This window comes from Colossoma macropomum, unplaced genomic scaffold, assembly GCF_904425465.1.
Source record: "Colossoma macropomum unplaced genomic scaffold, Colossoma_macropomum, whole genome shotgun sequence".
NCBI classification, from domain to species: domain Eukaryota; kingdom Metazoa; phylum Chordata; class Actinopteri; order Characiformes; family Serrasalmidae; genus Colossoma; species Colossoma macropomum.
This window is the reverse complement of record NW_023494802.1, coordinates 11,257,281-11,401,459: the sequence shown is the minus strand read 5'-3', so window position 1 is coordinate 11,401,459 and position 144,179 is coordinate 11,257,281. Positions and strand designations below refer to the sequence as shown.

The 144,179-nt window shown below is 40.4% G+C and overlaps 5 protein-coding genes and 1 long non-coding RNA gene across 15 annotated transcripts in view; 3 read left to right on the top strand and 3 right to left on the bottom strand.

Annotated features, from left to right (window-relative positions):
- The window catches only part of samd11 (sterile alpha motif domain containing 11), an 88,600-nt gene extending 67,268 nt beyond the window's left edge, over nucleotides 1-21,332 (top strand). For 8 of the 9 annotated variants that reach the window (XM_036591838.1, XM_036591842.1, XM_036591834.1 and 5 more), the window contains 7 exons: nucleotides 2,026-2,170; nucleotides 11,473-11,588; nucleotides 12,094-12,172; nucleotides 12,625-13,352; nucleotides 16,308-16,447; nucleotides 18,002-18,112; nucleotides 19,506-21,332. In XM_036591838.1, the coding sequence (XP_036447731.1) occupies nucleotides 2,026-2,170; nucleotides 11,473-11,588; nucleotides 12,094-12,172; nucleotides 12,625-13,352; nucleotides 16,308-16,447; nucleotides 18,002-18,112; nucleotides 19,506-19,745 (1,559 nt within the window). In that variant the 3' untranslated portion in view covers nucleotides 19,746-21,332. The remainder of the gene's footprint in view (nucleotides 1-2,025; nucleotides 2,171-11,472; nucleotides 11,589-12,093; nucleotides 12,173-12,624; nucleotides 13,353-16,307; nucleotides 16,448-18,001; nucleotides 18,113-19,505) is intronic. The other variant, XM_036591839.1, reaches the window with a different exon arrangement.
- A 6,353-nt stretch (nucleotides 21,333-27,685) lies between these two features.
- On the bottom strand, nucleotides 27,686-72,172 carry noc2l (NOC2-like nucleolar associated transcriptional repressor). Its single transcript, XM_036591217.1, has 19 exons — nucleotides 72,057-72,172; nucleotides 69,618-69,740; nucleotides 68,186-68,366; nucleotides 67,035-67,151; nucleotides 66,311-66,425; nucleotides 66,138-66,231; nucleotides 65,918-65,996; nucleotides 65,708-65,818; nucleotides 65,347-65,460; nucleotides 62,315-62,503; nucleotides 62,026-62,165; nucleotides 61,137-61,248; nucleotides 55,728-55,841; nucleotides 53,434-53,535; nucleotides 47,387-47,530; nucleotides 42,729-42,842; nucleotides 40,101-40,233; nucleotides 29,961-30,059; nucleotides 27,686-27,994 (listed from the first exon to the last, which is right to left on the bottom strand). The coding sequence occupies exons 1-19, from the start codon at nucleotides 72,074-72,076 to the stop codon at nucleotides 27,864-27,866; spliced, it is 2,232 nt and encodes a 743-aa protein (XP_036447110.1). The 5' UTR covers nucleotides 72,077-72,172; the 3' UTR covers nucleotides 27,686-27,863.
- klhl17 (kelch-like family member 17) lies at nucleotides 72,168-98,218 on the top strand. Of its 2 annotated transcripts, XM_036591220.1 has the most exons (13): nucleotides 72,168-72,438; nucleotides 72,558-72,626; nucleotides 77,406-77,667; nucleotides 79,821-79,942; nucleotides 80,398-80,619; nucleotides 87,649-87,765; nucleotides 91,028-91,241; nucleotides 91,537-91,681; nucleotides 93,016-93,183; nucleotides 93,325-93,413; nucleotides 93,664-93,737; nucleotides 93,915-94,096; nucleotides 95,945-98,218. In XM_036591220.1, exons 3-13 carry the CDS (start codon nucleotides 77,454-77,456, stop codon nucleotides 96,171-96,173), a joined length of 1,776 nt encoding a protein of 591 aa, XP_036447113.1. In that variant the 5' UTR covers nucleotides 72,168-72,438; nucleotides 72,558-72,626; nucleotides 77,406-77,453; the 3' UTR covers nucleotides 96,174-98,218. The 2 variants fall into 2 exon arrangements, with proteins under 2 accessions (XP_036447113.1, XP_036447112.1); XM_036591219.1 differs by having other exon boundaries at nucleotides 72,169-72,626.
- A 14,110-nt stretch (nucleotides 98,219-112,328) lies between these two features.
- On the top strand, nucleotides 112,329-131,024 carry plekhn1 (pleckstrin homology domain containing, family N member 1). Its single transcript, XM_036592029.1, has 16 exons — nucleotides 112,329-112,546; nucleotides 114,810-114,900; nucleotides 115,539-115,700; nucleotides 116,762-116,842; nucleotides 117,570-117,660; nucleotides 119,921-120,054; nucleotides 120,634-120,786; nucleotides 123,088-123,168; nucleotides 123,284-123,359; nucleotides 123,640-123,785; nucleotides 124,237-124,386; nucleotides 125,762-126,004; nucleotides 126,198-126,359; nucleotides 126,821-127,042; nucleotides 127,226-127,286; nucleotides 129,983-131,024. The coding sequence occupies exons 1-16, from the start codon at nucleotides 112,473-112,475 to the stop codon at nucleotides 130,165-130,167; spliced, it is 2,112 nt and encodes a 703-aa protein (XP_036447922.1). The 5' UTR covers nucleotides 112,329-112,472; the 3' UTR covers nucleotides 130,168-131,024.
- LOC118822762 lies at nucleotides 115,570-116,302 on the bottom strand. Its single transcript, XR_005008471.1, has 3 exons — nucleotides 116,228-116,302; nucleotides 116,030-116,125; nucleotides 115,570-115,788 (listed from the first exon to the last, which is right to left on the bottom strand). It is a non-coding gene; the product is annotated as an uncharacterized LOC118822762 (long non-coding RNA).
- Nucleotides 131,025-132,424: 1,400 nt separating the features above from the next.
- Nucleotides 132,425-136,744, bottom strand: LOC118822607. Its single transcript, XM_036591764.1, has 3 exons — nucleotides 135,707-136,744; nucleotides 133,731-133,847; nucleotides 132,425-133,526 (listed from the first exon to the last, which is right to left on the bottom strand). The coding sequence occupies exons 1-3, from the start codon at nucleotides 136,707-136,709 to the stop codon at nucleotides 133,420-133,422; spliced, it is 1,227 nt and encodes a 408-aa protein (XP_036447657.1). The 5' UTR covers nucleotides 136,710-136,744; the 3' UTR covers nucleotides 132,425-133,419.
- Between the last annotated feature and the right edge of the window lie 7,435 nt (nucleotides 136,745-144,179).

Here is a 144,179-nt window from a genome sequence, read left to right as displayed (position 1 = left end):
CTTGCTTATGTGGTTTCTGACACTGGATTGCACAGTTATCTACAAAAATGGACAAAAGTACAAATGAACTTTAGGCTTCAAGATGGCTGCTAGAATGCTAATGCTGTTTTCAGCTATGCTACGTACTTTTGTCCATTTTTTCAGACGACAGTACGTCATACATTGTCAGAAACTTCATAAGCAAGTTTATTTGAGATTACTCAACACAAGTGTGGGATCAGTTCGGCTTTAATTTTGCACAACGCTGCTTGGTAAAAGCGTCCATTACTTGTTAGCCACATTAGCTCCCGTGCAAAACAAAGCAAACTTGTCTTGGCTGATTAACTACATTTGCGGTGAGGAGAAAAATGCGTAAATTTGTTGTTTCACCCAATTTGTTCCCTTTAATGGGGGAAGAAAGATGTGTTGGCTTCAAGTTTTCTCAAGTTTGCTGTTCCAATATAATAATTTTCTATCTCTGTCCTGAAACTCTGTCTCGTTTCGGCCTCTTTCTCACTCTCTCGCTCTCTCTCTCCGTCTCTCTGGCTGTTAGAGGGCTTGTCTGCCGTCGGTCCGGTCCCCCGCGGGGAAGTGCAATAAACAGATCAATACAGCGGGCCTGTGCACATTAATATCTGTCGCGCCACCCCCGGCCCGATCGCTCAGCCCCACACGCGGGCCTCGGAAATGGCCGCTAGCTCCCACGGGAACTGTCTAATTAAAAAAGGGCCGGAGGAGAGAGAAAGAAGGAGGGAGGGAGAGAGGGAGGCACACAGGATGGATTTTCTATTTAACACCCTTTCATTAGATTGTGTGCTTCCTGTTGTGACCCTGTTAGTTTGGTAATGATGGGAGATGGGCTTGGCCAGCCTGCTATAAGAGACAGAGAGGACAGAGGCTAGAAGCAGCACTACTACAGAATACAGAGGGGTTGACGGCTCACCTTTAACTAGTCACCCCCAAAAAAACAAGCTACATTCTGAATCTGTGTGAATATTTGTGTTGTTGTGAGTAGTGCTACCAAAGACTTTGTTATCTCAGTCCCTTTTTCCTGCCCTTAGTACTGAGTAAACCATGTAACCACAGATAGTTTTAATAGTGTTTGCTGAAGATGACCCATCAGCTGAACTTGTGAGACCAACGGCACCACCAACTTGTAAGATGTTTTGCACTACATGGAAATGACACATTGCTACCTTGCAGCAGTTTCTAATGGCTCCTCCCCTTCCTCTGAATGGGGTGGACAGTGTTAAAATTGCGGTATTATGTGCCGCAGCATTGTGTCCCTCAGCCTTCTTGGTTTGACAGATTTCAGTCCATTTTATTAGTTGTGTTCATCAATTGTCTCTCACTGCACTACCCAGCATGCCTTTCACATACATAATATAACCACTGGGAATCCCTGTAGTGTCCAGCAATTCTGACCATTAGCCTGGTCTATAGGCTAATAAATACAACAAAGCTAGCATTAGTGGAACTTTTACCTCAGTCGTCGAACAAAATTGTAAAGAAAATGTCATTTTATTCTGTCTTTGTTCTGCATTAAATAGACACTAGAAAGTTTTTTGATGCTTTCAGATAAAAATTAAACCAAACTGAGGTAAGGTATCTACATAGCGAAGTAGCTACTTTGGCTATTCCTTGTTGTCCTTCTCAGCTTCCCAGCAGTAATGTTAGGTGTCTGATTTCCTTCTCCATTTCCAAAAAAAAAGTCAAAACAGCCCCCCAAAACACACCCCAAAGGAGTTGTAGTTCTTTCAAAAGTTCCTCCCACCTTCAAGATCATGCAAAGGGGTTTTCTTCGTCTTTAAACTGGCATTTCACTATAGACACTACTGCTAGAAGATGTGCATAGGCATGTTTACAGCAGATGTAGTGATGGTTAAATTTTCACTGTGGTCAGAATGGCCCTTTAAAGTGGCTTATATACTATGGAAGTTTTTAATTTGAGGTGCAGCTCAACTGTTCTACATGTGTTTGTGGAAGAGTGTTTGAATACCACTGGTCCTGACACAGATCCTAACAGCGTGTTGTGTGTGTCCTCAGAACTGTTGCGTGTGCGTCAGGAGGCCATGAGTGCTGTGAGGAACCAAGCAGCCATGGAGGCCCACCTGCCGTCTGCGGGCAGCTCATCCAGCCAACGACGGAAACAAGGCCTGCCCCAGCACAGGGACGCTCACTTCACTGAGAGGTACAAACACTTTCACACCTGCACACATATTTAGGGTCTGAGTTTGGCCAATAAAATCAGTAAGAATATGAATGTCTAAGAAAGCCACATTCAGTATGTGATATAGTTTCAAACAACAACCTGTCAGGAGCTTGCTCTGTGAGTAGGGGTGTTAGTCTGACCACAACATGAAAATGTAAAAGTCACAGCATCAACACAGCAACAACACATGTTCGAGCTAAGGTTACTAGGCTAACGATGCATTCTTCTCATTAGTTTGTTGTTACTGCAACAACAGGGGCTTACAAGAATTTTTGCCCATATAAAATTGTCTTTTATCATAATATTTAGTTCCTTAAAACTGCTATCAGTACTGATCACAGTGTTTTCATATTAGTCAGGCTCTAGACATGAATATGCGAATATAGCACCAAATTTGAACTCAAGTGCTTAACCTAGCAGTCTTACCACTGACAACATCAGTTTTTACCACAGATTCACACATATTCTACACTAATGGTTACAGATGGTTACGGATACGCTGTCTGACGCCTAAGACGTTGTTTTGGCCCGAGAAAGTGTTTTTTTCAGTCATATTTTGGTGGGGAGGAATGTATAGGGTGTTGTAAGGCAAAACAGTCCCCAAAGAAAACCAGTATCAACACTACATATACGAATCTAATCCACATGAAGGTTCATTGATAATTTTAGATAGTAAATAAAGTGGGTACATTTGCTATATCACAACCACTGGTTCCAGTCCTCACCACTGTAAAGAAGTTTCTTTACTCAGATAAATTTCTCTGCAATGAACCATTCTTGATGACTTTTTTTTACGTCTCGTTGATTTAATTAAGCAGAAATTGTGAAAGACTGGTAGAATTCCTGTTCAAAGTAGAGTTTAGAAGTTAATATTGCGTATGCAGTGCGTAAGTGTTATACATGGACAAGCGCTTTTTGTTCTAATGCCGAAGCTAGGGTCAGTAGGCTGAGTTGTGTGAGCGTTGTTCTCTATTTCTCAGAGCCGTTTCATGATCTGGCTAACACCAGAGGGAATCAAACCACACATATGGATGTGCTTTCACAACTCCAGATTGTGGGATAGAGTAGATGTGAACAGTGTGTGTGTACGTGTGTGTGTGTGTGAGGGGGGGTAAAATGCCCCTCCGCGGAGGGAAAACCTCCCAGGCACACTTTAAGACCACGGAAACGGGGGAAAAAAAGCCCTACGCTTTAAAATAACATGAATATTTCACATTAATAATGAACCCAACATCCGGCTCTAATGAATACTGCATGGCCGTTTTGAGTGGGTGACCACGTGCTGAAGAAGAGAAAAAAAGGGAAGAAATCTGAATTATGCACTGAAGGAAAGGGAAGGAGGGGAAAAAGGGGAGAGAGAGAGAGAGAGAGGGAGAGAGAAAGAGAGAGGAGTGGATGTGTTGGGGCTGAGGCAGCTGAAACGAAAAATAAAGGAAAAAATCTCCTTAATGGGATCTGATTGCCAGTGGGCTTTACTCCTTTGCATCCCCTGTTCGATTTGATCTTGTCAGGAGGTATTTATGGGGCTCTGGGCTTAGCTGGTCGTCCAGGCGCCGCACGCTGCCCCCCCTCCCAATCCCCCCCTCTCAGCGAGGCCCCGGCGCTCCTGGCGCTCCCCTCCGCCTCCAAACAAAGCCCAGGCAGCGGGAGTGGGCGGGTAATTGCTTGTCGATTATTTATGTGGCGCGGGAAGCCGGAGGATCGATAATGGGCTGGCGAGGCGAGGCGAGGCGAGGCGGGAGGGAAAGAGGGAGGGAGGGAGGAAGCGGGATGGGTGGAGGGGGGTGTGCAGCGTGGGCGTTTGCGTTCTGTTCGGCGCCTGGCCCTGTGCTGAGCCCTGTCGGCAGCTCAGCGTGCAGCTCGGGCCGGCCGGCCACCCTTAGCTCTGCTTACCCGCCATAATTAGCCACACAGGACCACTGATGTTAACTAGGCCTGCATGCTTCCTTGGTCGGGGGCAAAAGAATGGGAGGAGGGGGGTAATGTTCTGTGTGTTTTTTTTCTTTTCGTTTTTTTTTCTTTCTTTCTTTCTTTCTCTCTCTTGCTCTCTGTTCCTTTAAAGCGTTCAGCAAAAAAATCTAATTTACACAATTTCTCTCAGGCCAAACTTGGTCGATTAGCCGAGGCGTGTTTGGTGTATGAAGTTTGCTTCTTTAGTTTTGCTGTAGAGCTGTAAGGCTAATATACCATAAATGAACACTGTGCAAACTGCACGTCTGAATCATCATATACTTGCCTTAGACCATGATGAGTTGTTAAGTAATCTCAAAAGCTGGCTTAAGTGATTTCTGACCCTGTATAACATACCATTTCCTAAACGTGCATAGCTAAAAGAGGTAGCGCATAGTTTAATGTCTCAGTTTTGTTGATACTTTTGTCTATACGTAACACTATGTTATACAGTTTCAGAAATCTCTTAAGCAAGTTTGTTGATCTACCTAAGTACCAACAACATTCAGGCCTCAAATTAGGCCCTGTCCCTGTTTTTAGCAGTGCAATATATGTTTGTGCCTTTTTAAAGGTAACGATATGTTATTGTCAAAAACAATCTAAGAAAGTTTATTGGAGATCACTTAACGACTTGACACAGTTTGAGTGATGTGAACTGGTAGTTATAAGCTTCATATAAGCTACATTAGCCTCATAGCTCCATTGCAAAACTAAAGATGCCAACTTCAGACACCAAATTTATCTTGGCTGATTGGCTGAATTTGGGGTAATTGGTGTAAATTTCTCTGAACTGTCACTTTAACCTCTTAAATGCTAAGGCTCCATTGGTCCAGACTTCTTCACTCTTCAACTCCACAGTAGTTTTTCTGTAGTTACTTCATAACAGCGGATAATAGGCCGTAAGATTAATGACTGAATAGTAAACCTAATGTTTAATTGGTTAACCCTGGCTTTAGCTATAATCTAGGCCAGCGTGAATGATATGAGTCTATGGCCTCCTTTAGGCTGCCTCCAATCAGGGCCTTTCCTGGAGGGCAGAGTGGGCAACATGGTTTTGCCATTGACTGCGAGTGACATTGTAAAAAGGACAGGGCCCGCCCGCCCGCCCCGGCCCCCCATAAAGCATCGACTGGGAGCCAGCCAGGCTGAAAGGGTGAGCCGAAAGCCCGTTCCTCGAGCTCACCTTTCCATCGACTCTACATAATTGATTATCTGACGCCCATTAGTGGCTATTGTTAAAAACAAATCATTACCGCGATCAATAGCTCTACAGCCCTGGCCAACCATTTGTCTGATCGCATTTAGAGAATCTGCAAGGCAAATCCTAATGTGTTTGGCATGTGGGGCAGCAAAAGGAACAGACAGTGGTCTGGGGGTGGGGGTGTGTGTGGGGGGGGTGATACGTGTTTGGGGGGGCAGGCAGAACGAGCAAGCGAGTGAGAGCCTCATGCATTTTAATGAGCTTCCTGTGCAAATGTGTTCCTGCGGAGGCAAGGCGAGGCGAGGCAGGCGCGGCGCGGAGAGCGGCTAATCCCCCGCGCTCCCCTCATTAAGGGCCGTCCTGTCAGCTCCGCTCCACTCCTCTCTCATCTCGCTCCGGCCTGGCCAGTTTGGCGCACACACACGCACTCACACGCACTCACACTCACACACACACACACACACACACACACACACACATGCACACACGCTTCCCTCTCTGCTGCTGCTCTCAGGCAGGGAGCGACGGCGCCGCCACTCTGACAGGTCGTCACACATGAGGGAACAGCCTGAGGTTTAGAGAGCGAGCGAGAGAGAGAGAGAGAGAGAGAGAGAGAGAGAGCGAGAGAGAGTCTCTGTGAAGTAGAATGAAATAACAAGGAAACTGGACAGTGCAGGGATATGCTGCTCTAAAACGTGCCCTACTAAAACATCCTGGCTCGCTTTTTTTAGGACAGTACAGAACTGCTAAGCATAGTTCATTAACCCCTTCAACTCCAGGCTAATTGTTCAGTTATTAACCCATTTAAATGTTTCCCTGCTATGCTATTACATACATTTATACTGCTTGGACAACCACATGACAATGAATGCGTTTTTTAGAAATGGTTTTAGAAAAGCTACTGGATGATTTTTTGTTCTTGGTGACAACTGTGACCAGAGTTGCATCAGTGCAATCGATTAGACCCAATTACGTAAGAAAAAAAACAAACAAGCAAAAAAAATAACAGAAGCAGCAGACTGATGTTACATGTAGCTTCTATTGGGCCTTTTTTCTTTAGCATGTCCAAAACTTTAGACAACGTCAAGCTATATGAAGTTACATAGTTAGTTAGAGCCACTGTGTTATCCCACCGGTCATGATTGTAACTGTCCACATATTTACAGTACTTTGCAAAAGTCAGATACCACCATTCGTTTATTTAATTTTCAGTCAAAGCAGCCATTAAGTAAGTTATTAAGTGTCGGGAGACTTGCTTTCAGTTTTTCAAAGAATTTTGCACATCTCCAAAGTTCAGTCTTAGAAGTTGGTTGCATTTCCTGCTTCTCACAATCCGAGTAATCGCAAATTACAAATTTAGACGGTATTGTAGTGCAAATTTTCTTTCCATTTCTCAGTAAAGGCTTCTTGACAGCTACACATCCTTTCAGTCCTGTAGTGCTGAGTCATCTTCTCACAGTGGAAGGATGGACAGAAACACCTGTGGATTTTGTCAGATCTGAACAAGAGTGGAGCTTCATTTTCTCCTCTCTTTTAATTTTGGAATGTTTTTATTGGTCCATTCATCATTAAATGTTCACACATTGCAAAGGGCAGGTGGCGTTTTCAAACGGCGAACATTTACAGGGTTTTAAAATGACGTGTTTTTACAAGAGTGAGAAAGGGAAGTCTGATGAGTTTTGAAGTTTAAGGGGTTAATATTTTGACTGTGGCGAGAGAAACGTACTAAACGAGGAACTAAATGGGGAAATCTACGTGCACTCTCAGTGAACACTGAACATTCTGGGAAACTGTGAGCGCACTAACAGAGCTGCAGCCGGTGTGTATGTGTGTGTGAGGAGGTGCGAGGGAGTAAAGTCTCAGCAACAAAAACACCTCTCCTCCCAGCCCCACCCTCTCTTAGCACCCCTTCCACACCCCCCACCCTCTCCCCCCCTGCTTTAGGAACTAGAGTAAAGCGGTTAAAGCTGTGCCTCCTCCTTTTCCCAAATTGCTTCCTATAAAAGGAGAAGCACGTCTGCCGGGCACGTCTCCTCATGATTACAGCTAATTACGATCGAGCGGACGCCTCGCGGCCCCAGTCATGCAGCTTTAATTGACCGTTATTCATCTGCGGGGCCGCGCGGGGCGGGTGCAGAGCTTGGCAGGCCCCGGCCAGCGCCGCCCGGGCTAATTGTGCGGCCTGAGGGATTAGACCAGGTGATTACACACTTCACAGTGTAATTACATAAGCGCGGCTGGGCCGGCCGCCCGGCTCCGCGCCCCAAGGTCACGCGCTGCCTTCCCCGAGATTAATTGGAGCTGCCACCGAAGCGCAAGGCACCGGCGGAAAAGCGGTTATACGATTAGCATTAACATTTCAACAGTGGCCCCGATCGATCAATGATTTTTTTCCCCCTCTCTCCCTCTCTCTCTCTCTCTTCCCTCCCCCACTGTTTGCGTCCCCCTCTCCCTGCTTCTTTCTCTCCTTCTTTTCCTCTTCCCTGTTTATCTTCTCTAGGTTTTTTCTTTTTTTTCATTTTCTTTTTGTTTTCAGGGATAATGACATGCAAGGGCTATTTAGTTTAGGCATGATGGGAGCGCGTGTCGAGCAAAACAAAAGCCGGGCGCCTTTTTTTTCCTTTCCCTTTCTTCATTTCGTGGTGTTTTTTCTCCCCTCCTTGTGTTTGGATGTTGCTGTGTTTGTTTTCAGCCATGCTGCTCCGCTTCTCTCCCCCCCGGAGCAAGGGCTGCTCACAACAAAGCAACAACAATTCTCTCGCCTATGTGTGTAGATTTCATACAGCATATACGTGTACGAGGGTCTGTATGTGTGCAGACTTCATATTGCACATAGTGCGTATACCTTTATGTACACGCTGTACCTTTATGTATGCGCTATACCTTTCATATGTACTCGTACTGGGGCTGCACAGTATTTCATTCCTTATTCATTACAGTAGTGCTGGCTGATGCCAGAGAAGCATGCAATATACAAATGAACCTCTCACCAACTTCTGACCAATCACAGGTGTTCTTTGGGTGTGGGGATAAAGTATTCCCCATTACCAATGTTGGATGTAACCTGGAACCAAGTAATACGTTACAGTGATGTGATTACTTTTTCCTGTAATGAAGTAGTGTAGCGCAATAATGTTTAATTTCTTGTAAATACAGTTTTAATGGCATGTTTTGTTGATTTTCTAAGTGAAAATAAGTGAACACAAACTTTTTGAAAATGGTTCTATATAACATCAAGGGTTCTGACATTGTAACAGTAGCAGAACACTTTTTGGTGCTGTATAGAACCATTTTCAAAAAGGGTCTATACAGAACCTTATACAACACATTCTACATCAATCTGAAGAACAATTGTACCATGCAAAGAACCATTTAAGCATAAAATGATTTTATATTGTACTCATTGTTCTAAATAGAACCATTCAATTTACTAAAAAACCCTTGAAGAACTGTCTTTTTAAAGAGTGCCTTATTAAACTACTTAATTCCCCTTTAAATGTCCTCTTGCTAGTGATAGTGAGTAGGGGTGGGGAATATGAGCGCCGCACAATTTGAGTTCATTTCGATTCAGGCTCCCAAGATACACATCACTGTTGAAGAAAACCTTGTATCTCCAAAATGGTAACTTTACAGGAGAAGGAAAAAACATACTTTACTTTTAATGTAAGTCAACCGAACCAGACTTTTTTCCCCAAGTAATTTTGGTCTGTTTCTTTTGGTCCATTCTTCATGAAATTTGCATTTTTGCAATGTAAAAATTCAATTGTTATGTTTTGTGGATCAACGCAGAATCTTTTGAAAGATAATCATAATGTAATAAGAATAAATTACTGTCTCACCCCTAATAATTAGAGCCATTTGAGAGTGCTTAGCACAAAACCTGTAATATAACAATGTATTTTTTCCCAGTGTGCATGTATGATACATATATGAGGCTCATTGTGAATGTAAACAATAGCTGCAGTGTTGGCTGTAAAGGATGGGCTGTATATTTTTTTAATGGGCAGTAAATGCTTAAAAAAAAAGAAAAGCGCACTGCAGGATCCCCCAGACTGACTTCAGCCACTCTTTGGCAGCCGTCACCCCACCGTTTGTCCCCTCAACCTTACACGTGGCCTGGAGAGTACATCTTCATATTTTCTTGCCCAGTAAAAATCTATCTCTGTCTTTCTCTCTCTCTACTCGCACTCCCTTCTCCCTCCCTCTCTCCCCACTTCCACCGTCGCCGCTCGATAAAGGTGTATGCAGTATTGAATAAGAGCAGCCCCGTATTCTCTGGCCGCACAAAAGGAGAAAAACATAATTGAGGGCCTTTTGGAAAATGGAGGGGGGCTGCTTTGCCTTTTATTGGCTGAATGAGGCAGAGAGAGGCAGCGAGAGGAGGCTGTGTGTGAGTGTGTGTGTGTGCGTCTGTGTGTGAGTGTGTGTGTGTGTGTGTGTGTGTGTGTGTGTGTGTGAGAGGGTAGAAGAGGAAGGTCTGTGTTAATTAGGAGGTGCTTCAGCCTGTAGCCCAGGCAAGGCATAGGGGCCGCCCCAGCTGTCAGACTATGACATGCTCTTATTGTGTATTCAGCCCTCATTACCAGAGTGGCAGGGCCGCCGAGCGAGCGGGCGAGGGAGGGAGGGAGGGTGGGATAGAGCGGGCGAGCGAGAGAGAAAGGGAGGAAGGAGGGAGGGGAAGGCCCAGGGTACAAACAGTGCCGCTGGCCGCAGCGTGACAGGACTGATGAGGGGCTATTGCTGCTCGCATGCACTGGAGGGAGCGATAAAAATAGCCGACGAGGAAGTACACAGCAGAATTAGCATAATACTGAAGCACTGTACAGAAACACACCAGGCCGCATGCTGGAGAAATGGGTGATTTTTTTAAAGTATGATGCACTCAGAGCCTTTAAAGAGGTAATGTCAAAGATTTTGAACAATGTCTCCTGAGTGTGGTAATCTCAGGACCGCTCAGCTCTCTGCTTCCGTTGAGCTTTAAAGTGATAGTTCAGTGAAAAATCAAATTTACACAATTTTACCATCACACCAAATGTAGGTAACCCATTCCTGCCGTTTTATCCACTCTTTTCCATTAACAAAGTGATACGCTTCTCAGCTGGGGGTCTGCAGGAGAGGGAAAAAATCTCAGAAGCTATATGTCTACTTAGTACGTAAAAAAATGTACTTTTTGTCAGTTTATTAAATCTGCTGCAGCCAAATCTAAAAAAAGTGGTTTAAAAAGGGAAGGCATTATTAAGCGCCATCGGAATGAAATATGTGCCAATCGACCACAATTCACAACCATGCTGTGCTTGCTTAGCTGTAGTTATCTGTAGCGTCATAGAACAGGGCCCTGTCTCTTGTATAGGCAGGTGAGTGAGAGCTTCAGAGAAAACTAGCAGATGAGCAAGGATCTAATATAGGGGTGCAATTACACTTACTATCCTAGTAGAACTGCTGATATGAAGAACACGATCTGACACAGCTAAAATTCAACTTTTTTTTGAACAAGAAAACACAAACAGGAATACAAGTCACACATCAGTCACTATTTATTATAACTCTGATTAAAGAAATCAGTATTAAGTGTTTGCCACTCTCAATTCTGTTCTGCGCCTGCAGAACACAGTTCATCCAACAATAAAAAAAGGCTTGTGCATATTTCATATAGTGATAGAAAACCCAGTAGCACAGAGAGCTCTGGTTTAACATGATGTAATTGATAAAATGATTTCACTCCTGCCGAAGGGGAATGTGCACATGGTGTAACTCCTCTAGCGGCAGGGTTCATGTAGTTAATTAGCCCAGATGTGTTTGACTGACTGAGCAAAAATGGACAAAAATATGGATAGAATTCTGCCTTAAAGATGGCTGTCGCTAATATTTTTAGCTATGCAAGGTACGTTTGTCTGTTTTTATAGATAACAGTGTGTGATACAGCATCAGAAACTAGATTAACAGGTCTGTATGAGATTACTTTAACTTGATGCAGTCTGAGGCAGTTTGTGCAGTTTGATAAATGCTAATGTTTGTCATAAGCTTCCATTACTTGTTAGCTACATTAGCCTTGTAGCTCTAGTGCAAAACTAAAGACACCAAACATGTGTATCTGTTCTAGTTAACTGGATGTGTTTTTATGTTCACACAGAGAGATGTCCCACCCTCCTCCATTGCTGTCACCTCAGAACGCCCCTCATATCACGCTGGGCCCTCACTTGCGGCCGCCCTTCCTGGGCATGCCCTCCGCACTCTGCCAAACGCCAGGTAAGACTCGCAGTCATCCTGCCTTAGTGACCAGTCGCTCAACAGCACTCAGCTAAGAGTTCATGTATGATTCAGAGGGAGGCTAAAGCCATACTATGCACATAATGTTTCCACCATGCATGTGTCAGCATATGACTCACTGGAATGTTGGTTTGCATAAATTATGAAGAATATTGCACATTATATTTGGAGTGGGTCATTCTACCATCAACCTCTAGTGTTCTCGTATAGACTGTTTCAAGGTTGTATGTTGCTTTCATTAAAACCTTGTGAGAATATATGATGTGGGGCATTGCTTTATTGTTAGTTTGATTGTGTTTGCAACTTTTCATGCTAGGCTTAGAAAACTACAATAAAAACACTGGAATATGTATTATGTATTCTGAAAATATCTGCAAATGTCATTTTTTTATTTTTTGCCATACTGCCCACATCTAAAGGTATGAAATGATCTCTGAGTGACCCATGGGGTGAATGCGATGTTCTTTCTGCTTATTCACTATAGCATACGGTTTCCTGCAGCCTGCTCAGGCCGAGATGTTTGCGCGTCAGCAGGAGATGCTTCGCAAACAGAACCTCGCCAGGTATTGCATTATTAGTGGACTGTGTGCATCATTCAGCACTATAAACCACACAATATCAACAAATGCGCTTTATTGCTCACCCTGTTGTGGCATTTGTTGCAGTTTCCCCAGTTTAGTAACACTGAGATTGAGCTAAAGGAGATTAGCAAATGTAGATATCTCAGGGTTTTTTACCCCATTTGGAAACAGCAGTTTTGCATTTTGCGAACATTCCATGATGAATGAAACAGAAATGGTCCAAAAATGCTTGTAATGAAATCGTATTAAAATAATCAAATGTTAAAACATTTTTTCTATATAAAGTTACCTTTTTGGGGATAGAAGTGCTTCTTAAAAATGCTTTTTATATGAACCAGGATTATCTTGTTACACTGATGTTAAAAGCACTATTTTTCTTCTCTCGTAAAGTTAACATGTCAGAGATATGAGGTTTCCTGATATTCGTTCTGCAGGTTGGAGATGTCCGCTGAGCTGCTAAGGCAGAAGGAACTGGAGAACCTACACCGGCAGCGCCTGCTGGCTGACCCGCTGGGCCTGCACCCCGGCCTGCCAGCTGAGCACCCGGCCCTGCGCAGCCTGCAGGACATCCCCGAAGGCCACCCGCTACGGGACGAGATCAACCGCCGCAACGCCATGCTGGTCCTGCGCCACAACAACACACCGCTGCTGTCGCTCAACCACCAGGGGGCAGCAGCCAGCACCTCCTACAAAGAGTCCAGCAGCTGCAAGAGCTCGAGGAAAGGGGGTCCACTGCAGGGGGATCAAGGGGGTGGCCCGTCTGAGGCCAAGGAGGTGCTGGGAGAGGTGAGGGCGCGGGATGGGGAGGCAGAGGGACAGGATGATGACATGAAAGACTCGGAGAGCGACACAGAGGCTGGAGAGGAGCGGCCGGAGGGGACGGCTAAAGTTGACGGGCACAGCCTCAACTCTGAGACATGTCAGGGCAAGGATAGTGGCAAGCATGGAGAGGGGCTGAAGGAACTCGGGGAGGGGTCAGGCAGGCTCAGCGCTCCCTGTAGCTCTGCTGGGCCAGATTCACCCAGCCACCATCTCTTCGCACCAGGACTGAGCAAGAGCGAAGCCAAGTATGTTCCACCAGGGGCGCTGCCTCCTTTACCCGCACTGCCAGGCCAGGCCCTGCCCTTCGGCTTCCCCTACACCAGCCCGTACTTCCACACTGGTGAGTTTACATCATTTTATGAAAGAAAGTAATTATTATCATTAATAGTAATAATGATAATTAGTAGTAGCAATAATAATAATAATAACAAAAATACTACTACTACTACTAATAATAATGGTTTATTTATAAAGAACCTTCCTCAGACCAAAGGTCACTGTACAAGACTGGCTGCAACTATAGATCATTTCTGTAATCCATTATTCTATCAACTGTTAATACATTATGTAATTAAGATTTTGTCTTGCTTTGTCGCCCCCTGTGCTTCCTGTAGGGTACTGCAGTTTATCAAATTGGCCATGAATATCATATGAACATTATAGAACACTTTAAAGGGTCCATATCCTACTTTTTTCTGTTTTATTATTTTTTCTCCACTTTTGACATTTTAATGGTTTCATATACTAAAAATAATTTTATTAAATTAATGTATTTTTACATCACCATTTTCCAACCTCTTTTTATCCATATAATTAAACAGGCTGTTTTTATTACTGTGCGTTTGAGACTGACCCCTTATAACTTCTATATGAATGGGTGTAAACTACTGTAGGCTGAATAAGTGGATGTGTGTACATTTATAGGTTTTCGTGACATCACAGAAACATGAATTTAAAATGCAGCTTGATTTTCATGTATAGACTGTATGGACTGAACAAAATATGTTAAAACTTTTGAAAACTGTTCTTAAATTAAAAAAAGTGAGAAAAATTTGTTTTTTCATGATGTGGGCCCTTTAAGTAAATGACACACACATTGTCAGTGACTGAGGGACATGTCTTTGAAGAGTTGCTTAGATTTGAAAGAAGAAAGGTGAATTTAGTTCAGAACCTCGCACAGTTCCGCAATATTGCATACATAAATGTCTAATTTCATCTAATGGGAAATGTAGTCTAGACATTTTAAGCTCAAATTTAGAGGCAAGTTATGAAGTTCTAGTCCAAAGTAACTAAGATAAGAAATCAGAGATCACAAATTTTCTCCTGGGCAGACCGCCCCGGCCTCTCTGCTCTGATTATGTAGCCCAGCAACTCTCCCCTCAACAACACACACACCCAGTGTGGCTGGCGTCTGTGAGATCACGCGCCTGCTCCCCTGTTTTTTTTTAATGGTCTGTGAAGGGATCCAGAACCCAAACAAGATCCATCCTCACTGAGAGACAGAGAGAAAGAGAGAGACAGGGTTCTGACACACCGAGCCGAATGTCGGATGTCACACTGTTTATCATAATTATGAAAATGCGCCAATCACGCATTTAAATTCACTTCTTAATCTACAAACATTCACTTTCAAGTAGCCTTTTTTGCTGGAGGTATGAGATTTTATTTTAGTGCTGAGCTAGCAGTGTTTTACTGTCACTTTCACTCTCTGGTTTTAGCTTAAACACCGTCATTTGAAGCTTGTCAGACAATTTATTAGTATATTCTTTACTTCATTTGTAACAGTCTACTGTCTCTCCTGCTGTAGAGACATGTTCCCTTTCGTGCAGGTGCATTAAGTGCATGCATGTGGGCTGTCGGCTGTAGAGTTTGCTCTGTGTTTGAGTGTAAAATTTCACTCGAGATGATAAGCTGATGGAAGGAGATCATCTGTCTGCCTTAGTTGGCACTAATTCTGCCTCGGCGGCTTGGTATGGCTGGGCCTATAGAGAGAGACAGATATAGCCGTATACAAAAGTTTGGGCACCCCTGGTCAATTGACGTTTTGTTGATTTTAAGTAAAAATAGGTTAACACATCCTCTACAGAGAACACACGTGCACATTTTAATGCACAGTTACTGTTTGTTGAATTTAACCTATTGAAAAATATGTAGTATGTATGTATAAGTATAAAATGTGGCCTGTGAAAAAGTTATGGCATATTAAATAAATAGAAATAGTGCATCAAAATAATGATTGCATACATAGATGCTTTAAAAAAATAATGTTTATGACCTAGGATGTGTTAACTTATTTTCATCTAGTAAATCAACAAAACATACAATGTGACCAGGAGTACCCAACCTTTGCATACAACTGTAGATACAGAGAGGGAAACAGAGAGAGAGAGAGGTAGAGAGAGAGAGAGAGAGAGAGAGAGAGAGAGAGAGAGAGAGAGTACGTTTGGATATACACATTTTAGCCTGAAGCAAACACACCCACACCCACACTTTAGGGTATCCTGTGTGAACGAATCACTCAGTTTATTTATTTATTTTTACAGTGGCAGCTGCTATTTACATAGTGTGATCAATTTCACCCTAAATGAAAAAAACTGTTAAAAGTTTTCCTTAAACAATAACTGATGTTAAGAATGTTTTCTTACGGCATGAAGTACTAAATAAAATAAAAAAAGAACTTTTTTTTGTTTTAAGTTTTTATTTTATATGTCAATTGAAAACACCAGCTTCCCTTTACATTGAGTGAATAAATCTTGATGAATGGATCAATAGAAATACTCTAAAACTTACATTAAATGATCTCATATTAAAATGAATAATGTTAAAGTTACCATTTCAGGCATATAAGATTTTCTTATGGCATTGACACTATACTAATAATTTATGGTGATATGAAAATCTTGTAACTTAGTTTTTTTGTTTTTTTACTCTATTTAAAAACACCAGCTCCTCCCATCAAGTTACCAGATACAATATTTTCCTATGACATTGATGATATACCAAATAACTAATTCTTCCATAATGCAATCGGCTAAAGGTTAAGAGCTGCTCCTGGAGATGGTATTTCTCCTCCGTTCCCCCAGCGCTGTCACAGCCATCTGAAATACATTACCTGCATGTTGAGCCAGCAGTGCAGGGACCTCCCATAGGAAGAGGCCCTGTTTCTGACCCTTACTGAACCCTGCAATAGACGGGGTCATTAATAGAGCCATGTGTGGGTGAGGGGAGGGGCTGCTACGCGGGGCTTCTCTCTCTCTAATGATTTATGCTTCCTTTCGGCTCGGCGGGCTGCCAGGCGCCATGGGAGGTCTGTTTGTGGACGGCGAGGAGGCGGCGGCTGCGGCGGCGGTAGCAGCGGAGGACATTAGCAAGTGGAGTGTGGAGGAGGTGTGCAGCTTCATCAGCAGCCTGGCAGGCTGTGGAGAGTACACCCAGGTGAGGACAAGAGCAGGAGCAGAGCGCCACACACCTCCTCTCCCCAGGCCCCCTTCAACAGGGGCCATGCGAGAGATGGAGAGCATTTAGGGAGTGGTGGGGGGGGAGACCCGGGCTGCAAATTCAATTTGTAGTAGCTATCACAGTGGTTATAGTGACTAGTAAGCTATTTAGCGGTGACTAGCGCGCTTTGAAGTCTGCTGTTCCAGCGCTGGCCATAGGCCGCTCCGCACTGCTCTTATCTTTGTCTCGCTCACAGCTCTGTCCGTCGCACATATGACACATCACCAACATCCCAAAGGCCTGCCCCGTCGCATGCTTAATCAGATAGTACGGCAAAAAATCACATTTGGACAATTTTCCCTTTACCTCAAATGTAGTCAGTCAGCCAAGAGACATTGGTGTCTAAAGTTTGCACTGCAAAAAATGATATATTTGTAAGTAAAGGCACCTTAAATCTAGTAAATGTATGTAATATTTATCATTATGAGATTGTTTAAGAGTGTTACTTTATTGGCAGATAATTTTGGTTGGTTCAAGACATTACTCTGCTAGACAAACCAGCATGAATCAGCATTGCTTTTCACCAGTAAAACCAGCATATGCTGTGTTTTGACGCTGATATGCTTGTCAACCAGCATGACCATGCTAGGGTGACCAGCTAAACCAGCATCAGACCAGCATAAACAAGCTTGTACCAAATGCATGCTGGTCTGTGCTGGTTTTTACAGCAAGGTATGGAGACAGAATTCCTCATATAGGATCATTTCATTAGATTAAATGACTAAAAACAAATAAAAATGTCTAGAAATAGGTTGAATACTCTTACAACAATCTCAAAATGAGACACATTAGATATAGCTCCTAGATTTAAGATGATTCTACTTGCCAAGATATATTTTTGCAGTATATTTTATACTTAAACTGGAGCTAAGTAGCTATTGTAGCTAACAAGTAATGGCAGCTCATGCCTTAGCAATCAGCATGAGCAAACTGAATGCCAAAATCATTTCACATTTGCCTCAAACCGTGTTGATTTGTTAAGTAATCTCAAATAGACTTGCTTCTTTTGTTTTTGAAACTGACACTGTTCTCTATGGACAAAAGTACAGATAAAAAAATCAAGCTTGATAGCTGCTATTTCTGTTTTTAGCTACATGGCGTACTTTTATCCATTTTTACTGATACCATTGTGTCATACAGTGTCAGAAACCACATAAGAAAGTCTATTTATTTTCGTTTAACAACTCAGTGTGGTTTGAGGCAAGTGTGTGATGATTTAGGCCTGCACTAAGCTACTTATTTCTTGTTAGCTACATTAGCTTCATTACTACAATACAAAGAAACAGACCTGTCTTGGCTTATTGACTACAGGAAATATTGTGTTAATGTGATTTTTACCGATCTGTCACTTTAACACACCTTCCATCCTCAATTCCACCACATCTCCATGTGCATTCTCACATGCATGCTGAATGAGGACTCGACAGTTGGGAATTTTTGTCTGTGGGGTGAATGTGGAACGCTTGACTGAGGTGACGTCTCTTGTCTAAGGTGTTTCGAGAGCAGGCTATTGATGGCGAGACTCTGCCGCTCCTGACCGAGGAGCACCTTCTCAACAACATGGGGCTGAAACTGGGCCCAGCTCTCAAGATCCGCTCTCAGGTACTGAAGCCCCTCAGTTTCCGAGGTTTGAGTCATTTGAGATTTTATTGTCAGCTTGTCCTAAGTGGGGGAAAAGAACCAGGGATGTCCTGATCTGATCTGAATGGTCAGATCAAGGCATATATTAATGAATGAGTATGAGTATTCCCATCATTTCCTGAGGGTGTTTTACCGCCATTGCAATCTGTTATAGAAGTGACCAAATTGGTCATAATTCAGCTTATAGCAGTGAGGCTTCCTTTAACAGTGTAAATGTCTGCAGCGTAGAACTATTTTAAAGAGGAAACTGAAAGTAGTCCAACAGCCACTTATAATATCTGCAGTGGCGGTGCTTTGACTGTGGTTAAGCTAGTTATCTTTCATTAAAGCATGTAAAATTTTAGTGTGTGGCTATTAGCCGACACACTTGGCAAGTGGTAAGAGTAACGACAAAGTAGCCTACGCTATGCAGTAAAGACAAAAAACAAAAACAGCTCAAAGCTGCAAAACAGTGGTCTACTCTGCACGGTAGAGCAATGTGAACTATGAAAGCATTACAATCAAGACACAATTGTCATACAAATGTACTAAAAAAGTACCCAGAAAATTAGTTTATATTGTGACACAATGCACATGCAAAAAATGAAGTGATTTTGATGTACCATTTTAAGGTAATTAGCAGCCTAGCATATTTTGCCTATTTTCTTATTATCTTTAAAGGGGCATTCTGGACATCAAGTATTTGTATTCTGGACAAAAAAATGTTATCTGTTATGCTACATGTTCTGTATTATTCTGTAAAGCAGCAAAGCATCCCTCAGCATCACTGGCTTGACATAATTTATAATTTTGTATGCTTTTAGCATTTTTGTCCATCAATGTTCTTTGACTACAATACCCAGCATGCATTACTCAAATACATAACACAACTATTGGGAATCCCCCTCGAATGCACTGATGTAGGGGCAAATAAATATAGATGTGAAATTTGGCTCCTAGCAGTAACATTCAATATCTGGCTTCCTTGTGCATATAAAACAGCCCACCCTTATATAACTGCCCCAAAGCCCTTGTAGGTTTTTTAAAAGTTCCTCCTACCTTCAAAATGCATCATCAGAAGGGGGTTTTCTTAGTCTTTGAACTGTTAAATATCACTCTCAGGACTGTTCTTTCACTGCGGTATGAGGCAAATAGGCATGTTTACAATTGATTAATTGGTAGTTCATTGTTTCATTTTGGCTGGAGTGCCCCTTTAATGTGTTTGAGGTACATTAATCAGGGCAAAAACCTTCCTAAAAAGAATCCCTTCCATGAAAGGAATCAGAGCCTTTCTAATCCAGTATATTACACTACATTCTCTTGAGTTTCCTGTTTTGCATGTGCTGTAACACTGGCATGTGGCTGCTTTCCTCAGGTGGCTCGGCGCATTGGCAGAATATTCTACATGACCAGCTTCCCGCTGGCCCTCCCGCTGCCGCCATCTGCTCTGCGCCCCCCGGACAGGGACCCCCTGCCCACGGAGACCCGGCCGCCCTCCTCCGGCAGCACCTCTTCCCCCTTCAGCGCGCCTCCGGCCTGCCGCGCCTCTCCCAAGCAGGAGAACGGAAATCCCCCCTCAGCGGGGTCTTACGACTCCACTAAAGCTCTCTCATAGAGATGTCCATTAACAAAAAGAACGCTGACTGCTTCCCCGTATGGTCTGGGGCAGCGCTACAGGAAGGAGACGGAGAAGGAGATGGTGGATCGGATGGGGAGGGGAGGGGAGGGGGTCTCTTTGAACTATTTTTTTCTTCCTCTCACCCCCCCCAACAAATACTCAAAACAAGCAAACTTGAGGACATTTATTCTGGGGCACTTATCATTTTATGGCAAAACGTGGAGAGAACTGTACAGATAAACGCTGATGAAACAATGCAAGCCTAAACAGCTCCACCCAGTGCAGTGGCTGCGAATAAGCCGAATCCAAAGATGAGCAAACGGGCCGTGGGGATGAGACAGGAAAGCGACAGCGTCTGTGCGAGGGAGAGCGCGAGCAGACGGCAACGTTTGGACCTCTCTGCCAGAGAGAGGGAGACGGCCACAAACACAGCATTCTTTTGTGGCAGGGGGAGACAGACAGTGCAGGGATGAACTCTCCATGGTACCCGACCCTTTCAGAACGGAGAACTCCAAAAAAAAAAGACCATTAATTTTCCTGTTTTCTCTGCTCTCTTCCTCCAGCTTCCAGCCATTTCCAATCCTCTGGAGCTGGTTTCGGTTCGGAGAAACTGAATCTCCTGGAGAGGAGTAAATACAACCGCAGAAAGGAACTCATTTGCTCTCTTCATCAGTGCAACTATGCATTCCACAGTCCAATACCAAAGATGAACGGACGTGTGGAATTTTAGCTGATACCTAGCATTGGTTCTTGTACTGTTTCCCTCAGCTTACCTGTGATGAATAGGCAAGGTACAGAGGAGCGGAAGAGAGGTGGCCTCAGCCGGAGAGACAGATGCAGAGCACTTAACACTCTCACAACCAAAAGCCATCATCCAAAGCAACAGCCAGAAGATACAAAAAAATAAAATAATAATAATAATAAACTTTGGGGTTTCCTGGTCCCTTTTGCTCTGTGGGGGTTCAGTGGTCGAGGGGTATCTGATCTCTAAACGGAGAAAAGTCGCTCAGAGGTCACATTTATTACTTCGGGAGAACGTTACGCTGAATTGTACAAAACAACATGCTTTAGAGGAGAATATAGTGAAGGTTACATAAGTGGTACTTTTTGTTAAGTGTTGTTGCACGCATTTTTTATTACTGAACAAAATGTGACTGGCTGACTTGGTGGCACTTTTGTTCAAAGATTTTTTTTTTGTTTGCTATGTATTCCAGTTGAAATATTAAGAGTCCCCATTTCGAATGCTACTTAAGCATATAAATACGAGGGATAAAAAAATATTTATAGGAATTTTTGTTGTAGCTGGATTGACAAAATACAATGTATAAATAAATCGTCCTCTAAATGGCGCCCAAAGAATAATACCTTTTTTCTTTGTCTTTGTTGCAGGGAAATTAAAGGCACAAAGCTCTTTATGCAAATGTTTGACATTGTTTTTCTTTTCTTTTCTTTTCTTTCTTTTCTTTTTTTTTTTTTAACGTAAGCATTGAATTAAAAACCGGTCTCTAGATTTTCCGTCAATGTTTTGTCTTTATCCTATTTTTCTATTCACCACTGGGTGAAATAAATCCTATGGAAAACTTCCAGATGCTTTTCCCTCTGTTCCTCCTGAGTAATGTGTTTATTTCCAGCCTCCTCCTCCACCTCCTCCTCTGCAGTCGGGTTAGGGAGTGGCGGCCCGGCCGGCCTGGCGGTAAATCCCCCGGTCAGGGAGAAAACGAGCGGTGGTGGGGGTTGGGTCGGGTCAACAACAGCTGTCAGAGCATGTGGGTCAGTCCTAGGCCGAGGGCTCTGGGACCCCACTGTCCCACCTAGTTCCTCTGATCTTCAGGGACATCCAGCGACTAGCCAATGACTGCTAGCACCAGGTGCCATGCTTGATGTCTGGGCTTAGACTTAGGCTTAGCTGGGTAAAGTTGACTGTCACTCATATGCACACTTAGTCACATACAAACACTATGCGTGCCAGATCTTCAGTGAAAAAATGTTCACTAATGCTGACCAGCTGAGCGCATTCTTGGTGTCCTTATTTGAACTTTGCTTGTGGTTCTGAGCAGCACCTTCAGCTGTAACTCCTCAAACTGGATGCTATGTTTAAGTGCAGAAAATATGGAAGCAACCCAGTGACAGCATTAATTGTATAATAAGATACTAGAAGTAGCATCAGTCAGAAACGCAGCACCTGTACTGCATATCAGATAAGGCAGTAAGCCATGAGAGACCAAGTGTGACTGTGATTTTAACACGACGTGCCGAAAAACTGTAACCTGTGGTAAAATGACTAACACAAGGTCTCATGTGGCTTATTGCTTTATAAAACAGCGACAACATGAAATGTGATAAAATACACACATTTGCAATTAAATATTTAGGAAGTTATCATTAATTATAATCACAATAAACAACTAAAGAGATTCCAAAATTTGCTGTATATCCATCTGTGACAATCTTAGATGTCCAAGAATAACAGCCGACATAACAGAAAACCCATTTTCTCTCTAATAAATGTGGTATCAATCATAATAGGGCATTGATATTTCTTGTGTACGTAAAGGCCAAATGCAGGGGGTCTTGGGGGGTCCAGGACTCCCTAATTAACCTCTTGGATTCCCCTGAATGTCTCAAAATCCCTGAAAATAAATTTGTTATTCTGTCAGTTAAGGAAAAACAGACGCTCAAATACAAACTCAAGGAACTGGTCAGCCTGGCGCTGTAGCAGATTGGTTCACCCAGTTTGTCCCTCATAGTCTGCCAACTGTAACCATACCTGGGGCACCTCAGAAAAACTTTACAATTTGCTGTAGCATATTTGTAAATCTGAAAAGTTGCCAAATTTTCCAAGAATGTGGTGGAAAGAGTGAATTGTTAGTCATTTCTCCAACCAAAGGCTAAAGAGGAGATGTGTACGATAAAGTAACATGTGGAAGACCCCATTACCAAACTAGAAAAGATCATTTCCAAAAAAATTGTTGGCCTAAACATTTTGTTTACATTGAAGCTAACATTAGCGGTGCGTGTTAGCAGGCAGTCAATGCTGGACTAGCCGGCCGACATGGGACGCCCTGAACACCTGGGGGTAATTTGCACAACGGCCACTCCTTACAACGTATAGCATGAAAAAAAAGTGGAAAGTGGTCTGTAACACATGTTGGGAACAAAACCTTTCAATTCCTCCACCAAGAAATGTAGTTTTTTTAAAGGATGCTATTGTTGCCATAGAGGAAAAGACCCTCATCACTGAATACTGCAGTCATTTCATGAGCATTTTTCATATTTTCTTATTTAATAATGACAATATCACAATATAACAGGCTTTAGTGCAGAGACCTTTGCTCTATATGTGTTACTTTGCTAAACAAATTACCCCTGAAAGGCTAATGTTAACTTGTGGTTGTCTATGTGATATCTTCTTGTTGTGTTAGCCTCAAGCTAACAATGCCACACATTCATTTTCTCTACATTAAGGCAGATCTACCAAAAACATGGACATTTGAAGCATGTAAGACAATCGAGCCTCATATTCTGTACTTTTTATGTTGTGTTTTACAGTGAATCCTGCAGTAAACACTTCAGTTCACAGCATAACACTGAATATTATTGAGGGAACAGTTTAGCCTGCTAGCTTTCAGCCTAGCTTTTAAGAAATAAGTTGTCAGCCTCTCAGTTTCTTCCTTCATCTATACCCTCAGTTGTCTTGAATCTTGAACTGACCCTGATATCACAAAACTGCATGTAGTGCAGCATGATGGAAAGTGGAGTAAAATAAGTCATGTGATACACAGCATATCGCTGTTGTCAGAAGAAAACCTTGTATCTCCATTTTTGCCATTTTTCAGTTTTTGACATAATTTGAACCCACCTGTTGCCTTTTACATTGTGTGTAAATTTCATGAGAAAGGACTAAAAGAAATGACCCAAAATGACTTGGAAAAAAAGTCTGGTTCCATTGACTTACATAGAAAGTAAAGAAGGTTTTTCCTTCTCCTGTAAAGTTACCATGTTAGAGCTACAAGGTTTTCTTCTGACAACAGTGATACGTAGTTAACAGAAGAACATTGGGCCTCATTCACTAATATATCCGAAGTTTTTTCTTAAATTTGTTCTTGAGAAAGATCCTAAGAAAAAGTCTGCATCAGATTCAAGGCATGGTATAAAACTGCAGAACTGTTCACACCTTTGTGCTCGAGTGTGTGTAGATTCTGTTCTGACCTAAGAAAAAAATCCCAAACAAGAAAACATTGGTGAACATTACAAACTTCGTGAAAACTGTGTAAGTTGGGTTTTTGAGGAAGAAATTTTTTCTTAAGGACGATTGATGAATGAGGCCCAGTGGGTTCTAGCTATTACCTGAAGATAAGCCAGTTTCTATTATGTTGGCTGTTTGGAAGTATTTCAGTTTCGGGAGTATTTCAGTTAAAAAGAGCTAATTTCAAAGCTTTGTAAATAAATATATTGGTGTTGGTATCAGCCAATATTCAAGTCTTCAGTAGTGGTATTGGAAAACATTAAGGTTTAGTGCCATCTCCAAGGCATACACTGTCTAAAAGTTGGTAAGTAGGAGTTCAACATGGCAAGAAGCCAAGAATTCATCCCAGAAATTAGAGAAGAGGAGCAGTCGTTCCCTAACGTCCTGCAGCATCTCTAGGTTTTTCAAGGTTACGGCTGCTGTAGTTCTTCAAAAGCAAAAGGCAGTAAGAAAAAAGGGTAGAAGCAGCAAGAGTTGTGAAAGTAATGATGAGGGGAGAGAATTTGGCGAGAGAACAGCCAGGTCTGTGTTTCTCCCCCCTGCTCTCCCTCTCCCACCTGTGTGCTGCAGGTTGGCAGAAGATCAGAGAAGAGCCTGGCAGACTGGAGCTCCTGGACAGCCCTGAGTCTCCTCCTCCCTCAGCCTGCAGAGGCCCAGGCCACATCAATACCACCCATCAGCACTCACTGCAGAGTGGCATCAACAGGACATTTTCAAATCCCCCAAAAATGTATGTAATTTATCACAGTATCATATTACCAGCAACTGGTATCATTCAAAAGTTTGGAATCACTGTTTTCGAGAAAGGGGAAGTCCACCGACTTAAAACTTTCAGTGTAAATAAATTACATCTTTAATAAAAATGTAAACAAAGTGGTTGAGTTGTTTGAGTAATAATGAGTGAGAACTGTTCTCAGTGGTGGTAACACACAATGGTTACAAATATGTTACATTATATTACAAAAATCACTTTTTGTTGCAACTTTGACAAAATTATTTAAAATCCTTTAATGGTGAAATGGTGTTTTAAGGCAAAATAGTTCCCAATTTTTTAATACATTTTTTTACCACTATTTTTCCATCATCAACATTACATACAAAAACTCAGGAGGGCATGTGTAGGTTCAGTTCACTGGTCATTTTGGATAGTAAATGAAATGGCTATTTTTGTGTTGTAGACATCATGACCCCTGGTTCCTATCAACACCACTGTAAAGAAATTAGACAGTAAGGTTCTCTACAATTTCACATCAAGCCACTCTAAATGACTTGGCCTACATCTCAGTGATTGAGTAATGCAGAAATTTTGAAAAAAAATCTATGAATTGTCTTGTAATATAAAGCCAATTTTTGGAGGTACATGATTAAAATGATTATGATACGACTCTACAACTTTACAGGAAGCCATAAAAAAATTCAAACATCTTAGATGTGTCCAGAATTATGAATAGAACTCTGGCCTATTTCTTGACTGAGAAAGCTTTATAAAAATGAGAATATTATGAGTCATAATAAAATTAAAATCCACAAGGCCTCACGTTTGATCAAATCTCGAGGCTGATGACACTAATATTGTAATTATCTATTAACAGTAATTGCTTGATATAATCATTTTATAACTTCTAGATGTTGTCAAATCGAGTTAAATATCTAAAAATACATTCCGGTGGCTATCTTACAGTATTTCAACTGCACTGTTTAAGGTATTATTTTATAAAATAGCAGCAATTACAAACATGACAGGTCCCTCCAAACTTTTGAAAGGTCGTGCTCATATCTGAGCAACCAGCTTGGTCATGTGGCTCACACTGAGGCGCTGGCAACTTATGTTCTTAACTAGAACCAGGCTGGTCAGCTAGCTAACAGGCTAAAAGAGCCAAGAGCCTAAACAATTCCATCAATAATGTCACAGGCATGAATTAAAGTACTTACGGTATGATAAACTGTAAAATGGCAGTATAAAAATGTCACCCGTATGGATTACACGCTTTAAATATCCGTGTTTCAATCAGAAACAGCATCAAACCCAGGCTGAATCCCAAACGGCTCCGTAATCCCTAAATAGCGTGCTAGATTTGAACGTTTAGATATTCTAGTTTCTACAGCCAAATAGTGTATCATTTATCGAGTACGGAAGTGGTTGAGTCCAAAATGACTTTTTTTTTTTAGGTAATATTTTGCTCTATTTAAATTCCTACATAGTGCACTATGTAGGGAGCAGGGAGCCATTTGAGATTCAGCCCTAGCATGAGAAGAGCGGTGCCGCTGGATTGGTGCTAAATAAGACTTGTGGTGGTGATTTGGTGACTAAAAAGTTCTTATAAAGCAAAAGTTTTTGCATTAAACAGTGCTGTGTTTTTAAATGTTCATTGTTACACAACAAAAAGTAAAACAAAATGAAAAGACTGCAATATACAGTGATGGGCGACCGAACGTTTTTCTCCTTATTCAGTGGTCCATGGTTGCTTGGCAACGATACAATACTCTGAATGAACTACATTTCTTGCTGGAATACTTGTTTATGTTGATTATTATTAATAATAACTGATTTTTTGAAAAACTGTGTATTATCATATTTTACATTGGCCGCTGTTTTATAAAAGCAATTTTTCTAAAACGTTTAAATCATTTTTAAATCACGCAATGAAATGAAAAACAACAGTGGAGGTTTTGTTCCAGCAGCATCGTGCATTCCTTTATCACAGGGATAAAATCGCAGTGATGCACAGCCTCTAATTGCTAATTGCTTTAGTATAGCACAGTGGTGTGTTGTCGCTGTTGAGCAAAAACCTTGAAAATCTCGAAAATGGTAACTTTTCAGGATAAGTTTCAAAAGTTAATGTAAAAAATTTTTATTCCAGGCAATTCTGGGCCATTTCTATTGGTTCATTCATCATGATTTTTACACAATATAAAGGCAGGAGGCATTTTTAAAATCACACAAAGAACTGAAAAACAATAGTGAAGGTTTTGTTCCGACAGCGACGAAACGCAGCAGTACATTCTTTAACAAATACAGGGCTTTGCATTATTACTTTAGTGTGCTACAGTGTACAATAATTTACTATAGTAAACACTGTAGTATTATTTTTCATATAATGTCAATGGCAGTACATTACATTTATATTTTGCAAAGGCATTAGAATATCACTATCTGAAATATTTACATTCAGATGAAGTTCCTGCACTCTTTGTTGAAACTGTCCAAGCTTTTGACGTATGGGACAGCCTGAAAGACCATGAACTGAGTTTGTCAAACAAAGAAAAAACACTGAAAATGAATAGAGAGAAAAAAAATACTACCTAAAGATAAATTCAGTCATCTGCTAGCTGGATTTATATAGTACTCTATGAAAGGAAGTCGATTCCACCAGCCAAGTATAACATCTGTATAATTCTAAAAAGTGTGTTTAAACAGAGCCAAGTTGCTCACTCAAAGCGCCTCTGGTGCTCATCCACCAAGTGATATATTAAGAATTCACAGAAGTGCCACAACAATGACGTTTCAAACACAGAGACTATATTCTGACTGATCAAATGAGATATATAGACATAACCACAAAATCGGAGGCCACGTACATATTTCACAATATATTGTTAAGACAATATATCATACAATGTTGACAGAGAAATGGTGTAAAAAAATGAACAAAAGTTTTACTCTGAAACTGGATCCATACCTATTAAATCATGTGTTTCGTTTTGAAATACAGAAACTTTAATCCTGAACTCAGGTGTCTGGTTGACTGCTCCCAGCTGAACTGTGCAAAAGCCAAATAACCTTCAGTTTTTTAATCACATGATGAATATCTGCATCTCGACAAACAGGATGTCCAGTCCCTGGTTGCATTACTGGTTTATTGAGGTCCTCAGTCTTGGTCAGAAAGCTCCAGGTCTTCCACCACGTCCTCATCTCCCTCTGCTAGCTCCTGCAGATCCAATCCAGAAACCTGCTTCGGTGCTTTTCCTTTAGAAGTAGAAGCCTTTGCCTCACTGCCATCTGTAAAGAAAACAGAAATAAGCTGGAAAGCTGTAGTAACTGAATGACAGGGATAGTCTTACTTGGCAGCAAATAACATTTCACTGGCATTAAAATCCAGGATTGATGCATTTAAAAACAAATACAAGACTTTACATCGAAACTCCACTGATGTTTCAAAATCTCTGTTCAAATCGCTACAATGTAAACAAAGTTGTTTGATGCAAACTGTACTGTTCTAGAGATACTTGGTGAGACAGAATTGTGATGGGAACCAGAAGTCTGAAGTATTTTATTAACTCTAAAAGCTAAATCACAGAACGCTATTACATGAAATGGTTAAGAATATGCTGCCTGATGCCTGAGACACTGTTTTACAATAGTTTTCTGATAAGCTTTTGATATTAAAATGTAGAGAGATACACGTACAGCGCTGAAAAGCAGAACAGAACATTTTTTTTGTATATATTTAACACTATTTTACCATTATCAACATAGAAATATATATAATCAGAAGACGTATGTAGGTTCACTGGTCACTTTAGGCCACATTTTATGTTTTATATTTTTCCCCAATATGTTAAATTCAGCAAATAAACAGTAACTGTGCAGTAAAATGTGCTGTAGTGTTCTCTGTAGAGCAGGGGCGTCCAATCTCACCCACAAAGGGCCGGTGTGGCTGCAGGTTTTCTCTCCAACAAAGCAGGAGGTCACCTGATGAAATGTTTGAAGACGAAGACTGACTGATTTAAACACGTAGAATCAGGTGGGCTTTCGCTTGTTTGGAGTGAAAACCTGCAGCCACACCGGCCCTGTGTGGGTAAGACTGGACTGCCATGTGTTAACTTATGCTCTCTTAGAAATGCAGTATATGCATAGCATGTCATAGCTTGGTACCCTTCTCAATTTTCAATCATCTACCTCCACACCGACCTCTTTTTTGCTTGCACGATCTTTTCAGTGTGTTTAACTATCAATTCGACAGTCCTCTAACTCTTCATCAATGGTCAGTTCCTGACCATAGGACTGCTGCTGGCTAGATATTTGTTCTGAAGTAGTTTAATACCAAGCAGTGTTAAATGCGTCAAGAAAATGCATGTCGTACTGTGAACCATAGCTCAGAAGCCTGCTTTCAATTTCTCTAATAAGTTCTATTAACGCTTTTTCTTTCCCTTGTTTGTAGTCACGCTAGACTTTCAACAGTTCTGCATCCTCGAGCTCTTCATCAATGCAGACTGTTCTGAAGTAGTTTAATATACATGCTGAGTCTTTTCAACTCTGTCTTCAGGTATCAGCTTAGAATTAAATACCTCCAACTGCAAAAAATAAGACACGTCAAGAGCTTAATTTTTTAAAAAAATCTATTTCATGACTTCATAAGATTTTTCTAGGATCTGCAGGAACCCTGCAGAACATCAGATGTTCACTAATGTAATGTCCAACAGTGTGCGGTCTAATAAATGTAATATGAGGTCTCAGCATACTACAATAGAGGCAAGCTTGGACAGTTAACTCAGTAACTGAGCTATACCTTTCGTGTCTTCACTCAAATTTAGACCTCATACTGCAATCAGATTTAGTAAGGTACCTGCTCCAAAACGTCAACATCTCTGATTATTCACACTGCATCTGATAACAAAAGGCGAACAACACTGAACTGGAGACTCTGCCTTCTCTCCAGTCTTGGAGCTGTGAAGCTTTAAGGTGCAGCTTTTTCAAACCCTGGCAGGAATGAAAGGCTTCTCCCACTAATACTGTATAAAAGTTCCAGGAGAAGCCCTGAGCCTGAACGGAGAGATGTTCCAGAGGGAATTGCACTCGTCTGTGAAGGACTTTGTATTCCCCATCACAGGGCTGCACACACGCATACTGTACTCCTCAAAACAAAAGGTATTTCCACTTTAACAGTCAGACTAGGCGCGCTGCTGTTCGAACGGGAAGACGCTGGCAGTCGTACTTGGTGATAAACAAAAACCAAAATACTGACCTGAGTCTCCCTCTACCTCTGAAGCATCATCGTCATCATCGTCGTCATCACTCAGGTCTGAGAGGTCTTCAAGGCCTTCAACGTCATCGTCGTCCTCATCTGTGGAACAAAAAGCAGAATAACTTTGTGGAACAATTATGAAGAACAATGTTTATATATCCAATACCACACATTTACAAGATGCTGCGAAACAGCAAAACAGACGTCCAAGCCATAGACGTGTATGTGTTAATTCTAATATATCTGCTAGATGACCAGATGTCTTAACTACTGATGAAGAACATTTCTGATAGAAGTGGGCTGTTTTCAATTTGTCCATGGAGAAAGCTAGACTCTGAAATACCAACCAGAATTAATCAACAATAAGTATTCTCTTTTGAATTTATGTTCGGAAGCCTTGGTCTTGCACACAGACTGGCCATTAGAGACTTTGGTGGCGCTTTACTTGAAGGCTACATGCATTGGGACTTCACAACACATTCATAAGCATTGAATAACACGTTTAGAAAGCAATACATGAATATTTATGAACAGCTGATGCCAGTGACATAAGTTGGTTTATGAAGTAAATGACACAAAATAAAGTGACAGACATTTGTTCTATTTGTAACACAGTTATAAAGCATCTTTCTCATGTAATAGAACTTAAAGGCAAAGGTCTAGTAAAAACATCATACACAAGTTTCTGATGACCCTGACTTCAGTGGCAATTTTCTAACATACACATAAAAAAAAAAATATTTTCTATACGTCTACTTGAGCACAAAAGTTCTGAAGTGTCTGCTTTCAAACGTAATCGACCTGTTACATGGCCAGGGCCGCCGGTGGGCCCAAAGTTCTATTACACACTTCTATAACTTAAAAATAGCTCAGTTTGCATTGAAGTCCATATAGTTACTGAATGATAAGCCTTAGTTTGTAATAAGGGTGGGATCTGAAGGGGTTAAGCATCAAAAGTAAAAAGTTATTATGGATATTTTGGTGAACAATGTCTAATCAGGAGACCTGTGAGGCTGCAGACATGCAAAACAGGGTTAGCTGTTCATGTCTGCAGCCCACACAGGTCTCCTTAATAGAAACTGAATTTCTGCACTTTAACTCCAGTAGAAATATATAGAACTCATAATATGGTGCTGTTAACTATGTCACGATGTTCTGTTACTTGGGAATGAAGTGCCTTTCACTTTAGTTTAAGAGCAGTATTATGTCTCTTACCTCAGAAAAATTCTAATGTCATCTTGTGATTACAGGCATAAGCTGATCAGATATACTCAAGGGCTGCTTTATTAATATGTTATTTGATGGTTATGCATGTGTTACGTAAATCTATATAGACAGGCTTCACGTGAAGTGCTAACAAGGTACTCAGTCTGCAAAACACTGTTCTATACCTTTAATAACTTGAACTTGGCACATTAGCAGGAAAAGATGCTTTATTTACCCCCAAAAAAGAAAAAACTAAAAAAATACTGTACTGCTGTAAAACTACTGTCGAGGCACTCACTTGTTTATTTACAGTCATATACAAATTTTTGAACACCACTGGACAAATTACATGTTTTGTTGATAATCTAAGTGAAAATAAGAAATTAAGAAAATAAAAAACAAATTTAAATACTTTTTAGTGCACCAATTTCATTTATTTTCTGAGTTTAACATATTGGAAAAAATAAAACATAAAATGTAAAATGCACCATACCTTTTGCACATGCGACATTGTTTTTTTTTTCCCCCAATATGTTTCACTTAGCAAATAAACAGTAATTGTGCACTAACTGTGCAGAAATAGAGGACAACTAGTGCATACAGCAAATCCTGACAAAAAGCCCATAATGCAATATAACACTTGAGCCATGATACAAATATAATGAAATTTTTGAAGATTGGTATTATGCTAAATACTGCCATATGATATTACGGTATATTGTAATTTGTTATTTTTGACAGCAATTTTTTCCTCCAAAAGAAAGCAATCTGTTCTATATACTGAAGTTCATACTTCTTGGCTGACTTCCTCCTACTAACGCCATCACTGAGGGAAACACTTCACCAGCAAGAAAGAAAAAAGCTTTCTACGAAGTCAACTAAGAACACAATGGATTTTGTTGTCCTTTTAAGTGCATCAATTAAAAAATTATTAATATTTAAGTGTGAATGTTTTAACACCCAGAATTATCATGGTGATATATCGATTTTCTCCACCATCCCTAGTGTGCGAGCAAGAGAGCAGGCGAGAGAGCAAGAGACAGAGCGAGCGAGAGAACATTTCTGAGCTTTGAAGTGGGATTTGATTAGCCGCTGCCTGGGAGGTGAGTGTAGCCCAGACGCTCCCTCCCCCCTAATTACCCAGCAGCACCCAGGAGCCAGAGAGCGCAGAGGCGAGGTAAGGCGAGGTGGGCCAGTCTCCAGCCAGAGGAGAAAAGCGCACGGCTGAGCACCACGTGTGCGCCGCTGAACGAGCACACCCATGCATCTTAATAACACAGGCACGGCTGTCTGACCTACACGTGGACTGCATGAGTTCAGCGAAGGTACAAAAGTTCAGGAGCAAACAAAGTTTAGGATTTTCATGGGACAAGAAGCTTAACACAGCAAAACACCCAGCTAAGAAATGTTTCAGAAAACTGTATGAATGCTCTTCGCAAAGAGTGTACTTCTGAACAGACACACAAACTGGATCAACAGTGATCAAAATAGAGCTTAATCAAAAAAATTAATCAACAGCTGGTTTTAAAAAAAGCTGACCAACACATCAGCTACTTAAAGTGCTCTATAGTGATCAATATGTTTATATGATACAAAACAAATTGGAATACTCTTAAGCGTATGGGATGATGAGGCTTCTGTTGTCTGGAAAAAAATAAAAAATAAATAAAAAAAATTAAAAAACAACCAAATGGCTCATTGTCAAGGCTACCGATTACAATTCCAAGGCCCAATCCAATTTCTTGTTTTTACCCATACCCCGTGTTTTCAAGCATCATCTTGCCCCTTGAAACTGAGTTCCAATGGGTAGTGGTTGAAATCTTCCCCTACAAAATGGGAGAACCTTTAAATAAAAAAAGAATATTACTTCATTAACAGGCTGTTATCAGTGCTCTGTAGGTGACCCTGCCAGTCTGACAGAAGAGGAGGGTAAAGTTCAGCGACCTCACTGCTGGTCTTTAGTTACATTTAGGGAATCACATGCCTTCAAAGAGGGGGATGCGATAATTATTTGTCATCACCCACCCCTAATTATTTGGTGATACAAAGCTGAAGTCAGCTATTCTCCAGCTTATCTTATTCGAGTTTTCCCATTCCACCTTAACTGGAGCAGCAGTTACATTCTGGCGCTTCAGGCGTCGGTACTGCTGCACTATTTAAGGAGGAACGGGGAAATTAGCTACCATGACATTAGCATATTATTAGCGATTTTTTGTTTGTTAAAAAGAAAAGGACCATAATACATGGAAACGTAATTAAATTAAGATATTACAGTGGTTATCATAACTTTTAACAGAGAAAATACATTTGTGGGTTTGGGCAGCCATCTTGCCGTTTAGAGTGTGCCTCAGAAAAATCTCTGTTTAGAGGGCCATGAAGTCCTAAAACTTCGCCCTATCCCTCAATCTCAACAAAATCGGGACACCCTACCCCTAGACGTGAATGCGCAAAACGGAGGGCTAAGGGCTAAGTGGTAGGGGAAGGGGTGAAATGGGATTGGGCCCCAAGTGATGGGAATCAGTGGAGTTAACCGCAAACAATGTTCTCAGTTTTTGATTCTGAAAATCAAGAGGTAAGTTGCTTTTACACTACTTTATTACACTGAGCGTATCAAAATATTGATACATATCGTGCATTAAAAAAAATCTCAGTATTGTCATGGTATTTGTCCTATACTGCCAATCCCTACTTGCACGAGACCTTCAACAATTCCCCCGAAAATACTGCGTGGGTTCATAGGTAACAGAAGCTGACACCTCAAGAAAACAAAGTTGCTTGATTATAGTCAGCAAAACGTCTGCAAAGTTTCTGCAGTTCTTCTGTCTTACAAAGTTCTCATGTTTAGCAAGTGTCACTTATACAGGACTCTAAGGGCACACCACTCAAGAGAAACAGCAAAAACTGCCCCTTGAGTGTGCATGGCTGCTACTGCGCAAAAGCATGGCAGCAAGATCAGCAGTGAGGCTTCTGTTTTCACCATAGATACATACACATATTGACTGTACGCCATATTCTGTCACAAACTGTCCATTTTACTTTGTTTTCCACTTTGTCCAAAGCCAGTCTACGGATGAGTGCAATGTGGAAGGATGTATTTTTCCTACATGCTGTCTAGACGTGTGCTTGTGGGTGCGGACAAACATGTACGTCACTGTGTGGAACCGGGTCCAAAGCTTTGGAGTCGACTCTCAATTCTCAAATGCCTTTTTGATTGATTCCTAGCCCTACAGACAGACCTTTGAACGATCTCTCTCCTATGAGAGGGCAAACTGAGAGAAAATGTCAGAAGGCATAACTTTCATTAGGCAATTAATCAAACAATAATCTACACTGTTTGCTGATATAAATAATTGCTATTTGCTGCTTTACATAAGACAACTCAACAATACCCGCTAGCCTGTCTGAGCTACACTCCGGTAAACAAAGTAGGTGGAACAAACAAAACTTGCTGAAACTGAACAAGAAAAAAAAAAAAATAAATGCGTATAAGCCTCCCCCTTAAAATCAAAGGGCTGAGCTTCATCCCTAGGGAAAAGGAGCTTATAACCATGCACAAACCAAAGCCCAGCTCACTCACGCACTCCTGGCTTCAGCTCAAAATGACCTTTCTGAACATAAACAATAGCGGAACGAGCCGAGCCTCGAGCACAGAGCCAGAAGTGGTGCTGACCTGGCTTACGGTGGAAGAATGTAAATATTGAGACAGTATATGAATGTGTGTGGAGTCCTTAAATAGCGCCTCATTCTATCCCCTCCACTCTCAGGACTTTGACGGCGTCCTCCTTTCGCCTCTCTCCTCCGCCTCCGTGCTTTTGCAGCTTCGCTCTGCTCCAGCCTCCGCGCTGGCAGTCAGCAGCAGCTCCTGCAGCGGTGCCAGCCGCTCTCTCCAGGAGACCCCACACGCTTTAATTGTTGTCAGAGGCCCCAGTGGAAAGCTTTCTCACACAGCATTGCTCTCCTCTCTCTGATCTCCCCCGACCACTCACACCATGCAGACAGGCGTTGTAACACTGACCAGTCCGATACAAGGACCTTATTTACCCTTAAAACTAAGCTCAGAATGCCATTATAGCCTACAGTACAATGTTAGAAATGAAGGTTCTATGTAGGTACATTTCTTGTTCAGTTTTTAGGTGAAAGGTACGTATTTGTCGCTTTTCAAAACCTAACAATTTAAAGCACAACAATAAAATAAAAAGCCTGGAGACGAGACGGGGTGTGGAGTCAATACAACTTAGAAAATATAATTGGATTATGGTGCAATTATGTTCCCTGACTAAAGGCACTGAGATGTACCCTAGAGGGTACCATCCCAGTGACAGGAGGGGTACTGCCCCAGTGACAGGAGGGGTACTGCCCCAGTGACAGGAGGGGTACTGCCCCAGTGACAGGAGGGGTACTGCCCCAGTGACAGTTTAGTACCTTTTTCCTGAGAGTGTAGGATGCAGAAAATCATTTCTTCAGTTTAAGTGGATTAACGCTGCTCATGATCATATGTCATTTTTCATGAGACAACCGATTAAAAAGGAGGTTGGACAAAACTGAACCAGAGTGCTCACATGGAGCTGAACAGTTTGACAGTTTTGTTTACATTCGTGATTAAAAATATTCAGCTAGAAGATATTTATAAAGATATTCACTGGCATATATAACATACCAACCTCTACACTGATCACTGAGGTTTGTAAACAGACGACGAGAAGCCTCACTGCCGCAGCTTGGTGAGTAGTTTACTTTATTGTAGAAATACAGTGTGTGTCTCTATCCTTGGTTGTGGTGTTCAAGACACCTGCTAACACTGCTAATCTTTACATGCGCTGAGAAGGAAGAACAACACCTGCTGTACTTTTTCTCCCTGTCTTTCACGTCCAAAAAAGAAGCGCAATAAGTGCTGGTCTACACCAGGGGTCGGCAACCCAATAGTTAAGAAGAGCCATTTTGTCCATTTAACGAAAATTAAACCACATTTGGAGCCACAACATTTTATGTCCATTTTACCATCTTGCCTGTAAGTATGTCTCAGTATGCGCTGATGTGCTCATAAGTTAAAAAAAATAATAATACAAAGGAAAATGCAGCCTTACTTTGCTCTGCTTTAAGCTTTAGCTCAGCCATAGCTGCTTTTCTCGCATCTCCAACAGGAAACCTTTCCGCAAAAGCAGAACAGTTTCTTGTAAAACATCTCAACTTTTTACGAGGCTGAATTCAGCTGCTTATTCACCAGCTTCTTGTTCGAATTTTCCCGTTCCAACTTAAATGGTGCCTGAGGTGCCAGAATGTAACTGATGCACCATTTAAGATGGAACGGGAGAATTCGAACAGACACTCAAACTTCTGGCGAACGAGAAGCTGACTTCAGCTTCGTGACTTTTTAGTGTTTGACAGTTTCTCCTCGCAGATTAAAGGTATCGGGAAACCAACTGGAGTGCTTATAAACACAAGTAAATCAATTTGTCTTCAAATTATCGATCTTGCCGTTCTGTTAGCTACTACCTATGCGAGATCTCGATTGTCTTCATTTCTATGTGACCAGCAGTCTGTGTGCCTTCAGGGTTAAAGGGTGAATTATCAGTTATACATTAACTCCAGCATTTAAGAACATTTATTGTTAGAACCATCAGCAGAGTTTCATTTTACTGCAAAGGAGGATTAATTTATCTATACCTAAAAATCTATTTCTGCTGTGGAGCCGTAACAGGGCAGTAAAAGAGCCGCACGCTGCTGACCCTGGGCCTATACATTTAGTGTGAAGACGTGGACTTTTTGCAGAATCTGTTCCACCTTCTGGCCCCAGCCTTGCTATACTATATAAATGTAATTATGCAATTATATTCTTGCATCATGTAATCTACATTCGTTTACACAGACCTCTGAAGCCATTTGTGATTCTGTATTCGCTGCCAATAGGAAGCCCAGGTCTAAGCAGTGTTTCTCTGTAGAAATAAATACATGACGTGTTTGAAACTCGTTGTCACAGCTGGTAGTTAAAATGTTTCAAAGCTGATAAGTTTCGCACTGCACCTGTTGATTGACTTCGCAGATTTGGATAACTTTCAAAACTTGTGCCTAACTTGTACTTTAGTTAGCCAGAACCTAACATATTCTGTGGCGGGTATAGCTGTTACCATGCTAGCTAAGCTAAAGCTAACCAGCTCCTCTCTCCTAGTTTGCAGCACTGTTTAACATTTAGCAATTGTTACGACAGACGGGTTGACATTTATTGAATAATGACTCGAAAATCATGCACTTTGTTGACCATGTACGACAAAAGCGACATAGATGCTCTCGTGTCACTCACAATGTCTTATGTACAAAAGCAATATTGGTATTTTGACTCGTTAACAACTTTGTAATTCAGAGGATCCAATAACATTTGGAAGAAAAATGTCTGTATGGTAAAATTTATTGCGTCTGGAACATTTTTGTGGCACGATAGTGGCAATTTTTGAAAACAACTTTCATTTTTCACATAGAGCAAACCAACGTAGAACCAGAGTTTCTAATATGTGCAATGTATCGAACAAAGAATGACAGCAGGACCTCAGAGGTCAATTTTGGGTCGACAGATGTGAGCCTACACCTCAAACATTTTTTAGTGTGTTTTGGTATCAAGAAATGTTAAAAATGTGGTCAAAATGTCGAGGATGGCTTTTCTTATTGCAAAACTAAACAGCACAATAATTATCAAATTAAAATCATAGTAAAATATCTCCTCTCCTGCGAACAACACAGTGATTTTGACAAAGTTCAGAATCCACAATTCGTCTGCATGAAGAACGTTTTATCACTGCATTGCATTATTAAAAGTGTGTATTATGGATTTTTGCAACAATGTCCTGATTGAAGACTTAAATACGTGTGAGACTGTGCGTGTGTGTGCATGCACACGCACGTGTGTGTTCCCTTCAGGTCTGAGAGTTGAGGGTATGGGGGCAGTTAAGCCTCATGCAGAGGGAGCGACCGCTAACATCTTTCCAGTCAACTGTTTTGAATTACAAACCCCCACTGGGATCCAAGCCTGCAAAAAGAAAAACGCTTCCTGCGAAACAGTGCGCGAGAGAGAGAGAGAGAGAGAGAGAGAGAGAGAGAGAGAGAGAGAGAGAGAGAGAGGTTGAGGCAGTCCAGGCGTTTGCAAGCACAATGAATAGCAGATGTTAAAAAAGAAAAAAAAAATCCCGCTGCCTCCCACCTCTACGGGATTTTGTGCGGCTGTCGGACCGTAAGCTGCAGAACTTGGCAAGAGTGGTGTGTGTCCGACACATGACCCAGTGCGGAACTCCGGATTTGGTGGGGTTAAAAAGGAGAAAAGAGGAGAAGGAAGGGCAGACAGCTGGACTGCCCTATACGCATGCCACACACACACACACACACACACACACACACACACACACACACACACACACACGTGAGGCAGCCCACAGAAGAGGCTGGACACATACTGAAAAGGTGGAAAATATTTCTCATGTCTGAGGCTTGACATTGGTAGAATTTCTCTTCTTCCTCTCTTATGTGCCACAAATTACAGAAGAAATATTATATATTAACAGCATTTGAGATTAATGCAGTAAAAAATAATTTTACAGTTTATGTATAAGGTATTTATGACTCACAGCCCAAAAATCTTGCTATACCAGCATATCAAGTCTTTTTCATCTAGAAATTTGCATTTTGGAAGTTTCTGATTAGGAACGTGCTTCATAAAATGCAGTGCAATGGACTACAGCCTCCCAGTGACGACTAGTGGCACTGCAGAGAACGGGAGCACAGTGTCACCACACATCTTTAGCCCACACCTTACACAGGATTCTCCCACTGCAGTGTCACATCTTTTAATGCAGAGGCAAAAAGGTGCCTTGATAAGTAGCCTTAATAAGACTACCTATCAATGTTTTCATCACATTTATTATGCTATGTAAAGATGATCTAACAAAGCCCTAGTTTTAAGCCTTTAGTGTTACAAACTACTATTTTATGGACAGCGATATGTAGTGAAAATAAGTGAACACATCCTCTACAGGGAACAAACTTTACAATTTAATGCACATCTATTTATTTTATATGGGGGAAATATTTAAACATGCCATAACTTTTGCATAGGTCACATTTTGTGCTTTTCTAGTTTAAATTCAGCAAACAAATAGCAATTGTGCATTAAAATGTGCAGAAGTGTGTTGGCTTATGTGTCAACTTAGTTTCACTTTTGCATATGACCTCACTTCACACTTTGATCATTATTTAGATTAAACAAGTCAATAAGCTTTTAGTGATCTGAATTCTTTTCCATGTTTTCCATCTATGTCAGAATGTCTCAGAACCATGGACGGATCTAGACCAGGGCTGTCTAAACTTTCTGTTGTGAGACCAATTTACAATGTTTGTGGTGGGCCGAGTACCAGAAAGACCAAACAATATAGAAATAAAGACGGTAGGCAGGTTTAAATTTGAGTTTTACATAGTTGTGAATAGTATGAAAATACGTTTGTTATCTCTTTGGGTGAGGGGGGGTGGGGTTAGGGTAACATTCATGTGGGCCAAAACAAACATTCTCAAAGGCCAACATTAGGCAGCTCTGATCTACATAAAAGAAAGTTCAGTACTGCGCAAAAGGTTCAGCTACCTGAGAAAATATGAATTATAAAGCAATTTAAGTGGGCAGTAGGGTTTATTTAGTCGAACATTAGATCGAGAAATTTGGAACCGAATGTTGTTCCTCAAATTAGCTTACAAAGTATCAACTACATTTTTCAAAATTTAAAATTCTTGTTACTTTTTATTGTAATCATGTTCATTTGCATCTCCTCTAGTGACACATAGTGTTTGTACAAGCAAAAACACACTTAATGTCAAGATAAACGGTTTTAATCAATGTGCTTAGGTGCCTACGACTTTCACACAGTACAAACTGTACACGTAGATGAAACAAGAGAATATTACCTTTAAGTTTGTGCATTAGGTCATCATCATCTGAATCGCTGTCTGAATCAAAAAGACCTTTGAACTCCTTCTTGTCTTCATTCTTTTCTTGAAGCTTCTTGCGCTTGATTTCAGGGAAGTTCAAGTCTTCCATCTTTAAAAATAGGAATAAGAAAATGAACAAAAAGCATCCAGACATTAGCGAAGGAAACTATACCTGCAAGTTTCCCAAAAAAACTCCTCAAACATCAAACACACAGTTAAGCACTATTTTAGTCATTACTGTTATTTCTTTCGACACTATGTCGTTGTATATGTTTTGCACAGATGGAGTAGCATTTATAGTAATCATTTCTCAAAAGTTAGGATGCTTATACTTTAGTTTCCACCATCAACGTAATGTGGTTAATTTTAGACTTTTGAATATTTAGACTTTTATTTTTTTCCTCTAAAAACCAGTGATGTCCAGCAAACAAAGAGCTAAAACAAAAAAAGTTACAAATATCCTCAAACCACCTTTTAAAGCAAAACGATTTCCACCAGGTTGAAAACTTCATCAATTCTCATTCTTTCTATGAAGAACTAATAACGTTCCTCATACAAATAATTGCTGAAACTTGAGCGCGTGTGGAGCTTAACGAAAGTGTTATGATGGAGGTGGCGGCAGGCGGCTCCAGTGGCACGAGGAGGAGGAAGGAGTAATCAGATCCGGGTGTGGAGCTGCGGATCAAAGCCTGGGCAGCAGCCCTGAGCACTCTAATACTCTTCCTGTAGCCCTCGCTCTCCTCACACACCCGCCCGTCCGCCTCCTCCGCCAATCTGCCGCTTCCCCGACGCCAACACTCCGCCTGGTGTCATCTCCATTATCTCCCTATGGACACGCTCCAACTCCAGCACTCACACACACAGACAGACACTGGTTTTCATACCTTGCCAGGACCTGGGGTCATACATGTCTCATATGTAATTTTACCTACATCTATTTGTAAATAAGAATTTTTCTAATCACCAGCTCTGTAAGAATTTTTTTTGTTTTAGTGGTCATTCAAGTCCTGCAACTGGATTATCTTCTACCCAACCTCCCCAGTCTCCTCAATTTCTCTCTTAGGCATTTTAGATGTACATGAGAAGGAAACCGCAAGGCAGCTGAGGTGTGTTTGGTTAGCTGCTTGTGTGAATACGTCTCTTTAAAGGGGAACACAAAGGCAGTGACACTTTTAAAGAACACTTGGTTGAAAGGACACATCTGTTACTGGTTTTAAGTAGGGCTGCAACAAACTATTAGATAGTTAACCAATATATTATTCGAATATTCAATAAATAATAATACATTTTCAAAAATGGAATTTTTCCATTCGAATAACCAACAAGTTTACCATTTTTATGAACCTGGGCACTTCGGTAGGGAAACAAATGTTTATTAAGCTAAATTCTAGCTTTTCACCAGCAGCACACAGCTGCCAGCACTGCACACTCGACTCAATGTGGACTCATTTGGCACAGCTAGCAGTGCTAGTTGACAGTACGGGTTTTAACTCCAAGTGCAGCTTAGACAAGTTTCCTGTTTCTACCGATTGCTTGCTAGCTAGCCAGTAGGCTCCCAGCTGCTTTTATTACTGAGAATAAACAAAAGCATCTCAGCTAACCAGCTGTCCAGAGCTGTCGGGAAATTATTTAGGCTGCACCGGGTGCTGCTGGGTTTAGAATGCGCTCCGGCATGAAGCGGTTTCCGGCAGTTAAATTATTTTATTTTTTACTTAATTATAATGGTTAAAAAAAGACAAAGATAATGGTTTCTGCTCTTTGCCACCACTCAGCGCCATCCAGAGTCAGATCAGGGTTGGGACTGCTACAAAATAATTCTTTATTACTTACTGATGCCCCCCCATTATCTTGTAGTTACCTTGTAGTTCTATTACCATTCTGTTTTATTAAACAGCAAAAAATACAATTTCTGGAATAGTGTAAAGTAAGTAAATACATAATTAAGCTAAAAACATTTGGCTTTATTCGGGAGGTTTTTTTTAGTTCTTGAAAATGAAATGTCTTTTGTTAATGTTAAAGAATATTTAAATACTCAACAAAATATGTGATAGAGTATTCAAAAACAAAATTATTAGATAGTTGCTGCCCTAGTTTTAAGATTGGAAGAGTTAATGTGGCAGTAGGGTATACATACAGATACACACTCCCTCCCCCACCCCCTGACACAGAAAAATGAATAATTAATAACTTGGATGGCCTGTTATGACTAAAGAAGGTGTGGCATGCTCACTGCTATAGCTTTTGTAAAAAGTATTTTACCGCAGCAGAACCATATGGCTGGTCCCGGCAAGGCAGGTTATCCCTGCGCTTCTATTTTCCCTACATATGTATTTACCAAGGGACGTGAAGCAGTATGTTTGGAAATGGGAAGATTTAAGAGAGTTTTAATAAAGCAGAGCCGATTCACATCATATGGCTTCTTTTTCACAAGCCAGACCAAAAGTGCTGATCCAAGACCTGCTGTCAAAGTCACCAAACCTGATGTCAAAGTCTGCTGTCATTAGAGGTCTGACCGTGTACTCTGTGTTTGGAGCTGCTTTTTGCCTTAACCTGGTATGTGAAATGGGGGTACTTGTTTAGGAGGGCCAGTTTGGAGATACTTACCCTTTCTTTTCCAGAAATCTCCAGCTGAATCTCCTTCTCTCTGAGCTTCTTCCACTGGCTGAAGTACTTCGTTAGAGGAGTTCCTTCCTCCGCTACCTGCTTCTCCCACACAGCCTGCATCACACACGCAAACACACATAAACAGCACGAAACACACAAAAACAGCAAACATCACTACAGAGCTAGCATCAATAAATAATAATAAACAGCAAGACACGGAAGGCTCATTGGGCTGGTGTGGACACTATGAAAGGAAAAGTACAGCATTCATCTCATAGTTTGGAAATAAAAGAGTTTGCTGTAATGCATGAACATTGTTAATTTCAAAACATACCATTCACTCCTCAGTCCACATATGAAAACTAAGCCACAAAAACAGCCCATATTTAGTTCAGTGTTTTCATGATGTCATGAAAACCAATGCATTTACATATATTCATCTATTCAGCACACAGCAGTTTAGTCCCACCCACTCACACTGAGGTTATGAGGAGTGTTTCAGCCTAGACAGCTTTTTGAACGAGGCCCAATACCAGGCAGCCAGTTAGAATAGAGATCATTTGAACACAGCAGTCTTAAAGGCACAGTAACAAAGATACACCGATTAATTCTAAGGAATAAAGAGAACTTGGAAAATCTCGTAAAAATGAATTATGCTTTTTTAGTGCATATATCATACATTATAAATGGAAGTACATAAAAAGTGCAATATAAGTAAAATAAAGCAAATAAAGTAAATAAGATTTGGGCCCTTCATTTTTAAAAATGATATATTTCAAACTATGATTTTGTCTCGATTCTACTCAATGCTAAATTGAACCAGTGATACAAAGACATGAGCAGGACAACTAAATAGTGAGTTTAGGATCATGTAAAGGAGTGTGCGTTTAATTTAAAAAACAAAAAAAAAAGAAAGAAAAAAGAAAGAGAGAGTCAGCAGGGTGGGCGAGAGGATTTTTCTCAGCCTCCCCTTAAAGGTCTTCGTGGAAGATATTGATCAGGTCAAATAAGATTAGCTGACCTCCAAATCCAATAGACCATAATAGATCTGGGCTTCCGTCATCAGTTATCTAAACTTATTTATTACAATTTGCAGTGGTTTGTCGGATAGTGAAAAACGATCAAAGAGTGAAGAGAGTGTAACACGCTCCTCCAGGTCTGAAAACAAACTCAAACGAGGCTGGAATGCTGTGCAGATAACGAGAGGCTCAGTTTTTTTGTAGAGCATTTTCACTGTCAGTATAAGCTCAGCTATCACAAGGTAAAACTACAATGGAATGCACAAACTCCAGCTGTCAGTCAGAATGCATTACGATGACCAAGTCCAGACCTACACTACCATTCAAAAGTTTGAAATCACTGTTCAAATGTTTGGAACCAATGTTTTCGGTAATATGAAACAAGTGTGGTTACATGCACGCGTATAAAATGATTCAAAGAACTAGTCAGACACTATGAAGCTGTAAATGAAAAATTCCTAAATTTTAGATGTGTTCAGAATGCTGAACAGAGCTGCAAAGTGTAAAATGAGTAAGCAAGCTGTATAACAACGAGAATTAAGTTACAATAAAATTAATATCCAGAATTCATCATTACAAATCTCAAGGTAGATAATTTTTTTCTTGAGTAAATAGATAATTACAGCGTTTTATATACCATTTAATTTACCTTTGTTATAGAATACTTGACATATTCAAAGAAATACATATAAAAAAATTGCGATTAGTTTGTAATACTTAAATCCACATTGTACATGTTATTACTGTACAGAAAATAACAAAAATTTTCAGTATGGCAAGTGCTTCCCAACTTTTGAAAGGTAGTGTAAAACTTCAATGATTTCCGGCTGAAATCAATTATCCATTACAGCTGAAATGATCCATTACAGCTCAAATAAACAATGGCCGCTGTAGAGCTGGACCAGCATGCACTTCCAGCGCCGGGCAGGGCGGAGACGGGCCGAAGGTGGCTTTAATTAAATTTCAGCTGTTTGTCGGACAGATCACCGGGGCAGGGGGCCAGGAAGATGTCCTGATGTGGCAGCGCTGGCCACAGAGCTGCTGAAAAGGTTGCTGTGCCAGGCGGGCCACTGAAGGACATCTCTCCTGCCTCCCAGAGCCGGCGACAGACGCGCCCCGGAGCGGTGCCATGCTGTCTGCCTGCGCACAGCCGCCTCTACCCCTCCTCCCCCCCTACCCCAGCCTTCTACATTACAGTGAGAGAGTAAAAGAGAGAGAGAGAGAGAGAGAGAGAGAGAGAGAGAGAGAGAGAGAAAGACAGAGAGAGAGCCCCCCCATCCCATCCCTCCTTCATTTCACTCTTAAACGGTCTTAAATATTTATCAGCCCTAAGAGCAGAAGGTCTGAGTAGGAGGGAAGAGAGGAGGGGAGGACAGGACGGGGTTAGCTCCGGCAGGGTGACGAATGAGAGTGGAGATGAAGATGGATGCGGCGTGCCGCTCGTCCTGGAGAGGAAACGGCTCTGTGCTTCTCCTCACGCCCTGCACGCTAAGCTCGTCCCTCTGTCTCAATCTGTTCCTGTAAGCTCTCTCTTTCCAAACTACTCCTGACACTAGGCCTGGGCGCAAAAAGAACATTTTTCAGATATCAAATGCACATTTAAGGTATTTACAATAATGTCACTCTGCTGCCCAAACCAGTATTAGCTGCAAAGGCTTCAACTTTAAACAATTTTAGCCCAGTAGGTGGCAATATGCATGTTAATTGACAGGCAGGGAGGGAGAAGTCTAGCCATTCACTTACAACAGCATAATCCAGAAGAATTTTCAGCACTGAAATTACAGCTCTTTAAAGGGTAACAGTCTCAAAGTAGGAGGAGACAGTAGCCATGTTTACATGCAGCCTGATAATCAAATAATCGGACTACGTCCAATTGAGGCCATTTGGAATACAATTTCTATGCAATTGAACAAGGTGGTTAATCCTGTAAATAATCTGTTAAATAGAAGAATAACAGCCATGTTAATGCCTGTATCTGATAACATTCCCAATCGGAAAGTGTAAGTGCGTTCTGTGCATTCAAAGTGAAAGTTTATAATGTTCAACATGGCAGAGCAGAAACTGGTCTGCAGAGGTGACGAACATGGCGGTGGGGCGGAAATTTTTACTGGGTCTGACAATTTTAAAGCAATTAAAAACAGAGGTGCGCCAGCTGAAAACTCAGATAACACACTGCTGCTCCTCTCACTCTGACTGGACTCGTGATGCTCTTTGTCATGGTAACGTCTACACTAAGTGGCACATGTAAACTGAGATTTTCCATCAGATTGTTGAGTGCACATAAACACCTCGTTCTTAATCTATAATCGGAACGAATTCAATCGGACTGGTAAAAAGTTCCAAATCACTGTTCATTACTGTTCACTCTCTAGTGCGTGCAGTCTATAGCTCCCAAGTTAAACACGAACACATTTACACATCAGCCTTTTTAGCCTTTAGAAGTTTAGCCCCACACACTGCTTTTTAGTCCGGACTGCTATTTTAATAAAGCAGAATATATGGCAGCCAATCAGAACAGGGGTCAGTCTTAAAGCAGCAGTACCAAAAATAGCCTGATCAAACATGTAACTTGATCAGGGAACCAGGGAATATTAAAAGATATGGTTAAAAAATATCTTATCCACTATATGTCAGCAGTACCCTGGCAGTACACACAAGGTACGCACATGACCCCTAACGGGGCAAGTTTCCGAGAGGCTGCTGGAAGAAGCCCTTGATAGCTGCTGTACTTCCTGTTCCCTCCTCCTCCTCATAGAGTGAAATGCTGTTAGTAAGCTTTCCCACCCGTCTGCCTACACATTATCTGCTGTGTTCCAGTATGCATTACTGAGCCGGGGTCAATCTGCTGCCGCGGCTTTCGTACGTCTCTGGATGTCTGGAGAGCAGGAATCTTCAAACTAATCACCGCAGCCAGCAGCCCCATGCTGGACTAGCCATGAAGCAGGGCATGCACACATGCACAGACACACAAACATGACTGCATTCCTCAGTGGGAGACTGTGGGTGGTGGTGGTGACCAGCTGACACCTGTATACGATGGAGCGGCTGGGTGAGGCTGTTGTGGATGGGTGGTATGGGCTGGAGCAGTGGGGACTCCGGCATGTTTTTACGACTAAAACCGGCCTCTCCCTGTCTCAGTCTGGACAGATGGGGTCACAACGTCTGGCCATGAAAGTGGTTTGAATCCACAGAGAAAAGCAGGCCAGTCGAGGTTTTAAGGAGGATAATAATAAAATAAATGGAGATGACATGCTGCGTACTGGCTTCGTTCCTTATCGAACTAAAAGCCAATGCAAATGTCATGACCAAGGGTACACCACCAAGCTGTAAGAGTGAAGGCTTTAAGCTGCACGCATGCTCTCTGTCTGTGCATTAAAGAGGAGGTCAGACACGACGAACCAGAAATATCAAGGCTGCAGGTGCAGAAGGCCAAACCAAGCTAACCATGAGGTGTTATAAATACACGCACAAAGGTGTGTGTGTGTGTGTATAGGGTGTAAATTCAGAGCGGTGTGGCGTGGCACGCTCGCTGACGGGAAAAACCAAAGGTATGTTCAAGAGCTGAGGCGTCAGGGCCTCAAACAGCGCAGCAGGCCGATGGCCTGGCAAACACACACAAATACGCACATGCATACTTACCACAGCCATAGCGTCAGCTACACCAAAAGCAGCCTTCTGTCTCCGGCTTGTGATGTGGCTGCAGTTCTCCTGTACCTTCTCCAGCAGCTGGCGAATCTGCTTGCAGTAATTGGCCACTTTGCATTCTTTCAGGAAAGCTTTCAGCTGGAGGCAGGGAGAGACGGAGAGAGGAAGAGAGGTTAGGATAAAGGATCAGTACTTTCAGTTCCATTCCACTACAGTTGATTTATACTCTAAACAACCCTAACGAAAAAGTACTACAGTAATACTACAGGAATCTACAGCAATCCTATAAGAATCTTACAATATATTCAGACAGTTAGCAATATAGGCCAACTCATGACTGACTGCTTCATAGTTTCTTTACGGTGGGGGTGATAGGAACCAGGGGTCACAATGTCTACAACTCAAATATAGAAATTGTATTTACTGTCCAAAACCACCAGTGAATCTACATGTGTTTTCTGAGTTTTTGTATGCAATGCTGACAAATCTAAACAGTAAATCAGTTTTCTTGGGGGACTATTTTGCCTCACAAAACCCTGCATGGCAACCTCTCTGCCATAAATGGATTTTGAAAAATATATTAAATACACAAATCTTACTGTACAGTAAACTATCATAAAATGATGTCTCAATCAGCAGGCAGTGCAATCATAACCATTTCATCTAATTCGTTTCTAAGAGGTAGCTTTTAGAGGTAGTAAGCTGGTTCCTATGACCACCGATTATACTCCGTAAGTTTCTATCGAACAGTGGTTTGACGCTTCACATCAAACCACTCTGAATTACTTTGTTTATATATTAGTAATTGAATTATGCAGAATTTTTGAAAAAAAAAAAATCACTGGAATTTCCCTTTAACATTTTAAAAACTTTACCTTGAACACTATGTTCCAACAATTTCCATATTTTATCTATATTTTCTGTATTTTTTTATTTTCTTTCTTGTGAAGGGAGGTGCAAATACCTTAAAGTGCAAAATACCTTAGTACATTCCTGTGTGTGAAACAAACAAAAGGCAAAAGATGACAAAAAGGTTCAACCCTCCAGCTCTTTCGAAGTGCTATTATAAACAGTAGCCACAATTATTTCAGAGATATTTGTAGGCCACTGTGTGGTTTAAGGTAGTGGTTCTCACAGGTTAACTCTAGACCATCACAAATTGTTGCTGAGACATATATTTGATAAAATATGTCTGTGAATGACCTTAGTCTTGGATACACTATAACAGATAATAAAAAGACTGGGTATTTCTCACTGGGTATACGACTGCAGATTTTTTGGACTGACTGAAATATCGGGAACCACACATTAAACAACTTAGGATCACACCCTACACAATGTTTAAACTGTTGCTGAACGGAACCGAACTTGCGCATTCTCCCATTACTGGGACACACAAACAAACAAACAAACAAACGTTTTGTTGTGTGGTAGTTTTTAGAGTATTAGATGTGAATGCGTCCAACTGTGCTCTGCTCGGTTCATTAAAAAATAAAAGCTGTACTATACTTGAGTGTCTGTTCGCCATTTATTTGTAAATGTTAAGTTAATGTTAAGTAAATCTCCGCATTTAACCCATCCATGCAGAGAAACACCACATACACACTAGCGAATGCAAACACACTAGGGGGCAGCGAGCACACTTGCCCAGAGCGGTGGGCAGCCCTATCCGCAGCGCCTGAAGAGCAGTTGGGGGTTAGGTACCTTGCTCAAGGGCACTTCAGTCACATACTGTCGGCTCAGGGGATCGAACCGGCGACCTTCCGGTCACAGGGCTGGTTCCCTAAACATTTGCTTCTTTCATGCTCTCAGTTTTCGTTGACTGCTGGAGAAATCCAATCAGACTGAGTCATTGATCAGTATACACTACTACATTACGCTCAAACTAAGTAAAAAATCAAACGTTCGATACACTCGGACTGGTCCAAAACATGACTGGGAGGCAAAACAAAGTCTCCACCCCTTGCACACTACTCGATTTGCTCTCCCAAGTGTCGGTTCTGACTGCCTGAAATTCTGCAGACTGAAGCACAGGCTCGGCCAGACTGAGAATCAGGGCTAAAAATGTGGTAAGTCCTGTAGCGTAACTACACATGTTGCCATAAAATCTTTCAGCCCAATTACATCTTGTAGTCATTATAAGTAGCTGCATGAGTGAAGGTGCCTGCTGAACACACACACAAAAAAAAAAATCCCACTGGAAGTTTCAGCTACACAGCTATCTTTCCTAAAGTTTATGTTTATTAAGTGATGCTGCTTCATTTACAAAGACCGAGTTGCAAAAGTGCTGATGGATGTTTGAGAAGTTGTTGATTGGATTTTTCATTTCTGATGCTGTGTTTCTGTGCATTTGGTAGCTGCTGTGTGATATTACTAACTAGCAACTTAGCATGTGGGCAGCAGAGCTAATCTACCAGCATTAATCTAAGTCCAAGTCCCCTGTGTGCACAGAAAATGTGAAAAGACTGCTTTAGTGTTTCAGGGTGAGTCAGGGGTTGCAGCTAAAACACACTGAGATGTAGTGATATGAGTTGGAAATAGGGCTGCAACAAATGACTAATCTGATAGTCGAATAGTCTATCGATTACTGACACGAACAATCGATTATTCGGATTATGAATCACTACATTACCCAATATCTTTTATGTAGCCATTAGCTTTTAAATTTAGCTTGAGGTTGTTTTATGCATTTGCTAATTAACAATGAAGACAATAAAGATGAATAACATTCAAGAATTCACTGTATGAATGAACTGCTCTGCTAATACAAAAGATAAATAAAACCCCAATGTATTTTTCCTGTAGAAAATGCATAACCAAGGATGCGAAAAGTAGCAATGAAATATAACAAAAATACATTTGCTGCAACTAAAGTTTACAAATCACAGGTCTTTATTGAAACGGAGGAAAGTCAGCACCTCTGTGCGCTCCTGCCAGAGTCTCGCTCTCCTCTGAGAGCAGATACTCCCCGCTGCAGAGGAGACGCGCAGTGATGGAGCGGAAGGGAAAGTGGAGTACAGCATGTTTGTGGAAAACTTGTTCTTTGTGAACAGTTAAATTAACGATTTTGTGAAAACTTTCATTTCAACGGTAACCCTTCGTCCAGCTGCCCTTGGTGTTCGCAGAGAAAAACCTCCTTAAACTGTTAGCGAGTGGAGCTAAACATTCGCGGAGAACAGAAACCTGTTTGGAAACGCTCTCCTGTGTTCGCCGAATCTGACCACACTGGTGGCCTTGACTTTAAGATGACGATGCAGTGTTTAAAACTGTAAACGTTATCTGGAAAGTGAACAGAGTCGCTGTGAATAATAGTTACTTGCTTCTCTGTTCCAAACTCCATTAACGATACCAGAGAACCTGCATTTAAAAATGTTCCAGCTCAGCTCAGAACATAAAGGACGGAAATTAACATTAACATTAGCGAACTAGCTACACACTCCTGTACTTCACACACTACACTAATGAGTGCACTTGTAATGGTATATGCGCTATTTTTACACACTATTTAGTGAGCTTGTATGTGATTTGGGACGCGGCGTGTCTTCTCGAGATGAATCTTCTTCATCCAGTGAACCGACAAGTTTCCTCTTCAGATGTTCCAACATGGAGGATGTGCTCCCATAGCCAGCTAAGGTCAGCTTTACAAATAGCACAACTGACAACCTTTTTTCCTGAGTTTCCTTGTTCTTGAGGCTGCCATCACGCTGTTGTTAAGTCTCCAGCGAGCGGTAATGTTAAAACGTTCCTAATGAGCGCGAGAAAGACGTGTAATGACGTCACCAACTAATCGACTACTAAATTAGTTGCCAACTAATTTGGTCGTCGATTTTAGTCGAATAAGTCGAATAATCGTTGCACCCTTAGTTGGAAATGCATTTTAATCGAGCTTTCTGAATGGTCATTAGTGGGTTAACTGTCCGATCATACAGACTGACTAGCCGTGAAACCGTGACACTGTCACAACTTCACAAGACACTACAAAAGTACTATTAATTACCACAAGACTATCATATGGAGGGATGTGCTGATATGGGATCAATGTCAATATCTATTATTTTTCATGTACATATCTGCCGATGCCAATGCACAAACATTAGGCCTGTCACAATTATTACATTATCGTCCAATCACAATCATTTGAGATGATCATAATGTTTGAAATGATCGAAATTATTTAAGCTGACTAATCTCTTATCTCGCATCTTTCATAGTCGTTAGATTTTTGTCCTAGTATAGTGCCACAAGTTAAATGTAAATTGAGTGAACTGGGTTGAGGCAAATAAATGTAAATAAAATAAAGTAAATGTACTCAGTGGGAAATCATGGTGCTTACGGAAAACTCATCTAAACTAACATATAACTTGGTACATGTTTTGAGGGCTGCACTGAGAAATGCATGCTTATTTGTTAGCTATGTAGCTAATTCAACATTTTCAGCTGGTATGCTGATAGAATGTGTTTCTTTCTTATATTTTCCATCTCGTGAACATGAAGCTCCACACACTGTTCTGTGTAACTGTAGTCATTTCCACAACAAGTGTTAGCTATTAAGTAAACATGGGTAGCAGATAAGGTGGCAAATCAGCCAATTTGGTACCATTAGGCTTGGACCCCAACAGCTGCAAATGAACAAAAAAAAAGACAAAATATAAATCTCAATTATTTATTTGACAGCTAGTCATCAGCTAAAATTTGATGACTTCATAAAAGTTCATCAAATTTAAAAATTGGGACTACATCTACCTGCATTAGCATGATGGATAAATGTAATGTCTATTTGTAGAGAATTACAAATACAGTAAAATAAATAATATTTTAGCGCATCAGCCTAACATCTAAATACTGTCCAAAAAAAAAATCAGCAAATATTGGTGAAAGATATCCATAAAATCATGACATCTGGCTTACGGTAATGTTCATTTAAGTAAATATCTGCCGAGACCAATATAATTCCGCTATTACAGTGCAGCCCTAATTATTACAGTATTATACAGAACTACAGAAAATCTTAGCTTCCTGCTGTACAACTACAGTTCTTATGTGAAAGTGCAGGGCTGTCACCTCAAAATGAAATAAACTGAAACAACTACATTTATGGAAAAAACTACACCCTTGAAAAATAACTGAACCCTTTCATGCCTTCATTGGTAAATAACCAACAAAAAAAATATTTTTAAAGATGTTTACTAAGAACTGTTTTACCTAAAAATGTGGACACCATGTAGAGAAAGTGAGAAAAGTGTCTATTTAAAATGATAATTTTTAATGTTTTGGCATTTGGCTGAAAAGGCCATATTGAAGGCCGTATTGCTTTAAAAAAAAGAAAAAAAAGCATAAGCGTGTTCCAACAATAAAACTCAGGGATTAGTCGACGGCAGCCATTAAAAATACCCGCATGAATCATCCCAGGCCAAAGGAATAAATATTCAAAGCATGACTTTTAACAGCACTGTGGAGGCCTGAGTTTTGGCCAAAGAGCAGGATGTGGCCTGTGTGTGTGTGTGTGTGTGTGTGTGTGTGTCTATGAATGAGCGAGGAGCGGTGGTGCTGCAGAGAGATGCTGGACTGCAGCCTGCTGTTGGAGTCTGTGAGGGCTGAGAGTAGCTGGACTGTGTGTGTGTGTGTGTGTGTGTGTGTGTGTGTGTGTTTGTGTGTGAAGCCTGTGGCTGGGTGTCCCAGGCTTGGCCCTCAGCGCCTCTCAAACAGGATGTGGGTCCAACAGTCGCCACCGCGATAAAAGAAGAGAAGGAGGAGGGGGGAGACCAAAAAAAAAAAAAGACGAGTCACTAAAGAAGCTTACATTTACCTAGGCCTTCACTCACTTACATAGGCCTTCGACAGAGACCCGTCTCTGCATGGGGTTCACAGTTCAGAGCTCTTCAAAACCATTTAAACTAGCTTATAACATGAAAACAAAAAGAGTACATTAACTGAAAGGACACCAGAGAGAGTGAGAGAGAGAGAGACAGAGAGGGAGGGAGTGAAAGAGAGAGACAGAGAGAGAGGGAGTGAGAGAGAGAGAGGTGATGTGCATGGTGTACCTGGATAATGGTAGGCAGAGCAAGCTCAGGAAATCCAACGGTGTGGGCCTGGGTGTGGAAGTACTCCAGTATGAGGTCATACAGCTGCTCAATCAGGCCATCCTGAAACACACGCACCAATATATACTTATTACACTCAGCAGTTAAATAAAGCTGAACTGCCTAGACATTCACAGATAAAAAGTAATAATTAGAAAAGTACAACTGATGTTTCTATATTTCATTGTGAAAAGAAAAAACAACCATAGACGAATAAAGAAAGAAAGAAAGCCATTGTTCACTATGGGTGTGCTTTGCTGCAGTACAGCGTGCAAAAAACAATAGTCTCCAGTTGGTCATTTTGCATATCAGTCAAATACAGCTTTCCAGTCAAAATAGGCATTTTTCTTGGTCACACTGAGTGATAAAACCAGAGTGTGACCTTATCGATTGCCCAGGACAAGTAAAATAGTAAGTCATGGGACAGCAGTGTGGAAAATCACTTACCCAGACAGGACTCCACCATAGACTGATCACACACCCCTTTACCACCACTGCATGCTTACACTTAAACCTCTTTAATTATCTGAGTGCTGCCCTGAGACCTCAGTCTTTCTGTACAATACACAGCTGACAATGTTTGGGCTCACATGCCATTTTGATGCCAACCCATGTATATATATGTATGTATGAGGCCCATTTGTATATATTGTTCTGTATATATTGTCCTGTGTATTTAAAAATCTGTTAATTTATTGTCTGGTATATTTATTGTAGGTGTATATTCTGCACTTGTTTCACATTGTTGTGTATCTGTACTCTACGTAGTCCAGTTTAATGTGCTCCAGAAGAGCATCATTTCGTTCCAATGTATACAAATTATATTAAGTAATGACAATAAAGACCAATTGACTTGATTTTCAGTCTTGGGATGTTTACTATCTTTAGCTTTCATAGGCAAACACCACCTCACCACAGGAAAAATGGTCTAATCCAGCTCTGCATCAACTAATATCTAGCCAATCGCATTGTTTGCTGGTAATCACCTGTAGCGGTTGGAAGGTTGAACTAGGAAAATGCATTAACAGCGCTAATAGAAAATATATCAACTCTGTTATAGAGGGTGAACATTCAGGGAAAATATTAAACATAGAACCTTGAAAGCTAACCTAGCTTTGTAACTAGTCGAAAGTTACTTTTGTATGCCATGTATAACATTCTCAGCTACAAATACTTTTTAATTCAGAAATATAATACTGGCAATCACAAGACTTAAAACTCTCCTTTACGACACAATGTGCATAACTGCATATCAGCTGTTGAGGGGTGTGACTCCGAGGAACTACAGCTTGGCACCAAAATCAGATTAACCTGCACCTGTCACCTGCCGCCCTGTCCCACTGGAGCCTACCTCGCCCAGCATTGCTCACAATGCCTGGCAAACCCACATCCTGCTAATCCTGACCCGGTGTGGGCTCAGGATTGGAACTAAAGCCTCTCGACAGCCCTGTAACGCTTGCCCACTGTGTCTGTGCACATGCCTTCACTGTGGAAAGTCCCTGTGCTGATGACCGGGACTGGGGGCGAGGGGTAAATTTAGTAACGCGACCCATGGGTGGAGCGCAGGCTTAGGGACCTGTTTCTGACGTACAATGGAGCTGGGTGGCTACAGCAAAAGCTTGCCCTGCCAAATGGGAGAGCAGGATAATCCCCACGGGCCGTGTGGCAATCCTCTTGGCAAAGGCCCGGCGCGCTGCTTTAGCCACTGTAGCGGCATGTTCAGGCTTTCATCTCCTAACCCCAATCCAGTTATGGCCAGCCAGCGTGAAGACACGACAGCCTCAGACAGGCACGAGAGGAGCACAGCGAGAGAAAGAGCTGATTTCTTATCTTTCTGCTCCTAAATGTGATTCATGCGACTGGCAAGAAATGGTAAACTTTAACTGATGTATAAAATGAATCATCAGCTACATAAGCGCTCCAACCCACTATTATTTGCAAAAATGTAACAGGTAGCAACAGTGACCTTTCTCAACAGGCAAAACTGATGCAATCTCAGTGTAGCAAGATGGAGCATCAGAGTGAGACACTGGTGTGTGAATAAAAGCCATGCCAAGCTGTGAACTATCACAAAACAGAGCCAGCAACCATGCAGTGATGGCTTTCTTCACACTTTAATCTTAGTTTACAAAAATTCTCTCTGCATGCTATTCAAACAATGTAAATGGTCTGACAAATAAGATTACATTCTGAGTGGCATTCAAAGTATAGAAAGAATGAAGCTGCCTGTAAGCTGAGACGGGGGGAGCTCTCACCTTGAAAGCCTTCTCCTGCAGGTTGGTCTTGCTGAGTTTGAGGATCACAGCAAAGTTAATGGGTTTGACACTCATGCGTCCTGGTTTTTTATTGAAGTCTTCCTGCTGAAGAATCTGAGAAAACAAACAAACAAACAAAGGCCTTAGCTTGCCAACCATCTGGAAACAAACACAAATAAACAAGGACAAACAACAAAAAATCCATACCAAGATACCTTAACAAAGGATTGCAGAAAGAACAGACCTGAAATGCCATTTTCTTTGTAAATTTTGGCTTTGCAAAAAGTACCAAACAGCTACATAACATAGGCTTTTTTTTTCTGGAACGTCATGATTATACCGAAAACAAACAGGTGTCACTCAGCTCACATTGTGGAGAACACTGAGTACGGGTGGGCATCTCTAAGCACCTTACAATTCAAGATGCCAAGACGCAATTACAAAATAATTCTTAATGCAACTTAAAGTTTTATTTCTGTAGCCTAAATTATATTTTTTTCCTCTGTATTTGTCATTAACAAGCTTAGTTGTATGTCAGTGTAACCTATATGCAGCACAAGTGTGTGTCTGTAGGACTCCTGGACTATGTAATGTGTTTAATTTGTTAGATTTTGGAATTAAGATTAACAGAAAATATATTTGAAGATTGGAAGAGCAGCCTTTTCTTACTGAAACATTTCATACCCAAAATTTCTGAAGTGAATACTATCCTGTACACAGTGTGCTCCTTCAATCAGGCTGTGCCAAAGCATCCTATTTTACTATGTCTCTGGGCAGTAGGAGAAAGAGTCTATATAAGAATCTGATTATCATGTTTTGTGAATTAACGTTGAACCTTATTAGAGAGAACTGTGATGCATCAAAGAATTAATTATATATTGACCATTTTGCTACAAAACCTGTCTCAACATGACTTAAATATGTCCAGGACAACTGCAGGACACCATCAATCCAAACCATTGCAGGCCAGATCTGATCTCCAAGTCTTGAATTTGGCATTAATGTGTTAACTGATTACAGAATCTAGAAATGTAACTGTTGTACCAAAGGCAAATCTCACAGAAGACTAGGCAAGGAAAGATGCAGCATATCCTTAAGGTGATACATTATGTGCGTCCAGTGATAACCTATCCACATGATCCTGATAAGCAGAAATAGCAGCCACAAACTTTTAAGTGTGGATGGGAAACATTATTCAGTATTCTCAGCACCATAGAGGCTGAACTGTACACTATGTCACATTGATTATCTGGACACCAGTCACAGAAACATTTTCATACAACAGACATACATGGCCTCTGTCAAAGGGGCTCTCACATGCCAGATAGACTCAAGAGTTGAAAGACCAGGAGGGTGATAGCTGTGTTTCTGGCTTGTGACCACAGCAATAACTAAAAGTAATCTGTATGCAGGTCCAATGTAGAGCTACCAAGTGGACACTGGAGTTGTAGTTGCGATTCTTTAGGATGAAGTAAGACAAAAGCAAAAAAGAAAAAAGAAAATTGCCAATCAAGCCAGTCTTGCATATACCTCAGTTGGGCAAACAGGGCCCTAGCCTTGACAGGATCAATACCTGTAAGCCTTGGAGTCCATATACATTGGACCCTACAGCAAAAACTACTGCTTCAATACAGCTGTAACCAAGGCACTTGTCCAGGCACAAAAGGTAGATTGACCTCATGGTGTTCTTGCATGTTTTGCAGTTGGGACTGAGCAAGACAAACTTTCTGGCGGCTATACGCCAGATAATCCAAAATCTTGCCATAGTCTCAGGCGATATAACTTACTTTTTACAGGGAGGCATCAAGGAGTTCCCCAGCAGGAGGCTACATGTCAGCAGGTTAGAGCAAAGAGTTCAGTGTGACTAGCAAATGAGAAAGTGAGCTCCCAGGTGTGTGCCACTGTCATAGGCCTTAACAAGGGCCCTGTTCTTTAGGAAAGTTGGAGGAGAGGTATTCATCTGGGAAACCACCAGAGACTGAGGCATCCACTAGAGACATGTTCTCCAGATTGTAACGGCCAGGTTCCGCTATGGTCATTGAAACTCTTGTTGCTGTGCAAGCCCCCACGTGTAAAAGGAAAGCTGCGTATGCATCATAAGTTCTCCACATAGCCACCTCAAGCAGCAAAAGCAAACTGAGGGGCATCAGAAGCTACAGAAGAACTTGCTTGTAGCATCATGGTTAGGGACTTTATGCAATCCACAAGGAGGCGGTTTCTTTATTTTTGTTGTAGATCATTACTAATGTTTTTTTTTGTAAGCACTGGGTGCCCCTCAATTTGAAAGACAGGACAGCATGACACTCATGTCTCTGGGACATCAACATCACGTTACAAGCCTTGCAAGGGTCACTTAGAGCCGCCTCTGATGATTTTAACTGAGGCATGAAGGGCAGGGCTCATGGCTATAACAGGGCTTTAAACACGAGGCACAATTTGCAGCTGCCTAAGCTGATCATGAAAAAAGCCAAATATTTTTCTGCAAAGTGCAACAAGCTGCTGTAGCTACCACTAGATGCATGCGATAGGGCTCCTCAAGGATCAGTGGACACTGCTAAATCAGACAGGTAGTGGTTAGCTTCTGAGTTAGGGTGTGGGGCCTAAGCCACAACCTCACAAGGCTCAGCAAAAGTAACAGCTATTGCTAAATCTGAGGTGTTTAGGCCTCAGCATACTTTCAGAGGCTTTGTTTGCCATATCACGCACATGGCAGCTGGGTGAACTCCGCGGACGAAGACGGTATGCAACAAAGCCTGTGTTCTCTTATATGTAGGTGCACAAAAGAGAAAGGCTGAAGTTGGCTTTGTATTCGCCAGCTTCTTGCTCGAATTTTCCCGTTCCACCTTAAATGGTGGCAGCATTCTGGACTCGCACGTCGCCATAGTTAGAACTGTGGCAAATTGTTTTCCAGTAGTCATAAAACTTATCATCAAATGTCATACCGTCACCTGCATTAGTGGAGCATCAGCAACATGAAGCCGCAGAAAGTATGCAAGCTTGTAAGCTCACAAAGGCACTTTCGGCTTCGCACAATCCTCAAGAATTTTGTTTCACAGGAAGTATACTGAGGCCATTATGGGTAACCTCTCTGATAGGGCACAGGAGCTAGCGAGGCCGGCTGTGGCTCAGTGAGGGTCAGGACCGCTTGGCCTTAGCCTTGTAGAATCTGTTTCTTCAATACTCACGTAGTGTCTATGGAAGTCTCTGGTTGGAGCTACAGATGTTCCATTCTAGCAAAGGTTTAGTTTGGGCAACCAGTGGTAGCAGCCCAAGCTAGCAGTCCACCCATGAGCATGAGTAAGCAGCCTGGGGAAAGCAGCAGAAGGGGTCTGAGCTGGTAGTTATCCCATGAGCAAGGGCTACAGTAGTAGCAGCTCAAGTAAGTGACTCTGGCCAGAGTAATTTAGGGTAAGCCGCTGCTCTCACAACCCAGGGAGGATCGGGTTGGATCCTAAAGCTCTGGCAGAGTCACTGGGCTGTATGAGAGCAATGCAAATTGTTAGCTTGTGTCACAGCGAGAAGAAGAAGGGAGACACGTTCCATGCAGGATATTCTAACCTGCATGTAAGCAAACAAGCAGTGTTCACTGTGCTTCACACTTTGAACCGAAAAAGAACTGCGATATTCTGCTTCTAGACAGTCAGCCATGTGATCCATGACTTCCATGTCAGACGTTGTTGCAATTATAAAGATATAACATAAAGATGATTTCTGACGGGTCACGTCTTTGTCCATTTTTGGCCGAGTGTAGATCTGCAGTGTTTTCACAGCCTTAGACAGTTGAGAGGGCTTAGGGAGGTCATTTATTGCCGGAGAGGTATGTGCACACGCGAGAGAGAGTGCTAAGGGGCGGCCGGCCTGTACAAACATCGGATGTGGTGTCGGCCTGCGGGACACAGGGGGAAGTGGTGGCGCATGGTCCCAACCTGATACGCTCAGGGGCCAATAGAGCAGGAAGCACCGAATCATAGTCCACACACAGGCTTATGTGCACGCACACACACGCACACGCACACGCACGCACACACACACACACACACACACACACACACACACACACACACAAAAATAAGATGGAGAAAAGAAAATAAAGGCACAGGGAAGCTGAGAGTCGCAAAGATAAAGAGCGCTGCAAAAGACAGAAAAGGAGGAAACCGTGTGTGTCAAAGAGAGAACGACTTGAAGAAAGAAAGACACAGAGACAGAGAGACAACAGTACATATAAGAGAGAGAGAGAAAGGGAAAGAGACAGAACATGAGAGACAGTGAAAGGGAAGGAAAGTAAGAGGGGAAGGTGAGGAGCACTAGTTCTGCTTCTCTAATTAAAGCTAGTAGCTATGCACACCTCTGCCTCTCACTTTTACCAAGAGTGCAAAAACAGGAAGCGCCGTGCATCACAAATAAACACAGGGAGCAGAGACAGGGTCGCCGCAGGCACAGAGGATGTGATCTGCACAGCGCGCTCACAACTGCGCTTAAACCACAGAACCACCCCCCCCCATCTCTCTCTCCCTCTCACACACATACACGTGTGTGCACCCTTCCCCCTACTGGGGCTTTATCACAGCATGGTCAGGGCTGGTGGGAGCAGTGACCACTCCCCCTCCCCCGGCCCTCTTTCTTCCGTTGGTCTCGGCTGCTGTCGCCTCCACGCTTCTATTCTCACAACAGCTGTCACCGCAGGGGCCCACGCCAGCCCAGCCACACGTCACTTGCCTCTCGCTGTGGAAAATGTTGACGGTTTGTGACCTCCGCTCCTCCTGATAACGAAGATATCCAACACACATAGGCGTCTGGACAAACACTCACACTCACAAACCAAACACTCCATCCTTTCTATCTTTCATCTCTTGCTATGGTGAATGCTGTTGTCCGTTTAACTGGCTTTCCAACTTGCTCTGCACAAGTCGCAGGGCTGTTTCCACCAAGCAGAGACAAAGGCCTCTCTTACTCTCTTCTAGAGACCTTCATATTTCAAACTGTCCTTTAATGGAGAGCCATATTGTATTACTACCAGAGTACAGCTGGATAACTGGAAAAATGTGGCGGGGGGTGGAGCATGAACCAAGCATGGAGTTCAGGTAAGCATTCAGGGACAGAAATAGTTCCAGCATCACGACTAGATGAACAGTCTTTTATTAGCAGGCGGCACAGGCACAGGACTACCATGGTGATAAAAACCACGACTGCAATTTACATGCTCAGACTTCCAATGCCAACACACATCAACACACATGCTGGCATCAGAGGGAAACCTGAGCCATTGTCCCATGCTGGAGCAGTACAGCAGTGATGTGTGGGTCAGCCTTTCCTCCAGCACCCCACACCCTGTGGTTCCGAGAAATTGGTGTACACCTGCCCAGCCTGACTTAGAGGAAGGAAAAATAATAAGCTAAAATCAACTCTTACCTCCAGCAGGAACGGCAGCACTGGCACAAAGGTCTTGGTGCTGCCGGAAAGCAGGATGAGAGCTCTGACGCAATGTAACCGTAATGGATAGTACCGGGAAATGGGCACCAACCTATACACCAAACACAGACACATACAAAGAGACCATTCATTAAAACAGAGGTTTAAGTTAAGTCAGCCTATCAAACTCTTTATGCTTTGAGAGATTGAACTACTGGAATCGTATCACTTAAAGAACTTCAGATTGATAATTTCAAAATAGATCGCTGAAAAAAGGATGATCCCAAACAGTCCAAACAAACTCGTGCAGCCATAATGAGTCAACAGATGAAACTAAATTCAACACATTCTCTGAATGCAGTCAACACTGCCACCTGCTGGTAATTCTGGCGCCATTGTCTCTTTAATTAAAATAACCATACCCCTTTATTATATTGTATGTACATTTTACTCTCATCCCATGACTAGTTGAACCTGATTACTTAATGAAAAAGCATTAATTAAAATGGACCTTGATAAGTCAGCAAGATAATGCATAACATGGAAACATGGACTGATATGCACTTTCTGCCATAGTTTTTTTTTTTTTTAACACATAAAATTGGAGTTTTATCAAATTGTTAGCCTGTATATTTTCAGTCTTCACTGTGTTGACAAGTGAGGAATACCTGAATAGCAATTTCAATTTAAACAGTTAACCGAGTACTTGAGCACCCGTACTGTAAAAGGTTATGCAGGGTTTGTTATTATTACATCTTTATTGCTTATCCTTATCAAGCTCTAAATACCAGATTCTTCATCTAAACAACCGTTAGACTAATTGATTACTTAAAAATTAATCATGAAAGTCTTAGAATAAAATGTGGACTGATTCAGTGCCTGTACTCACTTGATGCAGCCGACGATGACTTGGCACAGAGGGTAGATGAGTGGCTCCAGCACTTCACTGGGGTAAACAGTGCTCAGCACCCGACACCACAGATACAGACAGTGCACATACTGCCAGTTATACACTGACTGATACGTCTCCTGTAGATATACACCAACACAACAGAACCATTAGAACAGCAACAACTTGCACAACTCTAACTGGAAATAGATACTTCAACATGTGGACAAGACTTGGTTTTGGTGCTTAAAGATTTACTTGAATCCTTATTAATGTTCAGGGTGATTACCTTCTTCTTCATGTTCATTGCGTTTCGTAGGTGGATGGCGAGCTGTCGGATGTAGATGAAGCCATGCTGGTAAGAGATCTGCGTGTCCAGAGAGTACATCTCTGCCAGGGTGCGCTGCATGAAGTTTATTATGGGGAGCGAGTTGGGAGAGGTGAACTTGCAGTTCTGGACGTAGGCGATGTACATTTGCTACAAAACAAAAAACATTTATGATTGAGTGATGTCAAAAGACGCTGTACTCTGTATTACTCACCAATAGCTGTTTAAGGCTGAAAAAATAGCCCATTTTAAATTCAGTGCTTTTGTGATGTCACAAAAAACAACACATTTACATATATATCTACCCATGCACACTCTAGTTGTAAAGAGATCAGATGGCTTTTTGAATGAGGCCCAATCCAGCAACAAAATGAGCCTGTTTAAGTCTAAGGGGTAAAGAGAAGCTGGAAAATGGATAAAGAATGACTCTTTTTGGTGTATAAAACCACACTGGCCTTCAGTGGAAAATTCACTATGTCTTCCAAATGCATCAAAAAACAATACTGAATATGAATTGTAAACACTGCTTTACTGTCATTATACGTTGTATTGTTGCACAAGTTAGGAGAAATGAAGCATGGGTGAGTACAAAGTTCTCAAGGTAGCTGTAGTTATGATGTAAGTTGTTTATTCTCATTACTTGATATGTATAATATCACATTTCTTGACTGTTCAAGCCCCCTAAAAACTGTTATGGGAACCAGCATGTAATTCAAACACTGCAAAACAAATGATAAAGTTTGTAAGCAGAGAGTATTTGGGGGGTAAGAGAGAGCAGGAGTGTATTAGGCCGAGCATTAACCACTAGAATTGACCACACACAGAGAACAAAATGCCCATAAGTTGTTTAGTTCGGGGCTGTAAGGACTTGTAAATAAGTATTATTACTGACTTTTTATCTTAGTGCTACAGTGTTTGAATTTGTGCGACAACACTTGAAACTTTTCTAGCATCAGTGCTAACTGCTGAAAGGCTACCTATGCATTCCAAGCCTCATTGCGCAAATGAATTTTTGCTCTACTCCGATCTGTCCGACACGATGGTTCACACTCGTTCAGGTAAGTGATTTAAATCTGTCATTAATGTGAACAAACCGGTGTCCTGAAATGACCCGCATGTTCACTTCCTGCTCAGTAACGTCACGTGAATGAATCACGTGCATCATCAGCAAACTAACGAGCAGAACGAGCCTTCGCTAATTAACTCTGATCAGCTCTCAGCTGTTCATTATTAAAGCGAGACGAAGGTGAAAAAGGTGAGATGTGTTTCTTTTCCACCGTTTACAGGCTTTAACTTCTGTTCGGCGCTGCTGCCATGGTAACGCTGAATGATGGCACACGCGCAGTGGAAAAAAGGAAATGAATTCCGATCTGAGAGTCACATTATGGTTGCATGGCCACAAATCGGATACGTATCCGATCTAGGACCACATATGAAAGTGGCTCAGGTCAGATTTGATGATATCAGATTTGCATGTCCACACAGCCCTGAAAACATCAGATCTGAGTCACATTTGGGCAAAAAAATCTGATTTGTGCCACTTCAACCTGGTAAGGTGAATGTAGCCAAAATGTAAAGCACTGCATAATTTGATACAGCAATGGCTGCGTCAATATTTATGAATTAACTATTACACAGCACATTAATGTGCGAGTGAAACTGCATTACTGGATTCAAGTCTGAGATTGTAACATTTACAACATCCAAAGTGTGGCAAACAAGTGCTCTAACAGTGAGGATTCAGCTCTTTATTTATGACAGGCTTTGCTAGAGAAGAAGGTGTTTCACTTCAGTGGAGCACAGAGTGAAGTTCATGCATTAGTTTACTGTGTGCTGCTATGTACGTAAATGAAGTGAATAAGGCATGTATAGTGCTTGTTAGATGTGTATTCGAGTTGGTTTCACGTGGTTTAGCTTGTGGTTGTAGAGAGTTATAAGTCTGTAGCCTGCTGTGGTTAGTGCTGAGCTATTTGTGTTTTCTTGTTTGCAGAACTGTCATCTACTCATCATGATGTGTGTGATCTGTGGTCCATGTCAGTAAACATCTTTGTTATTCACTGATAATTTTGATGTGCATATGTGCCCAGATATCGACTACTGCTTCACAGGCTGCTGCCTCTGTGATTAAATGTGCAGAAAGGTCACCCCTCTGCCTCTGTGTTCTCAGTACCTCAGAGTGAACCATACCTTTAATGTAGTTCTTAGAAGCTCTTTCAGCATTATTTATTCAACACTCTTGCATTTATTTAACTTGTAAAAAAGGTAAATATTAGTACATGTCATTATCATTCTCTCCAACTGTATGTATTTTTTCATTATTACTGTAGGGGTTTAAAAGAAGCCCAAATACACCTGTTCTGTTTTGTTATTATATTGTGACTCTTGCTGCATGAAGTTGCTGACAATATTCAGTTCTATACTGTATTGTTTAAGTGTCGAGACACTTATCGTGAATACTTTAACCACAAAGGTAAAGATGAGCCATATTGGCACACCAACAGCTAAAGACACTGGCCCTTGGTTGGTTTAAACAAATCTGCAACTATTCCATATTCCATTTACATATTACACTGTGCTTCTGTTTTATACTACTGACACCACCCAAAAAGTAATAAATACAAAAAGACAGCTAGTGCAGAAGCATCTCATACACTGCAATAAAACGTTGTTTTTTATTATTTTTTACTGTATTAAAAATCTAAGACATTTTGTTTACTTCGCATCTTTTTCTTTTTAGTGGTTGTAATTTTAACGCCACAAATCTGTCAGTAAGAGGAGCAGTGAACTCACTGCTTGGCCTCAAACTCCTCCTACGAGCACGATCCACTGAAGGCTGTCAAATCTTTAATTAATAACTGATAAATACGGGCCACTGTCTCATGAAATTCTCGTTAATGCTTTAATCATACAGGTACAAACAAGCAGTACTGATACACTTCCAGGCAAAGCTATTTACATTAAAACCATGTTGAGTGTTTGGAAGAGAGGTTTACCTTTAGAACAGGGTTTAAATATACACTCTGCTTGTGGCGACAGATCTTGTTCAGAGCCAGGAAGGCCAGCACACGCACCGTCTCCTCGCCTGTGCTCCACTGCTTTATTAATTGCTGGAGACAGAAGAGGGAAATAATGAAGGCTGTGCTTTAAATATCCTTCGAAACATCTCACTCTCCAAAGTCTGGTTGCAACTAAACACTGATACAATTCTTTCAAGCCTATAAACAAAAGTTAATAATAAGTAACTATAAACATATAATAATACAATAACATGAATACATATTAAAACAACATAGAAACCTCTCAAATAGAAGAGTAGGGAAAAAAATCCAGTGTGGCAGTATATTCAGTGCTTACCTTCAGCAGCTGTCGTCCCTGTTTAGGCAGACAGAGGTAGTAGGGCACCATCTGGTTGGCATGACGGAGAACTGCAGCAGTAACTGTTGACTCAGTTAGGCTAGAGAGGAGCTGTGGACACATTTGGACGTCATTTTACATTTCTACATGAAAAAAAAATGCAGCATTTTTTGGGATGATTAAGAGGCAAACAAACAACTTTAAACAAACCTGGACGAGACCGCTTAGGTACATTTTAATGTCAATCTGATTTTTCTGCCACCTGGGACTTGAAGAAGGCATTATTAATCTGCAAGACAGATGGATAGATGGATAGATAGTTAGCATAATAAACTTCAGTGCGGTAAAGATACAGCACAAGGAAACTGTGACGGATTATTTAAAACAGCAGTAGAAACAAACTGACTGACGATGGAAGGAAGCCACTTACTTTTTCTGGTCTTTCTCTGGAGCTTTGAGATTTAACAGTTTGTTCAGGGCACCATGCATATCCTTTATGCAGAGCAGGATCAGCGCATTGAATACTGAAAGAAATAAAGATACATGTAATTCTGTTCAACTTACCACAATACATATTCCATTTGATTACAGAGAGGCACTTACTTGAACTATCTGCCACAGTGTAACGACACTTATCTTCACTGTCTCCTTTCGTAGTTGCCACTGCAGCCTTGAAGGCTTGTGTGATGTCCCTTATCAAGCGTGCAGAAGTGTCTTTCTGCAGGGAAAGACAGGAGAATTTGCCCAAACAATTAAAAAAAACAGTAAATGAGACATTTTTGATCTTCTAATAAAACATCACAGATCAGAAATGTTTCTGAAATGTGAGCATGAACCTGCAATTTGGGGTGTGCAATGATGTTTGTATGTTTATGAGGTTTGATGCAACAGACCAAAAAGAACTAGTAGTGCCACATTTAAAAATAACATCAATACTACAATTAAAATGATTTTTACTTAACATTTCACATACTGCACTGCACTAAATCCCACTACGCCGGCCTGATTATGGTTTCTTTGTAATGAAACATGCAGCTGATCAGTGCTCTTTAAGCTCTGACGACATCCACGATGTGCCCAGAAAAGCACAATGTGACAATGTATTGTAATTTCTCATAAAGATAAATACTGTCCTATGGCCCACCCCACCTGTAATGTTATCAACACAAGCATACAAACACCAGCTGCATGCTTACAGAGACTAAGGCCCTGTTTACATGTGCATGTGCTGTTTCATGCGACAACAAGCAGCAGCTGAATGTACTGAGTGTATCAGATGTTTTCTGCGCTGCATAATTTAATGGAAAAGGCAAAACCTAAATATTACCTTGAGCTCTGTTCTCCACTCCTCAATCATCTTAGCTGTGACTTTTGTGCTCTTGTCTGCAGTCTTCTTGGCCTTTTCAGTCTTTTCATCTGCTTCCTCCTCATCTGAGCTGGCCACCTGATAACACACAAAAAACATCCAGTTAAAAGTCTGATGTTAAACGTAATATCTTTCTTAAAAAAAACACTGCGATTTATACTGTATTATATATAGCAACTATATAAATTGTGTGCTAAAAAATGTGTTCTCTGTAGAGAATGTGTGAATTTATTTTTTAATCCTAAAATCAACAGAACATGTCTATCAACAAACTTTAAACAGTTTCTATATATATTCACAAGTCCATTCATTCAATGTTATCAATAAAAACATGTCACCAGGTGTCTGTGTGCTTGGTAAGCGCATGTTTTTAAAATGAGGACATTCTTTTAGGACTGAATTATACTTCTACAGATTATGCAGATTTTTGCACAGGTGTCTCCTAATATACAATGTGTGCACTAGGGGGCAGCAGCCAAACCGGAACATAGAAAGAATCTTTAATTTTTGCTCTTTCTATTCAAGAATTAATACTTGTCTCACGGTGTATATACATATATGTGCAACATTACACATTTTCTGCCAGCCAATTTTTAAAACGGCCTCATTTGATATTCGAGTATCATTTGGGCCTCAGCCAGCCCCCAACACTACTGGATAGCCAATCAGTATTTTATTTGATGCACAACAATACAGATTCACGCAGCTGAGGCATTGACGGTGCACATAAACTGGACCTAGTCATCCTGCTGTTGAATGGCTTCTTACACGGTGAATATCAGGAACTCACGAGACTGTGCAGGCACCATAATGATGGAAATCTCTCACGTGTGGTTTAAATAAGTGTACTGTTTGTAAGAGTTGCCCCGCAAAAACTTGTGAATGTTACAAGGGATATAAATAATCACAACCATTCAGCACAACACAGTGCAATTTCACCAAATAATGAATTTTCACGACTTTCTCCGTCATTAGTTGGTTGTGGTAAATATATTGCAGAATTAGAGAACGGAATAACATAGCAAAAGAAGGATAGCACTGCATAGATAAACAGCCTAATCTTTAAAGGCACACCTGACAGACCCAGTCAATACAGTGGAATAAAGACATGCCTGTAGTTCAGTGGGGAGTTTGTGATACTTCTGTTCCTCTTCATCCTCTGAACTATCTGTGTCATCAAAATTCAGAAGCTTCTGGTCGTTCTCTTGCAAAAACTTGTAGAACTCTGGATCTCTGTCCTTTAGTCTGGAGAGCTGGTCTTTGTGTTCAGATGCCTTGCCCTTCTTTATAGACCTTTTGAGAAAGGAAAGAACATGAATATGAGAGACTAACCAGTCCTCTCCTAAAATGTACAACACGCTATGGGAGAAAAAGATAACTGACAAGGATATCTAGACTGCAATACTTTCATGTACTGGAGTCAGTGAAGACTGAGCTGACCCATGTAGCAACACCTGAAACGTGATATTTCTGATTACAATTAATATTAGTATTATACTATATCGATTATAATGCAGCGCTTTTTCCACAACTACATTTAATGTTTGTAAATCTCTATGTTACGATGTTGTTATGAGTGTCAAGATAAGCATGTCAATATTTACTTTTACCAATATGGAGATCACTAAAGGTTCCATTCAAAGATTTGTTTAAGATTTATTTAAACCAATCCTTTTGATTATCTTTGTACATGATACAGCTGGAAACACAACAGCAATTTTCATAGCTATGCTGATGGCATGCATTTCCATTCCTTTTGAAAATCAAGACTCTGTGGACAAGCTTGCCATCCGTGCATCACATATTTCTGAGTAGATGTCAGAAAATTTTCTACACCTAAATCAAGTAACTGAAATACTGATCCTTGGTATTAAATTTCAAAGAAAAATGCTTTATGAGAAGCTTGGCTCTTTAGCATACCAAACCTGAAGGGCGAAACCTGGGTGTTATCTTAGATTCTGAGCTCTGCTTAATCCGGCAAGTAAATGCAGTCACTAAAGTTTTATAATTTGAGAAATGTTTGAGAAACGTTTGACTTTCCTGTCTGAGCGATGTAGAGGAACTGCATTTGTTACAAGCAGAGCTGATTACTGTAATGGCCTTTATACTTGAGAAAACAATACATCCTCTACAAAACGCTGCAGCACGAGTCCTGACAAAAAAGGGACAGGTCATATCACTAGCATTTCAAAAGAACTGCAGTGGCCGTCTGTAGCTTTGAGGACAGATTTTAAAGTTCTTTCACTAGATTTTAAAACCCTAAATAACCTTAAAGCACCTTGGTACCTATGTCTCTCTGTTTATGTACGAACACGTGATTTTAGATATGTAGACACCACAGATGCTACAAACTGTCTCTTTTGGTATTATTTTTTTTTTTATTTGATTCATTGGCAAACAATTTTAAGTCAATACTCATGATTGTTTCTATTATTGTTCAACTTCAACACCCGTCTGTAAAGCACTTTGAGCAGCTACTGGCATGAAAAGCGATCTATTTCCTCCTGCTACACTGCAAACCCCAAATAAAAAGCAAAAACTTACTTCTCCTGAGATACAGCCTGCTCCTCTGATCCACACTCTGGAATCTCATTTTCAGAGTCATCACCCTCAAAAGAATCAAACCCAGACAACAGGAACTCATCTACACTGAGATCCTCCAGCTTCCTGCAGCACAAACAATATGACAGTGAAAAGAAGGTGTCAACTGCTTGAGCACAAGCACAAACAGATCAATGTGATAAAAAAGGAAAATCTTTAGCATATTAGGAATCTAACGTATATCCTTGTGTCCTCCAAGAATTGTCTGAAGCCTGTTTCATCATAACGTAGCTTAATGAAAAATATGATATTTCCTGTTTAGATACAGCAGCAGAGATTTTTTGCAAGTTTTTCCAAAACATTGTTTACTGTTAAAATCTAGCTACATGCATAAACACACAAAGACACAGTCAGTGTACGTATGAATGATGATGCATCAGTGGATGAGGGAGGCTCAGTTTTTAAAAAATAAACTTAAGCTTAAACTTTCATTATTATTTTCAAAAAAATATTGAGTCTAAATGTGTCACAAGAGAGACTTACCTTTAAAGTACACACTTCAGTACAATGAGTCAAAGGCAACTGAACATAAGCAAACTGAAGAAAATAATCTTGCTTAAACCTTTAAGCTGTGAGATTGTTTATTAGTCATCAAGCAAAGATGAAATCGATTGTCATTTAGTGTATTACAGCAGTAGTACAACTCTATTTTAAGTTGGCTTGGTCAATTTACTGGAAATAACTGTCACATAGGTCCACCTTGTTGATGTACAGTTAAAGACTGCAGTCCGTCCATTTCCATCCTCTACCTCAGTGGTCACCAACCCTCCTCCTTGAGATCTACTTTCCTGTAGAGTTTAGTTCCAACCTGCATCCCAACTTGCTGCACTCTCTTACCTATGGCTGCCTTCGGGTCCTCCTCTGAAGTTCCTAATTACTACTTTGGAGGTTGTGAGCATGACTTGATTTGTGTTTAAGTGGTTTTGGTCAGATACAAGATACACACATTGGTAATAATGTTCTTACTTTACTTGTTTTTCTGTCACTAAAGAGAGTCTGTTTATTTTGCGTTACTGCAACAAAGTGAAAAGCAGAGGATGTCTGAGGTGAGTAATGTTTTTATCCAGTTAGAAGCACCACATAATGTGCTTTTATTTGTACTTTGGTGTGTGGATGATTTTTATTTTAAAGTACTCATTTGTGGCTGCTTAATCACCGAAATACAGCCAGTGACCCTGTGGTGGCATTCATGTGCACTCATCTCAAAATGTTTCCAACACGACTTGAAGGCAGAATGACACTACTGCATCTGATCCATCCAATCAATGACTTCTGACTAAGCTACTTAGCTGTACCAGGTGTGGCAGACTGTGGCTGGAACTAGACTCTGAAGGAAAGTAGATCTTCAGGACCAGAGCTGGTGACCACTGCACTCTTGGCTGGATTTTCTTGAGTAGCAAACCACTCTCAACATTGCAGGGAAACTCATGTGTAAACCCCCCCCCAGCAATGTTGTGTTTGACTACTGTGCCTACTACGCCATTACCATGTCAGTGCCGTGTTGTTCAAAAAGTGACACTATGGTTAGAAACTGACCACTGATGAACTGACCAATGGGGCAGAGGGTGATAAACTGTTCCACTTTTCAGTGGAAGTGACAAGAATTATGGGTCACAATGGCTACAACACAAATATAACCATTTCATTTACTGTCCAAAACCACTAGTGAACCTACACGTGTCTTCTGAGTTTTATGTGTGATGTTTAAAACAGTAAAATTGAAGTAAATCTGGAAAAAAATATTTTCTTTGGGGACTATTTTGCTGTATAACACCCTGCATGAATCCCTCTGCCACTAAGGGATTTAAATAAATGGACTAAAATACATTTCATGATAAGTTCTGGCTAAAACAGTGTGTCAGACATCAGGCAGCCTATATCTAACCACTTTATTCTAGACGTGGACGTCTGGTTCCTATCACCATCACTGTGAACAGTTCTGATTCGTTAAGCTTCTCTAGAACGGAGTACTTCACACCAAATCACTCTGAACGACTGTTTACAGCTTAACCATTAAAATAATGTAAAACTGATTGAAAAACCGGTGGAGTTCCTTTTGAGGTTTACTGACTGCCTGTGAAGTATCTATACAACTAGAAAAATAATGTAAAATATCCAGCTTTCATCTATTATTATGCCTTTTAATGGCCTAAATCACAAAAGATGTTAAGCGTACCTGAAATTTAAAGCTCACGAGTTTGGTTTCCAAGTTAGCGCGCTAGCTGGTATTAGCAGCTGGTAGCTACTCGTGGAAAACATTCAGACATTCAGACAGCAAAGTCTTAATCTTGTGCAGTGACACTAATCACTGACAGCTGGTCGCCACTTGTGCAAACGAATTCCTTACATATTTAATGAAATATTAGTTCAAAGAAAGCTCACCTCTTGTTTTTCCCTGCCATGCTGGATCACCAACGTGCTTTTTGGACGCAGTACCCACAATGCCCTGCTGCACTCTGTTGATCTTTTGTGTCACGTGTGGTTTCATCGCAAGAAAACTGAAAAAAGAAGCTCAAATCAGGTAAGCGAACTTGACAAATTTGACCACTGTTTCCGACAAACATTACTTTGTTAGTTACGTGGGATTAAAACTATTCACGAGGGAAAGTCATCTCCTCTATTTAACTCTGTGCTGCTGAGAGATTCCATGAAGCGAAACCCGTTCGTTCGGGGACGTACAACAGAAAATTGAGTTTGTTTTTCCGAGGCTATCTAAGGCACTGAATTATAAGGGAAATCTAAGGGAGGGAGCTGTGTGTTTTCGGTGCGACATGCAGTAATCGCCTGCATGTCACTCTCATATATGTTACTCGTTTGCGGTATAGTTATGTTGGCTTAAATAGAGTACATCGTTACATTTATGGGCATCATCCCTGTCCGGAGATAAAGCTGGAGAGAGCTCTTCACAGGAGGAAACACGCGCTGTCAGTCAGACACAAGCGACGTCGTCAGGTGAGTTTATTCGGGATTTGATAGTCTGTAATGAAACAAGGCTGAAATCGTCTTCTTGTTTGACAGCTTCTCGCAGCAAGGGTTTGAATTTTCCCGTTCCACCTTAAACGGTGCAGCAGTTACATTCTGACAATGAAACTACTGCACCATTTAAGGTGGAACGGGAAAATTCGAATAAGAAGCCGCCTTCAGCTTGTAACGAAGAAGCTTAAGCGGTTGTCAGCTAGACAGAGCTTAACAACTGAAAGTGCTTGGTTGCTAAAGAAAAGTACGAACAGTGAAATGAATCTCAGTTAAAGTAAGTAAACCTCTCAGTCTCAAACCTGATGTTCGCGTCTGCCTCTCTTTACTGCCTTTGTTCAAGCTGTGACAGCATCGATAGTCTCCCGGTACACGGTTAGAAATAACCAGAAAAAAAACAAAAGAAAAACATTTTATTCATTTTAGCTTATAGCTGGTGTTATTTTCAGTGCTTTATTTATACCTCATGCTGTTGCCAGCAAGCAAGCTGGTTCAAACACTGGTTAAAGCAGGCTGTTAGCTTGCTGCTAACTAGCTTCCCTTTATCCTTTTAAACTAGCTCTAACGGCTAAACGTGCGTCGGTGTGTCCGAGCAACAAGCCGTAAAGATGCATACAGACTGGTAGCGTTAGCTACGGCGATTTAAAAGCACAGGTTTCGGTTTACAGGCTTTTTTTGTGTACGGATACAAGACGCATTTCCAATAAATTGTCCGTTGCTCTTAAGGTGGACTGACTTAGCGCCGCAAGAGACACCTAAGCTAGCTAGCTAGGCAGAATTCCCATTTTCTCTCAGCGACAGGAATTATGTCATATATTTGGCCGGCGTTGTGTTAGTCATTATCTAACTAATAACTATTTCATAATTGCAGATTAATGTCGTTGTAAGGTTATATGTCACTGGTTGGGCCGTTCCACCTTAAAATGTGATGTCAGTGCTCAGCGCTCGTGTGGTTTGCATTTACGTCAACAGCATACAAAGCCCCAAACTAAAGGGGCTTATACATTTTTCATATGTCCTGCACGGCTCAGCTGCTGGACGCTACGGCGCAGAGCTGGCCGAGTCTGCTTCATTCATTAGCAGAGGACCGACGCTTAAACGAGCGAGTATCTGTAGTCACAGGTAAGACAGCGTGTTCCCTTTGAGTGTTCCCTCTGATGGCTGTGTGAATCAGAGAGGCTGGGTGGGTGGCGGGGGGTGCTGGTTGAGGAAATGCAAGAGCAAGTCCTCAGTCCTTTTAAACAGGACTGCTGGGTATCTGCATTGCTGTGGCTCACACGCAAGAGGAGACACTCATCAGCCAGACTGAGCTGCTGAAACGCATTTATTTAGTGCATCTGTTAATGTTAATGCTGTAACTCTGAGGGGAGCACACTCTGCTGAGTCAGATGGAGGGGTGTTGCTATATAGAGAGTGGGCATGGTAATGAGGGTGTCTGCACAGTTAGTACTGTGCAGTGTGTTTGAAGTGAGAGTTCACAGTGAATTTTTACCATTGCGTGCTGATAAGGTCCTTTCCTTAGGATTTCTATTAGGATCACCTAAGGACACTCGGGAAGTATCACTTACACAAGCAGTTTTTTTCTCTCCGCCAGTTGTAATGGCAGAATTGATAAAACCGTAACAGGTCAGCTTATTTGCATTTTTTCCCTGTGTTTGACGTTAGATAGAACAGAGCAGCTGTAGAGGCCTTAACCTGACCGCTCAAGTGCAAGTGCCATTCTGTTCTGCTCCATGTGTTTTACACAATACATTATTTAAGTTTTATCAGATTTCGCTGCGCAGTGGCGGATATTTGGAACCAAAGGTTCATCAGCACTTGAAACCCTTCAGTCATTTTGTCCCAGGCTACACAGGTGGTAATTGTAACTCTTAAGCCTATTTACTGTGCACCTGCACTATGCTCTTTCACTTAACTGCATTATTCATAATAAAAGTACACCTAAAATGAGTATACCAGCACCGTATTACCTCTTTTGTTGACTAAAATGAAATTTAACGAGTGCCAAATATCAGTAGCAAAATATCAGTAGTAATCATTATTAGGGATGCACAGATGTAAAAAGATGAAAAGAGTATAATATAGAAATTAGGCCTAAATCCTGATTTCTGTATTTATTAAACTGAAAGCATATCCACAGCAAGCAAAATTTACAATAATTGTAATGTGTTTGGGACCATACAAATTGTGGCTTTTCTTTACATTCTTCTTTACACTCAAACACTCAGTTCATTCTATCACTTTAGCCTGTAAATTGAATGTTTATGTTAACACCCTACTTACAGTTATGGACCAAGCATCCATTTTCCATCGTAATACTCTCAATGGAAGGACAAATGTGTGCAGCTTGTGGAAACACACCTAACACTAGAGTTTCCAGTGTACAGCCCCAGTCATGGCAATCATTTGTTTGCTCAGCTATCGTTTAAGCCAGTGTGCCAAAGTGCCATTGGTAAACAGAAATGGCAGCAATCAGTAGAACCCGTAGATTTGACTGAAACATGATGTTGCCATGTATTGAAAATGAAATGAGCAAAAGTGTCTTTGTCCAGCAGTAATTGGGTGATTGTTTTATTATTTTTATAGCACAAGACCTTTAGTCTGTCTGCTTTCCCTCTTCTTTTTCCTCTGCTCTTACAGCACTCTGCAGCTGGTCTAGCTGGAGGCCACCATTTATGTTCTGTGTGCTGAATGTGTAGGCTAAAGGACAGTTCAGCAGTAGTGTAGCAGCAGAACTGAAAACAGCTGGCTATTTATTTATTTATTTATTTATTTATTTATTTATTTTGTGATTTACAGGCATTATGCAATCTTTTTGGATTCATATGTTGGCCTGATGCTTTTAATGCTGGGTATTTAAGCTCTTCCCCACAGACCATAGTTGTGGTTATATAATATAACCTTAGTGGTTTCGTGTTAGTCTGCTTTTGTTTAGCATGTAGCTTAAATGCGTATAGGTATACTCAGCGGTGAACCATGATTGGAGCTAGGTCTTCAGTTCGGACCATCAATGTCAAAACTTGGTCAAAAATGAGGGAAAAAAGCACCTCTACAACAACGATAATTTCTGCTAGCACTCTTATGGAATTATAGTGGTATATTAGCACTAAGTTAACAGCGATTCACATAAGGTTTTTTTTTGTTTTGTTTTGGTTTTTTTTTGTTTTTTTTTTTGTTTTGGCCATTCTAGATTTAACAGCGGCATTTGAAGCTCATAAAAGCCATATCATGTTTAATTTGAAGCTTGTAACAGGCCCAAACAGATATCTAACCTGGTCTACAGCAGTTTTACAGTGACTCCTTCACTAAACAGCCCTACCATGAAACTGCTGTTGCCCGTCTGTTTCTAACATCTGACCTAGCTGCATTGGTAAGGCCACCGCTCTATTCCAAAAAGTGCTCCCACCCATGGAAAAATCACTTCTTATGTTATGATAGTGGTTAATCTGACATGTTAGGCACTCAGTTCAGCTCCTGAAGTCCTGACCAGTTGAAGGGCTGGCTTGGCTTTGTATCTAGATACCAATATCTCTAGATACCATGCAGAAAGAAGATCCTGACTAAATAATCTTTTTTTTTTCCCAGTCCAAACGTAAGGAAATAAAAGGATTGCTATTATAATTTACAAATCGTTGCTGTCCAATGAAAGCCATGTATCTCCATTTTTGTTGATTTTTATTTTTTACATAATTTCAACACACCAGCTGTCCTTTACGTGAAGTGAAAATTCCATGATGAATGAACCAATAGAAATGCTCCAAAATCACTTGGAATAAAATCTCTTTACATTAACTTACATTGAAAAGTGAGAATGTTTTGCTATCTCATGTAAAGTTACTATTTTGGAGATACTTGTTTTTCTTTGCACAGCGACTAAATACAACATGTTGCTACGTTAAAACTTGAGTGTCCTAATGTGAGTGCTTTGTCAAGGTCATGTTGTGAAAGATGAAATTGACAAATGTAAACGCTAGTGAAACTAACTACTCTTGCTGATGTTAGCCAGGTCCAGAAACAGTGAAGATGTATTTCTCCTACAAACAAACGTGTTGGCACATCGTCTACTGAAGAGAAAATACCGTCTGTAAAGATGATGAATCTCCAACAGCATCCAATGTTGATTGGCTCTCATAACTCATTAGCTCATTCGAATATGTGGACTCCATCATCGGACATGAAAACCTACTCATTTTCCTTGTTAAATCCCATTTATTCCTCTGTTCTTCATCTAAAAAGGTAAACTTGCATAATTTTTTACTTTGTTTTCCGTCCCCTGGTTAACTGAATACGCGTTTATTGATGTACGATGTTTATTGATGTCTTATGTAGACTTGACTGACTTAGTCATATGACTGGTGCTTGATTTGCATGAATAATGTTGTATCTTTTAAGCCTTTAACCATTTTGGCAGACTTTTTTTTGACATTGGTTAATTGAATATCTATTCAATAATGTTAACTTCTATGCATACTCAAATATCAAAATTAAAAACTAAAAAATTGCACATCCCTGGTGCTTGATTTATATGGATAATGTTGTAGACTTACCACTCAACTGTGAGAGCACCACACAGCCCAGTCCAAATTTGGCCTGCTGATGACGTAGGTTGCTTGTCAGTTGTTGTTAAATTCACTGCCGGTCTTGTCTCTTTAGGATCAGAGCCATCAAGGACAGGGACCTGGTTAAGGTTTCTGTTCTATAAATGAGAGTGAATGCTGATTAAGCATAAAGGGAAATGTTGCTCTCATGTATTTACAGTTGCTGAGAGTGAGGCTCAGGCAGCAGCGGGCCTCTGAGCACAGCGCCATGATGGAGGGGGGCATGCAACTACTGAATCGAGATGGCCACAGCATCTCACACAACTCCAAACGCCACTACCACGACTCCTTCGTGTCCATGAACAGGATGCGGCAGCGGGGGCTGCTTTGTGACATTGTCCTGCATGTGGCCAACAAGGAGATCAAGGCACATAAGGTGGTGCTGGCTTCCTGCAGCCCCTACTTCCACGCCATGTTTACAAGTAGGTTATTTTCTACATTCTGTTTTGGCTGTTTTGATGTTAAATAAATGCAGCAATGAAGAAACTGTTTTGAACATATTTTGCAGAAGATAGATAGAGCACACCCTCTTAATTTGGTAGCTAAATACCTTCCGGGCACTGTGCCTCTCTCATTACTCCAATATTACTTTACCCAGCCATCTCTGTCTTTCATTCTGTCCCATCTGCATAAGCGTACCCAACTAATGCAATCATGCTTGCATTTAACCTCATTTTTACAATGGGTTTAATGTCATTGGAGACGTAACAACAAAACATCATTTGTCACCAGTTATGCATATTGGAAATAATTCTCAAGTTCATCATCAAAAGCCTTCATATTTAAGTTAGCGGTTAATTTCAGTCTGATATTAAAGCTCACTCTTGTTTGTTTGTGTCTCATAGCTACATTAGCTCAGCTTTCTATTGAATCACTTCCTGCTTTACTTCACCTCCCATTATGTTTTCCATGCTGTATTCTCTTCCCTTTCCGGTCTTAGGTCAGCAGGTGCCGTGTTTTTCCTATCTGTCCTCCACTCCACTGCACCTCAGGCTAGAGTGTGATGGTATGTCTCAGGACAGTGTGGGCCGAACTGTGCCATTACTATTCTGAACTTACCATACACCAGTGCAATTCACAACAACATACATTTAACCCCTGATTTGCACAAGTTTTTCCAAGTTAGTTTGAGCCAAAGCAGAATTCCATTCATAAATGTGTTCCTCAGTCACCTGTTATTGGTATGCTAATATTCTTTTTAAATGTACTCCAATAGCGCAGACGCAACACTACAGGAAGAAATAAATATTTTTTCTGTAACCCTAATCCAAGTGGATTCATTATATGAATATTTATGCATTGACACTGCAGATATGTGCATTATAAATATAGACTTTGGCCCATGTCCGTGCACCCCTGCTTTTTATTAGCCAAAGTTGCGACACAGATAACATTTATTATTTATTTATTTGCTCTTCAACAAGACAAAGTGGCATCTTAAATTCTTAAATGAAATAATTTATTGCCTATATTTAAAAAAAACTCGAATCGAATAAAGAGCTACAACTGGCTGTTTACAATAGTGGCTTACGCATAATTTTTAGGGGTGTAATGATTCACGATATTCAGAATTCGATACGAGACAGTCATGTCATGATTGAATACAGCAAAAAAAAAATGAAATAAGAAAAATATTTTAATGTTTCCATGTTCAGTTTATTAGATCATGTAGTATTATAAAAGTACAGTGTTTTTAAATAAAAACTGTACTTTAGGGTGCCTATACACTACAAGCTGTGCAGCGTCAGAAACGCCTTCCCTCATTGTATTTCAGTGAGGACGCTGCGTCAGCTCTGTCGGGCTAGAAACGTGCCTGTATGCAGTGAAAAGACGCCTCGTCGAGCTTCAGCAAAGTTCAAACCATTTCAAGTTTTGCTGTAGCCGATTCTGACACGGAGACACATCAACCTATAGAATCGTGCAGGCACAAGATGGAGGAGAGTAGCGATGCTGTGTACTCTTTTCCTGTTCAATATGACTTCTTTGTCTTTGTGGCTGTTGTCTGATTGGCTCTGTATATGACCCTCACCAAAATTTTCTTTCAATGTCCCGTTTTTTTTTATTTTTATTTTGTTTCTAGTCCAAATGTTTTGTTTCCCGCTAGATTTCGAACTGTACAAACTTCACCCCTCTCCAGCCATGTACACACCTTCTAGACAGACAAGATCTGCATGCGTATGCGTCTACTGCTCTGTCCTTTCGTTATTCAGTCTGTTCTCTGAGGCCAGTAAGTCTGATACCCTGGCACATAATCTCTGTCGACTACTGATAGTATGGAAAGTTGCTTTTTGTAACATTTAATGCAGTCAATAACAAGGACTCAGAATTGTAAATGTGAATGGAATTCCTTTTTACTTACTAAACAGGTTTCCTTCAAAAATGTGACAGCCTGATATTACAAATTATAAATTGAATTGTTTACTTTAACCTACATCAGACTTTATAATCACCATGCTTTCTAACCACCTGCCAACCTGACCTTTCTTTTATTTCACATCTGCTACACAAAACCATAGATTCAGGTTGAGAATGTGTGTGTGTGTGCGTGTGTGTGTGTGTGTGTGTGTGTGTGCAGACGAGATGTCGGAGAGCCGTCAGACGCACGTGACCCTGCATGACATTGATCCGCAGGCGCTGGAGCAGTTGGTGCAGTACGCCTACACTGCTGAGATAGTGGTGGGAGAAGGAAATGTGCAGGTACACTTTCTTTAGCAAAGGAACTTAACATGGTGGAAGTAGAGTGTAGTCTTTTGAGTAATTAATTCATAACAAACTTGCTGACTTTGCTGATGCACACATGTTAGTAAAGCATTTCAGCCACCGTCATATGAAGGTACTGATGCAGATTCACTGGATTCACCATATATATGTATTATATATTTAAAAAAAGTTATATAATTAATTATAATGTAATGTAAAAAATTAAACATCCAAAAAAAAACTTTAAAAAAGCAAGAATAGACAACATTATAAAAATAAATTTGCAGGACTACAAATGTTACAGATGCCAGCTTTTGTAGCTTTTAGTCAAAATCAGCATTTTATTCTTAGTCCCCATTTATTTAAGTGATATCTGTCATGATATAAGAGAACATTTGTAATGCATATCTCCACTATGGCTAATCTTGTGTATGTACGCATGCCATTTGAAGACCCTGCTGCCTGCAGCCAGTCTTCTACAGCTGAACGGGGTGAGAGACGCCTGCTGTAAGTTCCTCCTCAGTCAGCTGGACCCTTCCAACTGCCTGGGCATTCGTGGCTTTGCTGATACACACTCGTGCAGTGACTTGCTCAAGTCTGCCCACAAGTACGTCCTGCAGCACTTTGTGGAGGTATCCAAGACCGAGGAATTCATGCTGCTTCCACTCAAACAGGTGAGGAAGGACAGTAGAGGGCATATACCATGAGTTGCCAGTGAAATAGGTACCTTGCATCTGCAGCCAATGGCCACTTTATCAGAAACACGTACCTTCTATGTGCATTTGCAAATATAACTGCAGCTCATCAGTTTCTGCACAATATGTCATCCCCCCTCTATCCCTTCCATCAGTGGAGAGAGACTGCACATGTATTATTATCAAAACAGTAATACTGACATGGTAGTGGTAGGAGTGGAAAGTATGGCAAAAATTCAAAATTGCGGTACTTCAAGACGTTTTTACAGGACATGATATGCATCGCAATATTTGTTTTTTTTCTGAGGTCTGATAAATTGGAACATAGACATAAAAGAGCTAGTAGTGCCACATTTAAAAACACTTAATAGTTGTGCGTGTAGTGACTTTTAACTATGTTCTCTTTGTAATGAAACATGCTGTTGGTCAGTGTTCTTCAAGTACTGATGACATCCACAATATGCTTAGAAAAGCACATTATGATGTGATGAATATCATCATATTTGGTGCCCTCTGGTAGACACAGCAACATACCACTACATTCACTCTACATGTTTTCAAATAGTTTATGTGATGGATGGTATCATATTGGAATTCATTTATACATACGTGTACATAATTGGCTTTATTTTATTAACAACTGTGACCGATAATATACACCGACTGGCCACTTCAGTAAGCACATTTACAGTAAGTACAGTTCAGTAAGTGGAATGTATTGCAGGCATCAAATTAGGAATGTTTTTTTTTTCTTAAAAATGTTCTTGAGGAAAGTTCTAAGAAGAAGTCTACGTCAGAATAATGACATGAGAACTGTTCTTACCTTTGTGCTCTTCAGTGTGTGTAGATTCTGTTCTTACCTAGGAACAAGTCTCAAATAAGAAAACACTGGTGAATTTCAGAATCTTAGTAAAAAGTGGGTTTTAAGAAGATATTTCTTCTTAAGAAAGGTTGGTGAATGAAGCCCACTGAGCGCTTTGTTAGGAGTACCTCCTTGTTTCTACACTCATTGTCCATTTCATCAGTTACACTTACCATTTACCTGCACTTTGCAGTTCTACAATTACAGACTGTAGTCCATCTGTTGCTCTGCATACTTTGTTAGCCCCCTTTTACCTTGTTCTTCAGGGCTCAGGACCCCCACAGGACCACCAATGAGCAGATATTATTTGGGTGGTGAATCATTCTCAGCACTGCATTGTCACTGAGGTGGTGGTGGTGGTGTGTTAGTGTGTGTTGCGCTGGTCTAAGTGGATCAGACACAGCAGAGCTGCTGGAGTTTTTAAACCCCTCAGTGTCACTGCTGGACTGAGAACAGTCCACCAACCAAACATATCCAGCCAACAGCGCCCTGTGGGCAGCATCCTGTGACCACAGATGGACTAGAGGATGACTAATACAAACTGTGTGGCAAAAGATGAGCTACTGTCTCTGACTACAAGGTGGACCTACAATGGTGTGTCTAGAGTGGACAATGAGTGTTTAAAAACTCCAGCAGCACTGCTGAGTCTGATCCATTCCCACCAGCACAACACACAGTAACACGCCAGTGTCACATCAGTGTCACTGCAGTGCTGAGAATGATTCACCACCCAGATAATACCTGCTCTGTGGTGGTCCTGAACAGGGTAAAAGGGGGCTAACAAATTATCCAGAGAAACAGTCTGTAATTGTAGAACTGCGAAGTGCACCTTTATGGTAAGTGGAGCTGATAAAATGGACAAAAAGTACAGATAAAAGGAGGTGTACTTGATGAAGTGGCCTGTCAGTGTATGTCTCTCATTTTTTTTATGATGTTGATACCTTGATTCATCCAAACACACCAGACAAAAAATTAATCTGGGACATAACAGAATTTGTTAGGAAGCTCGCAGCACACAATAAAACTTTTGTGTGAGTTTCCCAAAAATGGATTAAGCCTAATCTTGGGCTAAATTTCAGTATCAACGGAGAATTACTATTCTTTTTAGTCTAAGCTTAAGCTTAGGCTTAATCTGTGTCTGGGAAACCAGCCTGAATTAAATCGAGGGCTTATTAATGTGTTGCAAGTCTAGGCAGTATCACCATTACAAAAGCAAATACTGTGGTAATGATTAACAAACAATAGGTTGTGTTGTGCTGCCCCAGTCACTACTGAGCAGGTGGACAGACTGCCGTGCTGCACATTCTGATATATACTAGCCTGAACTAAGTATCAGCCTGGGTCAGCACCCTGTGTCACTCAATGTCACGAGTGGGCTTTCTGCACCACCTCAAATCATCTGCCTGCCCAGGGCTGAACCACAGGCCGTCAATCAGAGGCTCAGACACGCTAAAGCCCGTTCATTCCCTGAGTTGTATCATCATCTCTTTCTACAGTATATGATATTCCTCTAGTCTTAATCCCCTCTTCTCAAAGCAAAGCCCTCTTTTGAATAATCTGAGTAGTGTTGCTGCTGCTCTCAGTTCAGCTGCCTCTCTCTCAAACTGAAAGGCTGTTTGGTTCCCTTAAATCCTTTTTCTTAAATCCCTTTTTAGAGCATGATTAGAGTGTTCAGTGAGTGACAGTGGCTGATGAAAGGGCTGAAGCTCTCACTCTCTCACTCTCTCGCTCTCTCTCTCTCTCTCTCTCTGTCTTTCTCTCCCTCTCTCTCGCTCTTACTGTCTCTCACTCTCCCTTCTCTCTCTCTCACTCTCCCTTCTCTCTCTCTCTCTATCTCTCTCTCTCTCTATCTCTCTCACTCTTCTTCTCTCTCTGTCTTTCTCTCTCTCTCTCCCTCTCTTTCTTTTTCTACCTCTCACTCTCCCTTCTCTCTCTCTCTCACTCTCTCTCGCTCTCAAATTCTGTTTTTATCACTGCTTCTCTTTCTATGTCTCTCTTTTTCATCTTTTCTTTTGTTTTTCTTCTGCTTTCTTTCTTTTTCCCCTTCTCCCCTCCCTCTCTACTCACCGCCCCTCTATCCTTCTCTCTCTCTCTCTCTCTCTCTCTCTCTCTCTCTCTCTCTCTCTCTCTTTCTCTCTCTATCTCTCTCTCTCTCTCTCTCTCTCTCTCTCTCTCTCTCTGTCTCTTGTTTTCTTCAAATTCTCTTTCTTTCTCTTTATTACCTTTCTATCTTCTTTCTTTTCTTTTTCCCCTTTTGTTTCTCTTTCTCCTACTCCTTCTTCCTTTCTTCTACTAACCCCTCTATCTCTGTCTGTCTGTCTTTATTCTTTCTTTGAAATTCTCTCTTTCTCTTAATCACTTCTTCTCTTTCCATGTCTTTCTTTTTCATCCTTTTCTTTTTTGTACCTCTTTTCCTTCCTCGTCTCCCCCTTTCCTCTACTTATCCTCCCTCTCTCTGTCTGTCTGTCTGTCTCTCTCTCTCTCTCTCTCTCTCTCTCCCTCTCTCCCTCTCTTTCTCTTTCTACCTCTCACTCTCCCTTCTCTCTCTCTCACTCTCTCTCACTCTCAAATTCTGTTTTTATCACTACTTCCCTTTCTATGTCTCTCTCTTTTTCATCTTTTCTTATGTTTTTCTTCTGCTTTCTTTCTTTTTCCCCTTCTCCCCTCCCTGTCCTCTACTCACCGCCCCTCTATCCTTCTCTCTCTCTCTCTCTCTCTCTCTCTCTCTCTCTCTCTCTCTCTCTCTCTCGTTTTCTTCAAATTCTCTTTCTTTCTCTTTATTACCACTTTCTATCTTCTTTCTTTTCTTTTTCCCCCTTTGTTTCTCTTTCTCCTACTCCTTCTTCCTTTCTTCTACTCACCCCTCTATCTCTGTCTATCTGTCTGTCTTTATTCTTTGAAATTCTCTCTTTCTCTTAATCACTTCTTCTCTTTCCATGTCTTTCTTTTTCATCCATTTCTTTTTTGTACCTCTTTTCCTTCCTCGTCTCTCTCTCTCTCTCTTTCTCTCTCTCTCTCTCTCTCTCTCTCTCTCTCTCTCTCTCTCTCTCTCTCTTTCTTTCCATGTCTCTTTTTGTCTCTCACTACTAAACATCTTTCTTTTTCCCCTCTTCTTTCTTTTCTTTACTCTCTCTTATCCTTTGCTTTTGTCCCTTCAATGTCTCTTCCTTTGTTTCTTTCTCACAAATTTCTCTCTCTCTCTCTCTCTCTCTCTCTCCTTTCTTTCTTTCTTTCTTTCTTTCTTTCTTTCTCTCTCTCTCTCTTTCTCTTTCTCTCTCTCGCGCTCTTGCGCTCTCTCTCTCTCTCTCTCTCTCTCTCTCTCTCTCTCGCGCTCTTGCTCTCTCTCTTTCTTTCTCTCTTCTTTCTCTCTCTCTCTCTCTCTCTCTCTCTCTGTAGCACAGTGATATTTATGGGTTGTGTTGTTGGTTTGTGAGGTCTGTCCCAGATTTAAGCCTTAAGACCTGGGAAATGTGCGTTTGTTTTCCATACACAAACTGTGACCATAACAACGGACACACACACCCACACATGTGGGTGCTCCTGATGAGGACTGCATGTTGGGAAGGGCAGTCAGTGACCCTGCTGTGTGTGTATTTGTGTATAAATAATCCAGCTGGCATTATGCATTATTAGAAAGGAATTGCCTACATGGGTGACTGAGTTACCACAAGCTGGAGGAAGTGCCTCAGAGATGTGCTGCTGTTTGAGGAGCCAGACTAGGCTTGACAGCTGGTAAAAGAGTGGTCAGTGTGTCATTGTGTATGTGTGCATGTGTTCGTGTTAAAGCTAATGATGGTACATCTTCAGCTAACTGCACACAGCACATTTAGAAAGTGTATGTTTTTCATATCCACATCTGCCAGTGCCTATACATTTACTTGGCATTTGACAATTTGATCATTTTTGACACAGGTAGGCGAAGGTAGTGTTAGGAGTTTTGCCCAAGGACTCATATTTGTAATAGTGTAGGGTGCTTGCCGAGACGGGGGATTGGACCCCAGACTGCAGTGTAGAAGGCAGAGGTGTTACCCACTACACTATACCAACCACATATACATAAACCTTTATAAAGGTTTGGGACTAAGTGGATTTGCATCGCTATATCGATATTTAAAAATGTACTTTAACACAGCGCTTTAATATGTGAGTCAAACAGAAACTGCAAGTCTGAGAACTCAGCATTTTTACAGCATCAAGTTCATGGTAAACATGCAGCTATAGTTAGTGTTTTTCTAGAGAATGTGTAGTGAGGATAATTGCCACTTCATAATGTCTTCACTAGACACTAGAGGGTGCTCTAGTGTGTTTGTAAATGCTTAATCATATATAGAACAATTCATAATTTTTTAAACACATGAACATAAAATATTTCAACACTGCTGTAATGTTTTCTGTTCACTTTTGAACTTTCTAACGATGCCTCATGTACGTTCATGACGTCAGTGAGCGCAAACCACTTCACTCAGCCATGAGCTCTCATCTCACCAACCAGTCTCATTTTAGAAGCATTACTAATACCATCCCAGTGGCCAAATGGAATACATCATTCTACTTTCCAGCTGGTTTAGCTTCATTCTCCCTGATTCATTGAAGACTCGTTCACTGGAACCCTCTGGAGTTTTGCATTAATTTTGCATTAAGATGCATTTTTGGTGATCAGACATCGTTCAGATTTCACTTGACCACATAAAAGCCAGTAAACAAAATCACGCATTATGAAAGCATTACGATTGGATCACTCTGACCACATTTTGAGGTGGTCAGAGATCGATCTTGGCTATGTTTAACACAAATGTAAACGGAATGTGTTTTCACTATCTGTATACAATTACGTGAGTGGAAATGTGACTGCTGAGCGCTGAGTAGAATTTGAGATTTTAAACAAGGAACTACAGATGGAGGAAACTAAAGATGGAGGATACGTGAGGCTAAAGTTATCCCCAGACCAGCAGCCTTCATGCTTTGCAAAGTGTTGAAAGCGTCCAGGTCGGGCTTGTCCACTTGTAATGGTTGTGGTCACCTAATGCAGACCTGTGCAGCGCTGACTTAATGTGATGCATGCCAGCGCTACAGAATGTCACTATGTCATATAACATTAAAATCTCGCGGGAGCATGGCAGATGCAGTTTTTGAAGTCAGGCGCTGCAGTTGTTCTCCATCCAGTCATCTAGGTGACCATCACGTCGGTCAAAGTCAGGTCAAAGTTGAAAATGAACGCCACCCTTGTAACAAAGAAAAGAGTAAATAAAAGTAAAACGGAAACAACGTATGTATTGGATGTTACCTGGTCACGCTGAAGACGCATTTTAGTGTAAATGTAATTTGGCCAAAGTGTATCCAGACACAATTCAGACACAAAACACATGTTAATGCAATGTGTAAACAGGGTCTCTGTGCTCTCAGCACCTCAGAGTGAACCACACCTTTCATATAGTGCTTTGAAGCACATTCATCATTATTAATGAATCCAGTGGTCTTGTATTTTTTGTTTGTTTGTTTTTGTATTTTAGGATAAAAACATTGACATTGTTTGTAGTACATCTGGAATTTTTGAAATCATCTTGAATTTTTTTTTGTTATTGTTTTGTATCGTGACTTCTGTATAATTAAGTTGCTGACAATACCCTGTCTTTACTACAAATGCAGTAAAATGTAATAAATAAGGATATTTTAAAATATTATCTTGGCATCTAAATGTTATGCTCTTCCAGAATACAATAAATACATTATCAAATATCAGTTTGAAACATTAGATACATCTAAACAGCTGTCTGATGCTGATAAGTTTTTTTTTAAAGCAAGTGTCTACCGATACTGACATGATTCCAATATCACTGTGAATCCCTAATTTGCATGCCGAGACTTTTACCCTGATGTCACCCACCATTATGAAGTCCAGCCTGGTTCCTTAAACCAAAGCATCATTCATCAGATATTCAGCTCGTGGTAGCTCAGTCATACATACAAGCAGTTTCTATTATTCTGTATTATGCTGCAGTTCTCTCTGATAACGTGCTGTATGGCACCTTTTGTTGAAGGTTGCTGCGTAACCCACTGATAATCAGCTCTACTGACATGTTCAAACAAGTGTAATGTGTGATAAACTGAGGACTCAGTGTTGTTTTGCTGTGCTGTATGTGTTGTAGGTGCTGGACCTGATTTCTAGTGATAATCTGAACGTTCCATCAGAGGAGGAAGTGTACAGGGCTGTGCTAAGTTGGGTCAAACATGACATCGACGGACGGAGGCAGCATGTACCTAGAGTGAGTGTGCTTCTGCTTGTCTTTTACGTTTTTCTACAGCACCATGTTAGATTTGCCACTTATGATTATATCAGTGATTTGAATAATTTATTTGGACTATTTTTCTGAGGAGTCAAAATTTTTAAAAAGGCCAAAAAGTAAAAAATGTACTTAACTGTACAATAACATACTTGCACAAGCACTTTTTGAAGACTCTATACTACCTAAAATAGAAAGCCTTTAAAAGACTACATTAAAATGATCAGATCCATAAATACTTGGATGTTGACGGTCATTGTTATTTTAGTTCAGGATATTGAAGTTTCGATTATCAAATTAAATAATGAATATGAGTTGAAACTGCACGCTTCCAACTTTAATTCATTTTGAGGGTGTTTACATCTAAAAAGGATAAACGGTCAAGGAATTATAACCATTTTCATAGATAGCCCTCTCTATAAAAAAAGGACAGAGTAACAAAACTATGGATTAAATTGTCATTATTAATACTTGGTTGCAAATTCTTTTCAATCAGTGACTGCCTGAGGTCTGGAACCCACAGACATCACCAGACACTGATTTTTTTCATGGTAATGCTCTGCCAGGCCTTTACTGCAGCTGTCCTTAGTTTCTGCTTGTTCTTGTAGAGTTTTTCCTTTCAGTGAGTGAAATGCATGCTCGATTGTACCAAGGTCAAGTGATTTACTTGACCATTGCAGAATATTCCACTTTTTTCCCTGAAAGTCCCTTCAGGTCAATTTCCATATGTGCTGTGAAGTGCTGTCCAATAAATTTTGAAGTATTTAGCTGAAACTGACCAGATAATATAGGGCTGTATACTAGAATTAATCCTGCTCATTTTGTCACCAGTCACCTCATCAATAAATATAAACAGGCTTGACTGATTGATTGGCTGCCATGCGTGTCCACGTCATAACACTACCTCCACCATGCTTGATAGCTGAGGTTATGTGCTTTGGATCATGAGCATTTCCTTCCCTACAAGTTGAGCTTTGTCTCGTCTGTCCATAAGATTTTCCAGAACTACAGCAAACTCTAAACTGGTCTTTGTGTTTTTGAGGCCTAACAGTGGTTTACATCTTCTAGTAAACCTCCTGTGTTTACTTTGATGTCCCCTCTTAACTGTTGATTTTGACACAGATACGCCTACCTCCTGAAGGGTGATCTTGATCTGGCCAACTGTTGTGAAGGGGTTTTCCTTCACCATTTCACCAGAATTCATCTGTCATCCACCACAGTTTTTATCTGTGGTATTCTAGGCCTGTTTATGTTTCTGAACTCACCGATGCATTTAGTTTTTTGTTTTTTTCCCAGAATACACTAAATCGTTGATTTGGCCAGTTAATGTTTTTTGTTACAGTCAGGTCCATAAGTATTTAGGTAGTGCCACAGTTTTTGTAATTTTGCCTCTGTACACCACCACAATGGATTTGAACTAAAGCAATTCAGATGTGATTTAAAGTGAAGACATTCAGCTTTAATTCAAGAGGTTTAACAAAAATATTGCATTAACTGTTTAGGGATTTTTTTTACATAGTCCCTTTTCACAGGCTCAAAAATAATTGGACAGTTGACTGGTGAGCAGTTTCATGGCCGGATGTGGCCTGTTCCCTTAAAATGTCATGCCAAATGAAGGAAATGAAAGATCTGGACTTGATTCCAGGTGCTGAATATGTGTTTGGTAGCTGTTCATGGGAACTCGATATGCAGTCCAAAGAAGTGTTGATACAAGTGAAGGGGGCCATCAATAGGCTGAAAAAACAAAACAAACATCAGGGTGAGAACAGAAACTTCAGGAGTGCCCAAATCAACAATTTAGTACATTCTTAAAAAGAAGGAATGCACTGGCGAGCTTAGCAACACCAAAAGGCCTGGAAGACCATGGAAGACATATCAGAATTCTGTCTGTGGTGTAGTAAAACCCCTTCACAACACCAAGCCGAGTCAAGGACATTCTAGAGGAGGTTTGGCGTATCATAGTCAAAGTCTACAATCTAAAGACGACTTCATGAATGTAAATACAGAGGGTTAACCTCAAGATGCAAACCACTGGTAAAACTGAACGCCAGATTAGACTTTGACAGAAAACATTTAAAAAAGCTTGCCCAGTTCTGAAATAAGATTCTTTGGGCAGATGAAACCAAGATAAACTTGTACCAGAACGATGGGAAAGAAGAGTATGGATAATTGAGCATGCTTATCTCTTACTAAAGATAAAACTGAAGGCAGAAAGACCCACAAACAAGCAGCAACTGAAGACGGCTGCAGTAAAGGCCTGACAAAGCATCTCAAGGGAGGAAACTCAGCATTTAGTAATGTCCACAGGGTCAGACTTCAGGCCGTCATTGACTGCAAAAGATTTGCATCCAAGTGTTTAAAAAAAACCCTTGTAGTTTTGTCAGTTTGTCCGGTTACTTTTGAGCCTGTGAAAATGGAGCCCTTTAATTAAAGCTGAAAGTCTGCACTTCAATCACATCTTGATCATTTCAAATCCATTGTGGTGATGCACAGAGGCAAAATTACAAAAATTGCATCACTGTCCAAATACTTATGAACCTGGCTGTATTTCTGTGATGGGTTTGTTTTGATGTTTTCTTTGGGACTCATGTTGAGAGTTAACAGCAACAACTGTTACAAATGCAGCAAAAAAAAATATAAATGCAAATGCTACACTTGAAATAACTAAACCATTTATCTGCTTAGTTGTAAATGAAATAAGGAGGGAAAAACACACACCTGGTCATGACAAAACTAAGCAGCTAATTGCCCAATTACTTTGGACCCTCTAAAATTGGGGCTATTTATGAAAATGGTTGTAATTCCTACACAGTTTACCTGATTTGGATATAAATACCATCAAATTAAAGCTGAAAGTCTGAAAGTCTATACTTTGAGCTCATATTTCAACTCCTGTATACTGTGGTAGACAGCTAAAATAAGAATAACTTTGATGTCCAAATATTTATGGACTTGACTATATGAAAACAGAAGGTAATCCTTGTTTTGTTTTTTTTGTGAAGTTGAATCAAGATTAGTAACCTATTACTCTTTCTTTTCTTCCTTCTCATACCACTATACAATTTGCATTGTCACTGCCTTCCTTTCTTTCTTGCTTGCTTGCTTGCTTGCTTTCTTTCTTTCTTTCTTTCTTTCTTTCTTGCTTGCTTGCTTCCTTTCTTTCCTTCTTTCTTTCTTTCTTGCTTTCTTTCTCCGTGGCTGATCTCTTTATTTTTACACACCCATGTCCTCTCCCCCTCTTTAGTTGATGAAGTGCGTCCGTCTGCCGTTGCTGACACGGGACTTCCTAATGAGTAACGTGGACACAGAGCTGCTGGTGCGGCACCACTCGGAGTGCAAGGACCTGCTGATCGAGGCACTGAAGTACCACCTGATGCCCGAGCAGAGAGGCGTGCTGAGTAACAGCCGGACCCGCCCTCGCCGCTGTGAGGGAGCCAGCCCCGTGCTGTTTGCTGTGGGTCAGTCAATCTGCAAGGACCTGCAGTGTTTTATTGCTTTTCAGCATTCTTTCTTTTTTTAAATGTAATACAAATTAGCAATCATTAGCATTCAAACCTTTCAGGTTTTTAAACAGCCACTGGGTGAAAGTAACAGTGAAAAAAAATCTAATTTTCGAAGAGAGCAAGTGTCCTAAAACATTTTATGGACTGGTGCCTAAGAAATGGTCACAAACTTGTTATTGTGAAAAATTGTGGTTAGAATTGAGTAGTCCCCTTGTGAGACCCTCTGTATTCCCCTTATGGTTTCTCTCAGGTGGAGGCAGTCTCTTTGCCATTCATGGAGACTGTGAGGCATATGACACCAGGACAGATCGTTGGCACATGGTAGCCTCCATGTCTACACGGCGGGCACGAGTCGGTGTTGCTGCTATTGGTAATAAGCTCTATGCTGTGGGCGGGTAAGAAGCTTTCTTTCTCTACCTCCTGTTTGATGTGATAGTTTTGTGGAAATTTTGTCTGTTAGCCAGGACTAGTTATATGTCTAAGTTTGTCTAATTTTAAATTGATCACAGTTTTCAAGCATCATTGTAGATAATGGGTTGTAAAAAAAATGACAGCTTCTTCTGTTATACTGTTGTCCTTAACTTCGTGTTACCAAGGCATTGGCCTTATTCATCAAATTTGTGTATGGTCAAATATGAGTGTAAAGCAGTTTTGTTATGTGTTTGTTTTTTTATTATTTATTTTAAGTAGTTTTATCATTGGGTGTGTGTGTGTGTGTGTGTGTGTGTGTGTGTGTGTGTGTATATGTGTGTGTGTGTATATATATATATATACATACACACACACACACACACACACGGCATAACATAAATTATAACATTATGTCCACCTCCTTGTTTCTACGCTCATTGTCCATTTTATCAGCTCCACTTACTATATAGGTACACTTTGTAGTTCTACAATTACAGACTGTAGTCCATCTGTTTCTCTGCATACATTGTTAGCCCCCTTTTATCCTGTTCTTCATTGGTCAGGACCCCCATGGACCCTCACATAGCAGGTACTATTTGGGTGGTGGATCATTCTCAGCACTGCAGTAACACTGATGTGGTGGTGATGGTGGTGGTGTGTTAGTGTGTGTTGTGCTGGTCTAAGTGGATCAGACTCAGCAGTGCTGCTGGAGCTCTGTGAGGGTCCATGGGGGTCCTGACCACTGAAGAACAGGGTAAAAGGGGGCAAACAAAGTGTGCAGAGAAACAGATGGAATACAGTCTGTAATTGTAGAACTACAAAGTGCAAACCTATATAGTAAGTGGAGCTGATAAGTGGAAATGAGCGTAGAAACAAGGAGGTGGTCATAATGTTATGCCTGATTAGTGTATACACAACTACATGGATGTACTGATATAAAGAAATTCTGTGACTATTAATTCTGTTTATGTCACATTTAATGTTTTCAATCATAATTCTAAGACTATAAAGCTATTTAAACTCTGGCCAGTAGGCGGAGTAGTGGACATGGGTGCTTAGTTCCTCAGACTGAATCAGCATATTTGATTTATCCGCTTGTTTCGACATTGCACAACAGTTTCACCAATCAAGTACAGAGTGGTTCATGCATCATTCAGCCCGGTGCTTGCTTTTGCGTAGGTTTGAATAAGGGCCATTATGCTTCAAGGTATCTTCCATTTCAAACCAAAATCCAGTTCAATCCAGAGTTGGTGACTGGCTGTGGGCGTTCCAGTAGAAATTCTGCAGAATCTTAACGTGCAGCATGTTTGCTTCCCAGGTATGATGGCACCTCTGATTTGGCCACCGTTGAGTCATATGACCCTGTGACCAATGGCTGGCAGCCAGAGGTGTCTATGGGAACCAGGAGGAGCTGTCTGGGTGTAGCAGTGCTCCATGGCCTGCTGTATGCTGCTGGAGGCTATGATGGAGCTTCCTGTCTCAACAGGTAGGACATCCACAAGGGCTGGGAAGGAAGACAGTAAGGAATAAACCCCATAAAGGTCTTGTCTCAATGAGTGTAATGCTGCCTTGTTGCAAAGTCACATTGTGGATAATTCATGCAACCATGCAAATTTTCCTCTTGTAGTGCTGAGAGGTATGACCCACTTACCAGTACTTGGACGTCCATTGCTGCCATGAGCACTAGAAGAAGATACGTCAGAGTAGCCACACTAGGTGAGCCATTTCTAAGTAACATACTGTAGAAAGTTTCCTGTCTGTGGTTATGACATCAGTAACGATTATCAGCGTTCTGCTTGGTAAATAGGACTGCTCCATTTAGCCAGCCACTGCTTGCAATCTCGGTTTCACGTTTTATGGTGCAACATTGCTGAACGTGCTGGTACTGCATCCGTTTCCATAATGTAAATGATTTGCTACATTTTAAGTTTGCTTTGACATAATATATCCACTTCTCTCATTTCAGATGGCAGTCTGTATGCAGTTGGTGGATATGACAGCTCCTCACACTTAGCCACAGTAGAGAAGTATGATCCACAGGTACCTGACACTGTTTAACTAAACAGTGTGTAAACTTGACAATACTAAATTGCCATCCTCAGTGTGAACTTCAGCTTCACATATTAATGTAATTAATATAGCATGTTATATGTAGTATCACAGAATTCAGCTTTAGTATTCATTGCCATGTCATGTTATTTTCCCCTCTGCATTTAGAGTAATACGTGGACTGCCATAGCTAACATGTTGAGCCGCAGGAGCAGTGCTGGAGTGGCTGTGCTCGAGGGAATGCTTTACGTTGCTGGAGGCAACGATGGAACCAGCTGCCTCAACTCAGTGGAGCGATACAACCCAAAAACCAACACGTGGGAAGGTGTGGCCCCAATGAACATCCGCAGGTAAAAAGACTTCACGAGTAGCAGCACCAAAGATGTGAGCACAAAAAATACATTAGGTTCTTCTTCAAAAATCACTTCATGAACTGATGAGAGAGAACTAGCAGCTCTGCAACACCAGAGAGGTCAGACTAATAATAATCTATTACTATAATCAGCAGCCACTGGTGCACTGGCCAGTCAGCAGCTAATGTAGTTGTGAAGGGGTTTCCTGTTATAGAGCAAGCTCTGTTCAAACAGAGCACTACTGTTCAAGCATACTGTAGCACCCTTGACCCCTATTAGTAGGGCTGTTATGATTACTTGACTAACTCTGTTGGGTTGAAGCAAATGCATGTAAATAAAAAAAATTTAATTCAAAACCCGTTTAAGACACAACGCAGTTCACTGGTGCTGTAACACGTTTAGAGGGCAGTGGTGAGTATTGTCTGTTTATTTGAACTTGAGCTGTGTTTTTCATTAGAGGAAGCTACTATTACCACTATTGACCACTTGCTAATCAGCTAATTTGGCCACTTAATAGTTGCATTCATTGGACATTATTTATGGGACAAACCATCTTCAGCTAAAATGTTCTCATCATGACAGGCCTAGCCTCTTTTAAGGTGTTTTTCCACCAGCCAATGTTCTATGGCACAGAATTGTTACTAATCCTCACCCTCACTCCTCAGTCCTTACTCATTTTGGATCCTACTCATATTCCAATTCCAAGTACTGGGAATAGATGGAGTCTATTCCAAGAGTTGATTCTACACAGTAATCTTGATTTCAAAAACCAAGACATAGAAAATGACTTTTGTCAAAAGTAGAGAATACTATATTAATTTTAATTGACCATATTAGTTACAATTGCAAAGAAAGATGGAGAGTTAACCTTACCAATATTAACTTGGCTGATTGAAGGGGTCTGGCTAACCTGTACCTGATTGTCCTCTGCTGAGTCCATGGGGTAGGTAGATGTTTCAGCACTGGCCAAGTTAATGGTAAAGCACTTTTTTGTAACAAACTTTGCATTTTTACTCTGTTTCTGACTTTGTTCACAGTAAAATACATCTAAGCTATTGATGTACATGCTGTAGAAGGCCATAGTTTTTAAGCAGGCTTTTAAACAGCAAAATATCTTGTTCTCTTGCACATCTGTGCATGGAATAGAGTCCAGTGGCTTTAAGCAGAGAACTGATTCTTTCTGGGATCGACTCCCAGCCCTAAGGGTAATGAAATGTAGGACCAGTACTCTGGTATTGCACAGTTAACTTAGCAGTGGAAAGGACAGCAAAAATTGTGATTACAGATTTGTAACCATACTGTACCGCACTGCTCCGTGGAAATAAAAATATACTGGATATACTGAAAGAATGGAAAGATTGTATTGATAGAGCATATTTGAGATCATAACTGTGCTAATTAGCAGCAAATATACTGCCATCTTTGTGTTAGAGAGAGTGTTCAGTGTGATGCTCGCTATACCATTTAAGAATTATCTCTGTGCTAACGTGATGTTTTCGTGAAACCCAGCCCAAATTGAAGTTATAAACATATTACAAGCAAAGGTCATATTGCCCTGCCCCAAAAAAGAAGACCTCAAAAAAGCACACAGTGAAATTATATATACACGTTTTGTTACATAATGTTTTTAAATATTTTCTAAGGCCTCCTTATTTGTTGTATAGGTTTTGGAATCTTTTGAAGGGCTGTGCATGGTTTGTTATTAGTATTACTAATTATTAGTAGATTACTTGTTTGCTAATATAATGTGGCATGATGGTAGCAGCCCTACTTGTTGCTCACTTTGGTCAGTATCCATGCATTTTTGTCACTGTCACCAAATGTGCATATCCTCCTTATACCTAGGAGCACCCATGACCTGGTCGCCATGGACGGCTGGCTGTACGCAGTCGGAGGCAACGATGGCAGCTCCAGCCTGAACTCCATCGAGAAGTACAACCCACGCAGCAACAAGTGGGTGGCGGCGTCCTGCATGTTCACACGCCGCAGCAGCGTCGGAGTGGCCGTCCTGGAGCTGCTCAACTTCCCCCCGCCCTCCTCACCCACCCTGTCCGTTTCCTCCACCAGCCTTTGACAAAGGGTGAAGACCCGGCTGAGCTCCAGCGGCCTTCCCTGCGTGGCCAAGAGACGCAACTGCTCAGTGTGAGCTCTGGATGAAGAGGAGCACTCCGTGGGCCACAGTGCCCCCTCTCTGCTGGAGTAGCGCCACAGCATTCTGCAGATAAAGAGAGGTAATTAGAAAAAAAGAGATTGAATGAATAAAATAGGAAAAGAAACCCACACACTTCTGCCCTCATCACCCTGCACCTTGCACCCCAGCGCTTGAAAGTGCAGAATACTTTCACTCTGCCACTTTGCAGTCACTTGTATATGATGTATACTGTAATGTATTTTTGTTTTTGGGGAAAAATTGATGATATTGCAATAATATGTTAAAAAAAAGAATGTTTCTTTTTTTTCCCATAGGAATGTAGTTCTTGATTGGTTCTGCCATGCATGTTTACTGAAATTTTGTCTTGGCAGAAGAAAAAAAGATAAAACATAGTCCTGCTGTGCCACACTAGGTGGCAGTAATGCGCAATGCTGCCCTGTTTCACCCTTTGTGCATGGACGCACAGAAGCGGAAAGTTTTCACAAAGCAGTTGTTGGACACTTGGTGAATAAGGTTAAATGGGGTCATATCAGTTTGACCACAGATTACTTGTTTAAATGTATTTTCTTATTTATTTATTCAATGTAATATATATATATATATATATATATATATATAAACACCACTTATTTCAGAGATGTTCTATGAACTGCAGAAGGACCACAGAGATACAGTTTTAACTTATTTACATATCAGTGCTGGTAGAGGATGTGTGAGTTTTGATTGGTTGTGGAATTAGGGAATGTGTGAGTTCTGGCTAAATGTGTTTTCAGTGCAGGGATTAGGGTTGTTTACCAGTGATCCAGTGAAGTTCTGTTTCCATAGCCATGTATTATCTAAAGCCTTGAAGAAATGAATCTCTATATAAATATATATATATATGTATACTTTATTGATCCCCAAGGGGAAACTTGGGTGCCACTTATGAGTGCGTACTTCACTGTCATAGTCTCAGCGACTAACAATAGGGGATATTGTAAAGTTTTCAACAGTCAAAGGTCTCTATAAGGGTATAGCCATAATAAAAGTGGATGTGACCTACAGCAACATATTCCCTCACACTGTCCTGCAGTGTTCTCATGTTTGTCTTGAGAAAGGCTGATGTAAAAAACAGCCAGTAAGCTTACTTATCAAAGTCATGCCATTTTCTGGTTTGACCTGACTTCATAGTCTTTACCTCATTCGTGTAGGCACGCTCTCATTACACAAGCAGGGGTTGAAGATAATGTACGGTCAAAAAAACCTATCAAAAGTGTCATTTCAGAACTATTTTTACACTGTTTAGAAGTTAAAACCCGGTTAGAATTTGTGTATATTTGGTGCGGGGATGTCATGGGTATTGGCAACTACCAATGCATCTTTCATTGGAGCACTGACTAGAGAATTTAAAAATCTTAGGTTTTGTTCAGGAATTGAGGGCACAGGTTTACAAAACCAAGCTTTTACAACCAGTAAACCAGTTCCACCCTTAGTCATCGTCACATATACTTTGATTACAAAAATGTAGCATAACTTCTAAGAAGTTACGATTTGCTTTTTCCTTTTTTTGAAGGATTCTGTTGATTTTGAGCAAACCCAGTCTAGGTCAGAAGAAGCTTGTGCACAGGGACAACAAAGTGCTTTGTCAATCTGAAGGCTTTGGCCCTTTTTCTGTGTCTGGAATGGTGTCCTGCTGGTTTGACCTTAAATTATTATTGCCCAGGATAACCTTCCCAACAGATAAAGGAAATGTACATAACCAAATATTCTGATCTAACAATGTCTGTGATGTGTATGTAAATGTGGCTTTTTTGTTTTATTTGTTTTCTTCTTGGGTTCATGTTTTAATGTGTTGTGTGTGTTTATTTATAACGTGACTTACGTTTTGTTATATTTATGAAGGAAATTTAAACGTATTTTTTGCACTTTGTCAGATGGAGCAATACACTACTGTACACAAAAGGAAATAAAGCTGTTTTCAAGTGTGATGCGAGCTGGAGCCTATTTGAAGAAATGAGATTAAGGGTTCAGAAATGTTGATTTACACACCTTAATTTCAAATAAGTTGAGGCAGAATGTGACCTGCTAATGAAAACAGAAAGAAGTGATTAGTAAATTATTTGACCTGTATTTAATTGAAACCAGTGTTTGATTGTTTTGCCTTGATAACTTCTGTAAACACATGTTCATTTCAAATTTGTGTTGTAGCAATCAAACCATCAATCCAAAAAAGAACAGGAGCATGTTTTCCACTGTGTATAGCTGGCCAGTCTAGCACTCACACTCTCTATGCAGCCATGCTGTTGTAACATGCAGGATGTGGCTGCAGTTGTCATGTTGAAATAAGTGTGGGTGTCCCTGAAAAAGATATCATCTAGAAAGCAGCATATGCTGTTCTATCTTTAGCAGTAATAGATGCACAGATGTGCAAATTACCCAAGCCATGGGTTGCAATTCATTCCTATTCCATGGACCAAGGCTTTTGAACTTTATGCTGGTAACAGTTTAGATGGTCTTTTTCTTCTTTGGCCCAGAGAACTAAACGTCCATTATTTCCATAAAAAATTTGAAACATTGACTCATCAGACTGCTTTTCCATTCCACACATTGAGGATATATGGCTTCCACTGGTCATATTCTTAACTTTTATTTGTAGATGTAATGGTGAACTGAGTTTATTGACTGTTTGTCACAGTATTTACAAGCCCATGTGGTGTATCCATCACAAAAGCAAGCAAGTGACAGGTCTTGACCCATCATTGCTCATAAAGGATGAGGCCTTTGCTGGATGCTTCTTTTATATGTTGCATCACCTGTTTTAAGATGTGTGTATTTTTTTTTTTTTCATTTTGCAGTGTTTCTAGTCCTAAATTGTCCCTGTCCCAACCTTTTTTAGAACGGTTCACAGGCTTCAATTTCCAAATCGACAAGGTAAAAGATTAAATATCTGTTCTGTTTTTGTGTAAATACAGGTCAAAGTGGATTTACAAATCACTGCTTCCTGTATTTTTTCTTTGCATTTAACGTACTGTCCCAATATTCTTAGAATAGAGCTTTGTTAAGTTGCTACATGAACGTTTTTAGAGGAAAAAAACAGGCAAATTACACAGCCTACAAATGAGATTAAGCTTATATGTGCAAGTATCAGGTCAAAGACATTAGATTGAAGGAGCACATTGCTTAATGAACTGTGTGAAGAGATTGCAGTAAAGAGTGAGTGGAACTGGATGTACATCTGCAGGACTCTTCAGCTCTTTCCAGTATCAGTTCCTCCCAGCAGTGTTTTCTCTCTGACTGATCCACGCAGACAGCTGAGCACTCTCACTTTACCCTCCATGACCTCAGCTAGGCGGCACGTACACCTGTGAGCTCATACGCTTTCACACACACGCATGTTGATGTGGACAGTGCGTCTGATAGGACCAACATGTGGCCTACACTGTGTTGGTGCCTTGCGGAAGTTACTAGTCATTCTAAAGTTTCAAATATTGCACTTTTATAATCATTAAACTGGAAATAGACCACTATTCAAGCCACTTATATAAGCCACCATTTTTGCTGCATCAAAAGGGAATTTAATCAAGGTGCAAGAATTTGGTTTTGATCTGAAGTATTTATTGAATTTTGTGAATTTTTATACCCCTACATGGTGTTTCATTAAAACTAGTATCTGTCGAACTTTTTCACTAAAACAACTAAAAGGGTTCCTTCGAGGAACAGTCTAATAGAAAATAAGTTAATACATCCTCTACAGATGAACAAATTGATGGATGGAAATATGGATGTTTTTCTGCATATTCTGCAGAATTTTAATTGCACAATTTCAGTTTATTTACAGAATTTAAAAGAATAAAATAAATAAAGCATGCAATTAAAAGTGTGCATTAACTTTTACACAGACCACATTTTGTGCAATATGTTAAATTCAACATATAAACTAATTGTGCAATTAAATGTGCAGAAGTGAGTTCTCTGTACACACTTAAGATGGTTCTTCAAAGGTTCTGTAGTAAAGAAAATTTTCTATATAGAACCATGAACACTCAAAGAACCCTTCTGCATGATTAAATGGTTCTTTGTATCATGATAGTGTTCTTCAGATTGATGGAGAATGTGCTGTAGATGGTTCTATATAGAACCTTTTTGAAAAGGGTTCTTCTGTTGTTACAAGCTTGACCCTTTTTTCACAAAGGTTCAATAAAGAACCATCTACAGCACATTCTTAAGAACCCTTTTATGATGCAAAGAACCTTTCATCATGCAAAGGGTTCTTTGAGTGTTCATGGTTTTATATAAAACCATTTTCTTTAATAAAGAACCCTTTTAGTACCCTTTAGAACCCTCTTTAAGAGTGTAGAACTTATTTTCACTTAGAAAATCAATGTTATTTAACAAGGGGTGCCTAAACTTTTGGATACGACTGTAACCTTTCAATTTTTCAAAGGACCCCCCCCCCTTTGTACCATCTTTAAAAGGCTATTGCCCCCTTTTTGTCAGCATTAAAAACAACCTCTAATGCCCACAGCTAGGGACAGTGAAAACGGGGGCTGTTTTATTGAGATATGGGGGTATTGTGAGTGCATTAACCCCTGCCTACCTGTAATGTCTGTTGAGTAGGGGGGAGAGGAGGGGGTTAAGCACCACACCTCAGAGCCTGTCTGTTTGACAGTAGCCCTGCAGCGTGCTGTCTTGTGCTGATTTGAGGGACAGTAATGACTTTACAGCTTGGGCAGGCAACTACAGGCTTAGATATGCAGCAGAGATGGAGACCAACTGGCCCCAACTTTGCCAACCCTAAACCCTGTCCTCATACCCAAACGTCTGACCCGCCCATCGTTGACTAAATCCCACCCACACACCGCAGGCCTTCACACAAACACACAGCTCTCCCCATATCCTGCCTCTGTGTTTGCATAGTGCTAGTACAGTCAGTCCTGCTACTGTAGCTCCAACTGTCTCTGTGTACAATCATAACACTGATGGAAGTTTCTTGAAAACAGCCGATATACAGATTCTTTATCATTTTCATCTGTCAAAATATTTCGCTCAAACTAGGAAACGTTTACTTTTGAAGAAATATAATTGCACCTAGCTGCATAAGATGAAAATAAGTACAAAAAAAATGACTTTACAATATGTGTTTTAGAAATGACAGGTAACTATAAGTGACCTCTTAAAGCTCCCTACAGGAAGCTGTTACATAAAACACTTATGACTACACTGTCTGATGTCTGAGACATTGTTTTACAATAGTTTTGGTTTAAAATGTATTTCAATCAATTTATTTTCATTCATTCATGTTGAAGGGGTAGATGTCCCAAGGCAAAATAGTCTCCAAAGGAAACTTATTTTATCAGATTGACCATTATTTTATCATCATCAACAATAAAAAGGATATATTTGGATAGTAAATAAAATGGCTGTATTTGTGTTGTAGACATTAGACGTTGTGACCCCTGGTTCCTATCAGTACCACTGTGAAGGAATCTGGGTCAGTACGTTCATCTACAATAAAGCCAAGAAAACAGTTTCACCTCAAACCACTCAGAATGACTTTGTTTACATCCCGACTGCTGAATTATACAGAAATTTTGAAAAATCAGTGGAGTTCCCCTTTAAGTATAAGTTTTTTTAGTGTAAGAAAAAAGCAGGAAACATACGTCTAACAGAAAATTACACGACAGCCTCCAACACTTAGTATATCATGTCGAGAAACTAACATTCACACAAGCAAGTAACCAAACAAACTTTAGCTGCCTTGCACGTTTATTTCACATGTGTGTCTACAATGGCTAAAGAAGACATTTCTGATGAAAAAATGAATTTCCCAAAAAAAAATCATACAGAGAAAACTGGTCCTGGAGATCTACCACCCTGCAGAAGTTAGCTTCAACACACTTGGCTCTAATATTCAGATGCCACTGAAGGCCTTTATTCCCTGGACTACATGTGTTATATAAGGGTAAAAGTTAACTCTGCAGTGGTAGATCTCACAGACCTGGATTAAACACCCTTGGCTTAAAGCTTTCATCTTTGAGAGAGAGGAGAAAATCAAGCTCCACTCTGGCTTCATTCTTTCACTGTGAGAAGACACCTTAGCGCTGAGGGTCTAAAACACATGTCAGGCACCAGTCCTGGTGGACTTAAGCACGCTGCCTCATTAAACACACCTGATTCAGCTCATCAGCTAATTAGCAAGGCCTTCATGAACTGAATTCAGAGCGTTAGATGAGGGTAAACACCAATATCCACAGCACTTTAGCTCAGATGGTCACCAGTTTGACTTTGCAGATTTGTTTGAAAAACTGAACTGAAAAGAATAGATGCTGTAATAAAGGCAAAGGGTGAACACAGCAAATACTGAAAATTGTGATATATTTAGTTGTGGTTTTCTGTTGTCTTTTTTTTCTGATGCTGTAAAATGAGTTACTTGTACTTAATGGCTGTTTTGACAGGGAATGAAATGTGGTCAGTGATGTTTGCCCACTACAGTAGATTCTGTAGAGTCTATGGAAAAGCTAATCCTCAAGTACTTTTCTTCACGTATCAGTCAGAACATGACAGAACAAAGCTTGCGTGGAAAAACTGAAGTAGCGAGACTTTTTCCAGTTGCTGTACAGATTGACGTTGCAGTTTCATTTTGTTCAGACTTCTTCTACACCTTCCCTCTCTGGCACAGTTGGTGTTGTAATCACAGTGCACCGGTGATTCTTCCTTTACATAACCAGGACATTTTGGAAGACGTTGCACCTTTTAGCTCTCACTGAACAGCTTCCTTGTTGCAGTTCTTGTGAAATTTATTTTAATCCTGCTTTGGTAAATTCCATTAGTGTTGCGTTGCGTCCACATTCTGAGCTTGTCGAGACAACAAAATTCCCTTTTAACTGCTATTGTTGTATATGTTTCTTTTTTTTTTTTGCTTTAAGTATCTCTTGGCTTTAGCACTATTAGGCACTGCACATTACTGCTGGTCATGTTGGGCTGATTAAATCAAGACAATTTCAGTAATTAACAAAATATCAATCTAATTACTGACAGCCGTTTGATCTACACTTCAAAGACATACTTGGGTTTTTAGGTGCAATTTTTTGTTTGGTACTGCGAGAACTTTGACACCGGCGGCTCTTTCTCGCACACCTGACTCTACAACTCTGTCCCATGTGGTCTACTAAAAGAGGCGAAGGTGTGAAGTTAGCACCCTGGCTCAGTCTGGAACAACACTGCAAGAGACGTCCGCTGCTAATCCCAACAGTGGACAAAACAGATCTCTTGCCTGTGCCTGTGTGTGTGTGTGTGTTCAGGCCAGAGGCTCTCTCTTGATTATTAGGAGTGTGCTGAGAGACAATCCAAATCTGATCAAACACTGATTTTTCCAAATTTTAAGCATTGAGATGTAAACAAAGTCATTCAGTGTGGTTTAATGTGAAACGGTTCATTGTAGAGAAACTTACAGACTCAGATTTCTTTACAGTGATGATGATAGGAGCCAGGGGTCACAATACACATTCATAAGTTTTTATACGTAATGTTGATGATATAGTGGTGTAAGTGTTGGGGACTATTTGGCCTTAGAACACCTGAATGTGCCTCTCCACCATGGATGTGTTTTAAAGCAGGCATTGGGCAGCATATTAATAACCATTTCACATATAATGTATAACCATAAATATTGACACGCAATAACTTTTTTCTTTAAATATCTTCAGACGTCTGGTTTCTATCAACACCACTGTGAACAATTCTGACTCAATATGTTTCTCTATGATGGAGCATTTCACACCAAACCACTCTGAATCACTTTGTTTATCTTAACCATTTAATTATGCAGAATAATTCGCCAATTCATTGTTTTATATGTAATAAATGAACAATAGGCCTGTAATATCATACAATAACACAGTAATACCATGAGATATGGTCCGTGCCCAACTTCATATTGAAATAAATTCCCCCCTGAACCCATCAAAGTGTTTATTTTAGAGACTTGAGAGGTTTTGGGTTGAACATCACAGCCATTACTGGCATTTTTCTGCCTTGATTATACAGACTACAAAGATTTTTTGTGCTTTATTTATTTATTTTTTTATTTAAATGTTATTTACATTTTATAGAAATATCTTTTTTCATAAAGCTGAACAGATATGTTTTCATTTTTAAAAGGCACATGTAACAGAACACACATTTACCTCACTTTTTCTTAAATATATGAAACACTTTGCTGTAGCATATAAACTTAACATAACCACATAATAATAATAATAATAATAATAATAATAATAATGTTTATTAGTATAGCACCTTTCATACATTAAAAAATGTAGCTTACAATGCTTCACAATATGAAGAAAAAACAACAGAGGAAGAAGAAAAAAAGTTCATCAAAGATAAAATAATAAAATAAATAACAGAAAATGGGATATATGCATAATAATTACAAGTAAAAAGCATAAGATGTAAGTATAAATAAAAATACAATAAAATACAACTAACAGGAAAGTAAACAAAATAGTAATATTCCAGTAAAAACAAAGACATATACGGAATACAAATCTCTGATTTTTTGTCTTTATTATCAAATCCTTAATAAATGCAGTAGCAGCACTGAGAAAGACACAGTTATAGAAGAAGAGCAAGAGAATGGCAGAAATAGCCACTTTTGCATCTGCTGGTTAAAGTTGCAAAACATACTGTTCAGGTTGAAGTTATAAGGAGTGTTTCAGCCCAGACTGCTTTTTCAGGTAACGTACAGGACAGCCAATCAGGACAGAGGTCATGCGCACATGTCAGTCTTAAACGCATAACGACAAACACAACACTAGAGCATAAAGAGAGGCTGTAAAATGGCTATGTAAAAATAAATCATGCCTAATTTTGGTACATCCACCCACCTACACACCACAGCTGCACCAAAAAATGTCAGCTATGGTCCCTGGAACACTATGGGTCATATTACAAAGCTCATAAGCCATAAGTTTGCTCTGTAACAGTGCAAGACTGATTAAATCTTCAAATTTTTGTAGTACATATTGCATTTTCTAACTTTTTTGGAATGCCCATGTGATCCTTCCTGGTGGTCATTTAAAAAAATAGTGAAAGGATAAATCAAAACCGAAAATGCAGGAATGATCCATAGCTCTGATTCATTTAATTACTTCGACAAATTTTCCGTCCATTGTTTAAAGGAAAGTCTACTCATTAAGGAAACATTTATTCTTGCTTGGTTAAAACCGGAATATCATGTTTTCATAAGGAACCTCTCGTTCCTGGAGAAGGCCTGGGCAAAAAGAAATGCATTCATAAAATGTTGTGGGCAGATGGTGAGTTACAGTGTTGAATTTGGCTGCGGTTCACAGTTCCTTCCTCTCCCTTTCACTGCTGTCTCGGATTTCAGATACAACTGAAAGGAAACATGTTGGATAGGTTTATATGAGTATTATCTTTAGCGTTTCTTGTACTGTGCACTTTATTGATGTAACTCATGCTCAAGGCAAATGGCGGACAAGAGAAATCCAGGTTAATGTGCAACAGTGTATATGCAGCACTATGCAAAAGTCAGAGACCACCTTTATTTGTTTCATTTTCAGTCAAAATGGCCATTAAGAACAAGTTATCTTTCAGCATCAGCAACAACCCAACTTCAAAATGTTCAGTCCACTGTGGATGTCCACTCTCTGCCTTTATTACAGTTTTTATTCTTTTCAGGAGACTTGCTTTCAGTTTTTCAGATCTGTAGGGATGTTTTTTCACATTTTTCCAAAGTTCAGTCTTACAAGTTGGTTGCATTTTTTGCTTCTTACAATCAAAGTAATCCCAAACACATTCAGTGATGTTGAGGTCTGGACTCAGGGTCCAGACCAGGCCGTTGTTCAGCTTCTTTGTTTGATTTTCAGATTTAATTTTCTTGTTTTTTGTCTTCTTGACAGCTACACATCCTTTCAGACCCATAGGGTTGAATTGTCTTCTTGAGATGGAAGGATTTGTGGATTTTTTGGATCTGAAGCAAGAGTAGAGCTTGATTTCCTCCTCTCTCTCAAAGATGAAAGCCTTCAGTACAGTGCTAGAGCCTGTCCCAGCAGTCATTGGGCGAAAGGCAGGAAACAACCTGAAAAGGTTGCCAGTCCATCGCAGGACTCCTCAGAAATATCTCCTCAAAAATGAATAACATATTAAATGGCTAGTTTTACTGGAAATGAAATAAATGAAATGTGGTCTTTTGCATTAAGCTGACTAGCTTTATGTTAGTCTGCCACTTAAAGTAATGATAAAATGTTAAAGTGTGTGGATTGAGTACTTTGCATGTAACTGATTAGATTAGGAACAAAGTGAACCCTTAAAATCTTATAATTCAGATAAAAGCTTATAATTCAGTAACTACAGGGACCTCAATGCAAACTGGCTGTGATATTCTTAGGTTATAGAAGTGTGTATCAAAACTTTGGGCCTGCCGACAGGCCCTGGCCGTTTAAGGGGTTAAACAAATCTTACCAGATCCAGTAGACAACCAAAGCTAATTACTGAAGGCAGTGTGAATAAATAGCAGCTCTAGACAAGCATGTTAAAAGATCCACTACACACTTCCATTGTGAGGCAGATTCGCTTAATGACTGAGCTTTTCGTCACTCAGATGATGAACTGCAGTGAAGGTCAACTGTCTGAAAGCTCAATCATAATTAACATAATTTGCATCTGACTGGAGACTGGAAGTGTGAGGTATTTACAATACGACTCTGAACATTATTCTGATACAATACATGGCACTTATGCTAAACCTGTCAACACACTCAAGATCTCATTATGATAATGCTTCAAAAACCACTGAATGAAAAATGCTGTCATTGTTCTTTTTTTTACTCAAGTTTTTGAGATAAAAGAGTTTAATATATTTAAGCACTGTTCACAATGTACCATTCACTTCCCAGTCTATATGTTTCCAATAGTTTTCAGTGTTGAAACTATGCTGCATAAAAAGCCCATTTGTTTTTGTGATGTCTGAAAAACCAATGCATGTACATACATTATATGGACAGAAGTACTGGGAGTTTTTATGTCATCCCATTCTAAATCCATAGGTATTAATATGGAGTTGGTCCCCCTTTTGCAGCTATAACAGCTTCCACTCTTCTGGGAAGCTTTCTTCAAGATTTTGGAGTGTGTCTACCCGTTCATCCAGAAGAGCGTTTGTGAGGTCAGGCACTGATGTTGGACGAGAGGGCCTGGCTCACAATCTCCATTCTCATTTATCCTGAAGGTGTTAGATGGAGTTGAGGTCAGGGCTCTGTGAGGGCCAGTCAAGTTCTTCCACACCAAACTCACCCAGCCATGCCTTTATGGACCTTGCTTTGTTCACTGGGGCTCAGTCATGCTAGAACAGAACAGAGCCTTTCCTAAACTGTTTCCAGAAAGTTGGAAGTATACAACTGTCCAAAATGTCTTATTATACTGAAGCATTAATTTCCCTTCACTGGAACTAAGGGTTCTAGGTCAACCCCTGAAAAACAACCCCATAGCATCATCCCTCCTCCACCAAACTTTACAGTTGACATAATGCAGTCAGGCAGGTGACGTTCTCCTGACATTTACCAAACCCAGACTCGTCCACCAAACTGCCAGATATACAAGTGCGATTCATCACTTCACAGAATACGTTTCCACTGCTCCAGAGTGTTTTATACCACTGAATCAAACACTTGGCATTGTGCTTAGTGATGTAAGGCCTGCAGAAACCCTTGCCATGAAGCTCCTGCTGCACAGTTTTTGTACTGATGTTAATGCCAGAGGAGGTTTGGAACTCCGCAGTTACTGACTCAGCAGAGCGTTGGTGACTTTTATGCAGTATGGGCCTCAGCACTTGGTGACCCCAGCCTTCACATGGTCTGCATGAGTTGCTGTGGTTCCTAAACACTTATACCAACTTATAGTTGATATATACATGTGTATGTAAACATTTGGGCATCCCTGGTCAAATTACATGTTTTGTTTAAAAATAGGTTAACACATCTTCTACAGTGAACACACTTCACACTGCAGATTTTATTGCACGGTCACTATGCCAAAGTTATGGCATATGTTTTATTTTTTCCCATGTATTAAACTCAGCTAATTAATTAAAAATGTGCAGTAATATTTGATATTTAAATATTTTCCTTGAAAAATGTGTGTACTTATTTTCATTTAGATCAACAAAAATATAACAAATATATAAAAAAAACATGTTCAAACTTTTGCATATGACTATATCAGTCTTAAAGGCACAGTAACAGAAACAGCCTGCTTAATTCTGAGGGACAAAGAGAGTTTGGAAAATGGTCATTCAAAAATGAATTGACACACAACACAGCACAAACGTCAAAGACAAGAAGAATAAAGGGTATGGGCCCTTTAATTCAAATGCTTTTTGAGGGAACCAAATGTGGTTCCTCTTTGGCAGTGCTCCATAGAACTCATTAAAGAGTGTCAGTGCTTTCTCTTTGCGTATTTTGCCTTGATAAAGTTGAATCCAGATCATCAGTCATTACATCCGGATAAACTCCAATGCAGAGGAACCCGAAACTAGGCTAAGTTATGGATTTAGACTGAAACTAATGACAGCAGCCAAAACTTTCCCAGCCTGTGTCAGGTTCTTCCCTGAATTACTCCTAAACTGTTCTTCCTGAGGCTTGTGAGTGCTGAGTGAGTCACCTCTCGGGCTCAAGTGTGCGCTGACTCCAGGTGAATGAGTGAGGGAACTGTTTTTCCATTACAGCATGAAGCTATGACATAGAGAAGTATGCCTCACTCGACTATGTGTGGACTTATGACTTATCAGTGCAAGCATTGTCGTCTTACTGCGTTTTATGACCTCTCACAATGTCTTCTTATGACTTTTTTTTGGTATGAGAATATGAAGCTAATCCCAACAACTGTTTCTCAGCATACTTTTCTGCTCTCTTGTGCTCTTCTGTGACTTTCATAGCTTCATAGTTCTGAATGAAGTGTCTTTGGGTTAATAATTCTCTGAAACATGACCAATCTTGGCCTTGTTATCGCTTTTTTCTGACTGGTGGGAGTATTAAAAGGAGTGGAAGTGTTGATCTCTTGAGTTCTTCAAGCTTGCTCTACTTCCATAACTTGTATCATCTGGTTTAGATCTCCATCCGCCCTCACAATAACTGTGCACATTCATTATGAGTTTGGAATGAGACAATGCTGAAAAAGACAAGTCTACACTCCTAAAGGTGCCAAATAGGGTTCTTTGGAGTGAAGCCATAGAAGAAACACTTTTGCATCTCTAAAGAACCTTTCAGCTTAGTGTTTCCTGTAAAAAACCACAAATATAAATATTCTTTTGGGGACCAAAAGCAGTTCTGCTATGGTATTGCTTAACACTTGCTTTGGCAAATTATATTTTTAAGTAAACATACATTTCCATTTATTTTTGAGAATATTTTGCATTACAAATAATGTATTTAGACATGATTGCGTATTACAATGCATTAGTCATATTTTCTTTACTGTAAGATTCACGGCAGTACATGTTTTTCCTTCAAGTTGTCCGTTATATATAGAGGATTAAAAAAGCAGCACTGATCAGATAATACCCAGAGCGATTTCACCAAACATTCCTGACTAAACAAACCAAAAATAAACAACACCCAGGCGTTTACGCTGCCTGTCCTTACACAGGCCTAGATCACAACAGAGTGATGGTCTGGCGGGTTATTCTTAACACATTTGTGATAAAGTCGTTCTTGCTGCGCTTTGAAGAGTAGGATATCGGAAGCACAAACGCTCAGGGATCAGATTGTATTGTTCACTACCAGTCTGACAGCATGTGGGTGGGTTGGCCCATAATTTGATTAGATGATATCTTCCTCGTTCTTAAACACTTGGGGGCCACGCACTCAACGGCATGTTTTTCTAAGCAAATAAGGCCGAGCGAATACAGTGCAACTCCTTCCTCAAACAGTGGCACCCTGAGGCCTTTCGGTTAGAGATCTCATCACTGACCTGATTATCAGGAATTTAGACCTGCTGAAATACCAGAGCTGTCATAAATGCTTCAGTGAAAAGCCAACAAGGCCCAAAGTAAATCATGGCAATAATATTGACTGATCCAGCACATGTGGCCAACTATTATTAGCATTAACTTCTTTACATATACAATCCTTACTTTTATTTACATTTGTCTCATCTGAATTTGAATAAAGGTTACAATATCCTTGTCTAACTGCTCCGTAAACCAAGTATCAAAAAAAGATGTGTTAAATTCCTAGGCTTATTACATCCTAGGGCTTATTATTCAGTAATTACATGGAAAACAAAGAAAAACAACTGAGTTAGTGAGAAACAGAAGGCTGCATCCGCTGCTGGGTCCTGGCCATATAAAAAGTTTATATGCTCATGTTTAAAGATCATGAGGGAGTCACAAACAACCTAAAGCATATTGCTCACTTTCAACTCCCACAGTAGATGCATTGGTTTAAAAGATCATCCATATAACATTAATAGTACCTTCCCAAGATAATGGGCCATATTTATAGTATGTAATAATAATGTAATACACACACACACACACACACACACACACACATATATATATATATATATATATATATATACGTATATATATAACATTATTATTACATATTACATGTTACTTGAATGTACCAATACATGAAGGCATGTTAAATTGGAAAGTTGTTTGAATGTTAATATCAGTATACCAGTACATGCTCATGTAAACGTTGCTGTGATTCTAAAGGCCATTTGAGTTAAAGAACTTTAAATTAAGTTTCTATATATATTCTGTCCTACATTTTAAGTAAATGAACCAGATGTCTACCTGGCTTTAATATGAATAATTGACCTCAATACACCACTGCATGTAAATTTTGTTGTGGATAGCAAGAAGATTTGAATGAAAGAAAATGACTTCCTCTACCTGTTCCCTTTAATATTTTTAAAGCAGATGTGGTAAATATGTACAAAATAGATCAGTATATGTACCAGGAAAAGAAAAAAAGACACAGTATGTTCTTATCTGAGTATTATGGCTGTTGGAATAAAACCTTGTATCTGAAACAGTGACTTTACAGGAGAAGGAGAGTGTGAGTTAATGTAAAATTTTTAACAATTTTAAATTATTTTACTGGCCCATTTATCATGACATTTTGACATAATGTAAAAAAACAGATACAAGGTCTTGTTTCCAACAATGACAATGTGGTTGATTCAAAATATGCCCATCATTTCCATAGGAATATTGTAGCTGTCTGGACAAAACCTTGTATCTCTGAAACGGCAACTTTACAGGAGAAGGAAAACATTCTTAACCTTTAGTGTTTTAGTTAAGGTGGAGATTTTACTCCAAGCAATTTCTGACTGTTTCCATTGGTCCATTCAACATGAAATTTTGGCACAATGTAAAAAATATGCCCAAAAAAGATCAGACAGATTCAAGGTCTTATTGCCAACAGTGAAGATGTGATAGATTGTGTCAAACAGACCAACCGAAATGCTCCACAATCACTTTTTTACACTGACTTAACATTGAAACTTCAAGTTTTCCCTTCTCCTATAAAGTTACTTTTTTTTTTGAAGGTATGAGTTTTTCTGACAGTGACAATACAGATCAACACAATTATACCAAAAGCAACAGTGAAAGGCAAACATATTAATATAACATACAACATGTAATTCATGTGGAAGTGATACAGTCCTTTGAGTCAAGTCATTTGAATACATTACTTTTTTACTCTATACAAACTGTGCCCAACTCAATAAAAATACCAGACCCTTCAGCTGGCATTCGGCACTGTACACTGTATGATCATGTTCAGGCATGCCTGTGTCTGTGTGCTTGATTGACACCACCAGGCTCCATTCGGCCCTCACAGTCTTTCACCATAGCCTTCAAAACCTTGAAATGAGGGCCATTTGTCCAGTGCTAGGTGTGAAAAGGCACACTTCTCTCTTTGTTTTGAGGCTTGATTTAGAGAAGGGATCCCACGTAGGTGTGAAGTCCACTACACTGCCCTCCGTCTCCTCCCCCTTTGCCCACACACACTCCTCTCTCTGGCCCCTCCCACTGACACACTCCTTGTATACACTGCTCTCCCTCAGCACTCCCTCAGTATCAGTCTCACCTCACCGCCGAACCGCTCGCTCCACGCGGCTTGGATTACAGCTAAGGGAATATTACACGCCTGATCCGGCGGAGACACGTTCACTCACTGAGGAGACACTCACGCAGCCGGGATCAACATGGGGAGTAGCATGTCATGCGTCCCTCAGCACAACTTCAGGTTCTCCAGCAAGAGCTTCATACGCCGGAACAGGTACATTGTACAGCTGTGTACAGCTGTGACATCTGCTTCTGGGTCAGTTTAGACCTATAGACCTTTAAACTCCAAAGTTCATTTACAGGCTGCAGAATGTTTAATACTTTTAAAAGACTTAGCTTGATTCTCATTCATTATACTTTCAGAAATATTTCTTATTTAACATCTTAAACTGTAAGCTTGTCATTCAGTTATTAATCCTAAGGCTCTTTACTCATTAACCACTCTTAAAAATGAAAAAAGCCAAAGAAGCTCTTTGGAGGAGTATCGTAGAAGAACCACTTTTAGTTCCCTAAAGAACTTTCATTAGATTTTTCTTTAAAGAACCATTTTTATAAATGACCTGCGAGTGTGAAGAACCCTTTGAAAGTTTAAAGATCCTTTATAAAATGTAAACAGTGTTAAAATTCTGAACTAATTGTACAGTTTTTCTTTTCTTTGTCCTTTAATGGTTCTTTATTAAAAGCAATGGTTTTATAGAGTGGTGACAACTCAAAGAACCATTTGAATGGCTTTTTACATGGTTAAATGGTTCTTCTCTATGATGGAAAACCTGTTATACATGGTTCTTTAAAGACTCTTATTAAAAATGGTTCTATATAACAGCTTCAATTCTCTGGATGTCAAACTTGTTCATTGTTGACTTTCAGTAAAAAATACCACAGATACTTCCAAAATATACTTCTATATAGCACCAAAAAGGGTTCCTCTACTGTTACAAGTCTTAGAAGAACCTTTTTTTGGTACTACATAGAACCTTTCTGAACTAATATTATTATATCCAGTGATTGCAAATGAGTATAATGTATTATATGAACACAAATATTACCAAAATAGTAAAGTTAAAGAAGGAAATTGAGTCGTTGTGATATATTTTATGTGTGCAACCACTTGAACCATGTTTTTCAGTATGCTATGCACATTGTGTGCTTATGAGCCTGAGGAACTAAAGTGTGGACCCACTTGCAGTGTAGAGGGTTAATGGTGGACTGTAATATTAGGATAAACATCTGCTCAATGCTTGGAGCTCATCTGCGTAGTGCTGATGTCTGTAATTCTAATTAACTCCAGGCAGGATCACAGTTCAGAGGCACACTCACTCTCACATGTGCTGATAGCATTCAAAGCTATTCTCCTGTTTCCTTACCCTTCAGAGAGCTTTACCACATTGGCACCACCACATGGTCCTGTGCAAGTGTTCACTGTTTGAGTCTGTTCCGTTAGAAAGAAGATAATTGAGTTTTTTTTTAAATCAAGGATGATTCTGCAGTGGACGATTCTCTAGGTGAGGTCAGTGTGGGCGCAGAGAGCTAGAAGCCATAAAGAGCTATTGTGCTTTTATTACGCGCAGGTCAGCGCTCATTGTAACACGCCTGGTCCTGCTGCACCAAAGCTGGAGAAAGTTAGGCCTATCAGGTTTTTCAAGGTTTGAAAAACGATCTATTTGGCGGTTATACTCAAAACAGGGTCTGGAAGCTCAAGGCCCCTGTTGCTCATTCCCTCTCTCTCTCTCTCTCACTGAGAGTAGCAGGTGAATTGCTCGTCGGTCAAGAACAATGATGTCACTGTTCATGTTTCCTGTCCGTTACTGAGTGGGTTCACACGGTTTGCACTCTTTTGCTCTCTTAGCATAGAAAGCTAATAAAATACCTTCAATTAGTGTTGCTTTTGCAGATGCCTGTCTGTTAGCTCCACTCCTCCGTAGCTTAGATTCTCTGGATGCCGAACTGGTTCATCATTGACTGTCTGTAAAGAATACCACAGATACTTCCAATAACTCAAAGCATGAATGATCCCAGTGTTATGCTAATTGCATTCAAAACGCAGATAAAGAGAAGCAAGTCTAGGGCCTGACTTCCTCTCTTATGAATGTGCAGGAAAAAGACTTCATTACAGAGATTTGACACTAATGATTACGAATGGGGTCGTGGGTGACAAAGAATGACATTTGAACCTTATTGCACTGTCTATGTCCTGCGTCTGGAAACATAAGCTCTATTGTTCCCTCAGCGTAAATGGTGTACGGAGTGGCCTGTACAATACATTGACCAGTACGAGCTACCGGAGGTGCAGAAAGGTTGAGAATGGACATACAATGGAACTGTAAAGACTTTTGTGTGGGAAACTGACCAACAGACAGATCACAGTGTCACAGTGGTTTTACCCTGAGATTCTTTATTGATCAGTTTAATCCCAAAACCACAGGCTGTGAAGAAATGAATGTGCCTGACTAACATACTGTCACATTTCTTCCGAGCAGCAGCCGACTGTTCCGGAAAAAGAACCCACAGGAGGGGCAGGAGAAGTCCAACAGTATCATCAACATTCTCTGCACCGTCACCCCAAGAAAGGTGAGGAGTTTCTCACAGAAAATGTGAAAAATAATTGACTCTTGGTGGTTCTCAGAGAAGAAAAGCATCAAAAATATCCAACAACACTTGCAAGATTGACTAAATGGTAGTTTTAATGGTCTTATAGCAGCAAAAATGTCATAATTTAGCAAATTACACCAGTCTGATCATTTTCTACAGCGCACAAACCAAATGTTTTGGTTTTAAATGCTTTTCCACAATGTCATAGTGTTTACTCAAGCTGCTGCTCTGTCTGAGGACAAATTAGGGAAAGTCTGAGCGAAAATCAAATAAACTTCAGTGTTGAAGAAGAGAACACTTCATGTTATTTGGGTTCAAGCATTCCTTAATTTGTTCTCAAATATGGGAACAGCTCAACTAAACACTGTGACACACTTATAAACTGTTATAACAAGTATTTTACAACATAAACATCTGGATGTACACTGTATATTTGTACATTTTTGGGATCCCCCCACTTTAAGTGGGCCACCTGTCCATTATCTCTCATCATTTTGGAGATACAATACATATTATCTCACCATTTTTACCAAACATTATTAAATATGTCCATGAATACAATGTGTTAACATGCACTTAAGTGAGAAACCATGCCTTGACATTGTGTTTGCTCACAGGAAATGTCACCTAAAGACCTTCAGGCCATAGAAAACATCAAATGGGACCCTCCGTTCCATTACGATCCGGCCAGCGGATGGAAGAAGAGCAGCATCAACGTGAAGAACTATGGCAGGATGATCCACAGCTCCAAAGTGCGCTTCCGATTCGTCCACTGCCAGGTGAGGCACATCTGTTCACAACTCACATCACATGTGAAAGCCCTTTCACTCAGTCTATGCACATAAACCTGATGAAACTCCACAGTTGCTGGAACACAAACAACCAAATGGTAGTCACCACCATTAAAGCGATCATTACAGTGGTTTAGCAGTGACTCTTCCGCCACTTACTCATCCACCAACAAACAAAACAATACAAGATGTCACCCGATGGTCACGGTTGCCGCATTACGTATTAGCAAAGATTAATTGATGTGGGACCTCCAGCCGTGTCAGAACACGCAGGGTTGTGAAACATGTCAGTGTTGCAGTGCTCAGAGCTCACTCACCCCAGGCACAGAGCCTAAGATCAGCCTGCTGATAGAGCACCGAGGCGTGGGAACCTCCTTTATCAGGCTGGATTCCTGATGCCATGCAACCGTGGGCTGAAAAAAAAAGGAGATGGGAGAGAAAAGATACAAGAAATACAACAAACCAGGATGAAGTCATAACGTAAACCCCAAGCAAAGGTAGAAAGGAAATGTTACCTAAGAGCTTTTTGTTTTAAAGGCAGCCGACATGACTTGGGCGAAGTACAGACCTGTGCTATCAGATGAAAGGAAATGAGCTGGCCTCAGTAAATCAATGTCAGGGCCTTCTGGATTGGAACATTACTGAAGAGCAGCACCACTCCCCTTGGGCAGAGTTATTCATATTGACACATACTGTACAAAACATCGTTCCACAATTAATAACATTGATTGTCAACAGGAAAACTGAGCTTAGCTTGTAACCTCATTGTAATTGCCCTTTCCGTGGTTTGGTGGTTTATATAATTGAGCCATGCTTTGTCAACTATGGCTAGTAAACTAGAGTCTTGTGTAACTTTTCGTGCTGGATTTTGTGTAGCTTCTGGACTTTCGATGAACCACTCTTAAGGTTTTAATGCATGAAATCTTCTCGAATAATCTTTTAATCCAAAGAAATATGGCAAAGTACGTGAAGTACTAGGTCAACCAGCATAGCTACAGAGGAATCTCAGCGATTGTGTAGATAACTGGATTATGCACTTTTTCTGGCAGGATGTACACGACTGCTACCTGGACCTGTTCCAAACCCACCTTCATTTTGTCTCTAACAACACCACTGGACTCACCTATCAGGTAAAAACAGCCTCTGTTATATTGCATTTGTCACTGTATTCCTGTTTATCCATTTCATTGATTGGGCAGAGGTTTTAAAGTCTTCGCTGTATGTCCTCACTGTCTGAAAAACACTTCATATCTCCAAAAAAGTAACTTCACAGGAGAGGGAAAAGCTTTTTTTTATCTTTCACTCTACGTTAATGTAGCAGGATTTTATTCTAAGTCATTTTACAGCAGGTCTATTGGTCCGTTCGTCTTGAAATTTGGATACAGCATAAATGTAAAGTATTTTCAAATCATGTAAAATTCCCAAAAAGCAAAAAATGGCAAAGTTTTGTTCCGACAGTGGCGATACGCTACCTCTAGCTACTTCTCAAGTCATTACTGAGAATGAGGAAGATATTCAGTGTAGGCTGTATTAGATAACGATGATGTAAACTCTCTTCTGTCCAAGCCAACAGCGTGGCAGTGAGTAAATATGCAATAAACAGACTCGCAATAAAATCTGTGTGTTGCTCAATTAATCCAGCAGTTGATGTTAATCATTTCCTTTTATTATGTCTGCATTCTCTCTAAACCATGTGTCAAAACCAAGTGTGGTCACAATTAATGTTTATCACTCCCAGAGGGAAATGTGTAATTATGAGTATCCATGAATGACTTTATGTGAAAGCCTAAATACTAGAAGCCAAAAAAAGAGCCACCATAAAATGGAACACTAAGCAAATGCTTTGTTTCTCTGTAGGGCACGCTTCCTCTGAAAGAGCTCACTCTTTCCAAAGTGAAAAACAGAAACAGCTTTGGAGATCCACAAGACTTTGCATTCCAAATTAATGGTGAGTGGACATCTTCTACTTTTACTAAATATATGTATAAGAACCTGCTGTTGTATGAATACAGTATATTGGATGTTGGTGCTGGTTGCTTTTTTTTGAAGAAGAATGCCAGAATGTCTGCAAAAGTCAATTGTAAAGATGTAAACAAAGTCAATAAGAGTGTTTTGACATGAAACACATTGTTGTAAAGAAACTTAGTCAGAATTGTTTACAGAGGTGGGAAGAAGCAGACGTATGAAAACTTTAATGCCTCTAAAGCTACCAAAGCTCCTACATAAAATGGCGATAAATACATTGCTTGCAAAACATGTGTAAAAATACATATAAGGTGGAGAGGTACATGTAGGGCATTGTAAGGCAAGATAGTGCCCAAAGGAAACATGTATGGATGTATCACCATTTTTGTTAACCATCATCAACATGACACAAAAACACTTAGAAACTACCTCACTGGTTGTTTTGGATGGCAAACAAAGTGGCTATATTTATGTTATTGACCACATGCCTTCTGGTTCCTATCACCTCCATTACCGAAAAAAATCTATGTTAACAAGGTTCTCAACAAATTAGGAATTAAAAAAAAAATCAATGAAGGCCACAAAAATGATTTACATTAACACACATTTAGACGTTTCTTCCTGACAATTCTTTGAGTCTGGTTTGTGGTCCACTCCCAACACGGTCTTGCACTGTTTACAACCACAGTCACTTCCCATGTTCAGACATTCCAGTCATCCCAAAGTACCATGACCCCCCTTTCCCTTTTTCCGATCCTAAGACTAACTAGAGGGCTCTCCATTTGCTGGTGTCAGGCCAGGGTGAAATTGTCCTTCAAGGCCCTCCTTGTTATACGACAGGTGCGCCTGAACTCGCTCAGCTGTTGAGCTAAGAAGGCTCATTCCGTGGTGCTTTCACTATCATGATTAAGCCTTTCCGCATTCTACTTCCTCTGAACAGGCCCCAATTCTCATTAATGTTTGTCTACTTATTGTTTGTGAGAACTTTCTTGGATTTCCAATATGGTTACATAAATCATTGAAATGCATTTTTTTACTGGCTTGGCTGCTCTATAAACAAAATGATATCCACAAAAGTGAAGCCAGGAACCTCAAAGGGTGAGTGAACATGACCAGGATATGAGTCAAATCGAAGACTGGACATGTTTAAATACCTCTTTGGAACCATTGTTCAGATGAGTAATCCCACTGCTATGATACAGAGCAAGTAAAAATGCTTTAGATAGTGAAATGTGTTCTAAAAAACCATGACTCACTACTTCACATTTATTATCAAAGTGATGATATCTGCTGCAGACTCCAGCACATTCCCATCAACTGTGAGTGCTGGATCAAAAGGGGTCAGCTAAGGGAATATTTACAATCAGTCTGACGCTGTATTGGCTTTCACTGTGTTCTCATCGATTTAAGCAAGCATAGTTTCCATTCCAAGGTGAAAACAAAACCCACTATTAAAGCTAAGTAAGCTGTGATTGGAAATGACAAAGGCGGGGCTGATATCTCTAGTGATATGCGCTGGTATGTGGGGCTGATAATGGAGGGAAATTCCAGGACTGGTACATTCTTTTAGATCAGGAGTTCTGTATATGTGCCTGCTTCCCATCTTTACTTAATGTGAGGAATGCGATAATGTTAGGAGTGCTTGAGAGAAACATAGGCCACGTCATCGGTGTGAGTGCTTGGACATGTTATAAATATAATATGATGACACTCAGAGCAATCTTTATTCATTTAACCTTTAGAAATATTATAATTTACAGTATATAACTATTTTAGCTGTAATTACAGCATTATAAATAAGTAACTACATAGTTATAAATAGGTAATTACATAGATAGTTGCATAACTTACATTTTACATCCAGTTTGCATTCCATTTCAAAAGAATGGACCTTTTTCAGCTTGTTTCATTGTCACTGTTAAATTTTTTGATTGTCTAAAAGGTCCAGGATTTGGCTTTATATTCATGTTGATATTTGCTAACTACAGTCCGGCCTGTGCTGCTGCTCTCCTGTCCTCTTTTTTGCAGACCAAAATATAGTCACCCTAATTCAAATCTCCTGCTCTTATAAACTAAAATGTAGCATTGACTGAAAGTTTAGAACAAGTATGATAATTAACCAAATGGGAAAACTTAAAAACCTTTATAGCCACATTTAAGAGCCTGCTACTGACACCGAAGGGTGTGCATTCCCTTCATGGCCTTTGAACCAACCTTTGACCCTATGTTTTTGACCTTCATAGGTGTCAGCTTGAACCCCATTATCGTCTACTGCTCAAACCAGGAGGATATGGACAACTGGTTTGGTCTCCTGCAAGAACACATTGAGGCCAACGGTGGCACTGCAATCGCACCAGAGACACATGGCAGGATTAAGGTATGTAACTATAAGCACTCATCAGTGCGATCCATAACTGAACACTAAGCCTGCGCATTAGAACTGATAATGATCACTTTAACAGCTGGAAGTGGGCAGTAAAGCTGGGTGGACGATTTAGGTCAGTGTTATTTTCTTTTCATAAGGATTGCACATGGGAGTGGCTGGGATTGTGGTCACCTTAAACACAGCATAAAAGAAATGATTTGCAGCCAGTGCTGACATGTAACGCTGTTGCAATGAGTGAGGTCACTAAACAAAACAGTTTCACAACAATCGGCTTTGTTTAACAACAACAGTTTTGTCCTGTAATTAGAAGAAGTGTGGAATTAAGAAACGTATGGGATTTTCTCTCATCTAAAATCCAAGGCAGCCAGTAAATACTGCTGCATTTTACAGTCATCTTACAAGGCATGTCAAGGCAATAAAATGTCACCTTATCCTTGCATTATTGTTTTATTGTAGTGAACATTTTTTCCTGTAACACTGATCCATTTTATTTAAATGAAGAAGTTTATTGTTGCTATAACTTAGAAGCTTGTGAGTTGATGTATCTCTCGCTGGGTGTACTTTTATCAGGTCCACAAAATCGAGCAATCTGTTGAGGGGAAAGAAGAGCTGAGGAACTCCATCAGTAAAGAGCCCATCTATGAGTGGGAGGGGTCACAGCGAGAGAGCCTGGGCCCAATCGCCTACGTCACTAAAGTCCGACTTCAGCATCTGCCCTGCCAGGTAAGACCGCATTAATAAATCAGCATCTACTAAACCAATCATGAAGAGAATATGTGCTTCCTGCTGTTGTCAGATTTGTGTATGTGGATGTGTGGAGAAGGATGTTGTTTTAAAAAATATAATCTTTTCCCCGACTTCTGTTTCTGTTCTTGGCATCTCAAAATAAATGCCATTTCTCAAAATATTGACTTCATATCTAGAAATCATGACTAATTTTCTCAAAACTTTGACTGAATATTTTTGAGTAAAGGCCTATTTTCTCAGAATATTGACTTCAAATCTAGAAATAATGACAAAGTTTCTCAAAACGTTGACTTAATATCTTTAAATAAAGACTTATTGTCACAAAATATTGACTTTATATCTAGAAATAATGACAATTGTTCTCAGCAAGTTGACTTAATATCTTTAAATAAAGACTTTTTTTAGAATATTGACTTAATATCTAGAAATAATTACTGATATTTCACAAATATTTGACTTAATATCTTTAAATTAAACTTAATTTCACAGAATATTGACTTAGTATCTCAAAATTATGACATAATTTTTGTGTCTGAGATATTATTCAGAATTAGAGAGTAGTACTTTTGGGATGTAGTACATCATTATTATGAGATACTGTGTGTAAGTCATTATTTCAACACAGTAAGTCAATATTTTGAGAAAATAAGTCTTTTTGTTAAAATTATAAGTCAAAATTTTGACTTACAAAAGGAATATGCTTCCATAGTCCAGTAGGCTCAACAGTCAGAGATCATTACATGAACAGCACAAAGTTTTTAACATCTTGGTACTTTATTACAAAGTTCTGCTGATGTATGTGATCATACATGTTTATACTGAGTCTTCTAACAGCTTCAAATGGGAGAATCAGATTTTAGAACTCGGCCTGTTTTATAAATTTACATTTGAAATGGTGCTTTTCAGCCTCCAGTTTAGTTGTTTAGATGTAAGACACTGTCACTCTGATTTCTTACGACACCCGAGGGAGGAAAAGTGTGAAGAACAAAAAACGCCGCTGATAGGCTGATAGACTTCTTTGTATATGTACTTTGCTCAACTGAAGATTACTTGCCTGCTGGTTTCGCTGGGGGTGCAACTGCCGTTACCTTACTTACCCTTGAAAAAACTGTGAAACGGGATCAGCTTACCCTGAGGGTCTCAGAAGACTAGCCCCTCATTTGTCTGCAGTGTTCCAGTATCATCAGCTTTTGCTTGCACTGCAGGGGGGCAGAGAGTCAGCAGACGGGCTGTAATGAAATGTAACCAAATCTCTAAACATTTTCCCACAGACGAGGGTGAGAACTCAGACACGTCTCTCTTTTTTTAAGGATAATGCGCACACGTGTGTGTCTTTGTATCAACTGGGTGTGTAAACCAGTTGCTTTGCTCACGTACGGACTTGACTCACCCCGCAGCTGTTTGTCTGACACACCCTATAATGAGCAAAGACACACCATCACTGTCAGAGCAAGCACTCTGCTATCGCTGCATGTCCCGTGACTGAGGAAGCACTTGTGCACATGGTTCACACTAAGTTAAAAATATGTGTAGATGCTGGAGTGCAGATTGTGAGACATTGCACAGTCTCATATTTGCTTCAAGCACCCTCAGTTTGGCATTAATGTTTTTTGAAATATTCCTATTTTATAGCAACAGTTTGCAACTTGTTGCTATTGGTTTTGCTATGTTAAGATAATCCACTTGTATAAGCAGGGAAAGTCAAAGAAAATAGGAAAATAATTGTTAAAAACAGCAGTTTTTAGAACTGGAGTTAAAAAATCATTGAAAGATTCAAACGAAAGTGAGATTCCTGACAACCAAGTAAGACCTGGTAGACCACCAAAACTGACACCATCACATAAACAGCACTTAAAGCTTTCATCTTTGAGAAATTATGAAGAAAATCAAGCTGTAGTTCTGCTTCACCTCTGAAAAATTCCACTGTCCATCCTTCCACTGTGAGATAACTCAACACTTTGGATCTGTGTAGAAAAGGCATCCAACTTCTAAGACTGAACTTTGGAGGTGTGGAAAAATATCCCTGCAGATTTCTTCCAAAAACTGAAAGCAAGTCTCCTGATAAGAATGTAAGAAGCTATAATAAGAGCAAAAGGTGGACACACTAAATACTGAAAAAACTCATACTATGTAGTTTTCGGGTCTTCACTGTAAGCGAACAATGAATAACTTGTACTTAATGGCCCTTTTGAGTGGAAATAAATGAAGGGTGGTCTCTGACTTTGCTCTGTACTGTATATTACATATTAATAATGCAACTCTTCTTTCTGCCCACAGGAGCAGTATGACAGGCTGCTGGTGATGTACCCTACTAATCTTATTATACTGTCTGAGGAAAGCGATGGCCTCTTCTACAAGGTAAATCAAACACCTCAAACTTCTCAGTTCATGCACTGTCACCACAAACACTGCCTTTCCTCAATGAAAGTATTTAAGCAAACTAAAACTCTGCATGCTGTAAATGTGATTACAGGGAAAACTTCCTTTGAACATGATAACAGTCACCACTCCGTGCCAGGACATCAAGCCAAACACATTTATGATTGAAGGTAGGTTAATTATCATGCCACTTCCTTTGCTTTTACTGATCCTATTATATCAACTCTCTGTCAATCAGTGCTTCTTTATCAACCCTATGCCACGGGCACCAGATCTTTATGGGACATTGATTAAGCCTAATTATGGACTAAACAGCAAATCTAATGAAATATCTCATTAAATATCTTATTTTGACTAAGCTTAGACTTAACCTGTTCTGGGAAACTGGCCCTGTCTGCGCAGAAGCTTGAGTCTTATGTCAGTCTCTTCCTTGTCTTTGTCCATTTGTAGGCAAGCTGATCAACCCCATTGTTGTGTCCTGCCCAAACACAACCGAGTTCCGCGAGTGGATCCAACACTTCAAATCTGCGGACGTCCCCATCCTCAGCCCTCCTCCTCCAGTCTATGACATCATCTACACTCCAACTCAGAGAGAGGTAAGCAGTCTCCAGACTCACTGACCTCTTGACACGCTAACTCAACATGACTCAATGCTGCACCATACATGGTAGGTGTGGCATCCTGCTGGTAAGAGGTACTGATCCCATACAGTGGTGTAACTATCAGCAGTGCAGGCAGAAAAATCATACTGGGGGCCAGAACACATTGTCGCATGGTGACCAGGCCCCCAAAATCTTTATTGGACCCCTTATGTTTCTATGTATTCAATTTTAAGCCCATGTCTTTGAGCCCGCTGTATAGAAGAATACTTATTTTAACTGTTAGATATTAGCATAGCTATTGTAGCTGCTAACTATTAGCACAGCATAAATAAATAAATTATATAACTTTTTTATTAATTGAAGATCATTTTCAAATGCATATTTATATTTATGCTGCAGCCCATAAGATCCTAGTCACACCACTTACCCTGTCCTTTGTCACCAGGCTCCAGAGATAGATGTCAGATGGAGCAGCGGTAGCCGCGGGGGCGCCGTCCCACTACAGAGGTCCCAGAGTGGACGGGGATCTCGAGAGCTGCAGTTGCCCCGGGGTGATGACAACCCTCTTTCCCCTGGTTACACCGAGCCCCTCTGTGTAAGTGCCTATCCCAACTCCTTAAACCCATTAACTTCATGCTGCCTATTATAGTGTTTGTACAGCTGCCCAGTATTATTATAACTCAGACTGTCTTGCTAAGTGAACTGTTGTCAGGCTGCCACCGTACATGTCAGCCGATGATCATTTTCTTTGAGCTATTGCCAGACCCAGAACAAGCCTTCACTGCTTTCCAACTTTCCAAATTAAGCACTGTATATAGTTTATATAATGAAGTCTATATAAAATGTCAATGAAAATATATCACCACAATATATAGATTAATATAAACATTCTTTATCCTGACCCTTGTAGAAAGTGCCAGTTCACTTGGGCAAAAAGCTGTTTTGGGTCTCTTCACCTCTACATAACATCAAAAACCAAACAATCTACAAAAGTAAACATCACCCACCTAATTTCCTGTTAATCAGAGCTTTCTAAAATAGAATATTCAAGGTGGATTCCATGGCTTATCTGACTTACTGTAAGTGTTTGTTTTGGAGGAGCAGTAGCAGCCATGAGTTGGAACAGTTTCTGTGGTCGTGGTGCTATTAATTATTAACTTAGCTTCCAACCCTTGCTGCTCCTCTTACCATGTAAAAGAATCTTCTTGTTTGTAGCTGAACAGATTGATCTAACACTGTTGTGCTGAATGCCTCAGCCTGTGGCTCTGTGTCATGCTGTCTTGTAGTACAAAAAAAAGAAAGACATGAGCACTCTCAGATGTTTGCTGTTATTAGAAACATTCCATGATCAGATTCACCCACACAGCACTACATAACTCAGCAGATGGCCTGAATGGTGTATGGCTTTGAAGTTACCATCACATGGTAGTGCCAGGACATTTTATCTCCCTCCCAGCCTCCAATTCAGAAGCACTGAGCCCAATTAATTTACCAATGACAGGGCAGTGTGCCCAAAGGGAGCTCCGCTGAGGGTGTAGCTATCACAGCATGCTTAGTGCTGATAAGAGTGCCCTTCCTTTTAAGCTTAGTGTACTGATAAACTAGCTTCTCTAACACAGGATCTGGTTTTAGGGTAATTACTTAATTATTGCATAGTAGTTACATAATGAATTACACTTGTATACAATGTGTAATTTACATTTCTATACATTTTTAACAGTCTACACTATTATTGATGTAAAAAATGGCAAAAAAAATAAAGGATGGCTCTTTCTTGAACGATCTGTTTTCAGAACAGAACTATGCACAACAATAAAGTTTAGTCAAATTCAAACCATAGTTCTGTGTCTTAATGTCTGTTTATAAACTTGAATGTTGTATCAATTTAAAGTTTTTTTTAATGATTAGTATTGTATTTGCTTTGTGTAGCCTCACTAATCTGCTCCTTCTCTTCTTTTGGGTGTTTGCAGTACATCTCCAGCAGACCCACCTCCACTGACACGCAGTATTCGGTGCGTCTGGGCAGCAGGAGTAACAGCATGTCGTCTCAGACTAGGCCTGCGACCGACCTCATGTCCCTGCGTTACTCATCTCCTCAGCGTTCCTCGGTCCTGTCCAACAATGATCCCATGTCTCCAATTTACACAACTCCCTACAGCGCCATGCGCAACAACACCCCTGCGCAGCGTCTCGAGAAGGCCCCACTTATCAAGGTAGCTAAATCCTGCACCTGACCTACAATTTTCACTAATACATTGTGTCATTAACAGCACATTTTACTTCATTTCCGATGGAAAGCATGTCCTTTATCATTTTTTACTGAATATTGAGTCTTAAGATCATTAAATGAACAATTAGCTGCAGTTATTTATGATGGTATGTTCTCATTTTTTTGTCTTTGTTCAGTCCAACAGCTGGAGCAATCCTCAAAACTCCATAAAGTACCAGCTCTCCGTTCCCCACCGGCACTCAGACATGCTGGCCGCCCGCAAGCCTCTCTCACCCCTATATGACGACCCTACCACCCCTGGGATGTACCCGCTGGACGAGGGATCAGCGAAGGCATCGGTAAGTGGGTCAGGACATCAGATCTGCTCTCTCACTTTACACTGCGGCTCAGTGTGACCCAGCATGTGGAGAGCGGGGCACTGAACTGACCGGCCTAAACCTCGGAAAGTCCCAACAGCCATGATTACTAATTGATTGATCTAGATGCATAATGGAAGAGTCTGCTGAAGAAAGTAGATTTCATTAAGTACCAATGGGCATTAAATGATAGAAATCCTATTGAACGGACATTTGAGAGAAGTTTTATGAATGCAGGCCTCTAGGTAACACCTTGAACTCTAGGCTTATTATTCCGTTATTCATTCTGAGATGAATTATTCAGTAACTAATTCAGCTTAACAAATAGTTCTAGACATCTCAGGTGGCCTAAGACTTTTGCACAGTATTGTATATTCTAATACTATAATCAAGAGTTTCATTGAAGCTGTGATTAACAGCAGTATATTTTCCATGTTGAACAGCATTCCTCACGGGTCTCCATGGAACAGCACTGCCCTCCTCTCCTCCCAGCTTCCTTCCGCCTGTGCACGCCTCCTCCAGGCCGCAGGAACAGAGGCATCCAGTCCCAGGAGTCTGAGGGGGACAGCACGGATCGGGCACTGGAGCAGCGCGCCCAAGCCGTCTCCAGATTGAAGCTGCTGCCCGCTCCCAACACAGTACCACAGCACAACCACATAGCACAGGTAACCCTGCCGTCCATGCATGTGAATTTCAATGGAAAATAGAACAATAGAAAATAGAACTGTATCTGCCAGAAGCACATAGCTTAAAATAATCCATGCCATTGAACAGACTTGCCCGATCTGGGCTTAACCAGAATTAAGGCAACAGTGCTGAATGAATGTGTATTCTCTCGTCCTTTACAGAGAGCTTTCCCAGGCCTGTGTGCTGCAGAGACACGGGCCATGCCCTACAGTCACTCACCAGGTGAGAATTCACGGCATGTGAAAGTTATATGGCTTCCATGGTTTCACAGTGTCATTCATGTGCACGACTGGAACGAGATATTTCAGGGCAGGCTGTGAGACCACATTTTCAGTTTTAAAGGGTCCATATCATGGAAGACTGAATTGGCCTCCAAAGAGTTTGATGTAGTGTATCAACTTTGTTATAGTTTTAAAACATGCACTTCCGATTCCATGGAAAAAAAGCTACTAAAATAGCTTGTTGTGGAGTAGTTGTTTTTGTGATGTCGCAAAAAACAGCATATTTACATTCACTTAGCCTACAGCACTTTAGCTCCACCCATTCACATTGAAGTTATAAGGAGTGTTTCAGACTGGACTGCTTATTTAAATAAGGCACCATAGGGGGCAGCCAATCAGAACAGAGATCATTTACATATCCCAGCCTTAGAGAAACAGCCTGTTTAATTCTTGGGAATAGATTGGAAAATGATCATGTATAAATGTAGCATTTTTGGTACATAAAATGACAAAATGTCATGAGTTGGCTTCAGGTAAAATATCAAAGATGAAAAATTAAGGATTTTTAAATAAAGGTTGTAAAATAATCAAAGTTAGAATCAAGATTATTTGCGATAAACATTAACTCATTGAACCCTAAAAGCCTGGATGGTGGCAGAGGCTTCAATTCCATCATAACACACACATGAGTTTCCTTGAAGTCACTTTATAATTTATAGTATTTAAGTATTATCTAAGTAATAAGTCTTAGAATTAATAACTCAGTCATAAGCCTGGAGTTTAGAGGGTTAACATGTATTAGGAATTCGGTGTTTGGTGTTTAATCAAAACACACTACATTCAACACAATTTACAACTACACTTATTGCACACAATTTAATCTTATGCATGCTTGTATATAAGCAAAGAAAAATATGAATTGTGACTGTTGCGAATAAATGTGGTATTTTATAATCTTAAAATATACAAAAACAAAAGGTTTTTGAGTCAATATGAATGCAGCTTTTAGTTGTGTACACAACAGACAGTCGATCCTGTTCCACAGCTGTGCTATGCTAACGTCATTAGCTCTCAGGTTTAGAGATGTCGCCATAGGAAAACGTCTGTGGTGACAATATCCTAGAAATAGATAGCACTGTTCAAGAAGACACAGAGCTCAGAGGATGGTTTTAGAATGACCTTTACACACATACACACACACACACACACACACATGCACTGAACTTGGCTTGTGTGTGTGTGTGTGTGTGTGTGTGTGTGTGTGTGTGTGTGTGTGTGTGTGTGTCAGTCAGAGCCTTTAAAAGTCTAGGAAAAATGTGTGTATGTCTGTTTGTAATGGAGCTCAGCACAGCAACAGTCCAGATGACAGCTCTGCAGGTGGCACATTAGGGGAAGCCCAGTGAAAGGACAGAATTACCTCTGAGAATGATTTAAAGCTTTCAGCCTGGACTCCCTGCAGACCATCAGTCAAGTGAACCCACTCATTAGCTGTAGGATCGCTCCAAACTACAGTAATGGAGTGCATGTTTAGAATTAAGTATACGGTGCAGTATTTCATTATTATTGCACTGATGGCTATTTGTTTATATTTTACTGCATACATTCTGTAGTGATGCTGTAACTGACACTTCATTCAAAACAAGAAATTCCTGTTATTTTTTTTTTTTGTAATAATGTTGGTCGGTATTTATTCTAGTGTTATAAAGCTTATTTAAGCAAAAACACACTTAAAGGTGAAGTCCACTGATTTGGCAAAATGTTTTGCTTAATTCTATCATTGACATGTAAACAAATTGATTCAGAATGGTTTGATGTGAGATGGTTCACTGTAGAGAAACTTACTAAAAAGATTTCTTTACAGTGGTGATGATAGGAACCAGGGGTCATATGTCCACAACACAAACTTAGCCATTTTATTTATGTGAATAAAATATGTTTAGGCCAAAATCATGTCACACAACTATTATAAAACAATGCCTAAAGCATCAAGTGACATATCTGTAACCATTTTGGGTAATAATTTTCTGCAAGGTAGCTTTTAAAGACTTGAAACTCTTCGGATGTCTGGTTCCTATCACCACCACTGTGAACAATTCTGACTTGGTTTCTCTAGAACTCTACAGAGCCATCCTGATTGACTTAGTTTATACCTTAATGATGTATTTATGCATATAGTCTTGAAAATCACTGGATTTCCCCTTTTATGACCTGTAAATAGTTTTGAACAGTTTTCTCTGGTGACCTAAGACCTACTATATATTCTGCTATTAATCAGTGAAGCTGTGATTAATGGCAGTTGAACTTAGCAATTAAATCTAATTTCACTCCAAAATACAGTAGCATTTAGCATTCTGTCATTGTGCAATATGCAGTGATGAGGTGCCCACTCCATCTACTTTATCTTGGCTGTCCAGTCTGCTTTCACGTCACTGATTGTAATCTGTGGAATGTCTGTTCTGCAGGACATTTAACTTCCACGTTTACAGTGTAAAAGAATGTAGTTGTGTTCATTCCTCAGTGTTAAAGGGCAGGATTAGGTAAGCCTCTCATTCTACAGGTTTTAAAGGGACCAGGTTAGCTGATATGTCACTTGTGCAGTTCACATATTTCACGTATTTTACATATTTAGGTATTATATTTCTATGTATGTCCTGTGCACAAGAGATAAAGTTTCGAATTGCTCTTTTGCTCTCACAGATGACAACTCTTACCTCGAACCAGTGGAACCGGACGACCAGGAAATAGACTATGACAACATTTGGGAGTATGACTGCAGTAACGGGATGATTCAAGGCTTGCCTGGAATTTCACCACACCGGACGCAGCCTGACTTCGCCGCTCGAGGCCTCAGCGCTATGGCAACACAGCAGAGATGGTCATAAAGAGGAACAATGGGCTTCCACCCGTCTGGACTTGTGCACATAGCAGGATAATCTGTGCCTTACTGCACTCTCTCTCTCTCACACACGCATACACCGGCATTGAGAAAGGGCTTTATATGAGGCCCAATTCCCCCACTGTATCTGAATGATCTCCCTGGGGAAATGTACATGGGCTGACTAGGCTCATGTAGGCACTGGAGCACTAAGCTCTTTTCTTTTCCCACAAGAGTCTCTGTACTCCTTTAAAATGTCACTTCCTGTTTTTTCTTTCTTTCTGTTTTGTAGATAGGTTATTATTATGATTCTAATAATTAGATTTTATTTATTAGGAAATAACTTAAGCCTTAAGCTTGTACTTGCATTTCTGCATCCTACACTACAGCTCATTCGAATGTGAGAATTCAGACACCACTCGTCTTGCAGTCATTTGTTAGATGTAGCATTTGTGCTTATAAACCTTTATGCTGCTGAAAAAAATAAGGGCTCTTTCTTGACACTACAGTTTCTAGTTTTCTTATTGTGTATATAATGTAAATAATTATTTTTATTGACTGTCTGAAATTTTGTTTTTTTGCACTGCTGTTTATACTGTTAATTAATATTTTTAATATTTATATATTTTTAGTCACATACAACAGTGAATGCTGTTCTTTTGATAGCCATTCCAGCAACACAAATAAGTCGGCGTTTGTTATTTACAGTTTACAAGAAAACACTGTCTGTGTATAAGCAGGTTTGGTTTTAAACATGTCACATATGCACATACTTTGCAGTTAGGTATGTTTGCCTTATTCCTTCAGTTTGGTGTGATGTGATATTCTTATTTGAAAATAAAAATTCATTCGTTTTTTGATGAATTGAGAATTGAGTGGTTTAATTAACAATTATACAAGTGACAGATATATATGTGTGTGTATATATATTTAGTAGTAAATATATATATATATATATATATTTCGTAGAATGAAGAACTAGCAGTATTTATTTCCAATTCTCATACCTATATTTATAATCAAATTTGACCAAAAGACAGAATTTAATAGCTATACAATCTCTCACTTGGTAAACTTTATATTTCACATCCCAACAACTTCCAAATGAAAGTGTGAGGAACAGTTTGTGGGATCAGTTCAGCGGTGTGAAGCTATCTTCTGCCACCTGCTGGTAGCACTTGGAGTAGACTTTAACCCCTACACTCCCACTTTTTGCCCCAGCTCTGTGAATACAACAATTTGGACAGCACCTCGACACAATACCATTCAAAAATAGTTTTGGGAAATCTAGTGAAAATGTAAGTTTTATTCATGGTCACAGTTGTGACTGGTGGGGAAACTATAGAGTCAAAGGTTACATCAGTTTGTCAATTAGTCCCAAACACATGAGAAGTGAAAAATGTAAAATAAATTGAATTGATTATAATATGAAAACTGTGGTAAAGTATTACATATAACTACGGAAATGCTCAGTGCATGTAGCCTCTATTGAGCCATCATGTTCTAGCATGTCCAAAACCTCACATGACGTCAAGATGTCTGAAAGGAAGCAATTTACAGAATTATCTACAGCAAATGTGAGCAGTGACCATTAACATGTTTACGCTGCCCAAAGGCATGATATAAATGAGGTAGTTCAGTCTAAAATATCAGTAATAGAGTATTTAAACATTGTATGTACCAAACATGGTAGATGTATCTGTATTCCCTGCTGGAGAAAACAGCATAGGCAAGCATGGCTGGTCACCAGCAAAACCAGCATATGTTGTGTTTTGGATACTGGTACTGGCATGCTGGTCAACTAGCATGACCATGCTGGGTGACCAGCTAAACCACCACCGGACCCCCACAAACCAGCTTACTTCCTTTTCCAGAGCTTCAGTCATATTTTTCATCATTCTTACTTGAAGTAAAAGGTTCTGGTCATGTGACCGATTACTCCACACACATAAACCTTTTCATAGGAAAGCAAGACAACTTATAATTTAATTCATAGTTTACATTCAGTAGAAAACTCTCAGTTCTTTTAGAGTGCATTTAAGGCTGCTAAGAGAACCTGAACCTCTTGAAGTCTGCTAGGCCACACCAACCAGCTCAATTTCCATTAGTTATACATGATTTACTCTCTTTTAAGTGCTCACAGAAAGCAAATAACCTCAAATGACCCCTCCCAAAAATTATTGTCAGCACCAAGTCCGCTACCTCCCTCTTGTGGTCAGAAAGGAATATTACAGTCAAAAATGTAATTCAAATTGCTTCTTTATTTCACTGAAATAAAACTAACTCTCTCAGAAAAAGAACAATGAGAGAGAGAGAGGAGAGAGAGACACAATAATGACATTGCAACTGATAGTTATTGTTAAAGCAGGTATCATGTACACTCTTGATTCTTCAAGGGTTCTGAAATGTTCTATGCAGAACAATTGGCTCTATGTAGAACAATTTCATGCTTAAATGGTTCTTAGCATGGTGAAACAGTTTTTCAGATTGATGGAGAATGTAGAGAACCACATACAACACATTCTCCGTCTCCATCTTTTTCAAGAGTGTACAGTAAATACCACTAAAACACTGATACACTGATATCATAACTGTCTGGGCTAATTTATGTTTAGCCCTATAATAGCTGCTGTTCTTTCTATTGCACAACTGTAGATGCTTCACAAGTTCTGAGATGACATTAAATCTGGGGATGTATGTAGGTTCTATATTTAGGTTTTAGTGGTGCATCATTTTGCCACATATCCTTGTGTTTGGACCCAAATTCCACCATTTCATACATTTTATCTACCTGTTCTTCACTGCACATTACAGAGTCTCTCTTTTACTTCCATTATGCAGAATCTCTTTGAGACACTCTGTGTCTCGGTCAGTGCACTTGTCTGAAAACCTCTTTAACACATGCTGCTTCTCTTTGTCTACAGCAACTGAACCTGTTTTGACGCAGTCAAACATAACCCGCCTTTCATTCGAGGATTTTGGTCATGTCACTACTGTACTGCATGGTTTAAACATGCCACCTGGAGATCACAAAGTTAATGCCCCTTACCTAAAGACAAATAAAGATGCATACACCCAACAATATGCATATGATTGCTAGATACATCCATAAATAAGCAATGAGCAAACACACAGATGGAAACAACTGAATGACATCAATAAATTACAGTGTCAGTAATAATATTCACATCATATGAATTTCCTACATGCATAGTCTAGTGACTGAAAAGCAGTCTGGCTCAGAAGGCTGCGGTGGAGTTTACGCAGGCTCGATCTGACGTAGTGGAGTTTTCTTAGCTGCCTCGTCCCTCATGTATCTCCTGAGGTATCGGATGGCGGAAAGTGCACTTATATTGGCCAGCAGAGCTGAATAAAGATGGAATGGAAATCAGTGAGTGGCAAATACGTCATTTACTTTCCATCATTTATCATTAGGTCTTTCAAGCTCCATTCAGTGAGTCATATATAAAATATATGATGTTTTTCTGCCACTAAGCAGTTATTATTACTTCTGTACATCTTTCAGTTAACATAACGGTAAAGAGTTCAAATTGAATGGAGGTAAATTACCAGCTTTCCACATATCTGCTCCTTGAGGGTTGGCAGACTTCAGGACCCACGAGGCAAAGGCAATGCAAACCAAGCACATGTCTGCCTGCTTCAGTGGCATCAGTGCAGCATCTACTCCTAGAAAGATGAGCAGGGAGAGTGAATTCAGAGTTAATTACTATAAAGAATGAAAAGTATAAGAATTATATTTGGTGCTACCATTTTATTAGTTCAGGGCATAACTGTATAGCTTCAAAATAGCTAAAATGGCACAGAGTACAGTGAAAATAACATCACACAGCTACAAACCAACTTCTTAAGTATGATGTAATTCACAATGCTACCATAAACATAGGCATAGTAATCAAATAAAGCCGCTTCTCAGGACTGTCTTGCTTCATTAGAGCTGATCCTAAAGCACCACTTAAGAATATGTCCAGCACTATGCTACACATACCAGAATTATCAATGATATTGTACGATGAATACCACTTTTACAAGAGGTTAAAGATTAGAGTAAAAATGCGTTTTACATTATATGTCTGCTGTTATATGTCAGCTGTTGTTGTTTTCAAAAAAGTACTTCAGATCTTGTGAACTACTTTGAAGAACAAAGTTTTGTTCCACATGACTGTAGTGCATACTTTGTTATCCACCTTTAACCCTGTTCTTCAGGAGTCAGGACCAGGACAGAGTATTTGGGTGGTGGATCGTTCTCAGCACTGCAGTGGCACTGACGTGGTGGTGTGTTAGTGTGTGTTGCGCTGGTCTGAGTGGACCAGACACAGCAGTGCTGCTGGAGTTTTAAACACCTCAGTGTCACTGCTGGACTGAGAATAGTCCACCAACCAAAAATATCCAGTCAACAGTGTCCTGCGACCACTGATGAGGGACTACAGGATGCGTAACACAAACTGTGCAGCAACAGATGAGCTATTACCTCTGACTTCACATCTACATAGTAGAGCAACAAGGTAGGAGTGTCTAATAGAGTGGACAGTGAGTGGACACAGTGTTTAAAAACTCCAGCAGCACTGCTGTGCCTGATCCACTCAGACCAGGACAACACACACTTACATGCCATAACACCTGGTGGTCCTTTCGGGGTCCTGACCATTTAAGAACAGGGTAAAAGGGGGCTAACAAAGTATGCAGAGAAACAGATGGACTACAGTCTGTAATTGTAGAACTGCAAAGTGGAGCTGATAAAATGGACAATGAGTGTAGATACAAGAATTGAACTTAATATCTAATTATGAACCATCTCAAAGCTAGCATACTTCCTGCACTCACTGCAAGAATGCAGTGCCAAAACACAGCTCCAAAAGTACAATGGAACACGCCAAGAGCCATGAAAACAAAATAGAGATTCCTATATAAAAGTAATACATGCAAAACCTGTCACTGTAGCTACTGGCCCAAATAGTGTTATATAATAGAGGTGTTTTTGAATCAGAGTTGATACTTGTTAAGAATTAAATCTTGTCTATTTTTATGTGCAGTTCAAAGTAAAACATGTGAATGCTTCCTGGCACATGGTAAATTTAAGAAGCCAGCCAGCAGCAGTGGGAGCAAGCACTCACGTACAACCATTCCATTGGCGTCAACATATTCCGCCTGCCACTACGTGCTCAGAGGCAGCCCCCACTGACAGCTGCAAGTACAGGAATCTACCAAGAGCACCAAAATGCAAAGAGGAAAGTAGATCTGGAATGGTGTGTCTCTGCAAAATGTTCTTCAAAGAACTAACACCTATTCCAAGTAGGAAGTAATACTTGCTGAGGCTTTCTTAAGAGAGGGGCTGTTAAACTAGGCATCACCTCAGGCAACAGAAATATGAATCTCCAGTGTAAGGCACAAGGCTCTGGAAATAAAAATGAAACCACATAGGAACACTATGTACACAGTATGTCATGTGAATGGAAAGGTATCAAAACTCTACAGAGCTCATATGCGTGTGCATGTGTGACTGATGGTAAAAATAGTGGAAGACTTACTTGGATCAGCAACAGCTGTCTGCATCTCATTGCGTACGTTCTGCTGGTTTGCCAGCTGCCCGAAGATGCGGTTCTCCAGGCTGAGGAGGAGCGGGTCTGGAAATGGCTTCTCATCTGGGCCCATGGCATTAATGGGCTGAATTCCTCTCTGAAATGACCTTCTCCTGTTTTTCACAGGGGTCAGAGCCCAAGAGCTGGACTTCTCAGGTGGAGCTGTGAAGTCTGAGCGACGAGCCTTCCTAAACGAAAGAGGGTTGTTTCTCAAGAAGTTCCAGCTATTATCAGTCTCAGGAGGAAGTTCCTCATAAGTATCCGAAGCTGCCACTGCATTGTGACTCTTGGCCGCCATGTAGTCATGTCGTGTGACAACTTGTATGACTGTTTGGTCATGTTCCTCATCCTCATCCGAATGGGAATCATCAGAGAAGAAATAATCATACACCTCTGGGAACTGAAGGTTTCTGTTTACTGAGCGCGAGCAGGAGAAAATGGGCACCAGCTCGTCTTTACTGCTGCTAGTGTTATCCGCAAGTGGGTAAAATAAACTTCCATCTTCAAACTCTGAGAAAAAATGGTCATATGTTTCAGGAACAGATGTTCCAGTTCCGTCAAGATAAGAAGCAGCCGTGTTGTCGGCAGCGGAGGCACAGCGTTCAGGTTCATCCCCACCGAACAGATACTGGACGATCTCAGAGAAAGTGATGCCAGCAGTCTCCATCTCCTCCTCCTCATCTGAGAGACAGACTGGGGATGAGGCATCCACACGATCAAATGGATCTACGTAGTCATCCTCAACTTCTGAGCAAATGGAGTGAGTTGAGTGAACAGAGTGGAGGGAGAGCAGGGAGGCATTCCTCAGGATTTTTCTGAAGGGCTCAGCTTCAAGAGCTTGTAGGTTCTGGACACTAATGTTCTTGCACATTTTCCGCAAACACTGAGCATTATCTTTATAGACAGGTGGTGGAATGCCTGTTTCTGAACTTAGCATGAACACATCCTCCATTTCAGTCCCTGTTCCAGATGGATCTGCATCACTCTCCCACATGGCATCTCCTGAGTTTGGAGACTCTTGTGACCCCTCCTCTAACTTGGCTGCCTCCTGGGCCTGGAGCTGTGAAAGCTCTTCGTCAAAGTCAGATATGAATGACATATCCCCGCTGGAGCGGTCAGGCTTAGAGTCATCAAAGTGAGTAAAGTACCCTGAATCTGCTGCATCTGAGATGTCTGCAATACCACTGTCCTCTGGCTGGAGCAGAACACTCGGATGCTGGGCTTGACTAACCAGACGAAGTCTCAAAATGTCATTTATTGTCAGTTTCTCCATTTCATTCCAAAAGGAAGACATAGCATATACAGGATGTGTGGGCTGACTTACAGCATCTATAGTCTCTAAGCTTCTGGCTCCATCCATTGACTCAAATGTAGCTGATGCCGTACCTTCCATTATCTCACTTGGTGACAACTCGTTGTCTTTGGATGAAAAGTTTGGTGGCACATTCTGGTCTTTACCTTTCTCTTTGTCAATGGTGTTAATGTTAGATAATGTGTGCTCTGCTCTGTCTATTGACTGAGGAGTGTGAGATGCCACACCCTGCATTATTGCACTAGGCAACAACTCATGGTCACTGGGTGGACACTGAAGTGGTACAAAGTGTACATCAGCTGTTTCTTCATTACCGGTAATAGAAATATTTAATGAGATGTGCTCCACAAGAGGACTCTCTGGGCCAGTGATCTGTATCAAAGGCTGACACTTCCTGCACTGCTCTTTGAGGAACAGCCCTTCATTTCTGCTATTTCCAGGTAAATCTGTTATGTCCTTTGGTCTTAAGGTTGTGGAAATCCCTTCTGTCCAATCTTCACTTTGCAAATGCAAGGAAAGTCTGCCATTTTCAGTTTCTAGATTTTTGGCTTCTATTGCTGACTCAGAAATAGGAGAATTCAAACCTGCCATTATTGCACTAGGAGAGGACTCATGGTCCTTGGATGGACAATGAAGTGGTACATAGTGCACTTTACCTCTCTCTTCATCTCCAGTGGCAATAATTTTAGTTGAGATGTGCTTTGTTTCATCTATCGACTCAGAAATAGAAGATGCTGCACCCTGTGTTATTGTACTAGGTGACAGCTCATGATCTTTGGATGGACAATGAGGGGGTACATAGTGCACTTCATGGTTTTCTTCATCTCTAGAGGCAATAACATTAGATGAGATGCGCTTTGCTCCATTGTTTGACTCAGGAGTAGAAGATACTGTACTCTGTATAAGTGCAGTTGGTTGCAACTCATGGTCTTCGGATGGATACTTTGGTGTTACATCTTGGACTTTGTTTCTCTCTGCATCACCAGTGGCAATGATATTAGATGAAATGTATTCTACTCCATCTATTATCTTAGGAGTAGAAGATGCCGCACCCTGTGTAATTTCACTTGGTGACAACTCATGGTCTTTGGATGGAAAATTTGGTGGTACATAGTGGACTTTACCTTTCTGTTCATCACCAATAATGTTAGTTAATATGTGCTTTGTTCTATCTATTGACTCAGAAATAGAAGATGCTGCACACTGTGTTATTGTACTAGGTGACAGCTCGCAATCTTTGGATGGACAATGAGGGGGTACATAGTGCACTTCATGGTTCTCTTCATCACCAGAGGCAATAACATTAGATGACATGCGCTTTGCTCCGTTGTTTGACTCAGGAGTAGAAGAATCTGTACCCTGTGCTAATGCAGTTGGTTGCAACTCATGGTCTTTAGATGGAAACTTTGGTGTTATATGCCCGGACTTTACTTTTCTCTTCATCACCAGTGGAAGTTACATTAGATGAAATGTATTCTGCTCCATCTATTGTCTTAGGAGCATAAGATGCTGTACACTGTGTAATTTCACTTGGTGGCAACTCATGATCTTTGGATGGAAAAGTTGGTTGGACATCTTGGACTTTACTTTTCTCCTTAACCTCAGTGGCACTAAGATTAGTTGAAATGTATTCTACTCCATCCATTGACTCAGGAGTAGGAGATGCTGTACCCTGAGCAATTTCACTTGGTGGCAACTTATGATCTTTGGATGGACAATGAGGTGATAAATAGCACTCTCCACCTTTCTTCTCAACACTAACGGTTAGAGAGATTTGCTGTAATTTTGCATCCTCCTCAAATTGACTCTTTCTGGGCTCCAGCCATTCATTTCTATTTTCAGCAGCAGAAGACAGAATTTCTACTTTTTCCACATTCATATCTTTCTTACTTTGAGGTAAATCTGTTACGTCCTTTGATCTCATGAATGAGGAGACCCCTTCTGTCAAATCTTTACAATGCAAATGTAAGGATAGCCTGTCAGTTCCAGTTTCTAGGCTTTTGGCTCCTTGTGCTGACTCATGAATAGGAGATGCTGTACCTTGCATCATTGTACCAGGTGACAGCTCCTGATCTTTGAATAGACAATGGTGCACTTTGTAGCTCTGTTGATCAGTTGTAGAAAGAGCAGATGATTTTGAGGTCTCGTTAAGTTGATTCTCTGGGCTGGTGATTTTTATCAAAGGCTGACATTTCCTGAACTCTTTGAGGGACAGCCTTTTATTTGTGTCTTCAGCAGCAGGAGACAGAAGTTCTATTTCTTGCAAAAGTATGCCAGGTAAATCTGCTATGCCCTTTGGTGTTAAGGATGAGGAGGTCGCTTTTTGTCCAGTCTTCATTTTGTGAATGCAAGGTACGTCTGCCATTCACAGACTCATTTGACATGACAGCTTCTTCTGAGACTTCTGTTTTTGTTTCAGTTGAATAAGCACTTTTGATTATATCAGCACTTAGACTTGCCAGCATTTGTGCATTCTCAAGACTTTTTTGGGCTTTCCCCGTGTTTACGAGATCAGATTGTGTCGCTAACTTGGAATCAAATGTCCCTGACAGACTATCCTTTCTTACAAAGTCATGATCATTTCTTTGTGCTGGAGGGACTTCCTCATGAGTCACATTAGTTAAATTCTGTTGATTTCAGCATTATCATAACATGCTGAGAGAGCCATCTTCTCTCTTATCTCAGGAAATGATGCACAGGAAATGTTAGCTGATGCTGAGGTTTTCCTCTGACTAACTGCACACTGAGCATCTGACAAGGTCACCATTTCTCCAACTTGATACTGATCATGAGGATTGTTGGATACCTTTGAGAAAACTGCAGGTTCCGAGAGCTGGAGCACTGCTGGCAATAACGCTGTACTATTTACTTGAGAGTTGCCTGTGTGATGCAATATTGAAGATGAAGATTTGTAATCTTCACTTATTTCTCTGAACAGTAACAGAGGCTTTTCAGTGCTTCTAGGTTTTCTAGCAGTCTGTGATACTACCTCTACTTCATCAGAGGTGGTAATTGATGCTGGCAAGGCTTCAGATCCTTTTAGTGCTGTTTTAATTTCCGAAGGCAAATGACTGTTTAGCTGTAAATCACTTCCCACGTTATCTCCATTAACGGGTGCCAATGTGCAATCATTACTTTGGAGTATTAGGGGCTCTGCCTTTTTAACAGGCAGACCATTTTCAGTAGATGTGAGACTTACTGCTATGGCAAATTGCCCAGCTGATGCTGCTTTCCCAGTGAGATCACTCTTCCCATGCATAAAGTCTAGTCTTCTTTTGTTTTGTGCAGCTGTTATTGTGCTTGGAGATTCGAGACTTTCTTGGCGATTTATTGCTGAATCAGGACATGCCACTGTGGGATCTATTACATTTGCTGGGAGTGATTGTGGATATACTGGGAAACTCTCTAAAATACTGTCTATCTTTGGAGGCGGTAATAAGATATGACATACATTGCCTATCTCAGAAACAGTTCCTGAGCTAAAGTCAGCAGATGGGTGTATCACTCTGTCCATTTCTTGTCTTCGCACAAATAGGTCATCATCAGACTCACTCTGTTTAGCTTGGAATTGGACCTCGTGTCTGTGGTCTGCTTCTGCTGGTTCGGAGCTCATTCTCTTTTTCTTCCTTCTCTTTCTTCTTGGGGTAACAGAGGAGGGACTCTGACTTACCAGTTCTTTTGAATTTTCAGAACTATCTTCTGTTACCAGCTGAGAGTTCTCCTGATTTGGACCTGTCAGATCTTTACCTTTGACTAGAGCACAACATGGAGTCTTCCCAGTGTCTGATTTGGGCCTAGTATCTTTGAACAGCTCATCACATTTCATCCTGTCTTTTATTGTGGTCAATGACCAGTCCTTATCTTTGATAAACAGCTCTGTAACCACTTCTAATTTCATTAACTGACAGCTTATTGTATCTACTAGTATAGGTGTCATCCGTCTGTGGGGATTCATTTCTCTGTATGGCCTGACTGCTCTTTGATTGAGTTTCTACATTCACAGCTTTCTCTTTGGTATCCCTTACTTCTACAGACCCTTTTAACTGGTCAGCCATTTCACCTACCACACTTGAGTGATGCGTCTGTGTTAGCGGATCTTCACTGGCTGATACACTTTTCAACCTCTCAAAGAACACATTAACAGTCTCCATATGTAAGTCGTCTTCACTGCCAGAGAGAACTTGCATTGGGCTGGTTGCGCCATATCTGCTTAGGTAAAGATCCACAGGGGACTCTGCATGGTCAGGACTGCTGGTCTGAAGCTCTGGGTCAGGCACTCTGCTCTCTGCAACCCTCCGTGCTCTGTAGCTTGCAATCTCATCCATGTCACTCATTCCTGAGTCCTCCATGCCTGCCAACACTGGGGGCAGCAGGTTGCACTCTTCACATTCCAGGAAGAATGAGTCCCAGTCTTGCTCTGAGATGTGCACACTGTATTCAAAATCATCCATTGAGAAGCACCAGGGAGACTGCAACAAAATAAAGTGGAAAAGTACAGATCAGCCTACTGTTTAATGCAATGCACAAGCAACCTAAAATATATAGAGAGTACAGATGGAACAACGTATTCATGCATATACATCGCCACTGTTATATCAAGGCTTTGTAAAGTTTGTAAGCTTAAGTGCCATTTATAAGTTTGTACACCGCAGTCAAATTACATAGTTTGCTGATTTCCTAACTAAGATAAAAATACATATCCTCTTCAGAGAACACACTTCTGCAAACTTACAGCTCAACATAATTCACTTCTTAAACTGTGAAATGGTGCATTGCAGAGATAATGACTGGGGCACCACATGTCTTCTGAGTTTTTACAATGGTAAAATAGAGATAACAAAAAAAACTCATCAGACATCAGCATCCAAATGTGAACATTTATCTGGAATGGAACATTTCACATCAAGCCATGACTGAATGAGTGACTGATTAAAAAAATACAGAAATTTTGTAGAATCAATTGAATTCATACATCATAACATCAAAGGTGAGAACAGCTTTTTCTTTCCCCTGTGAAGTTTCATTTCAGAAATGTCACACAGTGACATGAATGCTAGAGGTAGAGTAGCAGATATGCAGAGCCAAACGTGACTGTTCAAAACCTAAAATATCAAGTATGTAGTCAATAATCATGTGACCAGCAAACTACACTGATTCACCTTTTTCTACATGCATGTTCAAGATGCACATTAAACCCACATACTGCAACTACCAAATAACTACACAATGTAACGTTTTGAGCAGAATGTGTACACGGAAAATAAACAAACGACATGATAATTCACTTTAGGATCTTAGAAGCAGCTATAGTTAAACGCTTCATTATCCTTTAAAAACCCCATGATTTCTTAACTTTGTGGTACTATAACTTTTATTTTTGAATTGAAGTCTGAATTACTCTTGCTTTTTCATACAGCAAATAAAGTCAAGGTGACAATATTTTGTTTTAACCTCTTCATTAAACCAGCAACGCAAGGTGGAAAGTTGCAAAAATGTTGTAACACTTTGTTAATTGTAAGAAAGAAATGCACACAAAACAGCCTTTAACCAACTTAACATGTGATCTACAGTCATATGGAATTAGTAAAATAAAGAAAACAATAAAAAATAACAGAAACATATATTTTAATGAACTACATTGATTCCAAAGCAGATTTCCCACGCTGATATTCACTGACAACCTGACAGCAGCCTGTCAGTGGCCTGGTAAATTAACAAGGCCATGTGTTTCTAATCACTGCACTCTCACTGCTAATCTTTTCTCCCAGATCTACATTACTGAAGTACATTTGTTGACATGTTGGGGTGCACTCCTACCTGTTCTGCAGTGTGCTGTTTTGTTGTGGCTTAGCTGCTAGAGCAGGTCAGTCCTGTGCAGTCACTATGAGGGGCAGTGAGTGCCCTTTGAAGGCCGTCCTTGTGCGGAAGACCCGTGAGCTGCTCAGGCCCTATGATCTGTTATAAATAGAGCAGTGTTTCTGATCACGTAATACACGCAAAGCTCCTCTCTCTGACACCCACCCTCCACGGGCCCCCAACAGAGGCATGCCATTTCGACACCTTAAATAGACCCTCACTCGGCAAGGTGCTGAGAGAAAGGTTTTGTATTAGATCTTGGAAAAAAATGTATTTGGTATTAAATGAGAATACACTGAACAGTGATGAGAGTATAGATAAAATATATAAGCAGAGAAATCAGCAAAAAAGTCACTTTTTATTACATTTTTGGGTATTCTATGCTGTTTTATTTAAATTCTGCTTTGACATATCTTTCGAAAGCTTCTGATAAATTGGATGTGAAAAAGGCAAGGCCTTATGTAATTTTATTGGCAGTAGAAAGGTTCTAGCAGCTGGGAACGTAATGGTAAGAACAGTAAGACTCTCAACACAGGAGGGTCAGCCAAGGTGTGTGTGTGTGTGTCAGCTGACATGTCTGGTGTGATGTCGCAGACAAAGATGTTGAGCTCTTTTCCTTTCTGGCTCCCAGGCCAATCATGGAGAATAGCACAGGAGGTGGTTCACATCTTTGGTGAACAGAGACGCTCACAGAATGCATTCACATGACAATCATCTGACCAGGTCTAGTCTGATTCTCTACAGCAGGACACTGCTTCAAACCAGTGTGAATTAATTGCTTTTAAACTTAAAATTACTTGTAAATCTAACAAGAATCTTATTCAGGCTGGGATCTTTATGTTATCGACCAATGAGCACAAATGTTGGTATCACTCCATTTTGATAGATCTTTTGTAGATGCTCAGTCTGTCTTTAACTAACATTTAACTAAAAATCTATTAAATGCAACTGAACTTGAAGTAGTAGATTCTATTAAATCTGCCGCAAACCTAAATACCCCCAAACCTAGCCCTAACTTTAGTTCAGCACAAAACCTGCACTTACTCCTAAACCTAACCCTTACCAGACCCTACCTGGCTACCTTTTAGGATGGTCAGGGCATTTTTTTTTATAATATCACAGCAGGTTACATGAGGGCTATGCAGATGATGTAGTAGGATAAAGGAATAGCAAGATTACGCACACAGTAACAAAAACACAGGTGATTATAAACTCAACAACCAATGCATCACCTTTCTATAAAGCATGTAACAT

What these genes read in the sequence shown, in the direction of transcription:
- LOC118822607 (XM_036591764.1), bottom strand. Translation starts at nt 136,709, where the DNA reads ATGGAGGATGTGTTCATGCTAAGTTCAGAAACAGGCATTCCACCACCT. An exon ending in GACAGCTGTTGCTGATCCAA is followed by an intron (nt 133,848 to 135,706) that starts GTAAGTCTTCCA and finishes TCATCTTTCTAG; the next exon opens with GAGTAGATGCTGCACTGATG. An exon ending in AGCAGATATGTGGAAAGCTG is followed by an intron (nt 133,527 to 133,730) that starts GTAATTTACCTC and finishes ATCTTTATTCAG; the next exon opens with CTCTGCTGGCCAATATAAGT.
- klhl17 (XM_036591220.1), top strand. Translation starts at nt 77,454, where the DNA reads ATGATGGAGGGGGGCATGCAACTACTGAATCGAGATGGCCACAGCATC. An exon ending in CGTCAGAGTAGCCACACTAG is followed by an intron (nt 93,414 to 93,663) that starts GTGAGCCATTTC and finishes CTCTCATTTCAG; the next exon opens with ATGGCAGTCTGTATGCAGTT. An exon ending in TAGAGAAGTATGATCCACAG is followed by an intron (nt 93,738 to 93,914) that starts GTACCTGACACT and finishes CTCTGCATTTAG; the next exon opens with AGTAATACGTGGACTGCCAT.
- plekhn1 (XM_036592029.1), top strand. Translation starts at nt 112,473, where the DNA reads ATGGGGAGTAGCATGTCATGCGTCCCTCAGCACAACTTCAGGTTCTCC. An exon ending in AGCACAACCACATAGCACAG is followed by an intron (nt 127,043 to 127,225) that starts GTAACCCTGCCG and finishes CGTCCTTTACAG; the next exon opens with AGAGCTTTCCCAGGCCTGTG. An exon ending in GCCCTACAGTCACTCACCAG is followed by an intron (nt 127,287 to 129,982) that starts GTGAGAATTCAC and finishes TTGCTCTCACAG; the next exon opens with ATGACAACTCTTACCTCGAA.
- noc2l (XM_036591217.1), bottom strand. Translation starts at nt 72,076, where the DNA reads ATGGCAGGGAAAAACAAGAG. An exon ending in CACTGTGGCAGATAGTTCAA is followed by an intron (nt 66,232 to 66,310) that starts GTAAGTGCCTCT and finishes TATTTCTTTCAG; the next exon opens with TATTCAATGCGCTGATCCTG. An exon ending in CAATGAACATGAAGAAGAAG is followed by an intron (nt 62,166 to 62,314) that starts GTAATCACCCTG and finishes GTATATCTACAG; the next exon opens with GAGACGTATCAGTCAGTGTA.